The sequence below is a fragment of the Vitis vinifera genome, chromosome 3 (genome assembly GCF_030704535.1).
Source record: "Vitis vinifera cultivar Pinot Noir 40024 chromosome 3, ASM3070453v1".
NCBI lineage: Eukaryota > Viridiplantae > Streptophyta > Magnoliopsida > Vitales > Vitaceae > Vitis > Vitis vinifera.
This window is the reverse complement of record NC_081807.1, coordinates 6,280,305-6,424,483: the sequence shown is the minus strand read 5'-3', so window position 1 is coordinate 6,424,483 and position 144,179 is coordinate 6,280,305. Positions and strand designations below refer to the sequence as shown.

Below are 144,179 nucleotides of genomic sequence, written 5' to 3'. Positions count from 1 at the left end.
TAATCTAAACTGTTCTTGATCATAGGATTATTGTCAACAGGACATCAATAATCCAGATAGATCAATATATATGTGATGGTCTTTATTGGATAAAGATTGATATATCTCATTTGTTAAATTACATATATAGATGATGCACATGTAGATGTGATCATTGAACTGACTCAACTGAGAATTTCTAATGGTTATCTTTACCTTAAATTGTCAATAGGAATTTCTCAAGAAGAAATATAATAGTTTTCTTTGACTTGAGATTATCAAAGTAATTAACAAGTTATTTATTATATTTTAATCCCGGACACCTAATGCCTTAGGGCACTAGTTGAATGGATATTGGATATAATTAAATACTTGTAGAATTAATGATTAATCAAGAAGGAATCCATCAACTCGTGGTAATGAGTTTGAGCTCTATGATAAAAATAAGACCTTGGCCAAGGGCAATTGAATGAATGAAGAAATGAGTTTCTTAAGTCATTCACTAAATAAATAATGTGTTGACTTATTAGAGTTTGATAGTAATACCATACTCTAGAGTTAGCCCAGAGCTGTAAATGATGGAAGGAAATATTACATTATTCTTCTACCGGTTCTTGAAAGTAAAAGATATTACTTCATACTATCTGGACGTTAAGGAGTGTTGCTAGACGCCTACCTTAATTAGTAAATTGATTTGATTAATTTACTACCAGCTTAGTAATGAACCTACGGGGTCACACACAAACGAGTGTTTTAATCTTTGCAAAGAGCTATTTATTATTATTTGATAATTAAATTAGAGAATTTAATTTTAATCAAATAAATAAATATGTTCTATGTGGAATATTATTATATTCTTTGTTAGCACCAAGAATATAATTAATATATAGATAAAAAAAATAAAATATTTTTCTTTGGATGTGGAAGTTAGTCCACGAGAATGTTTGCTAAACATTTGCAAACATATGGGTACATGCAGCAACTTACAGGAGGGATGTGGGTTTTGTTTTTAACTTACAAGACTTGGTCAAAGTGTTTTTCAAATGCTATTGAAAATAGCAAAAGAAAAACAAATGGACCAATAGAATCTCTTAGTAGCCCAAAAAAGAAGGAAGACACGATAGAGATAGATTAAGTGATAAAATCAAAAATCAAATTAGTTGAGTTATCTTATCACTTAAAACAGAAGTTGTATCGGATATGCTATATAGCATACATACACAATCTGAATAAGGATCGATCTATCTTTATCCTCCTTGTTTTTACGCCAAAGAAATAAAAGTGTTGTTCTATTTTTTTTATTAAGTTCCGCGTATCAAAGGGTTGATAGCAAAGATTAATTTCGGTGTGGATACACGTAAAGTCTTCATACAATTGGAGAAAATTTTATGCTTGAAGAACTGATATCCAGGTTATTATTTTAAAGTTTTTGATAGCTGCAGTATATATTTTGAATGCAAAATAGATCAATTTTCCGCTGTATGTGTTATAAATTTATTTTATAACCTTACAAGATGTTCTACCCTCACCTTTTGAATTCGGCACAGTATCTATAGTGTCCAAGATAGAGAGGCTATTTAGATCATAAATGTATGTCTTTTCTTGCAACACTACAACAAGTCTGCATTTACATAGTATATCAATATGAACGAGAGTGGAAAAAGAATAGAAGTATGATACTGAGAGAATAATGATGTACAATGGGCCAAACCAGATTCCTAGAAGTTGCAAAATTTTATTGAAATGTCCTAATCATGGATTTTATCTTTATTGAATGATTTTGGTCACTTGCAATTTGGAAATGATCAGAGACATGGATAAACTAAATCTGTATGCTGGATTTGTACACTCCTCAACATTCTACTCTCAAATTGAAAATTTATATTAAAAATAAAAATAGAATAAAAATGAAACAAAACAAAACAAACAACCAGATTAACCATGCTATATGAAATCAGACAAGTTCCATTGAGAAAATAAAAACTTGAGATATAGCATGTGGACTATAATTGTTGATAGGCAACAAGGTAAAGAATGAATCCAAGCTAAGGGGGAAACTAGAACCAGGTCATGGAGAAACTCCAAGAGACTTCAGTAGTTGAAAAGATGAGTCCACACTAACACATGGATGCTTAACAAAACAAAAATAAGTTGACCTCAAGATGAGATGACACATCTTACAGCTCAAACTGCAAGGGAATATTTGTACATGCATCCATATTTTGATGGCCTACCAAGTGTCTCACAAACTGTTCCAAGTTTTCCATTGTCAAAACTATATCCAGAGGCAGCAAAGAATAACATAAAAGGCAGAACAAGTTTAAAGTTCACAAAATGTTGAAATATTTGAAACACAAGGAACAAAAAGATCATATATTCACAAAAATAGCTTGGCATTTGTATGAGGAGAGCACTAACTTGAGGAATTTTATGGTTTTTGCAAAGCGCAACATTAATAATCTTGGATAGGGACATATTGAAGTTGAGACTCACTATGGTTGACACCTCTGGAAAGCCATTTTGAAGTTAATATGGAGGCAGAAAGTTCACAGATTTCAAGGGCCAGTTGGAGTAGGGAAGAGGAGGATTAATAGGTGGTTGGTTTAGGTGAAGAAAATCATTTGTTTTGGAAGATAAGAGGGTGTGAGATTGTCCCTCATTTTTAATTTCACAAGTTTCATAGTCAAAGCCCAAGAGATGTGATTGATAAGAACAAGGAAGGGAGGTCTGTTGACATTGTGAACTAATGAAACCAAGTTTAGAAAGCCTCTGTAGGAGATCACAGAGTGGAAAATTTACTCTTTCATCTTTAATGTACATTTTAGATAAATGGGATTCAAAGGAAAAGAAGGGCTAAGGAAAGGTAAAAGCCATGTTAACATAGGATGACAGATAACTCTCAAATAAGATCATCTAAAGGGGTTGAGTTCCCTTCTCTCCTGTGTGATTTGGAGTCCTCTCATTCCTTCAATATGTTTTCTTTTTCCTTTTTTCTAAATTCAGACTTTAATGCTAGATAAAATTCCTCCCAAATAGAAAAACTTATATCTAAAATAGAAAAAATAAATAAAAAGAACCTTTCCAGATGGAGAAATATAAAATATACCCCCAGGGGCACAGGGAGGGATGGAATGACCAAAGGTGAAGACTAAAGTCAGATCCTTGATTGTGTGAATGAGAAAAGACAAATAAATAAATAAATAAATAAACCTGCATATATAGGGGGAAAAAAAACCTAAAAAGAGCACAACAAAATACACAACCAGTTTCCTTGAAGAAACAAAATACAACAGTCAACATTGCCATATTTTGTTTCAGATCAATATCATAAGCTAATCAATTAAAAACTACTTAGCATCAAGACAAAAATAATAAATAAATAAACACTTGAGAAAGAACAGATAGTATTCTCAAGGATCTTTATATTGTGCATTTTCAAAGTCTTGACAAGGCTTACAGAAGAGGACCTTCTGAAAGATTCTACTACTCATTGCCATAATGATTCATTTTCCATAAAGGTTCCTATCCAGGACCACTTCTGCTGTTACAGATGATTCATAATATCAAAGTAATTGGAAAAAAAAAAAAAAAAGTTAAAGCTGGAAACCTAAAATAATGAAGCACAGCAAGAATTCTGAAAAGAAGAAAAATGAATAAGCAATCCTCCTAGAACCAAGCTTATCCCATATATTCTTAACTAGTGATATGCACTAATTTTTATTGCACAAGTCAAACTACTAGAAGGAACTACTCTTCAAATTTAGCATCCCTATCTAGAGGGATGAACAATTAGAGCAATGACTTATCTATTCATCATTGAAAAGTTAATTCTCAGTGTAAAAGTGACAAAAACTGGATTTATTTGTTTTAGCAGAAACAAACATCTATCATTGACATGAAATTAGTAAGTATAAAAACAAGAAGAAATCCTTTCCCAATTGCATAATCTGATAAACAGGTCTGATCAAAAGCTAGACAAGCTATACTACTGTCTAAGGCAAGAGTAACAGCACAAAAGCTTGACAATAATTGGTATATGTTGGCTTAACAATATTAATTCGGTTCCAAGTAACAACTAAAAACAGTTTAGCTTCAAATTTCAAACTGAAATTACTAAGCTATGTTACATGGGTTCAGGTACGAATGTCAAGTGTGGGTATATGTCCAAGTGTCAAATCCTTGGCATCCCAAAATTTTAAGATACAGGGATTCAGCTTAAAAGGATCTCAATTATGGGTGCCGATCCATGCTTAGATAAAACATTAATTATCATAGTTATCATATGTATTTTATTTTAATTTAAACTTACTGAATTTTTTTTATTTCTCTCTTTATTTTTAATATATTAAATTTCATTTTTTTATTTTTTATTATTTAGTTACTGAAATTATCTTTGAATTTTATATGTTATTAATTTTCATATATTTTTTAGTTTAATAAAATGTTAAACAAATTTTTTTTAGTTTAATTTTTTAGTTTTAAATAAATGTTGGAAACTTATAGAAAAATATATAGTTGATCTTAAGTGAACTTATTGAAAACTTTCAAAATTTATATTTTTAATTATTTAAATTGAAGCTAATTTATTTTAAAATTTTATATATTTTAACATTGATATAATTCAACTTAAGTATAATTTCTATGCAAAAATATTTTTTAAATCTTGTTATTTTAAATTGATAAAATTAGTTTGAATTTAATATATTTTTTAGAATGAAAAAAAGGTAATTGTTATTATCTATTATAATTTCTTTTTATGAAATAATAAATAATTGCTATTATCTATTATAATTTAAAAATAAATTAAAATAGAGATAAGAGTCAAATAACTTATTGGTGTTATTTAAAACAAGCAAATAAATTTATATTAAAAAAAATTTAAAGTTGTATACAATGCAATCTAAGCCGGTCAAACATAGATCTCACACCCACACCTGCACCCATGTCAAGATGACAATTTTTGGGTGAAACTGAAGTCTTTGTATATAAAAAAAGCTAAGATGCTGTTTGTTTTTTGAACTTTTTGTTAAAAACAAGTTGCTTTCAAATTTTAGATGTTTTTTTTTCTTACTTTTTATTAACTTATTACTTATTTCTTAATTTTTTTTAGTAAATAAAAAAAAATTAAAATATTTGACTTGTTCTTTAATGATAAAAGTAATAAGCTGATTTTTCTTTACTTCTTAATACTTAATAAAAATAAAATATTAAAAAAATAAACAACTTAATACTTAACACTATTAAACATTATTTAATCTTAAATTCTATTTAGAATTAAATAAAAAAAAAACAAATACCACTAAGTATTGCTTTGAATTCATAAAATAGCAATTGTTATGGGGAAAACAAATAGTAAAACAAGCAAGATATGGTAAGTGGTTTTTACCTTTTCCAATTTAGACGAATGGCAAGGACAGCAGTTGAAAAATTTAGTTCTTGGAGGGCAGCTCCAGTTGTAGTGTTGAACAAACAGAGACGGCGTGGGGATAAAGATAGCTGTGGAGTCAGATGGAACCATGGTAAATGATCAATCAGAAACTAAGAGAAGTTAGTAGGAAAATGTACTTTTAATAAAAGGGCTACACCATCTAGCACAACAAATCAGTAGACCACCAAGCACCTGCTCACCAGCTCCAACAATGGCAAGAAGACTAGAGCTAAACAGCATCTCAACAATGATGAAACCTCCAATAGCTAGCAAGGGAAAACAGATAAAATTAGGATGAATCCAATCTACAATTGTTAAACTTTATTCTCCCCAAACTGGGGCATGTGAATGTAACATTCAAACTCAAATTCTTTCCCAAAACAACCACAACAAAATCCACCCTTATAAAAGGAAAAAGGCTAATTAATCATTTCACAAGGTGCATGCCTAATCCATAAAACATACCCTTTTTTGGAGCGAACCCAACACAAAATGATAGGATAGCAGTACAAAATACTAGATGGATGACTGCAACATTATTGAACCATAGCACACTGTTTCTTTCATTATTATAGGAACCCATAAATTGAGGAAAAGAATAATGGTGGTCATGATGTAATAAGGCTAGCAACCCTTAACAAGGCTCTTCTTGGGAAATGGTAATGGGGGTTGGGAAGCACCATTTCCTTTGGAAACAGGTTATTGATGGCAAATTTGATGAGATTGAGGGTGGTTGGAGATCCAACAAGTTAGGAAAGGCTTTTGGAGTGCGTCTTTGGGAGGCTATTAGACATGAGTGGAATGAGTTTTGGCACGTGACTAGCATCTCTATTGCGACTGGGGCAAAAACCAAGTCTAGTTAGATGGACTGGTGACTCTGTGTTGAAAGATCAGTTTAACTTCCTTGTTCAGAATGCATTCTAAAAGAAATGCTAAAGTAGGGGGATCTTTGAGTGGAGGGGGTTGGAGAGGTTGAAACATTTGCTTTCATTGGGGTTATTACAATTGGGAGAGTGGGGAAGCGAGAAGAACTTTTTGGCACATTCACACAATGTGTGTCCGTGGTTTAGGAGAGGAGAGATTGCGCCAGACTGGGGTGAATAATGGGAGTCTTTCTGTCAAGTCTTACTATATTATTCCTTAACTTCTGAAATCTCCCAGGACTTTCCAATCAAGCAAATCTGGAATTACAGGGCCCATTCATGGCTGTTTCCATGGGAAACTGTTTGGGAAAGTATTTTGGCAGTTGATCAGCTTATGAAGAGGAGCTGGATGTTGGCTAATAGGTTGTCTGTGTAGGGTCAAGGAGTTAGAATTTCATACTCTTATCCAATGCATCAAATCCCTAGTTCTAGCTATATTTGGCTTGCAGTAGGTATTTGCAAAAATCTGTCAGATTGCTTCTCTTAGGCTGGAAAAGAGCATGAATGCAGAAAAGATAACAAAGAATGTGGAACTTGGCCCCCTTTGCTTGTTTTGGTGTATATGAAAGGAGCACAAACATCCAGATCAAGTGTTGAAAGTCATTTTCCTGAAAATGTCTTTTTGAATGGACTAAAAGATCCTTTGGGGAGTTGACCTTTCCTTGATGGATTTCATTGAGGCTTGGGTCAAGATTAGGCTATATAGGTTTTTTTTTGTGTTTTCTATTGCTTTTTTGCTTGCGTTTGTGCTCTTTCTATACTCCAAGTGTACTAGGATTGTGCCTCATTTTTTGTTAGGCCCTTTCAATGTATAATCTTGTTTGCCTATGAAAAGAAATGTATAGTTTAATTTTTCCAAAATTAGACAAGCCCGTGACTGTATGTTAAAATTAGGATGTCTTACTACAATCTTGTTTTTTAATAAGAATTCTACTCCTAGTTCCAGCTTCAGCATGATGATAGAACCAAACAAGATTATTACATTAGAATGTTGTATTTCTCCTGCAAGATCCACATTACTAACACGGATTTCTACAGTAAGAGATGCAAATCCTATATGTAGTTTGAAGTTTGAAACTATTTCAGCATCCAGAATGATATCTTGTTCCAAGATTTAGTTGTCTTTCTTGAAAGGAATGTTGTACTACGAAAACGTTGCAATTTTTTAAGAAATGAACACATTATTAACTGTCCATTGTGTAACTTCTAATACCTGAAAAGCAGAAAACCATTAATTTATCAATCCTGGGCCTTTTTATGACATAGTATGATTAGGAATATGGATTAACCCTCAAAATTAACCCATGAATAGCACTCTCAACCTTGGCACTGAGATTGCTTGCTCACCATGTCAGCAGGCATATGGGACAAACAAAAAATAGTAACAACAATAAATTCAGAACTCAATGACCAATGAATTAAGAGCACCCCAGAATGGACTTTTCAGATTAATTCACACCACGAACAAGAAACTAAAAGACATTTCCATCTCTTTTGTTCCATTCTTGATTTCGAGTTGAGTCTCTAACATCTTATCAAAAGGATATTTGCAAGACCCAGTTATACATATGGAATATTTATATAGTTGATTAAATGTTCTCACTATACAACTTTTAATGCTTCAAAAGATCCTTAATTTTAATGCATGCATCATGTAAGATTTTATTGTTATAAAACAAAAAATAGTAACATCATTATGTGGTGATCATTACAAATCCATTATTTTCTTAAACTTACATGGAGAAAGTCAGTAAAGAAGATATTAACTAGGTGGTAGGGAAGTTCCACATACAAGAGGAGTTTATGGTGTGGAGAATGGCATTATCAAGTTTATAATAGTGTCACAGAAGAACAAAAGAATCTGAAAATATTTTTTTTTTTAAATTTCACTTTGTTTGGTCTGAGGACTCTTTAGAAGAAAGGTTTATCTCTTTAAGTATTTATTTACAGGTTAGGATCAGTCATGGGCCTCCCTGCTTGCCGGCAGTTGCAACTTATTGCTCTTTTGATCGAATGTCTCCTGTATAGCTCTTGTGTACTTTGGTTACAGCCCCTTGTTTGGTGCTTTCTAATACATTTATTTCTCTATCCACACACACACACAACAAAAAAACAAACACACATTTGGGAACTTTCCTTATAGTGGATATATCTTCCCCATGAATAATAATGCACATAATCAAGAGGCAAGTGCTTTTGAATATCAAAGAACCCAATGACAGAGGGCAAAAGATGGAAAGCATTTGCAAAGTTTTCATAAACATACATGATATACAAGCCAAGCAGATTAAAATATATAGATGATGTAAGCAAACGATTTGTGAATTTTAGATACAACAATAGGAATGTGGTTCATTGTTTGTGTGGATCATGCTTTTGACATCTCACTAGGTTATATTGGAATCAACATAAGATATTAAAACTATATTGTTGATCATGAAATTCTTTTGAGGCAAGTGAGAAATAGCTACTCCTTCCACTAATGTTAAAGGAAAAATGCACAGGCTAAATTGTTGTAGTATACCCTTCAACATCAAACATTTGCAAATCTTAAGGTGATCTTTGTTAGACCAAGGTTTGGTTAATTTCATGTTTTGATCATAACAAAACAAGATTTGGATTTAACATTTACATTTAAGTGTGATAGGCAAGAGGATTTCCTTGGAGACATCAAGAAGAAGATATATCTTGACTCATTCAACTCCCACCTCCTCTTCCATGTGTAGGTGGATATGTATTCTTGACTCGAATAATCCTACCTTCATTTGACTGTTTTCGTAGCCATCCTAACATGTATTATTAACATTCACATTACTTCATCTATTAATCTCTGCTGGGTTCCCTAATTTCAGCATATTGGTCAATATCACGTTTCCTCTTACTTCAAATTTCTACAACTACAATTTTTTCAAAGTTCTGTCCAAGTTTTATTTGGCCAAATAGTTGTAAACAAGAAAATAGGGGAAAAAAATATGGTTAGACTGGGCAGAAAAAATGTTGATCAAGGAAAAGAGGCGTGGAGTTCTGGTGCAATCCACCTTGTTTTCGCATCAACATTTTTATACTTGTAAAGAACTTTTGATAGCATCAAGGAGTGAAAATGTATATAGCAAACAACTATGGCACATGGTTGAATAAAGAAAGAAGAGAGGGAGATAAAACCATAAAATTTTTGCAGGGTTTACAATCAAAGTCAAAGGCAACTAAGTTGGTCAAATATATTGTGAAAGGGAAATGGAACTCTGTGGTTGGTGAGGCGAAAACATTTGAACAAGAGATTTTGTTAATGGTAGTAATTAACACGTACCCTCCTCCTCCTCCTCCTCCTCCTTCCTCCTCCTCCTCCTTCAAACCGGTCAAATATGTGTGTTTAGAGTTTTGAAAAATACTTCCCCACCAAAAAGAGTCCATGTTGTAAGTATTTTCCTAGTGTTTGATTTCCAATATTTTATGTGGTTGCCGTATTGCTTCAAGGGAAAGAAACATATGAAAAGAAGTACCAAATATCCAGTGGAGAAACAATCTTAAAACTTTCACCAAATCCATCAACTCCATCTAAAGACACCCTAATATAGACGAAAGTTTCTAGGTTTGACTAATGAAAAGGCCAATGTGCTAGTTTTCATTCTACGTGTGAGATGTGTGTTTGACCCATTAAGGGTCTCAATGGGAAAGGAAGGTGGAGAGAGTGGGATGAGTCGGGGCAAGGGGACAACTTTACATTCATGGTTGGGTTGTGACAGTACGGAACTTAGTTCCAAGTTCAAGATAAATAACAACCAAACATATTAAAAAAGCTAAATTTGTAGCCTACCAAAAGACTAACAACTTAGTTATATTTTGCCCGACATTGACTTGGCCATATGTTTTGATCCACCTACATTCCTATTTTCAAAGTTTGAACTCCAAATTCAAATCTTTCAATATACAAAACACACCAACAATTACCAAAGTCAAGAAAAACACACAAACACCCTTCTTCATTTCCTTTATATACAAGTCCTTATTTCCATTCTCCCTACATACCATATCTCAAAACTACCAAAACCCAATAGCCTAACCACACACAAAGGCCACCATAATGAAGAGCCATTCTCTCATTTTTGCTTTCAATACCATTTCCATCATCATCTTCTTCCTCTTCCTCTCCTATGCCATGCATGTTGATGGCTTGAGACCTCTCAAGGACCAGCCTTTTCCTTCACCCATCAAAGAGTTCTTCACAAACCGAGCCTATTCCGGTCCAAGTCATCGTGGAGAGGGTCACTAATGCAAACCAGGACACTTTTTCTTTAAGGAGCATGGCATGCTTAGTTCCAAGAGTTTAGAGGTAGAGTTATCATAGCATTTTGATGGTGGTACTTCTTCAACTTGGTATCCTCAAATGAAGGAAACTCAGGGTTGCAGTAGAGCTAGTCCACCCTCAAATTGTAAGGGCTTTTTGTGGGGGTTGGAGAATACATCAGGGGGGTTGCTTGGAGTTAGAAAAGGAAAAGTCCATCTTTGCTTGTTTTGTTTTTGTTCATTTTTGCTTTCTTGATTATTCAACACAGTTATCATGTAAATTCTTATATCAATATATACATTCGTACTTTTATTTTTTTCCCTTTTCATATTTATGGGTTTGTACTATTAAGAATTTTGTGCTCTCATGATTCTGAAAAAGCATAAAAAGCTTACACGGCTGGCTCCTAGTCATATGGTCAACGACTGAACATATTGGTCCAAAGCACATCATCTAAATTGGACAAAAGCAAAAAACATGGCTAGACGTATATATCCTCAGTACTATACCTGATCTATTTTTGCAATAGCCCAACTGCAAAATATCATGAAAATGTGAATTTGCATGTACATATGGTGAGTTGTTAGAAATGAGGGTTCCAGCTTCATGTTTCCAACCATGAAGATGTAACATGTATGGAACCTTCAAATCTCAACTACCGAAGATAATTCCTTATATAATGATTCAGAAAATATCGGATCCCCACCCACACTATTATTGTATCAGTTTAAAACCCCATTAATTGATCTTTACGATGCTTCCTTTATCAATTGAATCTAAATGATTTATCCATAAAACAAAGTATTTAGACATATTTATTTTATCATAAAAAGTTATTTTATGTATCAATCCTTACATCTCTTGCTATTGGTGGGATGATATCAAGTTTGACATGTTTGGAAGATATTATTATTGTTGAACCCAATTCCTACAATCCACTCAAGAATTCCTTCATTTATTCACCCCACTTGCCTTTTTTCTATAATCAAATCCTGAATGAAGCTTGGATAAAATTGTTCGGAAAAAGATTCTCTTATTTTATTTTAATAATATCTTATTCTTATATAAATTGCATATTTACATTACAATATATAATTTATATTATTTTAGTATAATTTAATATTTTATGTAGTTAAGAGTTGATATTAAACTTGAGTACAAAACAAGGAAACGTGATGATGGATTCTATTTTTAGTATGTATTAAATCACTGTAGTAGGTTGCATGATTAAATATCTACTTATAGGGACCATGCATGGGCTGGGCTTGAGCTTGACATATAAGCCCAATCCTAAATAATTTATTATTTATTAAACCTTGTTGTACATATTTTTCTTTATTATTTAATATATGATACTTTATTTAGATTTTTTTAAATAATTTATTTATTTACATATTCTTTTGTTTGCATTTTTTTATATCATCTCTTTCTTTATTTCTATAATACATATTATTTATTTTTTAATAAAAATTTAAATTATTTATTTATTAAAAATTCCTATTATGTTCCATGTGTTCTTTTTATGATTAATAGATTATTTTTATTAAAATAAAATAATTTTTTTTACTAGAAATTCCTATTATTTTTCCATATTTCTTTATTTTTTAATATATATATTTTATAACTTTTTATGAAAAATTATATAATTTAGTCACTAAATTTCTTAAGGATGTACTTAGAGTTTCAAAGTCCTTTTCAGGGTGGGGGAACGCCTTAAATTACTTCCCGAGATTTTCAAAGGAATATATAAGTCATAATAAAGGTGATTAGGGTCTTAGTTCCTCTTATAATGAATGTACTTATTTTTTTTTTAAGTATGTACTTATATTTTTTAAGAATGTACATAAGGTTCTAAAGTCCATTTCTTAATAATATACTTATTTTTCTTAAAGATGTAATTATATTAATTTTTCTTATTTTTCTTAAGAATGTATGTGAGGTTCCAAAGTCCATTTCGAGGTGAGACCATGCCTCAAATCATTTCTCAAGGGTCCTCAAAGGAATATATAAGTCATAATAAAGATTTGGTTCTCCTTGAAAAGAATGTATTTATTTTTCTTAAGATTGTACTTTTTTTTTTTAAGGATATACGTGGGGTTCCAAAGTTCATTTCGGGGTGAGAGAAAGCCTCAAATCACTTCCCAAGGATCCTTAAAAGAATATATAAATCATAATAAGGGTGATAGGATTCTTGGTTCCCTTTGGAAAAAAATGTATGTATATGAAGAATATACTTATTTTTCTTAAGGATCTATGTGGAGTTCTAAAGCCCATTTCAGGGTGGGGGAATGCTTCAAATCACTTTGTGAGGGTCTCCAAAGGGATATATAAATCATAATAAGGGTGCTTGAAGTCCTGGTTCCCCTTAGAAAAAATGTATGTATTTTTGTAAAAAATGTATTTATTTTTCTAAAGAATGTATGTGGGGTTTCAAAGTCCATTTCAAAGTGGGGGAACTCCTTAAATCACTTCTTAAGATCCCCAAAGAAATATATAAGTCATAATAAGGGTGATTAGGGTTTGGGTTCCTCTTGGAAAGAATGTACTTATTTTTCTTAAGGATATACTTATTTTTCTTAAGAACGTATGTGGGGTCTCAAAGTCTATTTTAGGGTGGGGGATGTCTCAAATCACTTCTTGAAGATCCCTGAAGAAATATATAGGTCATAATAAGGGTGATATGGGTCTCAGTTCCCATTGAAGAAAATGTATGTATTAATTTTTTTTGTGAAAAATGTATATATATATATATATATATATATCATATCATATCATGAATTAATGAGAGTTGTGTATCGCATTCTTCAACTAGATCCAATTGAATGTTTAATTTCAATGAAGTATGCATTCAGTGGTAACATATCGACATCACCAATTCAACTATGAGATGATGGAGATGTTAATTTTTTCATTCGTTTAAATTGCACTAACAAGTTACCAACTCCATTATGCATCACTATGGATAGAAGATTTGAAAATAATGCAAAGTCAATGTTTATGCATAGAAATGGACATGTAAATGATGGATCAATAGAATCTCTTAATGTCATTGGTGATGAAAGCATACCAAAATTCAAATATGAGCCACTTGAGAGATCTAATGTTGTTGAATGGAACATGAATGGGTATGCTATTGATAATAAATATCATGTGTTGGATACCAACCTGACCAGCAATGTCCAAGTGATTGAAAATAGGGATTCAAGCAACAAAGCAACTCAAATAATGGAAATTCATAGCATCATGAATATAAAATATGGTCTCATGCATGATGCTCTAACCATGATTGAGGAAGTAAGCAATAATGACCAAGACATGAGTTGGATAGGTACTAGTGATTGTGGCACTAATGATGATCATATTGAAGAGAAGCAAATTTATTCTAGTAAGAAAGAACTGCAGAAGAAATTGTACATTATTGCCTTGAAAGAGAAGTTTGAGTTTAAAACGATAAAATCTACTACCAAGTTATTAGTGCTTCAATGTGTTGATAATGAATGCAAATGGCGATTTCGTGCAGCTAAGTTGGGAAGTTCTAATTTCTTTCAAGTAATGAAATACCATCCTACACACACTTGTAGGTTGGACATGATGTCTTGGGATAATCGTCATGCAAATAGTTGGTTTGTTGGTGAAAGCATGAGACAAACTTATCAAGTTGGTCGTCAATACCGTCCCAAAGACATTATAGGAGGTATTCAAAATAAGTACGGTGTTCAAATTAGTTATGATAAGGCATGGAGAGTAAGAGAATTTGCCCTTAACTCCATTAGGGGATCACCTGAAGAGTCTTATGGTGCTTTACCATCTTATTGTTATATGCTAGAGCAAAAGAATCCTGGGACAATAATTGATATTGTTACTGAAGTTGACAATCAATTCAAGTATCTATTTATGGCATTTGATGCATGTATTTCTAGGTTTCGTTCATCAATAAGGCCAGTAATTGCAGTTGATGGAACATTGTTGAAGTCAAAATATTTAGGGATTTTGTTTGTTGCAGCAAGCAAAGATGGTAACAATCAAATCTACCCATTGGCTTTCGGAATTGGTGATTCAGAAAATGATGCTTCTTAGGAGTGGTTTCTTACAAAATTATATGATGTGATTGGACATGTAGATGATTTAGTGGTGGTTTCAGATCGTCATGGTAGCATTGAAAAAGCAGTACAAAAGTTGTTTCCTCATGTAAGCCATGGCGTATGCACTTATCATTTAGGGGAAAACTTGAAAACAAAGTTCAAGAATGTTGTTGTACATAAGTTGTTTCATGATGTTGCCCATGCATATCGAATGTCAAATTTTGATACTATATTTGATCAATTAGAGATTATTTCTCCAAGAGTAGCCAAATATTTAGTGGATGTAGGAGTAGAATGATGGGCTCGATCACACAATAATGGAAAAAGATATAATATCATGACTACATGGATCGTTGAGTGCATGAATGTTGTACTAAAAGATGCAAGAGATCTTCCAGTTGTGCGAATGGTTGAAGAGTTGAGAAACTTACTTCAGAGATGGTTTTCAAATCGCCAACAATAAGCATTGTTAATGAAAACTGAGCTTACTACATGGGCTGACATGGAGTTGCGCTTAAGGTTTAATAAGTCATCAGGTTATGAGGTTAAGCCTATCAACTCTTGGGAGTTCAATGTCAAATATGTTGGGGTAAGTAATCAAGTTAATTTTCAAACCCGTTCATGCACATGTAAGATGTTTGATCTTGACCATATTCCATGTGCACATGCTATTGCTGCATGTAGATATGGAAACATGTCATACTATACTCTATGCTCTCAATACTATTTGAAGAACTCATTTATATCTTCATACTCAAAATCTATATATCCTATTGGAAATAACAAAGATTGGGTCATTCTAGAAGACATTCGTTGTAGAGTTGTGCTACCACCAAAAAGTCAGCGACTAGCAGGAAGACCAAGAAAAGAGAGAATTCGTTCAGGTGGAGAGGTTAAGCGCGCACAATGCTGTGGTAGATGTGGTGATTATGGGAATAATAGAAAAACATGTAAACGACCAATCCCATTACATCCTAGAGATGAACATAGTTGTGTCAATATTGTTGAAAACAATATCAACATCCAAGAATTCTCCTTACAACTAGTTCATCAATCACTTTAATAATTTTACCACCGAATTTTTTTTTGGAGATGATTTACTATGTATCTACACTTTTTTTTTTTTTGTATAAGGCCATGAAGGAATTTGTGAACCTATTTTTTTTATATATGCTTAAAGCAATTTTTTTGAATGATGGATTGAAATTTTAAGTTAATGTTTTTGTTTTATCATATAAATTACTTGGTTAAGTTTAACTATGGTTAAGTTGATGATCATTTCATTAACAGAGAACTTAACTATGGTTGAGTTGAATTAACAAAAAACTTAACCATAGTTAAGTTCATAGTCAGAATTTTCATCTGAACTTAACAATGGTTGAGTTGAATTAACAAAGAACTTAACCACATTCACAGTCATATATTTCACCTGAACTTAACAATGGTTGAATTGCATTAATAAAAAACTTAATTGTGGTTAAGTTCTATGTTAATTTTTTCACCTAAACTTAACAGTAGTTGAGTTGCATTAACAAAGAACTTAACTGTGGATAAGTTCACAATCAGAATTTTCATCTGAACTTAACAGCAGTTGAGTTGTATTAACAAAGAACGTAACCACAATTAAGTTCACAGTCAGAAATTTCACCTAAACTTAACAGTAGTTGAGTTCCATTAACAAAAAACTTAACTACAGTTAAGTTCACATTCAGAAATTTCACCTGAACCTAACAATAGTTGAGTTGCATTAACAAAGAACTTAACCACAGTTAAATTCATAGTCAGAAATTTTACCTAAGATTAACAGTAGTTGAGTTGCATTAACAAAGAACTTAACTACAGTTAAGTTCACGATTAGAATTTTCACCTGAACTTAACAATGGTTGAGTTGTATTAATAAAGAACTTAATTATGGTTAAATTCACACTCACAATATTCACCTGAACTTAACAATTGTTGAGTTGCATTAACAAATAACTTAACTATAGTTAAGTTGACAGTTATAGTTACATTACAAAAATTGTAACTTTGAGCATCAAGTCAAATTGATCCAAAATAAAAGTCAACACTCGAAAACATATAAACTTATTACATAATCAAAATGAAACCCACTACATGGGTAAAATTTTGAAGTAGAACAATTCAATTGTCATTTTCTCTCTAAACCAATCAATGCGGGCATCGATCAGTGAGCTGAATGGATGATCATGCATTAAGTATTCTGCATATTTAATCAAGAACATCTCACAATTACCACTGCATGAAACACAAGTAATACAAATTAAGATGACTAAAATTTTTTTACTGTATAAGGCATAAAGGTGAAATGATAAGATGAAGTTTGGATATTTGTTTACTTACTCATACTCTTGTTGAGGAACATCATGCAACCGTTCAATGTCCCACTGTTTTTCACTCTTAGGATCACTGCTTTTCCCATAATATGATGTAGCATGCAAAACACGCGGTAACACTTTAGCTAAAGGTATTATGACACCATTCGGTTGATTATCACTATTAATGCCTATCAATGAGTCATACACAAATATTCTCCTTTGAGCAAGGTGAACTACTCCCACTACCGAATGCATACTTCGAACATTAATAGGGACATAAATGATGCCCACCTCAGACCATTTCATGGAAGGAATTAGGTGAAGCCCATTAACACAGTCAACAAGAATATCATCTGTTTGATTCCACTTTTTAGCATGCTTCTCCGACCTTGCTTTCACATTTTTCTATATAAGAAAAGGTAAAAAAGAATAGTTAAACTACCATAATTTAACTAGTATTATGAGGGTCAATAGTAAAAAGAAACTATATATACCCAAAACATTGTATTTGTAGTGGTAAAATTTTGAGAAAATGCATGGGGCTTTTCTATTATCTGCTTGCGGAAAAAGTAGAAAGCAACATCAATATGCTAGACAACATATACAAAAAAAAAAAAAAAAAAAATTAGTTATACTATTTCATTATAATAACAATATGCTAATAAGTAAAAGCAAACACAATAAGAATATTTACAAACCGTATCTTTGAGCCATGAACCATGTTGAACTAGTGACTCAAACCATTCTTTGTCCGCATGCAAGTAATCAATATCAACCTTAAACCTTATAGTAATAATATATAAAAAAACCATGGCCAAGCAAAGAAGTTGCCAAAAAAAAACTATTACAAGTTTAAAGTAAAGATAATTACCCTTGTTGAAGACTCAACCACTTATGAAAGGCTTCTCTCGCTTCCTCAGAAATAGATTGCAAATGATTAAATTTAGATGTTGTTTTCCGTTCCTTTCTAATTTTCATTCTCTTTGTAGAGTTTGTGAAAGGAGACTGCAAAAAATAGGACTTTTTCAACTCACGTCTTCGCTTAAATATAGTGGGGGACAATTGCTTTGGAAATACATAAACCGAAAAGTTGCCTGATATGGTAGGGGTATCAAATAATTTGGCAATATCAATAATTGGATAAAAAATCACATCATCATCTTTCTTCATCCCTATTATGTGTTTTTCTACAACTACAATATATGGTATTTCTTTTGTATTGGTCTTCACATCTATATGGTCATGGTTCTCATCCTCCTTATCTTCCATCACACTCTCAAACTTGTTATCCAATGAATTAAAATCGATACCAATATTTTTGTCCTTTTGTACTAGATTTTGAAAATGTTGTATTATCTGTAGCACATGACTGATTTTGCCCTTTCACCTAAAAAGATATATGCACCATACAATAAGATAGCATAAATATAGAAATAAAATACATAATTTGATTGAATAAAATATAAAATTCAATAAATATATCACTAACATCCAATAAAAGTTGTCTTAAGTTGTCAATCTTTCTGTTCACTTCCTTCAGTTCTTTCTTCAAATAATTGAAATTTGATTCAGACTTTTCTATATGCTTCATGAACTCTATCCATAGATTTTCCACTTGTTATAAACAAATGAAACTTTAATTCATCATACATCATTGTACACCAAAATTATAGTCATAACTTAAAAAAATTGATGTGTACTTATGATAGTTATATTATGTTTATCAAAGTAACCTTCACTTGACTATGGTTAAGTTTTATTGACGATTAACTTAACCGAGGTTAAGTTTTCAATTTGAATTTTTGTTTGAAATTTTTAGTACAATTGAAACATTAAAAATGATATTTACAGATGAATGTATGATAGTGGATTTACCTTAATTGAAGGTGTGATAGAATAATTATTTTTCTTCTTGTTTTCCATTGTAGCAGCAGTAGCAACAGCATATGCATTAGCTTCAACCGGGTGATCTTCATCTTTTAGGTCACCCATAGTATCATGTTCTAGGGTTGTTGGTTGGCTTAAAATTTCTGGAGGAACACCATTCATTGACCTTAACTTATTCACATACTTGTAATAATCTTGTTGACATTCCTCTGAAGTAGGTTTAAGCAGCGAACACAAAGATAACTATTGAATTCAAGTTAAGTAATTTAATTAACAAACATAGACATATACAAATATTTAAGTGACAACACTATCAAAATATATGGTAAAAAAATTACTTACATTGGAGTCCAAAAAGATTTGTTGGAGCTCGGTGAACCTCGATGTGGAAGTAACACTCCAATTTAAAATCTGTTGGCAACTCTTAGCAACATGATTAGCATATATCATTTTGATAACATACACCCAAACTTGGAAGACATATGGAAATCCAACTAGACTATATGCCTCATGTGCTATATTACCATTTTGTTGTTTTTTACCTTGGTATTTTGACACCCGGTTCTCCAAGGCTCGTTGCAGCCCAGAAATTGTTCTTTCATAACAAATCATACCCCATGGATACTTATTAAAAACTTCCAAAGAATCAACAAGACCAACACATTGCATGTCTATTAAATTTTTTTATTCTTTCCCAAGTAGAACATGCTCAAGAAAGTACAATAAGACTAATTTCACCATGTCTTCATCTTTAAGATTATCAACATTTTTTTTTCGTTTTTTTTTTTTTTGTTTTCACTTCACCAAAAGAAAGAAAAACTTTCTCTAAATGATCATTACACACTTTGTTTTCACTATTAAAGTAAACATCCCTTATTCTCATTGATGTTTCATTATTTTGAGGAATGAGACCAAAACTTAAACCAGTGATTAATCCAAACTCATCTTCACCAAATCTTAATCCCTTTGAATTTACTAAAAACCACATTTCATCATCCTTCTTTATAAGACATTGACGTAGTAACCTGTGGTGCACAATTTGAGCTGAAAATTTAAGTTCTAGCATAAGCAAAAAATGTCCAAAGCAAAAATCCTTGAACCTCTCCAATTGTTCCTTATTGAGTTTCTTTTTAATATTTTCTATTACACTCAGATGTGATAGACATGCAGCCTTTGATGGGAAGTGCTCTTCTATAGGTATTTTAACTTTAAAACATGTTGAGGGAGTAGTAGTCTATAAATTAAATAAAATTAAGTTAGTAAAGATTTAATACAAAATTATAAATATTATACAATAATTGATTAACACACTCCAATAGTTCCCAAAATTTTAAAAACATTATTAACTAACAAATTTAACACTACTCAAATGTCATTACATAACATCCCTAAAAAGTTCAAAAATCCTAAAATTTCATAAATTCTTTAAAAACTTATCCTTAATCACATGTCATTGCATGAAATCATTATATATTTTTTATTCACTCTACATACATAATTGACAACAATATATAACTATAAAAATTATAAATATACCATATGTTATTTTGAAATCAATTCAATAGTTCCCAAAATTTTAAAAGTATCAAGTAAAGAACATAGACTTACTCAAACACCATTGTATAATACCCCTAAAATTTCCAAAAATCACTAAAATTTCATAAATTCTCAGCAAACTTATCCCTAATTAGATGCTATTACATTGAATATATCTAGTTCACTCTAAACACATGATTGATAATAATACAAAAAACTAAAACAATATTAATATGCAATTTATTATTTTTCAACACACTATAATAGTTCCCAAACATTTTCAAACATCAGCTAACAAACCTAAATTTATTCACTCAAAATACATAACTGATAACAATGGAGAACTAAAAAAAAAATATAAATATAACAATTTTATACTTTGAATACAATTCAATAAATCCTAAATTTTTAAAAACATTTAACTAATAAACTTAACCATACTCAAATATTATTGTATAACATCTCTAAAAATTTCAATAATTTATCAAATGTGAAGATTACACTCACCGATTTAGCAGAATCACTTGCCTATTCTATTGGTAATTTGGATTTTTGCTCAATAGTTTCGCTTTTCTTTGCTTCATTTTCTTATGTTTCATCTTTTTCTTCTGTTCACAATTAGCATTTTTGTTTTTTCTCCACTTTTTTTTAATCTTTTTCTCTTATCACTCTTCAATGAACTCATTGTTTCCTTCGCGCTTGAAGATACAATATGAGATAACTGGAAAAAAAATAAAATAACAATTTTTTCAAGGATTCGGAATGAAACAGAAAATGAGAGGATAAACGAGAAATTTTCTAAGGTTTTTGAAGGAAATATGAGATTTTCGTTTTGTGCATCAAATGAAGATAATGAAATAGAAGAAGATGATGAAAGATAAGGTCTCGTTCTGTAAATGAAGTAGAAGAGGAGATGGCCTTTCCGTTTTGTGCACCAAAAGAAGATAATGGAGTAAAAGAAAATGATGAGATAAATTTTTTGAAAAATATGAGAAGTCGTTGTGTAAATGAAGCAGAAAATGAGAAGTTGTAAGTGTTGGAAAGAAAAAAAAAGAAGGGCATTTTTGTCTTAATCAACAATTTTGTTTTGTCTTTTAACTGATGGGTTATATTTGCAAATATGAGGGTTATTTTGACCTATTTAACCAAATAACCCTATTATTATTCTTATTTTTAATAAAAATTTTAATAATTTATTTAATAAAAATTTTAATAACTTATTTATTAAAAATTCTTAATATATCCGAAGCATTTTTTTTCCATATTTATTTACTATTTAACATATATTATTCTTTTATATAAATTAAATAATTTATTTTACTTACCTTATTCTTTTATTTCCATAATTTTTATAAACAAAAAACATTTCTATATATATAGATATAGATATAAATATATACATACATACATACATACATATATATATATATATATATATATGCGTACCATCAAACCACCAAAGCCCAGTAGCCTAATCAAACACGAGGCCACTACAATGAAGAACTGTCATTATCTCATTTTCGCTTTCAATACCATTTATGTCATCATCTTCTTCCTCTTACTCTCCTATGCCATGCATGTTGATGGTTTGAGAGCTCTTAAGGACAAACCTTCTTATTTACCTATAAACGAGATCTTCATCAACCTAACCCATTCCGGGCCAAGTGATCGTGGGGAGGGCCATTAAGGTGTTTAGAAGTAGAGTTATCATAGCATTTTGATGGTGGTGCATCTTCAACTTGGTCTCCGCTAATAAAGAAGACTCACGATTGCTTTAGTGCTTGTGAGGGTTGAAGAATATATCAGATGTTAATTGGAGTTCATAAATAAATAAATAAATAAGTACACCGTCATCATGCAAATTCATACATCAATAGCATTTCTACATTTTTTTTTCCCCTTTTCATGCTTCTTGATTTGTATACCCAAAGATTTTGTACTCTTTTCCATGCTTTTTGGTTCATACTATTAGGGGTGTTAGGTACATGGGAATGAGGAGTGAAAATAGACATCTCATTCTTTCCGTCCCTCATTCTCATGTTTAGATTAATTTTATAAAGATAGAAATGGAATAAAAAAAATTATTTCGACAGAAATCAAATCCTACTTATAAGTGGGATTTCAATTCATCATAAAAGTGGTATTTTTATTCATTTATCTCATAAGAAAATATAAAATAGTTTAAAATTATTATTTTACTCTTGGATTTTATTCATCAAGCCTCTCGATGTCTCTTCATCCCATAATAAGACTATTTTTTTTAGTTATTCTTTAGTAACAAAAAAAATTCTCAAAATTTTTTTTTTAAAAATAAAATAAAATAAAATAAATTATTTTAAACTATGTGTAAGGGTATTATTGTTAATTTATTTATTTTCATTCTCATTTTTTTTTATTACCAAACATTATAATGGAAACAAATAATAATTCTAATATTGAATTCTTAAGTTCATCCAATCTATGTGTAAGGGTTAGGCTTGGGCTTGAAATATGAACCCAATCTTGATCCTAGTATGGTTAACTAGACTTGCCTAGGATCGGCCCAATAACTTGGGCTAGGCTTTAGCCAACTTTGTACTATTGGGCCTATTTTAGAGCCTGTCCTTGATGAGAGGAAATGTGTGTCACTTTTTTTCCTCCCCTCTAAAATACCCTTTCATGTATTGAAAATTCTTATTATGTCTCATATTCTCAATTTTTTTCCATATTTTTTTATTATTTAATGCATATAACTTTTTTTACAAAGTTTTTAAAATAATTTATTTGTTTACTTATTCTTTTATTTTCGTATTTCTCTAAATCTTCTATGTCTTTATTTCTATAATATATTATTATTTTTTATAAAGATTTAAATAATTTATTCAATAAACCTTGTTTTTCTATTGCTTTATTTTTCAACATTTTCCATATTTTTTTGTAAAAAAATAAATAGTTTATTTACTCAAAATTCCTATTATGTTTCATATATTCTTTTTCCATATTTCTTTATTCTTTATTATTTTTTTATACAAATAAATAATTTATTCACTAAAAATTCCTATTGTTTTTTAACACTTCTTTATCTTTTTTGTTTTTAATAAAAAAAAGTTAAATAATTTATATAACATTCTTTTTCCATATTTTTTTTATTCTTTAATATTTACTTTCTTCTCTTTTATACTCTGCCTCTTCCTATTTGATTTGTATTTTTTCCCCTTGTTTGAGAGCAAGCCCATCCTTTTACTTGCTCTACCTTAAAACCTTGGTTATTAGCTATTAATACAATCAGACACACTAGCATAAATAAGAAAAAGGGAAAATGACAAAAGGTTTTAACATGGACTGATGATTAATATGATCATGTAGTACATTAACACTTAAGAATCCACTAATCAAACAAGGATAAAAAAGTTACAATGGTGAATACTCTCATTCTCATCTTAATTATGACTATCCATTATTTTATTTTTTTACTCTCTTAGGGGACCTTAAATCATAGGAGGGAAATATAACAACTATGAGTTTAATCTTCATTCAACAAATTTTGCAACCAAATCATCTATTTGCTAGCTTCTGTCCTAGTTATGTATTCTGCTTCAATTGTAGATAAAACAACAATCTTTTGTAATTGAGAAATCCAACTAATGTCTATAGTACCTAAAGTGAACACATACCTTATAGTGTTACTTTTGCGATCTATCTTGCCAACAAATCAAAATCCACATATCATTCCAATTTCAACTCATCTCTTATGAACCATAGACACTTTTCTGTAGTACCTTACAAATACCTAAGTATCCGCTTCATTGCTTCCCAATGTTGCTTGTTTGGATTTGACATAAATCTATTCGCAGCTCCCACCACATAGGCAATGTTTGGTCTCATACACACCATAACATACATCAAACTTCCAATGGTTGAGGCATATAAAACCTTAGCCATGAAGTCTTTTTTTCATTTGTTTATGGACAATGCTCCTTAGACAACCTAAAGTAATTGGCTAGATGTGTTCTAATTGTCTTAGCATCACTCATGTTGAACCTTTATAATGCCTTATGAATATATGTACTCAACTTGAGATAACGTAAGGTGGTTGTCTATTTGTATCTTTTAATCTTTATCCCAAGTATTTATTTTACTATACCCAAGTCTTTCATCTTAAACTCACTAGACAACGATTTCTTCAATTTTTGTTTTCATCTAAATCTGTGTTAGCTATTAATATGTCATCAACATAAAGTAACAAAATGATATAGTTAAAACTAGCCATTTGCATGAAATAGTCAAGCTTTTTATACCATTCTTTCAGGCTGTTTTAAACCATTTTGGTTGTTTGTCAATCTACACATTGTATTCTTTTTACCCTTTATTGCAAATCCCTCTACTATATATGTATATATATATAAAACATGCCATGAAAGAAATTTTTCTTCATCTCTAACTACTTAAGATGTATACTTTCTACTGCTACAATACTCTAAATTAACCAAATAGTAAGCAATTTCACAATAGGAGAGAAGATATTTGTGTTGTCAATTCCTTCTTTCCATTGAAACCTTTTATCACCAATCTAGCCTTATATCTCTTAAAGCCATCATGCTCCTCCTTGACTCCATACATCCACTTGTAATGAAGAGCTTTCTTACCCACTGGTAACTTGGCTAGCTTTCAAGTTTGATTAGAAATAAGGGACTTCATTTTTTCTTTCATTGCAAGCTCCCACTAACTACTATATTCTACTTGACATACCTCATATACCATTCGGGTTCACTATCATCTATAAACGACAAATAATTCAAATACCTCTTGTTTGGAACATGTGGCCTACTGTATCTCCTTAATGTAAGGACTATAACTAAAATTGGAACTAGTTCCGATGGTATACCAACATCTTGTGTAGTGCTTTCCTTAGCTTGATGACTTTAACCTATCTTATCTACCATATTACTTTGTGGGACATCATCTAACTCAAAGTAAACAAGTTTAAGTTGTACTAATAATTTAATTAGTGGACTGTGTTGTATCCATATTCTTATACAAAATTTTCTCATTGAATATGACATCTCTATTTCTAATCACTTTTTTTTTTTTTTTTGGTCATTCATTAACACTATAACCAATGAAAGTGCATTTTAGTGATTTTTTATCAAGTTTGTTTCTACCATGATTATTTATATATACATAATAGACATAACCAAATACCTTCAAATGAAAGCTTTATCGCATTTCTAGTCCATATTTCTTCTGGTATTTTCTACTCCGATGGTGCTATTGATCCCTAATTAATCAAGTAAGCTACTATGTTGATTGCTTATGCCAAAACTACCTTGGTAACTACACCTGCCTATATATGCATGCTTTTAGCTCTCTCAATGAGTGTCATATTCATTTGTTCAACTATACATATATATCATTTTGTTTAGGTGTCTATGGTATAATCTTCTCCAACTTAATTCTATTTTCATAACAAGCCTTCTTGAACTCACAATCTTTATAATTTTCACCATTTTCAGAACCCAACTTCTGGATTCTCATACTTGTTTCATTCTCCACCATTGCTTTCCACTTCTTGAATACATCAAACACTTCTAATTTATGCCTCATAAACTACACTCATACTTTCCTCGAATGATCATCAATTAAAGTTAGAAAATAAGACTTTCCATCAATTGATGAAACTAAAGTGAGTCCCTAAATATTTGTGTAAACTAACTCAAGTTTTGCTTCTTTTGGAGTTCTTCCAACTTTCTTGATGCTAATCTTTCTTTATTTCTTAGATATGTAGCTTTCACATATGTCAATGTTAATTGACTTCAAACCTAACAACTTCCTATTCAAGTGCATACTTTCAACCCTTACCACTAAATGTGTACAAACCTCTGGTGCTACAAATTGGATATTCTTAGCTCCTAGCAACTACAAGAGACCCACAACTATCTATTGCCATGTAAAAAGCACCATAGTTCTTGTCATGAACAATAGACATTACTCTCCTTGAGATTTTCCACATGTCAGTTGCAAAAGTTGTCACATAGCCATCTTTTGTCAACTACTCAATAGGAATCAAATTCTTCCTCAAACGTGTTTCACATCCAACTTTCAAATAAACCCATTTAGTTTGATATGTACTTTGCCTTTGTTGATAACATCATACACATAGTCATCACCTAGATACACTTTCACAAAATTACATAAGACATAATTCTTAAATAATTCTCCTCTTGAGGTAGCATGGAATGATTCCCTTGTATCCAACACCCACAATTCTATCTTGCTCTTTAAAAAACAAATAAGAGCATCATTTGGTTCTTCTGACACAACATTTGCGCAAGTCTTGATGTCACTATCTTTCTCAGTAGCCTTACACTCATTTTGATAGTGTCCCAACTTTCCATAATTCTAGCATTCGATATCTTTCTTACTTCTCTGAAGTTGGAAATTCTTGGGATTTCTAGATTTTGACCTCTATTCCTCAATTTGGATATGTCGTACCCATTATCTTTGTTCTTGTTTATGTCTTTGCTCTCCATGTTTAATGTTGACCCTAAATTGTGATCATGCTTCCTAATCTCCTCAATCATAATCATATCCACTACCTCCAAAAATACCAATTTGGATTTCCTAGACTGATCAAGGTGATAAGGTCCTTCTATTCTCAGACAATTGACTAAAGATTAATAGGGCTTAAATTTAATGTCAACTGAATTTAATTGATCTTTTAACTCATGAAATTCATGCAGGTGTTACTTAAAATTCTTATTCTTAGACATCTTTAAAGCAAAAAGCTTCTTAATCAAGAGTACCTTATTTGTTATAAAAGGCTATTCATACGTATTGATTAGGGTGACCATTAGGGACACTATTTTATTCTTGTAGTTATGCAACTTATTTCAATAGAGTTAACCTAATCGCACCAAGGGCTTTGTGCAAGCAAATCCTATTTCTTTTCATCCATTAACTTTGACTTCTCTCCTAATGGCAAATACAAATCTTTCTGGTACAAATAATATTCCATTTTCATCTTTTAGAAACCAAATTTTTTACCATCAAATTTCTCGATTTTGTATGAATTCTTCTTTGATCCCATTACTTCCATTCAAATGACGATTGGTTGAACACACCAAGCCTAGGATTCGCAAACCTTAATTGGCACTCTAATACCAGTTGTTAACACAACCACAAACACGAGTAGAAATAAAATAATAAAAAAAAACGAGATTTTAATGTGGTTCATTGATTGATGTGATCTCTATGCTCATGGTGGGCATTGACACTTAAGAATCTACTAATCAAACAAAAATAGAAATATTACGATGTTAAAGACGACTCCTCTAAATTGTGGCTACACATTTTTTTTCCTTTTTGTTTTACTCTCTTACAAAACCTTGATTCATAAGAAGGTTAAATACACCGTTACTGACACAAAATCATTATTCAACAAATTCTGCAACCAAATCAGACAGATACAAGCTTCACAATCTAAAATCAGCAACGTTGATTTTTTATTGAAAAGCCTGACCGAAGGTTGAACTGGAATATTGCCTGTTGATTCTTTGCTCATGTGCTTTCCCATCAATTCATGAAAGCTAGTTTCTGACAAATCTATGGATTCTTCAATTGCAGCAACTATACATTAAACGTTTCAGGCAAGCTTCGACTATTCTTTTTCTTGAATATCATCACCAAGGCTTCTAATTTGATTAACGATATCTGAGACTAGAAAGAAAAGCTGCTGAATGCTTTCAATTTCTTTCATCAACAAATTATCAAAATCCCTATTTAATGATTGTAGGTTAATGGTGATAACTCCTTTCTTAAAGTTTCCAATGCATCTTTTGATTGAGTTGCATTTATAATTTGAGGAAAAATAGTTCTTCTTCATAGCCATCCTCAACTGAATCCTTCAAGTCTTAAATGAAACGAAAATTGTCTTCATTCGAATGCCCCAATATTTGTCGTGTTCTCCATCAAAGTTTGGAACTGAATTTTGCCAAGCATGGAAAAGATGAATTACTGCTACTTGTGGCCATTGCCAAGAAGATTGGGTTGGTCTGAGAATAAATAAAGTGTTTTTTCTTTTCTTTTTTTTTTTTTTTCTTTTTTTGATAATTTTTAATTGAATAATAATTTTCATTCTCAGCACTACAAGAACTATTGTAAATAGCTTCCAACAAATTTATAGTGTCTTTGACAATGTTTTTTAAAAATGGAAAATTATGTTTTGGACCTAACTGAGCTCAAAAATTAAGATTTGGTCCATAAAAGTTGCATAATTGATGAGAATGATATAAAATATGAAAAGACCAATATACTTCTCAAAACTATTTTGAATATTTTCTATTACAATTTTGACAAACTTTTTAATCTTAAAATTTTTTTAATAATTATTCTGAAAATTTATTATTTTTAGAAAACTAATTTTTTTTAAAAATATGTTCTAAAAATATACCATTTGAAAAAAATATTTTTCACATATTTTTAGTTATTTTTTATATACATAATTTTAAATATATATATTTTCCAAGATATTTGATTTTTAAATAATAATAATAATAATAATTTATTTTTATTTTTATTGGAAAATGGTGTATTTTTCTCCAAGTCACTAAATTAAATTAAATTTTATTGAGGTTTGCAAAAGGAATAAAATTTAAATTAATATTTTTCTTTTTTTTTTTTCATAGTCAATAAAGGTAATTTTTGGAAAGATAAAAAATTTGTATTATTCTTCTCAACTTTCACATTTCCTCTAAGTCTTGGGTTTAAATGGTCAACTTATATGGACCAAAACTTAAATTTTGGACCAACTAGGTCCAAAACACAATTATCCCTTTAAAAACACGATTGATCTTTTTTATTTTTTTATTTATTTTAAACTTAAGTATTTGATAAAAAAAAATTTAAAATTAAAATATGAAAAAATTAAATGATTTTATAAAGTATTTTTAACTTTTTTAATACTTAAAATTTTTTATCATTCAATTATTAAAAATAAAAATAAAAATAAAAATAAAATGGTAAAAATATATTTTAAAATTACTGACAAACACTTTCTTATTATTCCTTGCATGTTTAAAAACCAAGTTGTATGATATTGAAAATCATACATTATTATTATTAAAAAAAAAAAAAAAAATCACAAGCGAGGGTCTGGTGCTGAAAATACTAAGAAAACTGTGATATCAGCTAACCTCGGAATTTCACATGGAGGAGAACGGAAGCGGTTATAGTACTGTAGATTACTTTGTTGAGCTGCTGGGAAAAACTGTTGATGAGCTTTGGACTGGCTTAAGACTGCATAGAAAAAACTAGCCATGTTATCAAGTTCGGTTCAAAGTAATTCTTATGCCCATTAAAATGCATATTAAAATGACAATTTTTTGTCCATCTTTTAATTAATTTTTTTTAGAATGCACTTATTAAAATGTGACTTAAATACATATTTAGAAATTTTGATTTTTAATTTCCATAAAAGTCAGTATTTTGAAAATATTCAAACTAATTTAGAGAAAAAATAAATAAATAAAAAAAGCCTACTATGAAAAATCTTGTATGAAGGCCTATAACCTATTTTCTGTTTGGTTAGAAGGATAATTTTGATCCAAAACTCCATATTATCCCATAAAATTAATGATGGAGCTTTTGCTCTTGATATCATTAGAGAATAAATATTAAGTTGCAAGAATATGGTGGAATCAGAAATATATTTCAGATTATTGCACGAAATTTCTTCTTTGTGCAGGAGATTATCCAATTAATTTTTTGCATGCATGCTTTGTATGGTTGGTCAACTCGTTAAAACCAAAGTAATTTTATACTTTGGCTAATATGTTGTAAGTCTATTATTTTGAAGTGTGAATTTTGAAATGCGGAATTACTTTTCAAGTTCTAATCCTAAAATTTATGGTGCAACTTAACATGGTTCAAATTGAATTGATGACTAACTCAAGTTAACTTAGCACTTGACGATCATTTGTTTTACTCAAGTTGGGTGCAAGTCAATTTTTGTCCTAAATCGATTGTCCTTTAATTTGAATGAATAAAAATTTGTAAAGTTAAATAAGTTGAATGTATTGTTCTAATCTCAAACTCCAACTAGCTTAACCTAAATTAGTTTCGGATCAACATTTTCTTTTTCAAACCTGGTCTAATTATACATAAAAACTCTTAAAATCACCCAAAAATCATATTCATTTTAGTTGAAACCTTGTAGGTTGCAAGTCAATCAAATGATAATTTTTGTTATTTATTTATTAAAAACAACACTTTCAAAACACAAAAATAAAATTAATTTTCCTTGGTTTGATTAAAAAAAAAAAGAAAAAAAAAGTAGGTTGTTGATCCAACTCCCCAAATATACTATCTAGAGCATAAATGTCTTCAATTTTGTACAAATATGAATATAATGTAAGTTAAATATGTATCATTTTCCATTACAAGATGTATTTGTGCCCATGTGCCTTGTCTTATTATTCTTTGGGGGTGTGATAAATCTTAGGTCTAGGAAATATGGTTGTGCAACAAACGTGGTTTCTTGTGGATAATTGCTATAACCGATGAATGGCTCTTGAATATTCCTTGATTCCAAAGGCTTTGCAAGCGGTTGTGAAGCTGGATTAACTGTTTTTGGCATGTGCTAACCAAAAGTGGATATATATAATTGTAAGTCCAATGTCCAATTCGAAACTTTGAACTGTCCTACTTGTCCTAATGTCCTTATACTTTCCTAAACCAGTTTATCTGATTGAATCAGCATCTCTGAGAATTCTTTGGCAAATTAATCTAGTCTCTAGGCTGGTTAAGACCCTGAACCTTTGACTTTCACCTTGAAATCACAGTACCCACTTCATAATTGTTGTCCCCGTTCAAGAACATAAGAGTAAAATCAAAGATAAAAATATTGATAATCTTATATATTGATACTTCGATTTTACGGATATATCGGATATAATCAGAGATATATCAGCGGATATTTAAAAAAAAAAATATCAATAGGCCTAAAATTGATCAAAATTTATAAAAATATAAGAAAAACTTCATAAAAATATAATTAGAAGTTTAGTAAATATTTTAAAATTATTTTATTAAAGAATTTAATATATGTATAATATGATTTATCATATTTGATAATAATATAGTATGCATCGATAAAAATATGAATTTTATAAGTGTACATTTATTATTAAATTGCATCAAATATTATGATATTTGATTAAAATATGTTTAATTTTAAAATATATATTAATATTAAAATTATGATCCATATAATTCAATTGTGTTAAATGATATAAAATAAATTGTGATATATGTACAATTTTTTAATATTTAATTAATCTATTAATAATATTAAAAACATTATAAAGAAAACTATCATGATAATTTTTATATTTTTTGATAATCAATTAAAAGAAATTTATAATTAATTTGCTCTCTAAAATATTCTTCTAATATTTTCTTTATATGACAACTTTGAATTAACAAGAGGCAAGTTTGCCCTGGTGGTAAGGTGGCTTGGAAAAAATTGGCGATTTATCGCCATATTGCCGATATATCACGAAATATCGTTGGTATTTGGAGATTTTCCCCGAAATTTTGTCAGAACGATATTTTTCCACCAAATATTATTTTCATAACCTTCGATACATGATATATCGCCGATATATCTTGATATTTTCTTCCATGAGTAAAATAACCCTAATAAAGAAACACGAGATTTTAACCTGATTAATTTGATCAACCATACAAGACAATCATTCCACTAGATTAGGGATGCTTCTCAGTCCTCGTATATATACCCCTAAAGATAAGCTTTCTTACCACACAGGATCTCTCTTCTTCTTCCTAATATCTCTATTTTCCACGTATGATTTTATAACCCATATCCATTTTATAACATTTTACTCCTTATAACATCCGACATTACAATAAGATACTTTTCAATAATGATTACAAGTTAATTATCCTGCACTATAATTTTATCCCACTGTTGATGACCATTTTTTGGTGTGTTGTATACATTGTCTTTTCTCTATATAAACCGTATAGCTATAGCATTGTTCTTGAGCAAAGCTTTTACCCAAAACAAAGAAAACAAAGCAGCATAGAGCTATGGCGCCTAAGCATATGTTCCTCCTCTCTTGTCTTGTAATTCTAGCAGCCCTGCAAGGAATCCATGCAGTTGAATTCGAAGTCATCAACAACGCAGAAAGCAGCGCTGGTGGCATCCCTTCACAAATGAAATTGGTACCGAACGCAGCATGTTGACGCTAAGCGACTCCACCTATTTCGTATGGGATCTCTTCCAGCAGAACACCGAACAAGACAGAAAGGACGTGCAGAAAGTGACGTTGATAATTGATAATATGGACGGAGTTGCCTATGCTACCAACGACGAGATTCACTTTAATGCCAACTATATCGGAAACTACTCCGGCGACCTGAGGATGGAATTCACTGGGATCATTTTCCATGAGATGACACACATTTGGCAGTGGAATGGTGATGGACAGGCGCCAAGAGGACTAACAGAGGGAATTGCAGATTTTGTAAGGTTGTCGGCTGATTTTTCCCCCAGCCACTGGGTGCAACCCGGCGAGGGTGAGAGATGGGACCAGGGTTACGACGTGACTGCTCGGTTTTTGGACTACTGAAAGGGTCTTAGCAGTGGTTTTGTTGCAGAACTCAACAAGAAGATGGGAAGTGACTACAGTGAAGACTGAAGAATTTGAAGAAAAATATGAAGAATTTGAAGACAAACTATGGAGGAACACCTCAATTCATTCTGTGATACCTTCCTTTACAATGAATGAAAGCATAAATAAATAGCCTACAGATATGAGACAATTCCGGAATGGAATTTCCCTTACATGGAAAGTGAATAAACTCTTACATGGGAAGTGAATAAACTACTCTTACATGGAAAGTGAATAAACTACCTTGCTAGAATTACTCCTAAATCAATTATAATAAAGGTTGTACATTACACTAATTAGGGAAGTAAACAAAGGATGCTGGCTTGATTTCCAACACTCCCCCTCAAGCCGCGTTGTAGATGTTGATCATTCCAAGTTTTTCTGTCAGATCTTCGAAGTTAACTCGAGCAAGAGCTTTTGTGAGAATGTCAGTCGTTTGACAGTTTGTCGGAGTGTAGCTGACTTTGAAAACTCCTTCTTCAATCTTTTCCTTGATAAAGTGTCGATCTATCTCCACGTGCTTAGTTCGATCATGATGAACCGGATTCTTAGTGATACTGATGGCAGCTTGATTGTCGCAGTATAACACCATGGGATGCTTCAATGGAACCCGTAATTCTTCTAACAGCCTGTTCAACCAGATTCCCTCGCAGATACCTTGTGCCATAGCACGAAATTCTGCCTCAGCACTGCTACGGGCTACCACTGACTGTTTCTTGCTTCGCCATGTAACCAAATTCCCCCAGACAAATGAACAATAGCCTGAAGTTGATCTCCGATCAGTCACTGAACCTGCCTTGTACTTTATTGTGAAAATCCACTTACACCCAACTGGTTTCTTACCTCTTGGGAGGTCAGTAATTTCCCACATACCATTCTTTTCCAGTGCCCGAACTTCCTCATCGACTGCCGCCTTCCACTTAGGAAACTTGAAAGCTTCCTGAATATTCTGAGGAACTTGTATCTCTGTGATGCTAGAAGTGAATGCACGAAACGTAGGTGATAGCTTATCATAAGAAATAAAATTTCCAATGGGATGTTGAGTGCATGATCTAACTCCTTTCCTCCAAGCTATGGGCATATTAAGAATATCATTTTCTAACTCGGAATCAATAGTACCATCAGGAGCGTTGTTACCTGGAAGTTTGCTTGGATTAGGACCCGGTTCTGCCTCATAGGTTTGTTGAGAAAGTGCTCTTTCCTCCATTTCCTCTTGGATGTGCTCCTTATCCCACAAGTCAACAATGGACTCGGGTTGATTAAATGACTCTGGAGGAATGTGATTTTCAGTGGTGATGGGTGACTCACTTAATGACTCAAGATCCCAAAATTGATATTCCTGAGTTGAATTCTCCCCCTGAATATCGTTTTTGGGATAGTAAGGCTGGGTTTCAAAAAAGGTGACATCCATTGAATTGTAGAATTTTCTTATGACCGGAGAGTAACACTTATACCCTTTTTGATTTGAAGAATACCCAAGAAAGATGCACTTGAGTGACCTAGGATCAAGTTTACTTCTATGTTGTTGATTGATATGAACAAAGACAGAGCACCCGAAAATTTTGGGTGGGACGGTGGAGATGAGACGAGTAGTCGGAAAGGATTTTAGGAGTGTTTGACAAGGTGTTTGGAATTTTAGTACCCTAGACGACATCCTATTGATGAGGTAGGCTGCCGTAAGGACAGCTTGCCCCCAGAATAATTTTGGAACATTCATGGAGAACATTAGTGATCTAGCCACCTCTAACAAATGCCTATTTTTCTTTTCAGCGATTCCGTTTTGTTGTGGGGTATCAACACATGAACTTAAGTGAACTATCCCTTCTTGTGCTAGAAATTCTCCTAGAATGGAGTTGAAATAATCCCTAGCATTATCAGACTTTAGAATTTGTATTTTTGACTGGAATTGGGTCTGAATCATATTTTTAAAATTTTTGAAAATTTGACTCGTTTCAGATTTTTCTTTCATGAGGAATACCCAAGTTAATCTAGTGTGATCATCTATGAATGAGACAAACCACCTAGTACCAGTTACATTTTTTATTCTTGACGGACCCCAGATATCGCTATGAATCATTGAGAATGGACTAGACTTTTTATAGGGTTGAATGGGAAAATGAGACCGGACTTGCTTTGATAATTGACAGATTTCACACTCAAAGGATTTTGGATTTTTATTAAATAATGAAGGAAATAAATGCTTGAGATACATAACATTTGGATGACCTAAGCGATAGTGCCACAACCTAATTGCACTATCGTTATTTTGACATGAAATCGAAAAAGAATTACTACCAACTGTCATTTGAGGTTGTTCTTGTGGATCGTGGCGCTCCTTAAGGATGTAGAGTCCAGAGCATTCCTCAGCATTGCCAATCGTCTTCCCCGAATCCAAATCCTGAAATTCACAGTGAGTGGAGGAAAAATTAGTAATACACCTTTTTTCCTTAGTGAGTTTACTAATTGACAATAGATTACAGTCCAAGTTAGGAACAAGGAGAACAGAGTTGAGAGTAAGATCCCTTGATAGCACAACTGAACCTGTTCCGGCAACCTTTGATAGTGAACCATCTGCTATTCGGACTGTTAAATTATTTGGACATGAGCTATATGTATCAAAAATTGTCGCATCTCCCGTCATATGATCAGATGCTCCTGAGTCCACTATCCAAGGTTTTTTACGTTTCTTACCAGCAGTGAAGACACTCAAAAAATTACCTTTGTGAGCCAAGGTTCCGGAACCAATGACCTGGTTGGAAGATGAGCTAGTTTGTGACTGTACTGACAAAAGAGGAGACAGTAGTTTCTGAAGCATCTCCATTTGCTCCTTATTAAAAGGGCTAGCTTCAGGTTGTGGTGATTGTTCATCGATAGCCACATGATTGCCTCGTCCTTCTTTCTCAAGTGGTTGACGTGGCTTCCAATCTACTGGCTTTCCATGAATCTTCCAGCAAGTTTCTCTTGAGTGTCCCGGCTTTCTGCAATGATCACACCAAGGTCTACCTCCTTTAATTTTTTGACGGTTGTCAAAAGGAGCGAATTGAGTCTTAAGAGCCGAGCTTTCTGCCATATTCAGTTGTTGATGGAATCCCATCATGAGATTTTTCCGACTTTCTTCGCGACGGACTTCAGAGAATGCCTCTCTAAGGCTAGGTAGGGGTTTTACTCCCATGATTCTTCCTCTGATTTCATCAAGATTTTTGTTCAAACCTAACAAAAATTTAAACACACGTTTCCCTTCGACAATCTTTTTATACAAAAAACCATCTGTAACACAATTCCAGTTATGAACCTCAAACGTATCAAGTTGACGCCATAGACGAGTAAGAGTATTGAAATATTCAGTTACCGTAAGGTTTCCTTGACGCAAATCGTGGAGGATGCCTTCAATCTAGATGATTTCAGATGTGTTTTCCTTGTCTGAGAAAGTTTCTTTTGCAGTGTCCCAGATTTCTTTGGCAATATCAAATGACAGAAAATTTTCACCAATGTCAGCGGTCATAGAGTTGACTAGCCAGGACATGACCATATTATTTTATGCTATCCACTTTTTGTAGGTTGATGCTGTGGTTTCTGGTGCCGCCGAAGCTCCGGTGATGTAGTCATCTTTCTCCTTTCCCCGTATAAACATTAATATGGACTAAGACCATTGCAAATAATTTTGCCCATTCAGTTTATGGGTTGTGATTGGAAGATGAGAGGTTTCCATCTGATGAGAGGATGAAGACGATGAGATGATGATATCAGAAGTAGAGGATGATGAGTTGATAGCCATTCCAAAGGCTGGACCGTATTTAGGCATAAATTAGAAGAATAGAATTGAGTAAAAAAAAACTGACTAAAGATGAAGACGATGAGACAGGATTAAACCTGCTCTGATACCATGAAGAATTTGAAGAAAAATATGAAGAATTTGAAGACAAACTATGGAGGAACACCTCAATTCATTCTGTGATACCTTCCTTTACAATGAATGAAAGCATAAATAAATAGCCTACAGATATGAGACAATTCCGGAATGGAATTTCCCTTACATGGAAAGTGAATAAACTCTTACATGGGAAGTGAATAAACTACTCTTACATGGAAAGTGAATAAACTACCTTGCTAGAATTACTCCTAAATCAATTATAATAAAGGTTGTACATTACACTAATTAGGGAAGTAAACAAAGGATGCTGGCTTGATTTCCAACAAAGACTTCTTTGTTGAGCTACTTGGGAAGACAGTTGATGAGCTCTGGAGTGACTATAAGGATATGTATGGAAAAAACTAGCCATTTTGTATGAATATGTTTTTGGGATTATTGCTTGAAGTTGTTCTTTGAACGGCAGTTTGTGGATTCGGTTTTGCATGCATGTATTGTTAGTGTAAGTTAAAAAAAAATACATTGGGAGATGGTGTTTGGTAAATTAGATCTTGAAGTGCTTTCATTATTTTGTTTTAATGTGTATATTAATATGCTAGTGTAGGCATCCAGAGAGATCATGAAATCTTTCTGTCATTATACTATGAAAAAAAGGTTTGTTCGGGTTTGTTTGAAAACTTTTCAATAACAATTTTGAAAACTAGTTTTTAAAAATAAATTTTAAAAATTGTTTTATAATATTTTGTAAAACAAAAATTTATTTAGAACCTGAAATAGTTTTAACCTATTTTTAATATTCTTAAATATGCTTTAAAATAATTTTTATATTTAATAATTTATTTTTAATCATTCTTTATATTTATATAATTATTTTTAAAATATTATCAAAGAATATCATATTTTTTATTTTTAAAAATAAAAAATAGAAAATAGTGTTATCCTTTTTTTCTTTGAGGATTAAGAAGCTATTTAAAAAACAATTTTTGACGCAAGACTTCTTCCATAGAGGCATTACCAGACTGTTGCCTAGTCACATGAAAATTGTGGCCTAGTCGGTAGTCATCTAGCCTGTAGCATTCTTCTCTTAACATCTCCTTGCCTCTCATGGTGTATAACAATCATGTTATTTGCATCATTTGGAGGCCCTTTTCAAAACATCAGCTTCTCTTCATATTTGATTGTCCATTCCCTCTTGCCACTAGTGTTACAACTTCTTGTACTGATGTTACAGAGTATTTGGTAGATTTAATATTTAATATTTAATTCATTAAAATAATTTTAAGTTAAATTATGTTTTATTAAATAATATTAAGTTAATTAAGTTCATTTATTTAATTGGTGTTTGTTTCTTAATTTATTGCTCAAAACTTTCTTTCTTTTTCTTTTTCCTTTTTTTTTTCCAGATTTTGAATAATTTGCTTTTAACTTTTATTTAACTAATTACTTATAATTAAATATTTTTTTATTGAACAGAAAATATAAAATTATTAAGTAATTTTAAATTATAATATCAAGTTAATGATTATTCAAAGTCATTTTTAACTTTAAGTTAATATGAAGTAACTTTACAAAATATACTTAATAATTTCAATTAAGTCACTAAGTCATTAAGTCGATAATTGATTTATCAAATACCCTTTTAGATTTCTTATTCATCATATTTCTTTCGATAGTACTGAAATGGTTTTATTGACTACAAGAATAGGATTTATTAGCAAATTTGAGCTAATGATAAGTTAGAGGTGTCTAATGAGTGGGCCCGAGCTAACATGACCCAATGTTTAGCGGGCCTTTACGGGCCAACGTGCCAAGTTGGCATAACTCACTTAAAATTCGTGTCGTGTCATGCTGACCAATGCAAATAAAATAGGTGGTCATATGACCTATGAGCCTACTAGCCATCGTGGGACTTTTCTTAATAGTACGGTAATTTAAAAAAGTTATGCTTAAATTATTGTAGTAGAAGAAGTTATTACAAATATATGATAGTTTTTGCCACATAGGAGAGAGGAGAGAGGGTGAACGGATAAATTTTTTTAAAACCAAAATCATCTTTTCAAACAAAGGGAACTTGTCTCTTGAAGAGACAAGTTCCATGAAAAAACAAATATATATATTTTAAAAAAAAAATCATCTTTCAAACAAAGGGAACTCGTCTCTTGAAGAGACGAGTTCCATGAAAAATATATATATATATATTTAAAAATTCCTCATTTACTCAAGGGAACTTGTTTCTTCAAGAGACGAATTCCATGAAAAAAAAATATATTTTTTATTAAAAAAAAAAAAAAAAAAGGGAACTCGTCTCTTCAAGAGACGAGTTCCCATGGAAAAAAAAAATATATTTTTTATTTAAAAAAAATTCCCAAATTTAAAAAAAAAAAAAAAAAAAAAAAAAAAAAAACAAAAGCAATTCCTCCATGGTTTGTTTGAGATAACAAAGTACATAGGTCCTCCTTGAAAAATTTCATGTCCTAAAAATCTAATTTTTGTTTGAAATAATTTTATTTTTAAGCAGAAAAAGCCGCTTTAATGACATTGAAAATATATATTTTTAATTTGAGATTTAAAAAAAAAAAAAATTCACGGAACTTGTCTCTACGAATTGCCTTGAAGAATATTTTTTAAAAAACTAATTTTTTCCATAGGAACTCGTCTCTTAAAGAGACAAGTTCCCTTGAGGAAATTTTTTTTTCTTTTTTTTGGGAATTTTTTAAAAAATATATATATTTTTTCCATGGGAACTCGTCTCTTCAAGAGACGAGTTTTTTTTTTAATTTGGGATTTTTTTTAAATAAAAAATATATTTAAAAAAAAAAAATTTCCATGGGAACTGGTCTCTTGAAGAGACGAGTTCCCTTAGGAATTGTTTTTTTTTTTTTATTTTTTTTTTTTGAATTTGGGATTTTTTTTAAAATAAAAAATATATTTAAAAAAAAAATATTTTTTTTCCCATGGGAACTCATCCCTTTAGGAATTTTTTTTTTTTAAATATATATATATATTTTAAAAAAATATTTTTTTTACATGGGAACTCGTCTCTTGAAGATATGAGTTCCTTTGAGGAATTTTTTTTTTTTTAATTTGAGATTTTTTTTAAATAAAAATTATATTTTTTTTAAAAAAAAAATTTTTTTTCCATGGGAACTCGTCTCTTCAAGAGGGAACTGAAGAGACGAGTTCCCTTTAGGAATTTTTTTTTTTTTTTAATTTGGGAATTTTTTTAAATATATATATATATTCCATGGGAACTCATCTCTTCAAGAGACGAGTTCCCTTGAGGGAATTCTTTTTTTTTTTTTTTTTTTTTTAATTTGGGAATTTTTTTAAAAATATATATATATTTTTAAAAAAATTTATTTATTTTTACATGGGAACTCGTCTCTTCAAAAGACGAGTTCCTTGTTTTTTTTTTTTTTTAATTTGGGAATTTTTTTTTAAATAAAAAATATTTTTTTTCCATGGGAACTCGTCTCTTAAAGAGACGAGTTCCCTTGAGGAATTTATTTTTTTTTTTTTTAATTTGGGATTTTTTTTAAATAAAAATAATATTTTTTTTCCATAGGAACTCGTCTCTTGAAGAGACGAGTTCCCTTTAGCAAATTTTTTTTTTATTTGGGAATTTAAAAAAAAAATTATTTTTTTTACATGGAACTCGTCTCTTAAAGAGACGAGTTCCCTCGAGGAATTGTTTTTGTTTTTTTGTTTTCTAATTTGGGAATTTTTTTTAAAATATATATTTTTTTCCATGGGAAGAGGAAATTCTTTTTTTTTTTTTTTAATTTGGGAATTTTTTTAAAAAGATATATATATATATATTTAAAAAATATATATATTTTTTAAAATATATATATATATATTTTCCACGAGTTCCTTTGAAGAATTGCCTTTTTTTTTTTTTTTTAATAATTTGGGAATTTCTTAAACAAAACATATATATATATATATATTTTCATGGAACTCGTCTCTTCAAGAGACGAGTTCTATTGAGGAAAAAAATGTTTTTTTTAAAAAAAATAATTTGAGAATTTTTTTTAAAAAAAATATTTTTTTTCAAGATACGAGTTCCCTTGAGCTTGTTTTTTGTTTTTGTTTTTTTTTTTTTTTTTATAATTTGGATTTTTTTTTTCCATGGGAACTCGTCTCTTGAAGAGACGAGTTCCCTTGAGCAACTGCTTTTTTTTTTTTTTTAATAAAAAATATATATTTTTTTTTTCATGGAACTCGTCTCTTGAAGAGATGAGTTCCCTTGAGTAAATGGGGAATTTTTTTAAAAAAATATATATTTTTTTTTCATAGAACTCGTATCTTCAAGAGACGAGTTCCCTTTGTTTGAAAGATGATTTTGGTTTTAAAAAAATTTATCCGTTCACCCTCTCTCCTCTCTCCTATGTGGCAAAAACTACCATATATTTGTAATAACTTCTTCTACTACAATAATTTAAGCATAATTTTTTTAAATTACCGTACTATTAAAAAAAGTCCAGCCATCGTGCTGATAGATCATTTTGATGGGCCATTACCACTCTATTAAGATTTTTAATTTAATTTTTCAAGTCATTTTGTCTTCATTTTTTTTTCATTATTAAATGAATTTTTTTTGTTACTTTAAATATCTCTAATAATTATACTTTTTATTTTTTATATTTTATCAAGTTTGTAATTATAAAATTTGTAGAAATGTTAGTTTTTTTTGTTTTTAAAAATAGAAAAAAAATCATATTTGAATTTTTTTTATCAAAATAAAAATAAATTTAAAATATTGGAATATAAAAGAAAATGAAATATAAAAAATACAATTCATTTATTCAATAGTTCAACAAATTACATGAAAAAAATGAAGAAAAAAAAAATGTGAAAATTGCATTACTATAGTTTGAGCATATTCCAACTAGGTTAACACCCGCCCAACTATTAATCATATATATTACTAAACATTTAAAAATGAATAATATTTAATAGATTTAAAAGAAACCAACAACATATAATTATTATAGTGAAATGATTTCATGCTAAAGATGTACATCTATTAACCATAGGTTTTTTACTTATAGGATCATGTTAGGAAGGTTAGAGGAAGGGATGTTAGTTGGGGTGGGGTTCTCATCATCTTCAAAATGCTCAAATTTATAACATTTATCAATACCAAAGTTAAGGTTTTTAATATCTAGGTAACATAAATCCATTTTTAATTTTAGAAAAAAATAAATAAAGATAGGTAGAAGGAAGAGATCGATTAAATGAAAATATAGAATTAAAAAAATAAATAAAATAACTAAATATAAATATCTCAATCTTATGATAATGAATATTTGTGCAAAGTAGATAATTTATAGGTAATGAACACTTGTGGAGAGTAGATAACTTAAAGCCTTGAATTGAAGAACTTGTAGAGAATTTAAACTTAGAAAATTATAAATAAAAAAAAAAAAAAATTAGAGAGAATTGTAAACAATATAAAGAGAAAATAAAGAATTATGTCAAAAAGAATTAAAATAAGTATTTATAAAAAAATCATTTGTGAGTTATTTACTTATTTACCTCTAAAACTAATCATTATATAGTTGTTAAGAGACATATTATAGATATTTGACATAAAAAAATACTAATAGTGAGTGATTTACTTAATTATTTTTTAAACTAATTATTATATAGTTGTAAGAAGAGTAATATAGACATATGAAATGAAAAAAATGAAAAAAGAAAAAAAAATATTTGAGTGGGCCAAGTAGGCCAGCATGACCCAAAGGGGTAGGTTGTGTTGAGACAACTCGCTACAATAATTAGGTCATGTTGACCAACCCGTCCTTTTGGCGCGTTGGGCCATAGGCCAAAATTGGGTGGTCCAGCCCATTGGACACCTCTATGATGAGTATACTCATTACTTAAAGCCCATTAAAAACTACATAGTGTTTTTCTTTGTATGAATGTTCCATCATATAAAGAAAGTAGGAAAAAGACTAGATTTAATTTATCCCCTAAAGTTTTTAACTTCATATACTAATCTATTGATGCTTAAAAATATCTCTTTGAATCTAACCATAGCTCCCTGTAGTTCTTGCATAAATCTCATTTCCCATTAGTCCCACGGAAAGGGCATTCTAATCCAAGTAAACCATGTCAATTCATTGTTTCCATTATCGAAAAATTGAATCCATCATGGATAGTTTACACAAATCTCCATCCACGGAGCATGAATTTCTCTTTCTCACTAAGGGCATTAAGTATGATCTTACTCTAAACACTATAGTTTAACTTCCTTCATTTAATGAAAAGCAAACCATAATCATCTCTCAGGTATCTGATGAATGAAGTTGATAACAATTCAAGGAATCAGGTTTTTCAATGGCTACTCCAAGCAATGGTGGGTCAACATAAGGCCTAGAAGGGGCATATGCCTCGCTCAACCTAAGGCATGGAAAGGTAAAAAAACTTACATTGAGGCTCTGTGCATCAGTCGACTTGGATTTTGTCCCCCCAAAATAAATTCTTTATATATTCTTTGTGCCCAGAAATTGAATCATCCTCATTCTTATAAATCTTCTAGAATTTTCTAGTTGAGAAGTCCATGTCAATTCATTCATCTAAACTATGAATTTTTTAATTTATGAGTCCATACCACAACATAAAGTTTGTATTGGAGGTACGTTCTTCTACAAGCTGAGTCAGTGATCACTTTCGAAGACACATTTTCCGTGGCACCTTTGTTTTTTCCACAAGCCAGATCAGTAACCACTTTAAGGCATAGAATCTTGATCCATTGGAGATTATCAATGATGCTTTTGGAATTTTATATTTTCTCACTCCTCAAATCCAAACAAGTCGCTACCCATTTCCAATTGTCACATCCAGTGCACTAGCGTTATTAACCCACTCCACAATCTATTAATGTAGGTGTCTATGAAGCAATCCAGAATGGAGTCCTCGTCTCTGAGCATTAATCACCTATCAAACGTGAGAACCCACTCCACAATCAACATTAACGTAGGTAGGCCATGAAGCACTTTAGAATAGAGTGTCTCTCCACGATCAACTCTAAACCCATAAGTTCTTCGATACTTAAAAAACATGTATATAGAATTAAAAGGAGCTTTAGTGCATACAATTAAGAGGAGCTTTTGTGTTAGAAATTTTTTTTCTTATCCAATTTAAGAAATTATAATCATTATTCAAACAAACATAATATCGTCATTAGGTCCTATAAGACTTCAAACTCAAACAAATAAATATCATTACAAAACATGTCTATATAAAACATGTCTATATGATTAAGAAGAATTATAATATCAATAATTTTTTCTTATTTAATATGGAATATCACAATCATCCCACATCCAAACATAACATTTTTATTATATCCACAAGATTATGAAATATCATAATTACCCCACTTTTAAATATAAGATCTTTATCGTGTTCCACAAGGTTGTGGAGTCATATAGATGGAAACTCGGTCAATTATCCCACGTGATAATGAGATTAAATAGATATGATAAGACACTTTTTATGGGATCAAATAAATTTCTACAATGGGATCAAAGATTGGTTCCAATGTTATTCATAATGAATGATTCGAAGGCCTTCAGGGCTTTAAATTAAGGAATGCAATAACATTTTTATTTTAATCTATGCAAAAAAAAAAAAATCTTTTTTATCTCATGGTTTTGAGATCAAGTAAAAAAAATAAAAATGGTCTATGGGGATGTCACAAGTAACAGATAATAGAGTTTGTCCTTGCTAACATAATTTCATACCATTTATTGTACTATATTTGGGAGTTTTTAATTTTTCTTTTTAATTAGTAAAGGAAAAAAATATATTAAAAAGACTATCTTTTTTATATTTGGTTTATTGTTGAAAATATATTAAATTAGTTTTAATTAATTAAAATTTTATATATTTTAAATCATTTAATTAATTTTAAATTCATTTTTATTTTATTCCGCTTTTTCTTTTATTATTCTCTTTTTTTTCACGAATTTTTCAAAAAAAAAAAAGAAATTTAATTAATTAAAGAATAGACTCAATATATTTTGTTATAGTATATAAAAAAACTATGTTAAATGGGTTATAGAAATGTCTCATTAACTCTGACTAAGGATAAATTTGTAAATTCCGTAATTTTTAATTGTTTTTTATTTTACCAGAGACTGAAATTAAATTCAATACTTAATGGTGAGAAATATTTTCAATAGTAATGATTTTCAACCACCGTAATTCTTAAGACATCGAAGTCAAACACTACAATACATTATTTTCATTGCATATGAAAATCGAGATGAATAATTTGGAAGTTTGACTGTTCTTTTGTTCTTTTTCTTTGTGTCCTGCATGAACGTGTGGCCAAAACAGCTGTGGAGTTTGGCCAACCGTACGGTTGAGAATTTCCACGGAAATTAACAATCCTAGTCTAGTGTAGAAACGAGAAACCTCAGCCTATCCCCGGCCGACAAGCCCACCGACAAGTGGCGGCCCCATATTTTTCTAGGGTTTAGACTGTGACAGGGTGTAAAAAAAAAAGAAGTTAAGAGACAAGTAGAGAAATTATGAATTATTATATTAGATAAAATAACCCTCACTGGGTTAGGCCATTTTTTTAGATTTTTATTTAATTAAAAAAATCATATGATATCAAAATTATTCTTATTTTAATAAAAAAAAATTAAATTATAATCGTACTGATAAAATAACTTTTGCTTGTTCTACCACGCCTAAAAACACAAAAATTTGAGTGAAATTAAAAGGAAGAATCTATTCACCATTAAAATCATCAACCCCACCTCATAATTATCCCCATCATAAAATCTGAACAAATAGAAGTTAGAAATAAATTTGTGGTGCTGGCCAAACACTACGACCAAGACTCAAGGAGTCAACGTCAACATAAATTTGTGGCGTTGAATTTCCGGGACATTGAATGGGTGGTAAGAGTGTCGTGATCGAGAAGCAAAGGATGAATGGTGACTTGCGTATGGGGTGAGTTGACGGGCGGCTACTTTTCTCTATATAAAAACCATATAGCTATAGCACATTCTTTGTGGAAAGCTTTCACCTGAAAAGGAAGAAAAGAAAGCAGCATAGAGCCATGGCTAGTAGGCACATTGTCCTTCTCTCTTGTTTTGTATTCCTAGCAGACCAGCATGGAATCCAAGCAGTCGAGTATGAGGTCACCAACAATGCTGGAAGCAGCGCCGGTGGCGTCCGATTCACAAATGAAATCGGAATCCCGTACAGCAGGCAGACGCTAGTATCTGCCACCGACTTCATATGGGGGGTCTTCCAACAGAACACTCCAGAAGAGAGAAAAACGGTTCAGAAAGTGAGTCTGATAATTGAAAACATGGACGGAGTAGCCTATGCTTCCAACAATGAGATTCATGTCAACGCCAACTACATCGGAAGCTACTCAGGCGATGTGAAGACTGAATTCACTGGGGTGCTTTACCATGAGATGACACACATTTGGCAGTGGAATGGCAACGGACAGACTCCGGGGGGACTAATAGAGGGAATTGCCGATTATGTGAGGTTGAAGGCTAACTATGCCCCCAGCCACTGGGTGCAACCTGGGCAAGGGAACCGTTGGGACCAGGGCTATGATGTTACAGCTCGATTTCTGGACTACTGCAACAGCCTTAGAAATGGGTTTGTAGCAGAACTCAACAAGAAGATGAGAAGTGGGTACAGTGCAGACTTCTTCGTGGAGCTTCTGGGGAAGACAGTTGATCAGCTGTGGACTGACTATAAGGCCAAATATGGAAATTAACTAGCAGTCTGATTCGAGCATTGTAGCTGATAAGAAATAAATAAAACCCTATGATTGTTCTCTATAAATGATGATCAATAAATAATTTTTCAATTCCAGAATAAAAGAGGAAACCGATATTATTGTGATTAATTGCTCTGAATACCCTTCCCACCATCCTGTGTTTGTAAAGAGCTCATACCTTCCATCAAGGAGATTTTTAGCATCTTCATTGGCACCCTCTATGGGAAACTAGCAATCCAACTGGGACATTGCAACTGACAGAATAAATAATATGTGATTAATTGCTCTAAAAAAAATTATATTACATATATCAATTTATGGGGCAGGCCAAATACTACTATCCAAATCAAGGTCAACACAGAATTTTGTGCGAGTCACGGAAAACGGTAGCCCTGATTTCTGGGGTTGAATGAGTTTGGGTCAGATAATGACCATTTCTTTATATGGTGAGTACAAGGCCGGCTATCATTCCATATGAACCACACAGTTATAGCATATTTTCTGTGCAAAACTTTCACCTGAAAAGCAAGAAAAGAAAGCAGCATAGAGCCATGGCTAGTAGGCATATGGTCCTCCTCTCTTGTTTTGTATTCCTAGCAGCCCTGCATGGAATCCAAGCAGTCCATTATGCGGTCACCAACAATGCTGGAAGCAGCGCCGGCGGCGTCCGTTTCACAAATGAAATCGGTATCCCGTACAGCAGGCAGACACTAGTGTCTGCCACCGACTCCCTATGGACGGTCTTCCAACAGAACACTCCAGCAGAGAGAAAAACGGTTCAGAAAGTCAGTCTGATAATTGAAAGCATGGACGGAGTAGCCTATGCTTCCAACAACGAGATTCATGTCAGCGCCAACTACATCTGAAGCTACTCAGGCGATGTGAAGAGGGAATTCACAGGGGTGCTTTACCACGAGATGACACACATTTGGCAGTGGAATGGCAACGGACAGGCTCCGGGAGGACTAATAGAGGGAATAGCAGATTTTGTGAGGTTGAAGGCTAACTATGCCCCCAGCCACTGGGTGCAACCTGGGCAAGGTGACCGTTGGGACCAGGACTATGATGTAACAGCTCGGTTTCTAGACAACTGCAACAGCCTTAGAAACGGGTGTGTAAGTGGAAACAGATATTATTATGATTACCTGCTCAGAATAGTCTTCCTTCCAAAGGAATCATTTTTCCCACACATCGCCCACCATTGATGACTCTTCATATCCAAATTTGGTTGACTGGAAGGCTCCGGTAGAAAAACCAAAACAAGAACCTTCAGGAATGACAATGGGAGGAATTTTTCATCAACCATCCCATCGTGTCCTTCTAAATGAAATGGATTTGGAATTAAAATGAACAAGCAAGTGGTGGATTTGAATTTTTTTCTTTTTTTCTAATTTCGAGCTTGGACATGGGACTTTTCTCAATAGTCCAGTGATTTAAAAAAGTTATGCTTAAATTATTATAGTAAAAGAAGTTATTACAAATATATGGTAGTTTTTGTCACCTAGGAGAGAGGAGAGAGGGTGAACGGATAAATTTTTTTAAAAACCAAAAATCATCTTTTCAAATTTCAAAAGACGACTTTTCAAAAGACGATTTTAAAAAAATTTGGAAATCGTCTCTTCAAGAGACGAGTTCCCATGAAAAAAAATATTTAAAAAAAAAATTCTCAAATTATAAAAAAATAAAAAAATAAAAAAATTCCTCAAGAGAACTCATCTCTTGAAAAGACGAGTTCCATGAATATATATATATATATATATATATATATATATATATATATATATATATATATATATATATATATATATATTTTAAAAATTCCCAAATTATTATAAAAAAATTTAAAAAAAAAAACAATTCCTCGATAAACGAGTTCCCATGAAAAAATATATATATTTAAAAAAAATTCCCAAATTAAAAAAAAAAAAAAAACAACAACAATTCTTCAAGGAACTCGTCTTGTCTCTTGAAGAGACAAGTTCCCTTTTTTTTCATGGAAACTCGTTTATTAAGGAATTGCTTTTTTTTAAATTTTTTTTATAATAATTTGAGAATTTTTAATATATATATATATATATATATTTATGGAACTCATCAAGAGATGAATTTTCTTTTACCACTCAAACGTCTTCTTATTCTCTCTCATGTGTAATACCCATATTTTTCCTTGACTTTTCCCCCACTCAAATATCCTTCCATCCTCTCTCTTATGCATGTAGCCACATGTTTTGCTCCCAAACCTATTTAATATGTGGGGACCACATGTTTTGCTCTCAAATCTCTTAAATATATGGTGGTCGGGGTGATTTTCTTTTCTTTGTCATCTAACCACTCCTAATAACAAAGTTCCCTTGAGGAATTTTTTTTTTTTTTTTCTAATTTGGGAATTTCTTATGAGAACTCGTCTCTTGAAGAGACGAGTTCCCTTGTTTTTTTTTTTTTTTTTTAATTTGGGAATTTCTTTTTTTTTAAAAAAAAAATATATATATATATATATATATATATATATATATATATATTCATGGAACTCGTCTCTTGAAGAGACGAGTTCCCTTAAGGATTTTTTTTTTTTTATATAAATGGGGAATTTTTTTAAAAAATATATATATATTTTTTTTTCATTTAACTCGTATCTTGAAGAGACGATTTCGTCTTTTGAAATTTGAAAAGATGATTTTGGTTTAAAAAAAAATTTATCCGTTCACCCTCTCTCCTCTCTCCTAGGTGGCAAAAACTATCATATATTTATAATAACTTATTCTACTACAATAATTTAAGCATAACTTTTTTAAATTATCGTACTATTGAGAAAAGTCCCTTGGACATGGTTCGTCTTGTCTTCCCCTTTGTATATTAATTTTATTTTTTTATTTTTTATTTTTAATACATATAAAATAATAAACAATAATGCTTAATAAAATATGTTATAAATAATTAAATATTTTAATTATTTATAAAATATATTTATTTTTAATACAATTAAAAATTTTAAAAGTTCATATTTTTTAAAAGATTAAAAAAATATTAAAAAGTTAAATAGGACATGACAAAATGATATGAAAATTTTACATGCCTACACAATCTCGTTTAATTTTTCTTTATAAGGTTTAAATGAGAATTATTTTAAATAAACAAAACAAAAGCAAGTTATCCCATTGTCATTCTTATTTAGGCACATGGATTAATAACTATTACTAAATATAATGAAACCATTACTTGAGTAATGTCAATTGAATTAGATGTCTAACAAACTCTTCTAGATTGAACTAAGATCAATCCCATTATTAATATATTGTGAATTTAATTATTATTATTATTATTATCATTATCATTATTATTATGTCAATGGGAGCTTTAATGCAAATCTATTAACGTAAAAATATAAAGATAAAATGATACACACAAAGACATAAGATTTTTTAATATTGTTTGGCCAATCATACCTAGATTCATACATAAGAGACATCATTTGACTATATAATAGAAAATATTATAGAGATCAAATGATACACACAAAGATACATGATTTTTTAAATATTATTTGACCAATCATATCTACATCTACATATGAGAGAAATCATTTCACTATATTATAGAAAATACGGTAGAGAATCAAACCAAATATAGTTATTGGATTCCAAAACATCTATTATTTCCCTTTTCTTGTATTTATATCTTAAATCACGAGTCCCTTTCTCTAAGTGTTTCATTCTTCTGGGTGCAAAACCTTAATAAGTTGGTATTATTATAAAGGAATGTATATGTTAAAATGGATAGATGAATCTAATAATAACCCAAAAGACCATATATTTTGCATAATGACTAGTAGGAGCTAAAATGTTAGGAAAAAAATACCCTCCTACTCAATCAACCCATACTCAGTACTTTCCTTTTCTTCATCTCTCTCATCTCTCTCAATGGATTTCACTATCTCCTTCTTCAGTCCTTCTGGAATCCAGGCCGCCACTATCTCCGACCCCTACAAGCTCGACCAGCACCGCTGCAAATCATCTCAGCCCACCTGTGGGTGGTCTCCAATCTCTGGCTGGTCTTCGATTCCGCACTTTGGTCTCCAAGATAATTGTCCTTACTATAATATCAAATGTAGATCTATCATCTATCCTATTTATTGCACATCATTCACTAGATGAAGAGGACTACAAATCCCTTAGGAAGGCCATACACAGCATCCAAATTCAATCTAAAACAGAAACGGAATCTTCTTCATTATTCAGGAACTCTCCAGATAGATTACACCATATTTGACTCAAAGCATGATAAGATACGAATGTATTCCTCTCACAATTTCAGGCGTGATTTCTGGGAAGAAAATCTAAAATAGAAATCAAAGCTTCCTTTCAGGGATCGCCTTCCTCTTCTGATTTTGTGTTAGGAATAAGGGGTCTGTCAATTGCAGGTGCAATTTTTGTGTAAGGTTTTATTTGGCTCATTCAAAACAATCTATTGCACAGCATTGGCTAAATTTCAAGACAATAGTTATAAGGCAGCTTCGAAACAGTATTTGGAATGCCATTTTTTCTAAAATGTTGAACTTCCAATTCTATGGGACTGGCAATATTACACAGCTCCCAATTTCTCAATTATACAAAAGGGCTCGTTTGGGACAGTTTTTATAGATATAAATGTAACAATCCGTACTCAATTGTATATCCCATGGAATTGGAGGGCCCAACATACATACACTTCTCATAGAAGGGAATAAACAAATCCTCACACCGGTTCGAGAATCAACTTTAATACCATTTTATAATAATCTGCATCCATTTACATATTTATCTCCTCCAGGTTTAAACGGACCCTCACAATTTTAAAATGCTTCTACAAGATTAAGAAGAACTCGTGAGTGTGTATATATATATAAGCACCAATGATGATGATCATGTAAACTGATTCCATTCTCCCACCTCAATGTACTAAAATTGAATTAACATATCTATTCATTCATATCTCTAAGAACAAGTTGAACAAAAACCATCCATCCGTCATTGAGAAAGTCACTGTTATCCTTCATGGTCCAACAATCTGAACCCGTTTATCACTTTTTAACACTGATTTTTCACGGAACTGATCTCGTTCATCCACAAACTTCAAATCATGTATCATCTAATTTGAAACCTGGAATTGTTTTGCCTTCCTTTCCTACATTTGTATCAGTCTATTAAACTTTCATCAGCTTTTTAAGTTTTTGTATTCAACCTTACTCCATTTTTTAAGGGGAAAAAATTTTGAAAAGACAACTGGAGTTTGGCTAATTGCAAGGGCTGAGAATTTTCTTGCAAATTAATCTGAGAATCGTGGCCGGCTAATACCATGTATCATGTCTGTCACGATTAAATCACCAGACCCCACCTCATGATTCCTAGCTAATGATCCAACCATATCGTTTGAGCAAGTCATTTTCCATCTACAGTCGCTGCAAATTTCTATTCTCCCATTCTCTACGTGAGCACTAGGCACCTATCGAAGCTGAACAAACAGAAGACTTAAAAATTGATGAGGCCAAGGGCTACAGTCCATGGGTAATGCCCAAGAGAACCGACAGTAGCATTGATTCCTCGGGACATTGAGACCAAAATAAAGGAAGAAGCATATGTGTTGAATGCAAAGAAGGCCTTTCTCTGTATAAATCTATTGTGCTCTTTCCCTTAACCTAAAATAAAGGGGAGGGGGAGGGGAAAGCAGCATAAAGCTATGGCTTATAACCATATGTTCCTTCTCTCTTCCTTGGTAGTTTTAGCAGCCCTGCATGGAATCCATGCAGTTGAATATGTTGTCACCAACAATGCGGAAAACAGCACAGGCGGTGTCCGATTCAACAATGATATTGGAATTGAATACAGCAGGCAGACACTAGTATCTGCCACTGAGTTCATATGGAGGCTCTTCCAACAGAACACTCCTGCAGACAGAAAAGATGTGCAGAGAGTAACTCTGATAATTGAAAACACGGATGGAATCGCATATGCTGAAAACGATGAGATTCACGTCAATGCCAACTACATCAAAGAATACTCAGGTGATCTGAAGGGGGAGTTCACTGGAGTGCTTTACCATGAGATGACACACATTTGGCAGTGGAATGGTAATGGACAGACTCCTGGAGGACTAATAGAAGGAATTGCAGATTTTGTGAGGTTAAAGGCTAACTACATCCCCAGCCACTGGGTGCAACCTGGGCAAGGTGACCGCTGGGACCAGGGCTATGATGTGACTGCTCGGTTTCTGGATTACTGCAACAGCCTTAGAAATGGGTTTGTAGCAGAACTCAACAAGAAGATGAGAAGTGGGTACAGTGCAGACTTCTTTGTGGAGCTTCTGAGGAACAACGTTGATCAGCTCTGGACCGACTATAAGGCCAAGTACGGAAACTAGCAATCCAGCTGGGGACACTGCAGCTGATTGAACTAAATAATTAATATGTGATTAATTGCTCTGAATAAATTACTGTTTAATGATTGAGAAGCCCTCATAAAGTTCACCCATGTTTGGATTCTGTCTTATTGATTTTTGACTGCCAGGCTCCATCAGATTACAACATGAACAGACCAGTCAAATGAAATGATCAAAGGACCTCGTCAAATAGATAAGGTTGATTGCATTGAAAATATGACAGACTGCCTAACCCTAGACTGAATCAATCTTGAAATCACTATACTGTTACTTGTGTTATATGCCGATTCTATTGATTAGCGCATATCCATTTATCTCTTTATTCCCTCTTCTACACAATTTCAGGCATGATTTCAGGGAGGAAAATCCAAAATACCAATCAAGCTTTCTGGAATTACCTGGGTATTGGGGGTATTGGGGGTTTCATCTTTTGCAGGAGTGAATACGTTCTCGTTTGGCTCATTCAAATCCAAAACAAGATTAAAACCATCCATTCTACTGCACGGCATTAAATTGACTTCTATGGGCTTCCTTTTCTTATTCCAAGAGATATTTTCCCCATTGCATAAACTTCGGAGCTATTTAGCTTTTCCTTCCTTTAGTTGCAAATCTGAAAGCTGATCCTCCGTGGGAGACTTTTATTCTTCCACAATCTTCCAAGTCATTTGTTACCCATTCCTGCCCTGCATTGCCAATCAGTCTGCTGAATTTCATCAGCGTAAGAACGTCCAACCTTACCTAACATTTGCACAAGAAGATTTGGAGTTTGGCTAATTGCCGGGTCCTACCCTGCACAGAAACCTCAACTTTCAGAAGTTTGTCATCACTCTCACCATTAAATAACAAGACACACCTCCTCTTTCCCACCTGATTCCTTAGCCGTATAGTCTGAACAAAGTCTTACTCTTCTGTAGACTTCACCTAATTTTATGTGTTGAATACAACTAAGGCCTTTCTCTATATAAACCATTTACCCCTAGTATATTGGTTAGCATAGAGCCATGGCTTATAACCATATGATCCTTCTCTCTTTGCTAGTAGTTCTAGCAACTCTTCATGGAATCCATGCAGTTGGATATGTTGTCACCAACAATGCCGGAAACAGCGCTGGTGGCATCTGATTCACAAATAAAATTGGGGTTGAATACAGCAGGGAGACACTAACATCCGCCACTGATTTCATATGGAGGATCTTCCAGCGAAACACCGAAGCAGATAGGAAGGACATGCAGAAGATGACTTTGATCATTGAGAACGGAAATAGCATTGCCTTTACTTCCCTCAATAATGAGATTCACGTCAACGCCAATTACCTTGGAAGCTACTCAGGTGACGTGAAGAGGGAATTCAGGGGAGTCATTTACCATGAGATGGCACATGTATGGCAGTGGTATGGAAATAACGATACCCCGGGGGACTGATAGAGGGAATTGCAGATTTTGTGAGGCTGAGGGCTGACTTGGCCCCAAGCCACTGGGTGCAACCGGGGCAAGGTGATCGCTGGGACCAGGGCTATGATGTGACAGCCCGGTTTCTGGACTACTGCAACAGTCTTAGAAATGGGCTTGTAGCAGAACTCGACCAGAAGATGAGAAGAGGGTACAGTGCAGACTTGTTTGTGGAGCTTCTGGGGAAGACGGTTGATCAGCTCTGGAGTGACTACAAGGCTCAGTATGGAAACTAGACATGTAATTGGAGCAGATATCGCAACTGACACAGATAGTATTCTACCGGGTTCTGTATCCATAATCATTTCAAGGAGGATCCACATATCATTATTATTGTTGCTATTAGTTGCTGCACTTTTCTTTATTAACTAGTGTCAAATGTTCAAAGCAGTCCTAGCCAAAGGAACGGAAGCCTGTTTTACATCCATTTCAACGCAAAGCTACCTGTTCAAGAAAAACCTAAACACCACATACAGATGGAGAATTTGTGGATTTCTTGAAGGATTACCTCATAGTTGACCCAATGCCCCACAGCTTATTGATCTTACCTCTTTCACTGATGAGAAGGAAATCCGAAATACCAACCAAACTTTCTTTATGTACATTACGGATGAGGGCGATGTCTTTTCCTGGAGCAAATGTTCAATACTGTTGTCACTGTGGCTCATTCAAAACCAAAATCACCATTCACAAGAGCCAAGCCAATCAACTGCACAGCATTTGGTAAATTTCAATACTATAGTAGAGGTAGCAGAATTCTCTTTTTCTGCAGAATTCTAATTCCATAATCGTACTCTTGTTTCTATCCATTTCCAATAGTTTCGTCTATTGAACTAGCAAGTAGCATCACCTTTGCCAGTACCCTGTTCATATCAAAACTCAAGAAATACTTTTCCGGTTAAGCAAACAGTTTCATTAGCATACCCAGCACAGACATTGGAAACTGATATCTAAGCTAAAACAGCAAAACGCAACCTTTCAGATCATATAATTTCTGAGGGCATGTCATGTTGTATCACAACTTGGTATTGCAGAATTTAATTTCCAGATCCCTGGAGGACTCATTGAAGGCATTGTAGATTTTGGGAGAATGAAGGCAGGGTATGCACCATCTCACTGGGTGCAACCTGGCCAAGGTGACCAGCGGGACCAGGGTTATGTTGAGACTACTAGGTTCCTGGACTACCGTAACACTCTCCAAAATGGGTTTGTAGCAGAACTGAGAAAAGAGATGAGAAAGATCACTGATCAGCTCTGGAGTGAGTGCAAAGCTAAATATAATAATAATGCCTAGAAACGTGCCTGCAAACACAAATGATATGATGAGTTGTGTTGTGTTTTTCTGAATCAGTATTTGAATAGATTAGCAAATTTCAATATAAAAAATGAAATCCTTCCATGCATCTCCTTTTCTCTGATTCATATACAAGATTGTCACAGGGATGGAGCTCTAAACTAATCAAAACATACTGAAACACATTACACAAAACAAACCTGAACCAAACAGCAACACCACCACCACGCCTCCTCCCCTTCTCCTCACCTAACAAGTGACAAACAACCACTACCCAACTAAACCAAATGATGCCCCGAAAACAACCAACCCAAACCAAACCCCAGACACAACCACAAACCCACTCCCATTCCCCCATATTGTCAAATTCTTCCTCATTTCATCACACCATGCAGCAGTTGAATGGAGATACATCCTGGGGTACAAACATCCAACAAGCATGTAAAAGATCAGATGGTCATAGGCATCTGGTGTAAGCTTATCAAGAAAAGTTTTGGTGAGTACGATTATTTTTTCTAATATGCATCATGTAAGAGCCTAACTAAGACGATGAACTCTTTTGCCTAAAGCCAAGGCTTGTAAAAAGTGTGCCTTTCATGCCTCAACTCATGAGGCATATGTCATGGGTCAGGACATCCTTTAAAAATCTCTCTTTCTCTCTCTCTCTCTCTCTCTCTCTCTCTCTCTCTCTCTGTATATATGTATATATATAACAAGCACAAACAAATTTTAAGCTAATATTGTTGGTTCAAACAGGACAAGCATACAGAAATTCTAAGCTAATATTGTTGCTGGTATAAAATATACAAATCTAGATTTCCTCCACCATTCAATTGCAGTTCCCTTCACATGACTTTAACATGATCTACTTCAGGAATATTTAAAGTTCATGACCAACCATTGTGGCTAATCCCATGCCCATCAGTCACAAAACTGACGTCAATAAATTAACTAGATCAAAGTCTTAAGTAGTGCTTCCAGTAGATTAGCTTCAATCTGAATGTTTGAAGACCTTGGAAAACCAATATGGCAACCACCCACTGGATATATTAGTTTCAATAAAGATGAAGAAGTAACAGGCAATATCTAAAGGAATTCATATTGTTCACACAAAAAATGTAATATGGGTTCAATGATATAGGCTTCAAAGCCAATCAAGATAGGGTCTTTTCAGTGTTTAATTAGTATCAATATAAGCAAGACTAGCCCTTGAGACCAAGTTGTGCGGGGATATGTTATGTTCAAGGTTGGAGTCTCAATGGGGGCAACCAAAAGGAAAAAGGAAAAGAAAAAGTTTCCTGTTAAATATATATATGAGCAAGAGTTTGTTTTGGATTGATGGGTAGGGACACACTTGGAAAGGAAAGGAATTGATTATTAGGTAAATCCAAGGCCAAAAAATATGTCCTAGTATTCAATCCCTGTCTCTTAAACTCCAATCAGCATTCAATGAATCAAATTACTGTGACGGATGTGAAAGATACTCTGTCAGGAGAAACTAGGACATACAGGTTCATTGTTTGTTCAGACTTCATATGACTTTTTGATGCATGGAGTCTTACATATGAAATGAAAAAGTGCGATTAGAAGCTTTTGGGTTCAAACTCATTGCAGGGAAACATACAAATGAAATGAACAAAGGGCTTAAAAGCATATCCCGCTGGGGTTAGAATGTTTGGTTCCCACCCACACTACCAAGATTAAATACTCTGTTCAGAAATTGCTAGTCTTCATGGAAAATAGCCAAGTCAATTGTGAATTATAGTAAATAATATGGTGCATAAGAGGTTAGTTTTAATCACACATGAAGAAAACATTGATGAAGTAAATAGTAAAGTTGATCAGATGTAGAAAACATTGGTACAATTTTTAAAATATATCAAACTGTGGATTGATGATTTCATCAGGAGCTTATGAGAATCATTTGTAGCAAACAACAGAAGCAAATACAGCAAGAAGTGCAATTCATATCATTGGTATAAATCAGAATTAATATCATGATTGCTCTAAATGGCAATTCGGGATCCAAATCCCATCAGAACACCCACCCCAACTAACTCTGTGTGCCCTAACCAAACATTCAACTTTACCTAATACTTTTCTCATGATTGTTCTTGCTGAATGGCTGAAACAACTTCAGTGATAGCCTGAAATTTTCTCCTTTCCTTCAAAAGCATCTTTGCAAATACAAGTGCCTGTCTCTCACAGTTAGCTCGCTTGCTAGCATCAACAATTGATTCAAAATCCTCAACATGTGCTACACCAACAATTCTCCTGTGAATCCAAAGATAGAGAAGTCTTAAAAAAAATTAATTGTATGAAGTCTATGACAAGAATGCAAGAAACAGGGTTTCATGATACCACTTACATAAATCGATGGTTCAAGTACTTGAATTGGTATAATTATATATTTAAACCGATATCTCCATTAGACATTCAAAGGTGTAAGGATCATTTAAAATGCCTAAAGCTAAAAAATGAAAATAAAAATAAATAGTATGATGTAAAAATCCAAAATTTAAAAAAAATAAAATAAAAAATGCCATAAAATGTTGTAAAAAAATCTTAAGAATATATCTACATTCTTACTGCTATAAAATGTTCTTAAGGATGCAAGGAAATAAAAAAGAATCATCAATAGTAGAAGAAAGCAATGATACAAAAAATATAGTTAACAAACTGAATCACAACCTCACCTTATCATTTTGGCAGCACCAAATCCGAGGGTGTCATGCAACAAATCTTGCATGTATTTCTTTTGTGTAAGAAGCTGAAGTTCAGGGTTATTATAAATTTCTGGAAGATACGCCTCACCAGAGCCATTCCTGTGTTCATTCCATAATGCAGTAAATTTTTTGTGGAAAAAATTCCAAGTCTGTTCTATTGTCTTCAAAATCCATTTTTTATATGTCTGCAAAAGAAAAGGCTTGAGGATCATTACCCAACAATGACATTTTTAATTCTTTAAGAATTGAGGAAAAGAAAGTACTTAATGTCTATGATGAGTTATGGCTCAGCATCAAGTCAGGGATTCTACATGGTGCCTAGAATTTATACAATACAGTTCTAAGGGCAGGTAACAGTGGTAAATGGCAGAAAACCAATGCAAAACGGACAAACAAAAAGTTAACATACGGTCAAATACAAAACATAATTAATAATGTAAATTAAATAAAGGAATTGAAGATAAACATCACACCAGAAAGAACAAAATAAAAAATATTTCAAAACTATTGTATTGAATTCTCTGTTTTGTTAAACAAAAATTATATGTAAAGAACTCCTCTTCATAAGGTTAAAAAGGTTTATCCTAAAGGATAAGTGGAACCATGTCAAATCATTCTCAAAACTGTATCCATTGAATATAGGATTTGAGCTCATATAATCATTTACTACATCCTCCAAACCACATTCATTCAAGCCTTTTCTGGGTCTACAAGAAGAGTTAAAATTTCTGGGTCCAAACTTCAACTTCAAGGCCACGTAGATATAAGGAAGAAGGACCTCATGTTGCATGTCTTTAACAAGAAACCATAAGGTATAAGAGGAAATGCAAAGGAAAGCCACAATTGGATGAATTGAAAAGGCCATTAAGGTTTATGACAAAATTCAAAGGAAAAAGGAAACAAGAAAATTAACACTAGACTATGGACAGCTAAATATTTTAGAACTTTGGGGAAAACTGGAAAAACCATAGAAATAAAGTTGAGAACACAGACATACTTTTCTATCATTCACTTGATCATCATGCCCATCTTGTGCAAAGTATGCCAAAATCAAGTTTCCTAAAAAAGCGCCTATATCAAACCCCATTGGTCCATAAAAGCCAAATTCTGGATCTATAACTTGAGTCGAATCAGGGGTAACCATAACTGAACCAGTATGAAGATCTCCATGTACTAGGGCTTGCGATCTCTCACAGAACCTGCAAAATAGATTCTAACTAGGCTTAGAAAGGATTTCAACCTGTTTATTTCAGAATTAAACTGCTATTAATAGAAACATTTTATATTACTGCAAGAAATGAGGCACTGATATGGAAACAGTACATAGATTTCAACTCAGCAACTTCAAGCTTCAAAATGTTATCCTCTCGAACTGCCTCGGCATCACGGTCAAGATAAGGGGAAGTCCACCAATTATACTGAGATACTTTGTATGGATCAGAGAAAACAACTTGCCCAGTGTGCCGACATAACTCCACATTTCCACAAAATTCAGCAACTGCATAAAGCACAATTTGAACATGATTCAAGTTTGTCAATAGAATAACTTCATCAGAAGCAAACTGCAATTTTCTCTTAAATTCTACCAGTAATTACTCCTGGCACAACATATTTGAGGAGAAGACAAAGTTCTTGGCTCGTGGCGGAAATATTTAACTACTATAAATCAATAGCACGCGCAGTCTGTGCATTACAGCTACTATAATTTATACATTTTGCCTCCTATGTTTCAATTCAAAGAATAATAAATAAAAAAAAAAATCAAAAGACTAGAACGTTCATGAAACATAATAAATAATATCAAAAAGCATTTACCTGCACGTTTGTGCTCTGTTGTGTCATGGTATAGAAGAGATGTGAAGAAAAGAGTCCTCGCCATGAACTCCGACATGTGTTCTGCAAGCAACGGGTACTCAATTCCAGCAATCAGGCCCTTTCTAAGAATTATATGCGGAGGCTCCAAGTACCTCATACCGATTACAGCCATTTCCCTATCAAAATGATAAACCTCCGGCACATGATTGGAGCACCAGCGACGCTGCTCTCTCAAAGCCGTCGCTTCAAAATACGCCCGGTCCTTCGTCATCGGCCACGATTCCCCTATACTACGTATGTACGGCAACGCCTGCACTCTCAACACAACCACATCTTACAACAGTTCTAGCATACTAGCATTTATTTAATCTGTTATAACAGCTATATTTGTATAGAATATTCTAGATATGGCTTGTTAGAATAAGTGCTGAGCTGTACAGCCTCGTTTGGTAATGTAAGGCAGAGCACTCTGCTCTATCTATTTATTCCATTCCCTCCTTGTAATAAACAGTCACTTCGACCAAACCTTCACAAATACTTCAAATTCTTCCACAGTGAAGCCATTTTTTGTTCAGTAAGAATCCAAAGTTGTGAGGTTCCCTAATGAATACAAATTTGTACCTGTTTGATGACGAAGGAGCCGGCGGAAGAGATGACGACGTAGACGAAGTTGAGATTGCCGTCGCCCACTTCTTTGATCTGCAATCCATGGAGCTGGTTTGCAAGCTTGGAGAAGAGAGCAGGCGTGGCCTTTATGTACTCTACGAGAGACTTGTCGTCAAGGGGCCGGAATCCAGATGACGTCATCGTTGCGACGGAAATACTCGAGTTGATTTGCCTTAGCCTCCAAAGAGATGCAAATCTCTTCAACAATCCAAAGTTCAACCTTTGAGTGCTTTTAGGAATGATAGGAGTAGGTTAAGGATATTTTTTGAATGAAAGCATCTGGCCTTAAAACATATTTAGGTATAAGGAATATATAAGCCCAAAAGTCTAGAAAGTTAGAATCAAAATTTTCTTAGAAAATAAAATTTTAACTTTCCAAAAATTACTTAATACATTTTATATAAATTCTACGTTACAAATACATTTCTTTCGTAAGATTTATTAACTAAATAAACTGATGTTTTATTTGCTTTACTTCCTATGCTGGACAATAATTAGAAATATTTGGTCAAAAATTAACTTTTATTAAGAAAAAAAAATTAAGGAAATAGAGTGGCAAGTAATAAAAATAATGAAAAGATAAGGATAGATATCAATGCCCACGAAGACTTGAGACTTAAAGGGGAGGAAGACTTGGACTACCAGAGGGTGAAGACTTGGACTTGAAAGCAAGACTTATTTGTTTGCATAAATCAGTGACAGCAACGTTCCAGGTTATATCCAGATCGACTTGAGAGAGCTAAGCAGGCAGGGGCAAACACACAAGGGCGGCTCCATTCTCCATTCATCATTCCCTCCCTTATCCATCTCTTTGTTTTTTGTCACTCTTTGGATGAGCTTCATCTCAATAAGGAAATTAATTAACACTATGGATATGAACTAAGGGTTGCCTGGGTAATTAAGATGCTGATTTTTTAGTAATCTAAAATCAAAGAAAGAGGCCCAACTTGGGGTTTGTTTGGCTGATTAAATGACTTGGTGGTAGGTGTCGCCCCCAAAAGCCTCAAAAAGCTGCGTTCAAAACAGAACCCTAATTCTCTAATTTAATTCATCATCTAGAAGCCATGAATGAATACATACAAGCACGTGCTACTACTACCATGCACGTCCTTCGCTCTACAAGAAAATGAATATCCCAAAATTGCACACTTTACAGCTATTTTAGGAATATTAATAATAACACGTGGAGCAGGCACCCCAGCTGACGTATGTTTTGCCACTTGTGATATACCTATATGCCTTTTACAGTGATATTATGCAGCATTTCGAAGTGCCATGAAGGCAAAGTCTTTAATCCAACTGTCATCATCTTCAAATTGTAATTTTCCTAGAAAATTTGGTTCTACCTGCCACGTAAAAAAAGGGTTTTAATTTCGTCTATTGAACTGGCATCACCTTTGTCGGTACCCTGTTCATTTTAAGACCCTAGAAATACTCTTCCGGCTAAGCAAACAGTTTCTATTAGCATACCCAACACAGACATTTCAGATCATATAAATTCCGAGAGGGCGTGTCATGTTGTATCATAAATTGGTATTGCAGGATTTAATTTCCAGATCCCTGGAGGACTGATTGCAGGCATTGTAGATTTTGTGAGACTTAAGGCAGGGTATGCACCATCTCACTGGGTGCAACCTGGCCAAGGGGACTAGCGGGACGGGGGTTATGTTGCGGGTCTGTGACTGCGAGGTTCCTGGACTACTATAACACTCTCCAAAGTGGGTTTGTAGCGGAACTGAGAAAAGAGATGAGAAAGATCACTGATCAGCTCCGTAGTTAGTGCAAGGCTAAGTATAATAATAATAATAATAATGCCCAGAAATGTGCCTGCGAACACAAATGATATGATGAGTTGTGTCGTGTTTTTCTGAATCAGTATTTGAATAAATTGGCAAATTCACAATAAAAGCGAAGCTCCTTTTCTCTGATTAATATACAAGATTGTCATGGGGATGGAGCTTTAAACCATTCAAAACATACACTGAAACACATTACTCAAAACAAACCTGAACCAAACAGCAACACCACCACCACCACACCTCCTCCCCTTCTCCTCGCCTAACAAGTGACAAACAACCACCACCCAACCAAACCAAGCGATGCTCCCAAAAAACAACCAACCCAAACCAAACCCAACCCCAAAAACACAACCACAAACCCACTCCCTTTCCCCCAAATTGTTAAATTCTTCCTCATTTTATCACAGCAAATGTCAAATTCTTCCGCATTTCATCACAGCATACAACAGTTGAATAGAGATCCATCCTGGATCAGATGGTCAGTCATCTTGTGTAAGCTTATCAAAAAAAGTTAGGGTGCGTCCGATTATTTTTTTCTAATATGCATCATGTAACTGGAAATTGAGCCTAACTAGACAATGAACTCTTTTGCCTCAAGCCAAGGCTTGTAAAAGGTGTGCTTCTCATGCCTCAACAGATGCAGCATAAGTCATGGGTCAGGATACCCTTTAAAAATCTCTCTCTAACAAGCACACATTTTTTAAGCTAATATTGTTGGTTCAAACAGGACAAGCATACAGAAAATCTATGGTAATGTTGTTGCTGGTATAAAACATACAAATCAAGATTTCCTTCACCATTCAATTGCCGTTCCCTTCACATGACTTTAACATGATCTACTTCAAGAATATTTAAAGTTCATGACCAACCATTGTGGCTAATCCCATGCTCATCAGTCACAAAACTGACATCGATAAATTAACTAGATCAAAGTCTTAAGTAGTTCTTCCGGTAGATTAGTTTCAATCTGAATGTTTGAAGACCTTGGAAAACCAATATGGACCACCCACTGGATAGATTAGTTTCAACAAAGATGAAGAAACATGCAATATCTAAACGAATTCATATTGTTCACGCTAAAAATGTAATATGGGTTCAATGATATAGCTTCAAAGCCAATCAAGATAGGATCTTTTCAGTGTTTAATTAGTATCAATATAAGCAAGACTAGCCCTTGAGGCCAAGTGGCAAGGATTTGTGTGGGGATATGGGATGTTCAAGGTTGGAGTCTCAACAGGGACAACCAAAAAGGAAAAAGAAAAAGAAAAAGAAAAAGTTTCCTGTTAAATATATATATATAGGAGCAAGATTAGTTTGTTTTGGATTGGTAGGTAGGGACACAGTTGGAAAGGTAAGGAATTGATTATTGGGTAAATCCAAGGCCAAACAATATATTCTAGTATTCGATCCCTGTCTCAAAAACTCCAATCACCATTCAATGGATCAAATTACTGTGACAGATCAGAAAGACACTCTGTCAGGAGAAACTAAGACATACAGGTTCATTTTTTGTTCGAACTTCAAATGACTTTTTGATGCATGGAGTCTTACATATGAAACAAAAAAGTGGGTTTAGAAGCTTTTGGGTTCAAACTCATTGCGGGGAAACATATAAATGCAATGAGCAAAGGGCTAAAAAGCATATCCCGTCAAGATTAAATACTCTGTTCTCCCCCCACCACCAAGATTAAATACTCTGTTCTGAAATTGCTAGACTTCATGGAAAATAGCCAAGTTAATTCTGAATTATAGTAAATAATATGGTGCATAAGAGGTTATTTTTAATCACATATGAAGATGTAGAATTACTTGCATTCATAAAAGCATATAGTAAAGCTGATCAGATATAGAAAATATTGGTAAAATTTTTAAAATGTATCAATCTGTGGATTGATAATTTCATCAGGACCTTATGAGAATCATTTGTAGCAAACAACAGAAGCAAATACAGCAAGAAGTGCAATTCAGATCATTGGTATAAACCAGATATAATATCGTATCATCATTGCTCCAAATGGCAATTTGGGATCCAAATCATATCAGAACACCCACCCCAACTAATTCTGCATGCCCTAACCAAACATTCAACTTTACCTAATACTTTTCTCATGATTGTTCTTGCTGAACGGCTAAAACAACTTCAGTGATAGCCTGAAATTTTCTCCTTTCCTTCAAAAGCATCTTTGCAAATACAAGTGCCTGTCTCTCACAGTTAGCTCGCTTGCTAGCATCAACAATTGATTCAAAATCCTCAACATGTGCTACACCAACAATTCTCCTGTGAATCAAAAGATCGATAAGTCTTAAAAAGAGATAATTGTATGAAGTCTATGACAAGAATGTAACACAGGGCTTCATGATACCACTTATATAAATCGATGTTTCAAGTACTTGAATTGGTATAATTATATATTTAAACCAATATTTCCATTTGACATTCAAAGGTTTAAGGATCATTTAAAATGCCTAAAACTAAAAAATGAAAATAAAACTAAAAATAAATCTACAAATCTAAAATTTCAAAGAAAAATGCCATAAAATGTAGTAAAAAAAGCTTAAGAAGATATCTACATTTGTACTGTCATAAAATGTTTTTAAAGATGCAAGGAAATAGAAAAGAAGCATCAATAGTAGAAGAAAGCAATGATACAAAAAATATAATTAACAAACTGAATCACAACCTCACCTTATCATTTTGGCAGCACCAAATCCGAGGGTGTCATGCAACAAACCTTGCATGTATTTCTTTTGTGTAAGAAGCTGAAGTTCAGAGTTATTATAAATTTCTGGAAGATACGCCTCACCAGAGCCATTCCTGTGTTCATCCCATAATGCAGTAAATTTTTTGTGGAAAAGATTCCAAGTCTGTTCTATTGCCTTCAAAATCCATTCTTTATATGTCTGCAAAAGAAAAGGCTTGAGGATCATTACCCAACAATGACATTTTTAATTCTTTAAGAATTGAGGAATAGAAAGTACTTAATGTCCATGATGAGTTATGGCTTAGCATCAAGTCAGGGATTCTACGTGGAGCCTAGAATTTATACAATACAGTTCTAAGGGCAGGTAACAGTGGTAAATGGCAGAAAACCAATACAAAACGGACAAACAAAAAGTTAACATTCAGTCAAATACAAAACATAATTAATAATGTAAATTAAATAAAGGAATTGAAGATAAACATCACACCACAAAGAACAAGATAAAAATATTTCAAAACTATTGTATTGAATTCTCTGTTTTGTTATACAAAAATTATATGAAAACACCTTTTTCAGATACAAAGTCCATGCTAAAGAACTCCTTTTCATAGAGTTAAAAAGGTTTATCCTAAAGGATAAGTGGAAACATGTTAAATCGTTCTCAAAACTGTATGCATTGAATACAGAATTTAAGCTCATATAATCATTTACTACATCCTCCAAACCACATTCATTTAGCATATTCTTTGAACTCTACAAGAAGGGTTAAAATTTCTGGGTCCAAACTTCAACCTCAAGGCCATGTAGATATAAGGAAGAAGGACCTCATGTTGTATGTCTTTAACAAGAAACTATAAGGTATAAGAGGAAATGCAAAGGAAAGCCACAATTGGATGAATTGAAAAGACCATTAAGGATTATGACAAAATTCAAAGGAAAAAAGAAACAAGAAAATTAACACTAGACTATGGACAGCTAAATATTTTCAAACTTTGGGGAAATGGGAAAAACCATAGAAACGAAGTTAAGAACACAGACATACTTTTCTATCATTCACTTGATCAGCATGCCCATCTTGTGCAAAGTAAGCCAAAATCAAGTTTCCTAAAAATGCGCCTATATCAAACCCCATTGGTCCATAAAATCCAAATTCTGGATCTATAACTTGAGTCGAATCAGGGGTAACCATAACTGAACCAGTATGAAGATCTCCATGTACTAGGGCTTGTGATCTCTCACAGAACCTGCAAAATAGATTCTAACTAGGCATAGAAAGGATTTCAACCTGTTTACTTCAGAATTAAACTGCTATTAATAGAAATATTTTATATTACGTAAAGAAATGAGGTACTGATATGGAAGCACTACATAGATTTCAACTCGGCAACTTCAAGCTTCAAAATGTTATCCTCTCGAACTGCCTCAGCATCACGGTCAAGATAAGGAGAAGTCCACCGATTGTACTGAGATACTTTGTATGGATCAGAGAACACAACTTGCTCAGTGAGCCGACATAACTCCACATTACCACAAAATTCAGCAACTGCATAAAGCACAATTTGAACATGATTCAATCTTGTCAATAGAATAACTTCATCAGAAGCAAACTGCAATTTTCTCGTACATTCTACCAGTAATTACTCTTGGCACAACATATTTGAGGATAAGACAAAGTTCTTGGCTTACTGCAGAAATATTTAACTACAGCTGTACCAATTATGCTGCTCAAAAACTCATAGTCACTTTATAAATTAATTTATGCATTTTGCATCCTATGCTTCAATTCAAAGAATAATCTAAAAAAATCAAAAGACCAGAACGTTCATGAAACTATGAACCTCGAAACAAATTATATCAAAAAGCATTTACCTGCACGTTTGTGCTCGGTTGTGTCATGGTATAGAAGAGATGTGAAGAAAAGAGTCCTCGCCATAAACTCAGACATGTGTTCAGCAAGCAAAGGGTACTCAATTCCAGCAATCAGGCCCTTTCTAAGAATTATATGCGGAGGCTCCAAGTACCTCATACCGATTAAAGCCATTTCCCTATCAAAATGATAAACCTCCGGCACATGATCGGAGCACCAGCGACGCTGCTCTCTCAATGCCGTCGCTTCAAAATACGCCCGTTCCTTCGTCATCGGCCACGATTCCCCTATACAACGTATGTACGGCAACGCCTGCACTCTCAACACAACCACATCTTACAACAGTCACTTTGACCTAACCTTCACAAGCACTTAAAATTCTTCCACAGTGAAGCCATTTTTTTTCAGTAAGAATCTGAATTTGTGAGGTGCCGTTATGAATCAAAATTTGTACCTGTTTGATGACGAAGGATCCACTGGAGGAGATGACGATGTAGACGAAGTTGAGATTGCCGTCGCCCACTTCTTTGATCTGCAATCCATCGAGCTGGTTTGCAAGCTTGGAGGAGAGAGCGGGCGTCGCCTTTATGTACTCTATGAGAGACTTGTCGTCAAGGGGCCGGAATCCAGATGACGCCATCGTTGCGAAGGAATTGGCGGTGGTGGTAGTGGAGACGGCGGGGGAGGGAGGAGTATTTGAAGAAAGGGAGAGGGTAGTTTGGTAGTTTTGAGTCTAGAGAAGATGAAAGGGCACGACTAACGTTGGAGATGACAGGGAAAGGAACCGGATTCTCTCCGGTTAATTCGATACATTGAATCTGGACCATCCGTGAAAATGGGAACAGTCCACAACCCAATCCTTGCCCTGACTTTTACCGCCCTTTTTTAGTCTATGCTTCCCATCGCAAGTAACAGTTCAATATTAAAAGGAAAATCCTATTTAATAAATATTATTCCTTTTTATCCTATTCAATCACCATCATCGCATAAATAACTAAAAAAATATATACGAAAGTGGTTTCCACTATCCCAGTTAAGGTGGAGGCCGCTTCTTTCCAGGCGAGGCGGGCAGCGCGCGGCCACAAATCTGTGTTGAGGCGGGGTAATTGATTTTTCGTATTTTTAAAAATATTTTTTTAATTTTATTAAACATTTAATTATTTTTTTAAAGCATTTCTTATACTAAAAATATTTTTTTTAAGTTATTTAAGAGTAATTTTAAAAAATGCTTTTAAAAGGTGTTGTCAAAAAAAAGTAAGTGATTGAAAAAAATTTCGAAAACACTTTTTAAAATTTTAAAAATTATTTTTATGGTGTTTGTATTTTTATTTAATTTTAAATAAAACTTAAAATTAAATAATAGATAATAATAATAAATATTAAGTTGTTTGTTTTTTATATTTTGTAATATTTTATTTTTATTAAATATTAAAAAATAAATAAAACTTTATATATATATATATATATTTAAAAAAATTAAATATTTTATTTTTTCATATTTGATTAAAATTATATAATAAATTATAAAAAAAATTATAACATTATTATAATAATAATAATAATTCCTTATGAAATGTATGATTCATGCCTCTACGCAGTCATGATTTGACTTTTGCTTTTGTGTCCGAGAATAAGGTTCCAATTTAAATTTATTTTATTTTTGTATTTAAAATATATATAATAATAAAATAAGGTGGCAGAGTGCGTGACCGGAGCATCTCTTATATTTTTCTTTATAATAAAATATAAATTGATTTTAAAGACTTTCCGAACGGGTGAACCCAAATGGTTCGATGCCCGCTCTCTTTTCATCAATCAAAGAGGCCCACCTTCAGGAAAAGTGTCACCCTGATTAACGCTTGGTGGGCTGTACCTTGAAAACCTAATCCACATGTCCACCTAAAGGGGATTTGATGGGACACCACTCGTAGACATTTTGATGCTTAACACTGCAAAGAAAATAGGGAAAGTTAGGTTTTGCCCTATAGTTTTGAAAACCCAAATATATAAAATATGATATTCAACTATTAATAGATAAAATAATATTCAAAATGTGTATTATGTCGTATTTACTTTTTCTCATACTAATTTACCCTTAAATTTCTCTATGTCATTAGCAAATCCTCCCATGTCGATAAAACAATTTAAAACTTGAACTAATTCTCAAAGCTGAAACACAAAGAAACCCGACCTGAGAATTGTTGATGAAGATTGGAATTGTCGTGTCAGAAGAGAAAGAGAGAGAGGGAGAAGGAGAGAAGGGGAGCAATCGCTTGCTCCACGCTGCAAATCCACTACAAATTGTTGCCTCTTTCTTTCCATACGACATCTCTTCTTCTCCTTTCACTGAAGCAGCAATAGGGTTTCTCTCCTTATACGAGATCCGGATCTCCATTTTCGAATTAAGATTCTCGTTTTGGTTCTGTGGTTTGTTTTTTATTTTTGAGGATTCGGCTTGATTTCACTGGTTTTTATTTGGGTTTGCTTAAACTGATGTTTGTGTTTACGGGCTATAGTTTTTCACATTTTCACTTGTTGATTTTACCTTTTATGTTCATAGTGATGGATCTTTGTTAGGCAGCAATGGCATTACATGAAGAGTTGTTGTCCTTAAAATTCAATGTTGCTTTTCAATTCAAGTGCTTTTGTTTGTAAATGTACAGAAATGGGTTGGTATCCTATCCTTTTGGTGAAGGGGTTCTTGAGATCTTTAAGGCAATCGTGGTTATTGGCCTTCAAGAGTCTAGATTTAACAATATTATTTAAAATAAATTTAAAATGAATTTATTATACTATTTTGCTCTTTATAATAGAAATATGGATACTGACATCTTTGTAAAATAATAATTGATTTTTTTTATTAAAAATTAATAATAATATTTTAAAAATAAGAATGATTAATAGTATGATTTAAAATAAATAAATTCAACACAAAATATTGTTTGATTTGAAGTTTATTTTTTTAGTGAAAGAAATTATAAAAATATAACTCTGTTCATAAATAAATAATAGAATAGATCAATTTTTATCCAAAAATTTATGATATTTCACTATTTGATTTTTAAATTACTTAGAATTGTTAATAAATCCAACACATTAAATTTTATTTAATTTGAAGTTTTTTTTTAGTAAACAAAATTAATATATATATATATATATATGATTTTATATAGAAAATAAACAATAAAGTTATTAATTTTTGTTCATATATTTCTTATATTAATTTGATCACTATTCGAGTTTAACTTATTTTTAAAAACTACTAGATCAGTTAAAGAATTCAATCCACAAAGTCTTGCTTGATTTAGAGTTCTTTGCCAAATAAAAAAAATTCAAAAATATAATTATATATAAAGAAGAAACTAGTGAAGTCATTCAAAATGAATTTTAATTTATTTTTTTTAATATTATTTTGTTGAATTCCATGATTTTCTATGTTATTCAAATAAAAAAGTACCTTAAATTGTTTTTTGAGTTTCAAAGTATTTTTTAAAATTAATAATTTGATTTAAAATTAATATACTTAATACTATGTTTTAGAGAAATTAAGGGAAATTCTAAAAAACAAGCATGTGCAATTTAAAATAATATCATATTTTGAAATACAAAGTATTAGTAATGATAAACTACAAATTTTAAAATATAACAAGTAATGTTTGGGATTGAAGGTCAAAGGCTTGGGATAGGTAGAACCCAACTTTAACTAAAGTAGTAATTGAGGTCCTTTAAGGTAGTACCTAAGGTAGATTAAGGTGGTACTTAAGGACTATTAAAGTAGTACCTAAGGTATAGTCCCAAAAAACCAAAGGTGAACCACTTGACCATACAAAAGAATCACATAATGGCATGGTCTAAGAGTCACAAAGGAATGATTGGGGCTTGGGAAATGTAGAACCCAACTTTAACTAAGGTAATACCTAAGGTCCCTTAAGTTAGTACTTAAGGTATATTAAGGTAGTACCTCAGGGCTATTAAGATACTACCTAAGGTACAGTCCCAAAAAACCAAAGGTGAACCACTTGACCACACAATAGAATCACATAATGACATGGTCTAAGGGTCATAAAGGAATGTCCGAGGCTTGGGAAAGATAGAACCCAACTTTAACTAAGGTAGTACCTAAGGTCCCTTAAGGTAGTACCTAAGGTACATTAAGGTGGTACCTTAGAGCTATTAAGGTATAGTCCTAAAAAACCAAAGGTGAACCACTTGACCACACAAAAAGAATCACATAATGGCATGGTCCAAGGGTCACAAAGAAAGGTCCAAGGTTTGGGAAAGGTAGAACCCAACTTTAACTAAGGTAGTACCTAAGGTTCCTTAAGGTAGTACCTAAGGTTCCTTAAGGTAGTACCTAAGGTATATTAAGGTAGTATCTAAGGTACATTAAGGTAGTACCTAAAGTACAGTCCCAAAAAACCAAAGGTGAACCACTTGACTACACAAGAGAATCACATAATGGCATGGTCTAAGGGTCACAAATGAAGGTCCAAGGCTTGGGAAATGTAGAACCCAACTTTAACTAAGGTAGTACCTAAAGTCCCTTAAGGTAGTACCTTAGGGCTATTAAGGTAGTACCTAAGGTATAGTCCAAAAAAACCAAAGGTGAGCCACTTAATCACACAAGAGAATCACATAATGGCATGGTCTAAGGGTCACAAAGGAAGGTCCAAGGTTTAGGAAATGTAGAACTCAACTTTAATTAAGGTAGTACCTAAGGTCTCTTAAGGTGGTACCTCAGGGCTAATAAGGTAGTACCTAAAGTACAGTCCTAAAAAACCAAAGGTGAACCACTTGACTAAATAAGAGAATCATATAATGGCATGGTTTAAAGGTCACAAAGGAAGGTTCAAGGCTTGGAGAAGGGGTTCACCTTTGGTTTTTTTAGGCATGTACTTTAGGTACTACCTTAATAGCCATTAGGTACCACGTTAATATACCTTAGGTACTACCTTAAGGGACTTTAGGTACTACCTTAATTAAAGTTGGGTTCTATCTATCCAAAGCTTCAGACTCTCCTTTGTGAGTCTTAGAGCATGTCATTATGTGATTATTTTGTGTAGGCAAGTGGTTCACTTTTGGTTTTTTGAGGACTATAACTTAGGTACTACCTTAATAGCCCTTAGGTACCACCTTAATATACCTTAGGTACCACCTTAATATACCTTAGGTACTACCTTAAGGGACTTTAGGTACTACCTTAGTTAAAGTTGGGTTCTACCTATCCTAAGCCTCAGACCTTCCTTTGTAACTCTTAGATCATGCCATTATGTGATTCTTTTGTGTGGGCAAGTAGTTCACCTTTGGTTTTTTTTAGAACTGTACTTTAGGTACTACCTTAATAGCCCTTAGGTACTACCTTAAGGGACCTTAGGTACTATCTTAGTTAAAGTTGGGTTCTACCTATCCTAAGCCTTGGACCTTCCTTTGTGACCTTTAGACCATGCCATTATGTGATTCTTTTGTGTGGTCAAGTGGTTCACCTTTGGTTTTTTGCGTACTGTATCTTAGGTATTACCTTAATAGCCCTTAGGTACCACCTTATTCTACCTTAGGTATTACCTTAATAGCTCTTAGGTACTACCTTAATAGCTCTTAGGTACTACCTTCATCTACCTTAGGTATTACCTTAATAGCCTTTAGGTACTATCTTAATCTACCTTAGGTATTACCTTAAGAGACCTTAGGTACTACCTTAGTTAAAGTTGGGTTCTCCCTATTCCAAGCCTCAAACTTTCCTTTGAGACCCTTAGATGCCTTTATGTGATTCTTTTGTGTGGTCAAGTGGTTCACTTTTGGGTTTTTGAGGATTGTACTTTAGGTACTACCTTAATAGACCTTAGGTACCATCTTAATCTAACTTAGATACTACCTTAACTGACCTTAGGTATTACCTGAGTTAAAGTTGGGTTCTGCTTACGCGAAGCCTCAGACCTTGAATCCCAGACATTACTTGTTATATTTGTAATTTTGTAGTTAATCATCACTGTTATTATCCTAAAATGTGGTATATATGTGTGAATTATTTACGTTTTGTACTATTTTTTTCAATAGTTATTACTTGATTGATTATAAAAAATTAACTAACAACAATCATGTCATCAGATGACGAACATGCAAACATACTATGTAGTGTTTGTGGGTCGGAAACATGGAGTGTACGATTCTTGGGTTAAATGTCAAAAGAATGTGCTCCTTTATAAGGAGAGTGTTTACAAATCATATACTTCTAGAGAGGAAGTTGTCTAAGCTTGAGTGTTCTATGCACCAAGATGGAAGCGAAGTGATGAATGTTCATTAGATGGCAAACCAAAGTTTGAACTTGCAGTTGATGATCAACATTCCTTGCAACATATTTCATATACATATGTAATAAGTTTCTTTGTTGGCTTCTTTGTAGCACATGTTTTGCTTATTGTAATATCCGAGAAAATATAAATGAAATTAATTCATATTTTTTTAAATTAATTCATAATAGACAAAGTACCCATACATTATATTATTCTTTCAATATTGTTTTTTAAAATTAAATAGGATTTCAATTGAAGATCTGTTTGGTAACTTTTCAAAAACAACTCTAAAAAATTATTTTTTAAACAATTTTATGGGCTTAGTTTTCATAAAAATATCATACACTTATACATAATATAAAAATTCTTAAATTATTTTCAATAATGTAGAAGGTTCTTAAATTATTCTTGATATTTTCAATTATTATTCAAAACACTATATAAAAAAAAACACAAATTTATTTTTAAACTCAATATGTTTTTAGACCAAATTCTTAAAAAACATTTTCAAAGTTTGGAAACTAATTTTTATTCTAATACATAAAAAAAATCATTTCCAAGAATAATTTCCAAACAAACCCTTAAGCAGCTATTTTTGAAGAATAAAGAAGCATAGATAGCTTTATTCTTCTAAAATAAATTCCTTATGGTAGTAATGGTAATTAAAATGATTGTTTATTCAATTGAATTGTCTTTTCTTGTCAAAATGTTTTTACTTATAAAATTCAGAGTGAAAATCCAATAGACTAAGATAGCTACAACCTCTTCAATAGTTGTGTTACTTTGTTTTCTATGAAGGTTTCAAGACCTCAACAGAGCATTTGTACCATGCCCCACATAAAAAGGAAGAACCCATCATTCAATGAACCAGGGTTTCAAATTTAGTTTTGATTGGATGAATTCAATTTGCAAGAAGCCAAAGATAACATCCAATCACTAAATTTAGAGGGTACAATCTTGTTTTTTTTTTTTTTTTTTTGTACAAGGCAAGTAATATCACACTGTACACAGCTTACTAAAAAACACAAGGATATACAAAGACCAGTAAGCATTTTTATAGTGTAGTACGTATTTGTGTCTGAGTTACTTCTATCCAGTATCAGGACATAACAGTAAACCCTCTGCAACAAGAGGAATGGGAGACTATTTACATTGTCCTTTAGTCTCTTTGTATGTTTCATTTTTCCAGAAGAAGCGTCTAATATGTTTGCATAGTTTCTACTTATGGAAGTGTATGCATGGGAAGGAAGGTATTAAGAGTAGGATCTGATCAATTTGAAATTATGAAGAGTTTGACATTTGAAGATGTTCCCAAAGAGGAAACTCATTGTTGTCTCTTGGGGGGACTTTGGTGAAAGAGTGGAGTTCTTTACCTATAGGATGGAGTGCCCAATTTGTTGGCGAATTGAATCAATAATATGGGGGTTGACCGAATTACCAATCACATCTGTGACATAGAAGGTGTCTTTGGCTTTCCCACCTTCTGTTGATATTTTTGCTATTTTAATACATAAACTGGTCTCCTTGAATACCCTGGTGATATCAGACAGAAGTCCAAACCGATCTTCAGTGTAGAGTTCTAGCTTTAGTCCCTACAAAATGAGGAAATATATGTTAGGAGCATGACCATAGGTAGGTCTCCTGAAACAAAATATTCTTGACTCAATCAGTTGCTTACCTCAAACGCTCGCCTTTCAATTGCTGCTTCAAGACACTGTATGACACGTTCTCACTCAGCATCTGAGCTCATAACGAGTCCATCAACATGCCTGATATAATATTCCTCTATCAAACCAAAATTTGTTTTCAGTCAAACACATTCAAAAGATGGTAGCAATTCAACATAGCCATTCTGCAAAAATGTATGCAGCAAGTTGACTTTCTGACTCCCTAAAGGTTTAAAATAGTTGTGTTCCCAATTCTACCAAGATTTGCAAATTTGTTGAACCAAAGAATTTTCATTTGTTGAGTCATGTTATCAACTTGTTTTGCCCAAACTTCATTTCCAATAATAAACTTTTGTGAAATTTGACATTACCTGATAAGCTTCCATCCTCCCTGTGTGGACCGCTCCATGAAAAACTACATACTGCATGTCTGTTAGAGTACAGACAGTATCAAACAACAACTTTGGCCTATCTTTTGACCTCATAGTAATCACAGTATAATCCTTCTCAATACAATCCAATACTGTTACATGGGACCTTGAGCTCTTATCTTTCCCAAGTTCTGCTCTTTCCACTCTTTGATAGTCGTGGTCTGCAAACATAATCTGATGTAACCTTCTCTCCCTATATGTAAACCCAGGGGGTGAAAATGTCATTTTTGTTGTCTTCAAGTCATTGTTTCCTTTTAGAACATTACAAAGAAGTTCCTTTATTTTTTAGAGTCGATCAGGGTCTTCAATTGCACACCCTGTGGAATCATCTGTAACATGAACAACAGCTACAACTCTAGCATTGTGTGTCCATATCTCAGCATTCACCACGTTACAGTGAAGGTCTGCAAGAACTACACACACTTCAGACAGTAGACCAGGCCTGTCTGTACCACTTAATTCAATTGAGGTGTGGTCTTCAAAGGGCATCACCCCAACAGTCCCTCTCATTGAAGGCATAAAGCTGACATCACTTTCAAGTTTATGCAAAAGTACAGATAAAACCAAAAACATTTAAGTTTCTGGAACTCTAGCTAAATAAAGGACATTTAGGGATGTTGTGGAAAAGAACAATCTCAATGGGTAATGATTGAAAACTACTTCTGGTTGTTTGAATGGGAGGGGTTGAAAACTGAGAAAATAAGAACTGAACACCAATAACAAGGCCACTGTTTCAGTTGGATGTGTTGAAATTTCCATGGAAGCTTTGTTTATGGACTTCATTTTAAAAACCTGGTTCATAGATTTGATTTTTCCTCTTCTTCCTCTCATTGCAGCAGGAGAAACAACCTACTTGAGGTGTAATACATGCAAAAAAATGGTTCTTGTAACTAAAAAACATTCTTGGCTAAAGAGACTTCAAAATCTTTGCCGAAAAGACAATGCATGATAATGTAAAATCTTTAATCATCTAATAGGAAAAATTAAAATCTTTCGTTTTTTTTTTTTATCATTTTCCTTTCATGGCATAAGATTTGCATAGGCCACAACCAATTCAATGACAGTTCAACATCTATTATGTGGCAAGTAAAAATCCAAGGGATTCCTTGATTAGAAAAAACAACGAAAAACAAAAGGAAAACTGCTTACTTTTGTGATATAATTTATGACCCCTCTGTCTCTGATTTTGTTTCCATCTCCATCGACCATATTGAACACTGAACATATGAAATTTCAAAGAGAGGAAAGGATGAGGAATCTACGAAAAACATTCTTTTTAATATTGATTTAGGGAATTGAACAAAGAACCATACCATCCATGAACCATCCCCCATCAAATGAGATGTATGCTTTGGTTATAACCAATGATGAAAATATTGGTAATCACGGATATATCAGTACTTCGATTTTACGGATATATCGGATATATCGGAGATATATCGACGGATATTTTGGAAAAAAATATCGATAAGCTTAAAATTGTTAAAAACTCATGAAAATGTAAGGAAAACCTCATAATAATATAATTAGAAGTATAATAGACATTTTAAAGTTATTTTATTGAAAATTTTGATATATGTATTTATCATATTTGATAATAATATCGTATGCATCGATAAAAATATGAATTTTATAAGTGTACATTTATTATTAAATTACACCTAATATTATGATATTTGATTATAATATGTCTAATTTTAAAATATATATTAGTATTAAAATATGATCCATTTAATTCAATTGTATTAAACAATATAAAATAAATTATGATATATATATATATATATATAATTTTTTAATATTTAATTAATTATTAATGATATTAAAAACATTATGAAGAAAATTATATAATTTTTATATTTTTGGTAATTAATTAAAAGACTTTGCATTTAATTATAAAATAATTATAATTAATTTGCTCTTTAAAATATTCTTATATTTTCTTTATATAATAAGTTTAAGTATATATAAAAATATTGCATATTATATATCAAAGGGCAAGTTAGCCTAGGTGGTAAGCGGGTGTACCCCAAACCTTTTGGTTTGGGGTTCAAATCCTCTCGGCAACAAGCAAATGGGGGGGCATTGTAGCGTGTTTGACTTTGCGTTGACCAGGTGATATATTGGAAAAATCTCCGATTTATTGCCAAAATCGCCAATATATCGCGAGAAATAATTGAACTGATATTTCTCCATGAAATATCCGAAACCCTTCGATACACGCACATAACAAACCAAAACAGTGAATGATCAATCAATATTCAGAGGAAGATGAAGGAGCACACACAGCTTAGATTCTGGAAGCTAAAAAAAAGAAAAAAAAAAAAAAGGAACAACCCAAACATGGACAATTTGATTTCCATAAGAAATCTGAAAACAACATAAAACTTGTAGAAAACTCAACCCTCTGTTTGGTTGCAGAGAAAACAAAGGGAAGGAAAAGAAAAGAAACGAAAATTCCAGACTCATGTTTAAATATTCGATCCAACTAAAGCAAATAAATTGATTTTCTTATATGGTAAGTGTAGGGACCACTCCCCCTAGTGACACGTGGCACGCATTTCTATCCGGATTAGCTCCATCCGGATTTCCCCAAAAGAACACGTGGCGCTCTTTCCCTATCCGGACTCCCTCAGGGAGAAACACACGACACTCGCAAATATCACATCCGGACGACTGCCATATCACATCCGGACGACCGACATATCCTATCTGGATATGTTTGTCCGAATCGTTGACTAAAAGTAAGCAAGTCTTACTACATCAGTCCGACAGCCTACCACAACCCACTATCCACCGCTTGCAGAGCAAAAGGACAGGGTTGGTAGCAGGTCACCTCCCACCATCCGCCGTCTGTAGAGTGAAAGGACAGGAATGATGGCATGTCACCTCCCAAGATCTCTGATAACTGCCCACAGAGTGACGATGGCCCTGCCACCACCTTGGAGTCATCATGACAAGCCAAAAAGTCCTCCCCTCATTAAAGAGGGAGGACGAACTTCTGACACTATATAAAGGAACCTTCACACAAGGAAGAAGGTAAGCTTTCTATACCGAGTAAAAGGCCAACTGCTTGATCTGCTTAATCTCTCTATATGCATGACTGACAAAACCATCGGAGGGTGTGTCCGGACACCTCGTCCGGACGCCTTTTGCAGGGACGACTGAACCAGAAATCTATCTTGGTTGAGAGCGTGCGTCCACGTGGAAGCTACTGGGACCATTAGGACGCGAGGCCTCAACAGTAAGAATCGAAAAGCCCAAGTTGAACAAATTTCCCTTCTTCCCCCACATTTCATCCGCAACCAAAGGTAGTCTAAGCTTATCTTCAAAATAGAGACTCGGAAACTCGGAAACTCGTAAACTCCGATGGTACCCCACTGAGCATTAGGTTTACAATTTTTATTGGGTCCCAAAAATTGAAAATTGAAGATCGATCCTCTTTTCTCCATAACATAACTAGAAGTCTCATAAACTAAAACAAAAAGCGAAATTAAAAAACAAATTAAGGTTTAGAATTGGGAAGATAACTCACCAAAAGTGTATAGAAACCGCGAAAAGCTCCGATCGAAGACCTGGAATCACAGTGCAAAAGAAAGAGCGAACCAAAAAAATGAGAGAATCCTTTGGGCTTTGAAAGAGAAAGAGCTTCGAAACGAACAACGACACTATACTACCGTGAGGAATATCGGAGAGAGCGAGGTTTTAGAAAGGGTAGTAGTAAAACAAGGACTAGGGTTTTTCTAATTGGGAGACACAGTTTGCCCGTCTTTGGATTTGAAACTAGGTTCGAAATTGGGAATTTCCTGAGATGGGGGTTAGGGCAAAATGACCAGAAGTGAAAGAGATTCCTACTTTTGGTTCTTGGGTCGGGTTTCTTTGTGTTTCAACTTTGAGAATTAGTTCAAGTTTCAAATTATTTTGTTGACATGGGGAGGATTTGCTGATGACATGGAAAAATTTAGGGGCAATCTGAAAAGATGAAAAATAAACAGGAGATAGTGCACATTTTGGATATTATTTTACCAATTAATAGTTGGATCTCATATTTCATATATTTGGGTTTTCAAAATCATATATTTTCCACATTAGAATGCCAAAACACAATTTTCCCAAGAAAATATATTAATTACTAAATAAAAAATGATATTTTTAAAAATGATAAATTAATTAAAATTAAGTAATTGAATGTTTTTTTTCTCAATATATTTACATTTAAATATCATGTATATTTCATTTAATAAAATTTAAATATTAATATTTTTTATTTATGTATGATTCAGTTTGATAATATTAAAAATAAAAAATAAATATTATTAATTAATTAATTAATAATATTTATTTTTTTATAATTTAATTTAATTTTAAATAATATATAAATTATATATATAAATTTTAATTTGACCACAATTCAACCATCGGTTCAACCATAATTCAACAATTAGTCGAATAATTGAACCATGAACCAATAATTTTTTCAATTTAATAATTAACCTAATTTTAAAACATTGATCACGATATCTAATTCATCATTACACTACATTTGCAAACCAAGCTTACAGAGAGGCCAACAAAGCTAGCATATTTCATCATCAATTTATTTGAATACATAATGACATGACTGACAAAGAAAATATATATATATATATATATATGTTCAATTTATTTTGCTTTCATTTGCTTTAATCCATATTCAACCTACAATTTCTCATGAATACTCTCTTTGTAACTTGTACTTAAAAAGCAACCAAATGTCTCTTACAATTTTTTTTGTTATGTCATATATGGTATCAATTGCACCAACACAATGCACTAAAATGGATCCCTAAGAAAGACTTAGGATTTATGTAAGTTTTGATTTTTCTTCTATCATAAGATATATTGAACCCTTAATAGATGATGTTTTGACAACTGTTTTATGGGTTGCAATTTTTTATAAAAGTGTTTTCTCGTCTTTAAGGGAAGAAAAGTAAATTCCTAAAAAACAACGAGAAATTACTTCAAATGCATATACTTTATCCCATCTTGTTCTTTATCTATAAATTAATGTAAACTAGAAGTTTAAAGGATAATTCATTTGCAAAATCTTACAAACTAACTATCATAAGCATTCATTGATACAAAGAAAATGATAAAAGTAACATATCATAACTACAAATACTCCAAGGTTGACTGATGTTTTCATAAGACAACTAACAAATGAATTTAAGAAATATCCGAAGTGTGGTAAAACTGTTGATTCAAAGGATGTAATTCCTCGAAAGAAGATAACATAAGAAAATGTTGGCATTCTTAAAGTGGACATAAAAATGACTAATTAGTCTAAAATTGATAAAGTTATAATTCCTAAAAAGGCACAAGTAAAACAAAAAGTTCCTGAAAAAGTACATATTGAATAAAAATCCCCTGAAAAGATATGAATTGAATGAGTAGCTCTTGAAAAGGTATATGTACTTGAATATTATAAGATCTCAATAATTTTGTACATATGAGATAAAAATGAGATTGAAATAATATTATTATTATTAATATTTTTGCTTTCCAAGTGGCATTTGATATTATAAAAATTTATGAAGATCCTGAACCACAAAATTGATTGGACAAAAAGAAAAGAAACTATGTAGGTAGGGTTAAACTTATTAAGAAAACGAGAAATATTTTGATTTATAGTTTAAATGTCTGAAGATGTAAAGTTTGTTAGGTATTAATTGGTATTTATACAAAAGTACAATGAGAATAATGAGATTATAAGACATAAAATGCGATAAGTATCACAAGGTTTTTCGTAAAGATCTAGTATTAATTATGAAGAAACATACTCTCTCATCATAGACACAATTACATTTTGCTTTATATTGAATATGTGTCTTATGGATGTTATTACAACATACTTATATGGATTCATTGATAACTTATATATATGAAAATCCATGAAAGATTTAGGCTCTGTTTGGTAACTGTTTTCAAAAATTGTTTTATGATATTTTATAGAATAAAAGTTTGTTTAGGAATCTAAAATATTTTTAACCTATTTTTAATATTTTTAAATGTGTTTTAAAATAATTTTTGTATCTAGTACTATATTTTTAGTCATTCCATATGGTTGTATAATTATTTTTTAAAACAATGTTTAGAAAACAAGTGAAAATAATTGAAAACAACTAAAAAATGTTATCTGAAACAACCATGTTTTCCTTTTTTTTTTTTTTTTTTTTTTTTAAAGAATAGAAAATTGTTCTCGAAAATAGTTATCAAACAAACTCTTAAATTGCCTAAAGCAAATAGTACAAAGTCTTATTGCATGTATTCAATCAAGTTATAATGATCTTTGTATGTGATTAAAGTAACCTAGACGCATGTCATGCAATCACCTTAACGAATACTTGCTAAAAGAAGGGTATGCAAATAATCCTATGTGGTCATGTATTTTTATTAAGAAATTAGAAACCAAATTTATAATTATTACAAAGTATGTTGATGACTTAAATCTTGTTAAGACTCTTAAAGAGCTTATAAGAAGAACAAATTATTTAACAAAGGAACTTGAGATGAAAAATCTTAGCAAAACAGAATTTTATATCGGTCCACAAATCAAGCATTTTTCACATAGAGTTTTAATACATCAATCAACATACATTAAGAAAATTTTAAAGTGTTTTCATATGGATAAAACACATCCTTTAAGTTTTCCAATGGGTATTCGATTACTTGAAGTGAAAAATGACTTGTTTTGCCTTTGTGAAAATGATGGAAAATTACTCAATCTTAAAGTACAATATCGTATATTATTGGTGCGCTTATGTATCTTGCCAACTATATAAGCCTAAGCATTGTTTTCTAGTTAATTTATGTGCAAGATATAGTTCCAATTCAATTGGAAGACATTAGAATGATATCAAACATATATTATGCTTTGCAAAGCTACCTATCTAAGTCTATTTTATTCAAGAAAATGAAAGTTATAATCGCTTGGATATATAGATACATGATACCTTTTAAACCCATGTAAAGTTAGGTTATAAATAGGGTATGTATTTAAGTCTAATGGTATTTCGTGGGGATTTGTTAAACAAATAATTGTGACCACATCATCATATCATTTCAAAATACTTGCAACTCATGTAGCATGTTGTGAATATGGCTAAGATGTATAATCCAACATATTTAAGAATAATGTGGAACATCCTCAGTCAAAGGCAACCCGAGAATATCATATGAATATATTGTTACATGCATTATATAAATAAAAGAGGGTTATATTATAGGAGATATGACAAAACATTTCACAAAAATTATTTTTTACACATGAACTCTAAAAAAACGGTGAAATTGATATTTAACAAATACGTTCAAGTGATAATCTAATTGATTTGTTCATAAAACTATTGTCAATCTTAGCATTCAAGAGGTGTTAATGCATTAAAGTGGAATGCATCAACTCAAGAATATCAATACGAGGGGGAGTATGTTTCTAAAAGGATATTAGTGTATGGTACCATTTTTCCGTTCATTCAAGTTTTGCCCCAATGAATTTTACTAGTAAGGTTTTTAATGAAACAGTTCTAATAAACCAAGAACATCCTACAAAATTATAGAATTATTATACTTTTTTTGTGGTTATTTCCATAAAGTTTTTTACTAATAAAGTTTTAATGAGACACGTTCTTTTAATGCGGGGGACATCCAAAAAAAGTGTTGTAAATAAAAATGGTGAGTGACCACCATATATAGTAGCAAGGTGGCGTATTAAATGACAGACATTTTGTAAAACCAATAAAAGAATTTTCTTTTACTATATCAACATACCATGAGAAACATTTTTTTTCCTCGTTGTCTCGTCTCTTTTTTTCACTATTTATTTTCTTTATTGGTTCAATTTCAATTTTATATGCTTTTGTAACACCCTTAGATATTTAAGGCAACCATGGCTTGTCTTTATATGCCCAAAAAAATTCTCTAGTTACTACTCAAAAGAGCAACATGATGACCCGTTTTATATGCTCTTTAATGGGCTTAAGTCGTTGCCAAAAGAACAACCTACAAAGATGCTTAAGGGCCCGGACTAAGGGCCTAGCCCAATATTTTACAAGTCAAATAGGAGACTTTCTTCTTTCTATGCACTAGCGTGAAGTTTGGTCAAACAAAAATATACTAAATTTGTTTTTCTTGTTAGTTTCAATTTTTCTTCCAAAAAATAAAATAAAATCTTATTTTAACTAGAAAATGAATTATAATTCTATAACAAAATTTCAAATTTGTTATATTATTAACAAATTATTCGAAAGTTATTTTCACCCTTTAATAAACCAAAAATTGAGTATTAAAACATTGGCACCAAATACAGTTAGTACTAAATATGATTAATTGTCATATGACGTGTGAAATGATTTGAAAATTATGCGAGCATCGTATTAAACAAGTTAGTCTATTCTACAAATCGACATGAATATCACTTTAAATAAGTCGTCTTGATAATAATATGAATATCATGTTAAGCAAATCATATTTGGTTGAAAAACTTTCAACTTGCTTCGTCCTATAAATAGTATTTTCTACAAAAATGCCTCAAAATTGACATAAACATCGTATTAAACAAGTTATATTTAGGTGGAAGACTCGATAGAAATTAAGCAAATTATATTTTTTTATAAATACCAAATTAAATCAATTGTATTTTTTTTATTAAACAACCCAAAAATTGAAATAAACTTGATATCTTATTAAAATTGTGTTTTCTATGAAATGACTTTAAAAAATAATATATCATGGGATATAATAAAAGAAACGGCTAAAATTAGATTAGGGCCTTTATTGATCATTTGAAAACTTTAACATTTTTATTATTTAAACATTTATTCTTTCCTAGTTAAATAAAAAAAATTAAGCCTAATTTTGTTATTATTATTATTATTATATATTTTAGCAGAAGTATTTAGAAAAGATAAGCAAAATAAAGAGCAAAAGGTTTCAAAGAGGGAGCTTGCTTACATAAGTATTTTTCATTTTTTTATAAGAAATTTTTTAAAATTTCTCATCAAATGTATTTTTTGAATTTTTATGTAAAAAAGCATTTGAAATTTTATGCTCAAATTGTTTGTCGGGTTTCTATACATATGAAAATTTTCTTTTCAATTATGATTTTTTTTTTTTTTTTTTGCCTTTTTCTTATATGAAATGTATCTACATAAGTATACAATGGTTTCCATACAAAGTGGTAGACCCAAAAATAAAAAAATTTAAAAAATCAAACTCAAATATTAATAAAATAATTTATATACTAAACTTAGTGTTGATTTAATATTAGAAGCCTTTACTAATGTGAAGTTAATGATAATAAAAAAAATCATACATATTTTTTTAACCTTTGCTTTAGAAAAAAAAAGAAGAAGAAGAAGAAGAGGAAGTAATAATATTAATCTTATAATTGAAAACTATTGCTAAAATGTTTTATTAAAAATAAAAATAATTTCACAATTTTTAAAATTTTAATTAAATAAAAATTTACTTGAGGAGGGAAATAAAATTGTTAAATGAGAATAAATAGCATGAATGTACTTTTTAGTTTTAAGGAGTTACAATAAATAATATATTTTATCTCATATTTGATTAGTATAGAATAATATAAATTATTTTATAGTTTATTTTATTTTATATTTAATTCTATATAAGATATGAGAAGTGACGAGATATATAGTCTGACCAACTTTTTGATATTTTTTCTATAAGAGATATGTTAATTCTAGGTATTGTAAATTTATTTTTTCATTCATTTTTGTTTAATTTTTTATATTATTTATTTTACAAAATAAAAAATTTTAATTAAAAAATTAAATTTGTAGTTAGAAAAAAAGAACTAATTTTTTATAAAATTATATAAACTTTAAATATTTTAATAACGAAAATTATTAATAAATAAATAAATAAATTTTTACTAAAATTTAAATCATTAAATAATTTTTAAATATCAATAAATATAAGAGAAATTTTATATTTATTTAATAAATATAAAAAAATAGCATAATATTTATTCTAAACGATTAAAATTTTATTTTATTTATTTATTTATTTTATTAACTAAATTCTATGTTAGGATGCATATCCTATCTTATTTTGTTTCACCGATTCTGCTAATTAGATTGGCAACGCTAGATAACGATAACGGTTCCGGTTACTTGTTACTCGCCACGTATCACACCATTCCCGATATCCCTTCATGATTTTGGCGATATTTTTAATTTTTGTCACCCAACTACAACGGTCAGGAGTGGGATTTAATGTAAACGTTAACCAAACGCGCTCTTCATAAGCGTGCCTCCAAATATAATGCCAAGATTAAAGCGTCGTCCTTTTGGAAGATTACCGTTTAAATGCTACTCACGAAGCTTCTCTTTTTGTTTTCCTCCTTCTGTTTTCTTGCTCTTTCTGTCATTTCATAAAGAAGTTTTTTAATTATTAAGAAAATAAGAAAATAGAATATAAATATTAAATTAATTTTTTATGGTAGAAATTAAATATATTAAAAATCGTGTGAGAATTTGAGCAATAAATAATTTGTTTTGTTATTTTTAGTTTTATCGTTTATAAAGCAACGGAATCACGTGCTCTATGGTTTTTCCGCCAACGCTGTCATGACAGTCAAGAGGGTAATCGATACGCTGTGAGAGCGCGTCATATTCACTCTTCGCCTGCCACCGGAAAAAAGATAAATAAAAGCCCTTGGATTGAGTCTCATCACACCGCTAGCAGCCTTATCGGAGATGGAGAGGTCTGCGCCGGTCATGTCTCTGTTAATCTGCTTTTTCGTCTTGCACTCCGCCGGAGAAGTCGCCGGCGTCTTAACCGGCGGTTCCAATGTGAGCCGCCCCTTACCGGTGCAGAGCCTCTGTGCTCAGCTTATTCAACCCTCCGGTTATCCTTGTTCCGAACACGCGGTTAGTCTGTAATCTCTCGAACATATAGTCTGGTAAATTGATCGTTCCTGATTGCTCCGTTTGGTTGCTGAGAAACTGGAGAAGAGAAAAAGTAATTGAAAATTGAGGTTTTCGTTTTCTTAGGAATTGAGTAATGCATACAAAGATATCGTGTAATAACGGAATCGTTTTTTCTCTTAAGTTGTTTTCCCAACCGAGCGGGGTTTCTAGTCTGTTTCAATTCTATGATGACATTTACAAGAGCTGGAGAATTTTTCTGCTGAAATTCTGTAACAGTGTTAGTAATTTTTGGTTTGGCACTTTGATTATTGTTCTTTGGCTGAATGATAGTGAGGTTTGCTTTAACTTGTTTCAGGTTCAAACCAAGGATGGATATTTGTTGGCTCTTCAACGTGTTTCGTCTCCCACTGTGAATTTAGGATCTCAACCTGGTCCTCCTGTTCTGCTTCTACACGGTCTCTTTATGGTGATTTTCTTACTATTCTTACAAAAAAATTACTGTACTTTCAGAACAAACTGAAATCTTTGTAATTGTTTTACTAATGTATAAAACCCTACTTGAGATAGATTTATTTATAATTTTTAGGGATCTTTTGCTTAACATTTTGAAATTACTTTCATTGTTTCTAAAAGCAAACTTGTGTTGATTTTTGCTCTTAAAAGCAATAAAAGTATTTTCACCTAGACAAGGAAGCATTTCTCCAGTTAACTATCAAAATTCCTCAAATTTTTTAGCTTCTTAAAGAATAGAACAATTATTGGCTACAACCTTAAAGAACTAGCTTGGCTAGAACCTTAAACCTGGCAGCACGAGTGCTCATGCTCCAGAGGTTTATAGATAGACTCACCCAATCAATGTCTTTGGGACTGAATGGTCGTTGAGAAAGATGGTGATTTGTAGAGCCGGGTGGTATCCATTTCTTTCCTTTTTGTTTGTATTTCATCCTTTGTAAACATGAGAGCATTGATGGTAAAGATTTTCTCAACTGCTTCATTGGAGCCCTTCTGGCATTAGAGTCGACAGGACTTGTGCTTCTTGTAAGACATTTAAAAAATACTCCTTTGGGAGAGGTTCTCAACAACTTCAAGATCGATATGGGACATGCAGCCACCTTTTCTGTTTGATCTGCAACTACTTCTTCCTCATTCTTGGGCTATGACTCCCTTGCCTCCTAAGCTAGTCAAGGCCTTCAACTGGCATCTCTTCTTCATATATTGCTGTCGCACCTACCTACTTCAGTTAGACTATGGGTGGACCATTTTTACAAAATACTGATCTTTTTCTTGTTCGTCCTAGCCGGATGCATTGAATTGAAACAAAATCCTGTTTATTTAAGTTCTGGTAGCATCCCATTGGGATGGTCACATGCGAAAATTGCAGAAGCAGTCAGGCCATCTTTGGCATTATCATCTACCATTAGGTTAGCAGGGGATATTTCTTGGGGGCCACTTAGATACTGATTATAGTTTAGATAGAAGATTCAATGGAGGTATATATGTGATCACTCAGACTAGTTGAGCATCATATATAAATGATTGCTCAGAATGGTGTCCATCTACAATGGCCTACCAAACAAATGCCTATAAGTGATCTAGGTTATGTCTGTGCTTATGAATATATGGCCAACATTGAACTTTTACATGGCTGTCAAATGACGGAAAAGCCAAGACCAACCTTTTGAGGAGCCATGCAAGGCATCTTAGAAAAGGTTATGCCAAGGCAATTGCCACGAACAAGGCACTAAAGTGTAAGAGAAGGCAACCTACTCCTTCTATAATATATATATATATATATATATATATATATATAAAATTTAATTTAATGATGATTGTGATGTGAATAAAACATGGATAGGTTCAAGCTATTTCATGATTGTATGCTTCATTCGATATAGTAATTAAGGCTCTAGACTTTGTTGCCTTGGATTGCACTCACTCTTGTTAGGCATTGTTCATAATATAGTCCTTTTGTTTTCCTATTGAAAAAAAAAAAAAAAAAGAAAAGCAAAAGGAAAAATAACCCTGCAATTTGCACCCAGAAAGTTCATAGACCTTTTAGTTTGTCCTGAATCACTTTTAATCTTTCCTTGTTGAATTATGAACAAAGCTAAAAGGAAATACATGGTGACATAATACTGTTTCACCGCTGTTATCAACAGTGCTTGAATTAATCTGTCCCTGATTTTCTGCTTTAATTTTCTGGCACAGACCAAAATGTCATGTACTTATATCCTATTGTAAAGTATAGCACATAACCGAAATCTGTTTGATGAATATACTATGGTGTGTTAATTTCACTAAAGGCCATGATTCTATAAGATATCTAGCTTTTTTTTTTCTAATGTATAAATAACTTGTATCCATTCCAACATTCAATTTGTTTAATTCTCCTCATCTTGCATTATTCTCTGTTTGCTAATATTGATATATGCTCTCTCCATGTTTCTAGTTTTATGCTCTCTTTCTGAAATTTCCATTTTGATTTTTCATTTACATAGTCTAAAATGATTGAGGCATTTATTGGATAAATTCTTAGCTGGTTATGTGTTTACATAGACTAGAAACTTGGTTTCTGACATTTTCTTATTCTGATGTTTTCTCAATTTAAAATAAGAACAGGCTGGTGATGCATGGTTTTTGGACAACACAGAGCAGTCATTAGGCTTCATCCTTGCAGATCATGGTTTTGATGTATGGGTTGGAAATGTGCGTGGGACACGCTGGAGTCATGGGCACGTCACTTTATCAGAGAAAAACAAGGTAAAGTTAGTTTGCAGTATATTTTTATCTCCATCTAAAGTTGAGCACACTTTCATTTAATTGACAGGTATCTAACTCATAGTCCAATATATCTAACAGCTCTCTTCATCTTCTAAAGTTGATTATACTTCCATATACATTACTTTTTTTATCAGAACTTCTTTATATATCACTTTGAATTTGCATAATGTAAGGTTTTGGACCACTGTGAAATTGAATTGCCATAAAAAGTTTCATGTTATGTAACTAACACTTTACAAAAAATTAAAAATAATTTGTCTTGGTCATAGTGGAGTTGGGTGCTTAGATTTTGATACCGGCTCTGTTAGAATTGGTATCCTGCTCTTCTAGCCTAGGTTGCATTCTTGTGTTTTATGTAGGACGTATTTCATGAGAAAAACAAAATAGGAATCTTAAGCAAAGATATATTTAGAAGAGTAATGGAGATTTATTTAGAATATCATAATGGAGAGGAGAATTAAATGCATATATAAGTATGGTCTTGGAATGAGAATTTTAGCATCCAGATCTTATGAGAAAAGACCGTCTTCTACCTTTCCATCCTCATCAGGTAACTTTTACATGCATGTAGATTTATATCCTTAAATGAGAAGTCTGCTTGGGGGATTGACTGGTATCATGAACCTGGGTTTATGTTCTGTAGTAGTCTAACAAGGAAAGTCTGAACGAAATTTGTGTATATTTCTTCTTGTCTGTAATATGATCAAACTGAGTGTATGCTTTTGTTGTAGGAATTTTGGGATTGGAGTTGGCAGGAATTGGCACTGTATGATCTTGCAGAAATGATCCATTATATATATACCATGACAAACACCAAAACCTTTGTTGTTGGACACTCACAGGTCTTGATCCATTTGGTTTATAACAAAACCCACCTTTTATATCGATCAGTTTACTTCTGGCTTCTGTTCTTTGCTCTACTATGAGTTTATTTTCTTAACTTTCTTCACAGGGGACAATCATGGCTTTGGCTGCTTTCACTCAGCCTGAGATAGTGGAAATGGTTGAAGCTGCAGCTCTTCTTTGTCCCATATCATATCTAGAGCATGTCAGTGCTCAATTTGTACTTAGAATGGTCAACATGCATCTTGATCAGGTATCTTTTGCATTTAGACATGTTTGGATTACAGTGTGGAAACACTTTCTGATGGTACAAATTGACATATCAGTTCTTTTTGGACAGATGATTCTTGCTATGGGTATCCATCAACTTAATTTTAGAAGGTTTTGTTCTATCTATTTTCCATTTCTGTCTTTCATTTTGTTTGTTAATAGTTCTATGTATACTGATATCACCATGTCTTATTTATTTTCAGCAATGTGGGAGTTTACCTTTTAAATTCTGTATGTGAAGGCCATTTTGACTGCAATGACTTGCTAAGTTCAATCACAGGTTCTATCTTTGTCTCTCTCATATATGTTTGTGTGTGCATTGATGCCCCCAAATCTGTGCATGTGACCATTTTTTTTTATAATTTTTTGAGAACTGATGGTGCATAATGTGGTTAAATAACAAGGAAGTTCTGGAATGCTGTTTTATTTGATTTGCTGTGAATTTTCTCCTCACCTTGAAAATGTCATAAAATTGATGTCTATTTTCTCTCTATCCTATTTCTTTAAGGCATTTGAGTTTGCTGCAGCATCCAAAACCCAGTTCCCAAACCATACTGTTATGGAAAGATATCTCAAAATCCACATGCCATTCCAGTGGCTTTGGTCTTACTGTCTTATGTCACAAGAAGCATGTTCTATCCCTTAACTGAATTATGTGAGCGTAATAATCCTGTTGATTTCTTCTTGTTTGTTATGGATCAATTTTCGGGCTTTCTGATAATCAGAGAATTCTAGTGGTATAATAATTAGCATTGGTCAATTAAGCCAATTACTGCATTGTCGGTATTTTTGGCAGCAGTGATTTAATGGTGGGTTTCACCTAAGCATTTTGAACTTTCTATATTAACAGAATTAAGTCTCAACCAAATCTTCATAATTGGTCCTATATTTTTTCAATATTTTTAGTGGCTTTATCCAGGGCATTAAGTGTAATGTTAATACTAATGGCTTTATCAGGGGCATTAAGTGTAATGTTAATGTGTGTGATGGGGTGTGATTGTTTAGATACTGGAAATGTTTGTGCTCCAACACTTTAAAATTGATTCTAGAGTCAAATCCTAATAATGTTAAATAGTTAGGCTAATGGTCTCCCCAGTATTTTAAGGTCTCAGTGATCAGAATGTTGGGTTTCTAAAAGAATTTGAATCATCAAACTCCATGATGGGGGTTCCTGAAAGCATTTGATTCATCAAACTCCAACTAAATAGAGAAAGGGAACCTATCAAAAAACTAAATAAAGGGAAAAAAGTGTCTCCTTTGAGTGGTTTTGATGTATCATATGATTGAACGATTTGCATCATATGAGATGGTTGATAGATACACAGCCTGATCCATTTCCCTCAAAAACAGGCAACTAAATAAAGGAAGATAAGTTCCATTATTTTGATGAGAAATATTGAACTTTTCAGACTGAAGTACCAATCTATTTACTCTACATGGTTGTAGTGTTTCTATGATCACTTCCTTGAAATATTTCATTTCCCCTTTTACCAAGCAAACCCTTTTATGTTTTTTGGTAGCTCTTTTAACTTTTCCCCTTAGCACCTAAGAATTATTGACCATGTTACTAAAAATACTGTAGCATCAGGACCTATACTTGAGATGGTTGGAAACTGTTCGGCTTGTTCAGATTACAATGCTGATTTAAAGCATTGAATTGTATTTGCCTGTGGTAGAAACAGTTGTAATCTGTATCATTAAAATGGTTGCTGTATTGGAGTGGTTGAATGATTACTATATGGTTCTTCTGCATAAGGCCTTTTGGAGGGCATTTTCTACAGAGTCTGCATAGATAATTATAGTTTGTCATTTCTGGACTGAGTATGGTTATTAAGTACCTAAAAATTCTAGCAAGAAAAGAGCATAAAAGAAAAGAAAATAATATGGTTCTTAAGTGGAAGGTACTAAATTTTGTTTGTGAATGTGCTGATCTTATAGTCCATTCTATATCTTTATCTATGTTTACATTGTTTTAAATTTGATCACTTTTCAGGGGAAAACTGCTGCTTTAACAACTCACGCATTGACTACTATCTTGGATATGAGCCTCATCCATCATCCTCAAAAAATCTCCACCATCTGTTTCAAAGTATGCTCCACACTTTCTTGTCACAACCTTCTATTTTGAGGGCCTTCAAGGTCGATGTTTTGCATAAAACTTTCCCAACCAAAGTGCCACATTGTTACTTTTTAACTGCTAAAACTTGATTTCTATCTTCATCATGTCTGGGTATTTTTAACAGTTGATTGTCCAACAACGGCATTCAATTGTCCCTGTTGCAGTAAAAACAACATGAAGGGGATGAAATATTCACTGAAGTTACAATGTCTCTTATAAAGATGTCCTCCCTCCCTGTGCCCTCTCTAATTTGTTTCCCACTCTTGGATGATTTTGTTTCTAACAGCCTTCTGCTTGGCAGTGATCCGAGCTGGAACTTTTGCAAAGTATGACTATGGAATCTGGAGAAATCTCAAGCACTATGGTCAGGTCAATCCACCAAGATTTGATCTTAATAGCATACCCAAGTCATTGCCGATATGGATGGGTTATGGGGGCAGTGATGCCTTGGCAGATTTGACTGATTTCAATCACACACTCACGGAGTTGCCATCCGAACCAGAATTGCTTTATCTTGAGAACTATGGTCACATAGACTTCCTTTTGAGTGTAAATGCAAAGGAAGATGTTTACGATAACATGATCAGGTTTTTTAGGTCACGAGGAAAGTCTAGTTGTTCAGCTGGTTTGTGCAATATATGATAGTTATGATTCATGGATGTGCTTCGCCAATTCTATATTTTTATTGTGCATATGTTTGTAACTTCACATTTTTTTTCTTCTTTCTCTGATAAGGACAATGAACGAGGGAGAGTGCTGCGTAGTAATAAGGTTTGCTTTTATTTACCATGATTTCCTGTTTGGTTGCTGAGAAAAGAGACAGTTTTGAAATTTGACACATTTTCCCATCTGTTTATGCATTTCTCTCTTCGTGGCAACCAAACAGATAAATTACATTACGGGGAATGTCTTCCCACTCACTAACGAAACGTACTTTTAACTGCCTTTGCAGGATTAGAAGATGAAACTAGTTATTTATGATAATCAAAAGAAAGGAAAAAAAATTCGAAGATCAGCTTCTTGTGGTGTCTGCTAAATGCACAAGAGACCTGCATAACTCACAGAGCCAGAATTGGAAATATGAAGTAGGCTGTGCTGGGTTGGCTTCAAATCGGTCATATTAAAACTCGGGCGAGCAGACTGCACTGGAGTTGGCTTCAAATGGATTATTTTAGCTCAGATTTGATCTTTGGTTGTAGTTCAACGCATTTTAAGCTATAATCACAAGTTATTTGAAGTCTCCACCTAATGTTTCTTTTTAATATCAAGCACAGGATTAAAGCTCTGCTATGAACTGTCCACCCCAAATATGATATGTAAAAATGGTGGCTCATATATGAGAGTGTGGACTGTTTAAATTGTTTATTGTCAGTTGGACCAAAAGTAAAGCATCATCAGAATCCAATTGCCTTCTGGGATTCTACTCGTTTCTCTAGAGCATCATTACAATCTTGGCTCAGAATAAGTACTCTGCCTCCTCTCTACATGGTTCCCCAGAGCCCATTCTTGGGCCTTGGCCGGGTTGGAACTTGAGTCCTGCTGGAAGAAGACGTGCAAGCAACTTCTATGCAACATGTTATATAAGAAAAATCACATATGGTCATAGGTGGTCGTCATTGAATGTGATTTTGACATCGGGAAAGTAAACATGAACGTTACAACGGGAAAACACTAACTTGATTTAATGATTATTCGGACATAAATTTCCGGGAAAATGCAAATTTGATGATTTTTTAGATAAAAAATTTAAAATTCTAATTTTAATGATTATATGGACACAAAATCTAGATTTACTATGCCTTTTTTTTTTTCTTGGATTATTTGATTGAAAATGATAAATAATCTTGAATTTGTAAGAGTTCATTTTTTCACGCTTGAACTTAAAAAATAATTTTTTTTATATATAAATACCCTTTAATATTTAAAAAAAGAAAAAGAAAGTTAAAGGGTATTTTTTTTATAAAAAAAAATGGATATGATTTAGATTTAAAATTAAAAAAAAAGATTGGTAAATTTGAGATTATTTCATCTTAATAAAATAATATATATATATATTTTCACTCCGTGGGATGAACATTTGACTGGTTGACAATCTAAACACCATGAATAACTAACCTAACACAATTGAATGATCCGTATAATTCAACCTGCCACAATTTCAATTTGGACCTAACCCAAGAACAGATCTGATTGGACTTGAATCTTATCTCCGATCCAGCCAACCCAATTCCAGAGGGCAGTACATTGGCCTCTCCTTGAAAAGGAATCCTCTCATTGATTTTGCTGTCTCCATGGATAAGTTGCTTTTGCCTTTATGTCGTACAAAATTCAGATACCCCAAATCTGGAATTTTGACAAAAAAAAAAACATAGAAAATTGCAAACAATAATTGTTCTTCTTAAAAATCCCGAAAGTCTTTGCCTAGGCATGATCCTGGTCCTTCTAGATTGTTAAAGCGGTACAAAAGCGACGAGAGACAAGGAGGACAACTTTATAGAAGTACTCAATTTTAAGCCTTTTTTTTTTCTATGCCAACAAACCGGTCGGCCAATTAAACTTAACGATGTAAGGTAGATGCTTGTTGGAAATATTTGAGGTGGGAATTGATGAATTTGTAATTTTAAAAGTGTGAGCTCCAATTTGTTAGGTGGCCGTTTTTACAAATGACGTATCATAATCCATTGTAGATTATTTGACGATGAAATGTACTACTAGATATTTTTAAATATTATTTGATTATTTTATTATTATTATTATTATTATTATTTATCATAGTCTCACATTCAAATACATTTTGAAGAACATGTAAAACTAATTTCGTTAAATTGATATAGTATTCATAAGTTTGAATAAATGAAGGTTGTTTTTTCAAAAGTATAAATTATCTTATTCCTTCGGCACAAATATAATTCTTCTTACTTGACAAGTGAAGGATTGGTTCTTGCTAATCGTAAAATCATAAGTACAAATTTCTTTTTAAGAAAAATTAGTAGTCAATTAAAATTGATTAACTCAAGAATTAAAGTCCAATTTCTATTTTGACTTGGTTTATACATTGACGAATCTTAAGTGCAAAAAGAATAGAGTATTAAAAGAGGATTGAAAAGGGCGATTTTTGGCTAAGGTGGAGTCAAACTATATATTATGGAGAGATCGAAGATTGACTTAATGGAATTTGATTTAAGTGGAGATTGTTAAAAACATATCAAATTTTTAATTGGAATATGTTTCTTTTTGTAAAAAGAATATTATATAGAATTTTTTTTTAAAGTTTAAGCATGATGACTATAATTAGATTCCTTATAAAATAACAAAAGTTAATAGAAATATTTTTATAAATATTCTAGGTCTTTGATAAAAAGTTAAGAGAGAAATGGGATTGTGAGGTTATATGAGATAAACGGAGATGTGAGAAAAAGAATATGAAAACAAGTGAAAGATACTCATGGTTCAAGATAAGATAAAGATATAAAGAGTGAAGAAAAATGTGATGTTTCAGGATCTTCGTAATATTCTTTAATAGAATTAACATTCTTTCTCATTAGCAGAGATAAGTATCATTAGTTGAACCATCTTAAAGTCTTATGTTGCTTTGTGTGTGACTTACTTTATTTTTATGTTATTCAATTAATATGTTTATATTAACGCATAACATGTATAACCCTATTTGAAACAATAAAAAACTTTACGGGAATAATTCTATAGCATGCCTAGGTGCCTCCATAGTTCATTCATTAACATGATAGGTGTTATCGAGCTTTCATCTTGAAGGAAAAATTGGATTATTCGGTTGGACCAAGGCTACAAGTTGAACTCGAACTAGGGTTAAGACTTGAAAAATAGTGGAAATTAGAGTAAACTTTATGATGACTAAAAACTTGATAAAAACAAATAATTAGCTATCTCGACAATGTATTATATATATGACTAAATTCCGTTATGAAAAACTTGAGTTTGGTAGGTGAAGCGAAGCAAACTACCCTTACCTACCTCCTCTCTGTATCTATAGCTGGCAATGGTAAGAGCCGCTAAGCATGGTGACTGGATCGGATCATCACTAGTCTCGTTTAGGTGATCAAAGTTCCCATTAAAGGGTGGCACTGCACCATACGGATGAGAAATTTCATTGTTCAAGTCTTGACAAAATTTAAAGAATATTGCTGTGGTCACCATTTTTAATTAGCATTCATGAATTTCCCACCTTTTCATGCAAAATCCTTTTTACCTTTAATCAAAATATCAATCAGTCCAAACACGATCATAATTGACAAAAAGCATATCCCTTTCCACTAGGGTTAAACAAAGGGGTAACTAAAACTTCTTCCCATTTTCCTTGTGGTGGTAGCACACCCTTCTCAACCCACCACTTCTCTTTATTTTTTCAATGACAAATTCTTTAATAACTAAAAGTATTTTTTTTGTACCCTAAAAAAAAATGTATCATATATACAACTTTAAATCTCATGTTTTTATACCTTGATTTTATTTGTTTCCATCTTTAAATTTTGATAATATTCTTTATATTATCATGAATTAATTTATTAAAAGGTATAAAATAATCCCCATATTTGTAAATTTAATTTCTTTCATGTTTTTATGGATGGTAACCCTATTATTGACATAAATGTCCTTAACTATTTCAAATATTTACATGTAGATTCGAAAAGAAATGATTATTTTTATAAGAAAATAATAAGAGTATTTTTATTAAAATATGATAAAAAAAAGATGGAAAGTTTGAGTTTTCAATGACCCTTTTAATCAAATAACCCTATTATCAAATGATTTATATTTCATCATGGTCCAAACATGGAAATGGTGCCACATGTACACTCTCAAGTCTCATGCGATTATACCTTGATCATATATGTTTATACATGTTTTGTCCGCAATAGTTTTAATGTAAATAATGTTAAGTTAAAAAGACATAATATAAACAATGTTAATTTATGAACACAAAAATAAAATAATTTACATACATATTCATAGGGCATTAATATGTTCGACCAATCATACTTACATTCATAGACAATAGAAAACCATTCTATTATACCATAAAAAATGTTTTCCATTAAATGTTTCTCATTCTTTTTCACATCTTTATCTTATTAAGCATAGTTTCACAAACTTGCTTCCATTTCGTAATCATTTTTCTTTACGACTTAAAATATTTATAAAAAATATTCTTAATAATTTTTTTATTCTATAAAAAGATATAATATTACAATAATATATGAATATACAAAATATTCAATACAATATTCTTCTTACTAATTAAGAATTTAGAACACTTTGTTTTTTACCTTCTAGGTTTCACTACACATTCCATTGTGTAAATGTGGAATTCGGTGGCCGTTGGTTTCCATTTTCCACTCTTTAATCAGACAGAAGTGGAATTCGGTGGAGACGAGCCAGTTGTCATTCGGGATTAACTCAAACCTAATACCCCCAAGAATAAAGGGAGAATTGGGCTTTAGACCCATTTGGTTTTGATAATTAATAAAGAGTCCATCAAACACACATAATTGATTACAAGGATATGAGATGAGAATAGACAAAAATACCCACTTGACTCATTTTTGTCTTTATTCTACCACCCTTTACACGTCACTATTATTTCTTATTTAACCATTTTTAGATTTTTCATTATTTTTTTAAACTCTTTTATAAATAATTGAAAAATCAACATTATTTTTTTATTTTTAAATTATAAATAAACAAAAATTATATTAATGATTCAAAGAATATTTTGGAAAATACTTTCTAAAAAAATATTAATTTAAATAAATAAAAATTACATTTTACATTTATTTTTATCTTTTATATTTTAGAAGTAAATAATTTAATGATTAAAATACTATTTAAAATAAACATATTCACTATTTTATTTTATTTATATTAAAAAGTATTTTAAAGTTTTTTTTACTATTATAAAATAAAAAGTTTAATTTTTTTTTAATCTTCTTTCTTCCTTATTTTAATAACTTTTTGAACATGACTTTTAGTAATAAGTTATATGAAATGTTACAAATTTGTTTATTAAAGATTTATTTTAATGATTTGAATTAATTGAAAATTTATTAAAATAAGAAAAAGAAAAAGAAAGAAAGAGGATGGATGAAAAGTTTTTATTTTAAGTACTCAATTAAAATGTTTTCATATGACCTAATTTTAGAAATGGATTATATCAATACATAATAGAGATTGAATTTTTCTTACATAAAATGGTTGAAATGTATATTTACTTATTTTAGATGAAAACAAGTAGTTAAAAATTATATAGATTATATTTGAGTTTGGTTTTAAAATATTTTTCTAGTTTTTATTTTTTATTTTTAAAAATAATTTTTATTTTCTATATTGTCTCTTTTTGAAAATATTTTTAATTAAAAAATGAAAAGTGTTTTTTAAAATGAAAAGTATTTTTTAAAATGAAAATTGAAAACCTTGTTTAGTACTATTTCTTTATATGAAAATAAAAAAATAATAAATTTTATTTATTCGTTTATTGCGCCACTGTACAATTGTATTACACTAACTGTACAAGGGAAATGTACTAAGTGTATAAAGGTGTACAAGGCTACCATTTGTGAAATGTTATAATCAATTATGAGTCATTCCTTTATTTTTTTTATCACTCACGAATTGTACACATATGTCATGCACTTTATTTAATTCCCGCATGGAAATTCCAATATTTTTCCTAATAATAATATTTGGAGAAAAATTTTTTTGACCTTAAATCATCTACCATCTTCTCAATTAAATCATTGGAAATATGGTTAAACACTCCTACGTGGACACATAACTTAGGAGGGATATAAAATTTGTGTCATTGTATAAGGGTATTACACTAACTGTACAAGGGAAATGTACTAATTGTACAAAGGTGTACAAGATTACCCTTTGTGAATTATTTTAATCAATTCTAAACCACTTTTTTATTTTCCTTGTCACCCAATGATTGTACGCCTATGTCATGCATTTTATTTAACTCTCACATGAAAATTCTAATATTTTTCCTAATAATGATATTTGGGGAAAAAAAATTGATCCTAAGTCATCCATCATTTTCTTAATCAAACCATTGGAAATATTATTAATATACCTACATGAACATATAACTTATGAGAAATATGAAATTTGTGTCATTGTACAAGGGTATTACACTAACTGTACAAAGGAAATGTGCTAAGTGTACAAGGGTGTACAAGGCTCCTAATAGGTTTTGTATAATTTTTAAATAACTTAAATTTGACATTAAGACGATTATTGATAGTTTTTTTTTTCCTTTTTTTTACCAAACTACGTTATTAAGACATTCCCTACAAAAATTAACACATAGGAAATAAAATTAAAATCAATCATGTTTGAATTGTTCATTATAAGTAAACTAAATGAAATATATATTTTTACTATCAATTATATCTGAATTGTTCATTATAAGTAAACTAAATGAAATATATATTTTTACTATTTTGCCTTTATAAACATAATTTCATTGTTATCAATAGAGATTAAAAAAATCATATTTAAATGGAATTATAAATAAATAAAAATTATTTTTATAACATTTTTATTTTTTAAAATCATTAATTTAAATTATGAAATTAGTTTTAAAATTAAAAATATTTGTTGTAATTATAGTTTTGAAGATTTCATGATTTTTATCATATTACTTTGAAAAAATTGCTTTAATAAGAAAGTATTTATTTAATGGTTTTAAATATTTAAATCTTTATTCAAAAATATTTAGAATTAGTGTGGAGAGCAATTAGGTAATTTTGGAATGGAGAAATTTTGAATATTTTTTAAGACTTTAATTCTGCCAATTACCCTATTTACACTTTCAAAATTATTGGAAAGTTGGTAAATTAGTCTTAAAAATATTGTCTTCTTGATTAATATTATATATATGCATGTGAGTGTTTACATAATTTTTGAAAAAATAATAAACACCATGTGTTTAATTTGCAAGTTAGAAAAAAAAATTAATAATATTTTATGAGGTATTTAAAAAGTATTTATTATATGTTCTATAAATTTAAAAAAATATAATATTTGATGATATCTAATTTACAAGCTGGAGTAAACAAATAATACTAATATTTTTATGAGGTGTTTAAAAATTATTTAATATATATGAGAAATAATATAAGTTTGAAATAAAGAATGATATTTACTATATATTATGTAAGTTTTCAATATATTTAAAAAATATTTATTATATATTATGTAAGTTTGAAAAAAAAAATATTTGATGAGGTATATAAAAGTCATTCACTTCAAAAATATATTTGATAATAATAATATTTAACCATCTTTCATATTTGAGGAAAAAAAATAATTCAAGTTGGTTCCACTATTAAATAGGTAAGAGAATGGTAAAAGAGTCAAAGAGAAAATGAGAAAGGTCAGGTGAGTGATTACTTTTTTCATTTAATAGTTAAGGGCGTTTTAGGGATTTTTTAAAAACAATATCCTTATTCTCAATTTCCACTCTTTTATTGGGTGTTGGGTTTAAATATGAAACTTATATGTACCATACACTAATTTTTGAACCCATTGGACCAAAACACAATTTTCCCAAGAATAAAAAGGTGAGGTGTACTGACATTTGACTCTAGGTTGCTGCCACGTGTTCCAAGACCCCTCTACAGCTGGTCACGTGTTGCGGCTCAACCCATTTCACCAACCACATCCAAATAATATCATTTTATTTCTTGGGCTGGGGTTAGTCATTGGTTGCTGCTAGGGTGCAACCCATTTCACACAATAGCAAAAATATCTTTGAAAGTAGAGCTATAAAAAGATAAATTAATATCTCATGACACCAAGGCAATAAAAAATCTTAAATTCCTTATAAAATAACAAAAGTTAATAGAAATATTTTTATAAATATTCTAGGTCTTTGATAAAAAGTTAAGAGAGAAATGGGATTATGAGGTTATATGAGATGAACGAAGATATGAGAAAGAGAATATGAAAACAAGTGAAAGACACTCATGGTTCAAGATAAAATAAATATACAAAGAGTGAAGAAAAATGTGATGTTTCAGGATCTTCGTAATATTCTTTAATAGAATTAACATTCTTTCTCATTAGCAGAGATGAGTATCATTAGTTGAACCATCTTAAAGTCTTATGTTGCTTTGTGTGTGGCTTACTTTATTTTTATGTTATTCAATTAATATGTTTATATTAACGCATAACATGTATAACCCTATTTGAAACAATAAAAAACTTTACGGGAATAATTCTATAGCATGCCTAGGTGCCTCCATAGTTCATTCGTTAACATGATAGGTGTTATCGAGCTTTCATCTTGAAGGAAAAATTGGATTATTCGGTTGGACCAAGGCTACAAGTTGAACTCGAACTAGGGTTAAGACTTGAAAAATAGTGGAAATTAGAGTAAACTTTATGATGACTAAAAACTTGATAAAAACAAATAATTAGCTATCTCGACAATGTATTATATATATGACCAAATTCCGTTATGAAAAACTTGAGTTTGGTAGGTGAAGCGAAGCAAACTACCCTTACCTACCTCCTCTCTGTATCTATAGCTGGCAATGGTAAGAGCCGCTAAGCATGGTGACTGGATCGAATCATCACTAGTCTCGTTTAGGTGATCAAAGTTCCCATAGAAGGGTGGCACTGCACCATACGGATGAGAAATTTCATTGTCATTTTGGCTTTGCTTTCAAGTCTTGACAAAATTTAAAAAGGAATATTGCTATGGTCACCATTTTTAATTAGCGTTCATGAATTTCCCACCTTTTCATGCAAAATCCTTTTTACCTTTAATCAAAATATCAATCAGTCCAAACACGATCATAATTGACAAAAAGCATATCCCTTTCCACTAGGGTTAAACAAAGGGGTAACTAAAACTTCTTCCCATTTTCCTTGTGGTGGTAGCACACCCTTCTCAACCCACCACTTCTCTTTATTTTTTCAATGACAAATTCTTTAATAACTAAAAGTATTTTTTTTGTACCCTAAAAAAAAATGTATCATATATACAACTTTAAATCTCATGTTTTTATACCTTGATTTTACTTGTTTCCATCTTTATATTTTGATAATATTCTTTATATTATCATGGATTAATTTATTAAAAGGGATAAAATAATCTTTACATTTATGAATTTAATTTCTTTTATGTTTTTTTATGGATAGTAATCTTATTTTTGACATAAATGCCCTTAATTATTTCAAGTATTAACATGTAGATTCGAAAAGAAATGAATGAGAGTATTTTTATTAAAATATGACCAAAAAAAGATGGAAAGTCTGGGTTTTCAATGACCATTTTAATCAAATAATCCTATTATCATCCAATGATTTATATTTCATAATGTACATTGTTTATATTATGTCTTTTTAACTTAACATTATTTACATTAAAACTATAGTATAAACAATGCTAATTCATGAACACAAAAATAAAATAATTTGCATACATGTTAATGGGGCATTAATATGTTCGACCAATCATACCTACATTCATAAACAATAGAAAACCATTCCATTATGCAGTAAAAAAATGCTTTTCATTAATAAATGTTTCTTATTTTTTTTTCACGTTTCTATCTCATTAAGCATAATTTCACAAACTTGCTTCCATTTCGTAATCATTTTTATTTACAACTTAAAATATTTATAAAAAATATTCTTAATAATTTTTTTTATTTTATAAAAAAAAAAATTACAATAATATATGATTATACAAAATATTCAATACAATATTCTTCTTGCTAATTAAGAATTTAGAACACTTTGTTTTTTACCTTCTAGGTTTCACTACACATTCCATTGTGTAAATGTGGAATTCAGTGGCCGCTGGTTTCCATTTTCCAATCTTTAATCAGACAGAAGTGGAATTCGGTGGAGACGAGCCAATTGTCATTCGGGATTAACTCAAACCTAATACCCCCAAGAATAAAGGGAGAATTGGGCTTTAGACCCATTTGGTTTTGATAATTAATAAAGAGTCCATCAAACACACATAATTGATTACAAGGATATGAGATGGGAATAGACAAAAATACCCACTTGACTCATTTTTGTCTTTATTTTACCACCATTTACACGTCACTATTCTTTCTTATTTAACCAATTTTAGATTTTTCATTATTTTTTTAAACTCTTTTATAAATAATTGAAAAATCAACATTATTTTTTTTATTTTTAAATTATAAATAAACAAAAATTATATTAATGATTCAAAGAATATTTTGGAAAATACTTTCTAAAAAAATATTAATTTAAATAAATAAAAATTACATTTTACATTTATTTTTATCTTTTATATTTTAGAAGTAAATAATTTAATGATTAAAATATTATTTAAAATAAACATATTCACTATTTTATTTTATTTATATTAAAAAGTATTTTAAAGTTTTTTTTACTATTATAAAATAAAAAGTTTAATTTTTTTTAATCTTCTTTCTTCCTTATTTTAATAACTTTTTGAACATGACTTTTAGTAATAAGGTATATGAAATGTTACAAATTTGTTTATTAAGGATTTATTTTAATGATTTGAATTAATTGAAAATTTATTAAAATAAGAAAAAGAAAAAGAAAGAAAGAGGATGGATGAAAAGTTTTTATTTTAAGTACTCAATTAAAATGTTTTCATATGACCTAATTTTAGAAGTGGATTATATCAATATAATAGAGATTGAATTTTTCTTATATAAAATGGTTGAAATGTATATTTACTTATTTTAGATGAAAACAAGTAGTTAAAAATTATATAGATTATATTTGAGTTTGGTTTTAAAATATTTTTTTAGTTTTTATTTTTTATTTTTAAAAATAATTTTTATTTTCTATATTGTCTCTTTTTGAAAATATTTTTAATTTAAAAATGAAAAGTATTTTTTAAAATGAAAATTGAAAACCTTGTTTAGTACTATTACTTTATATGAAAATAAAAAAATAATAAATTTTATTTATTCGTTTATTGCGCCACTGTACAATTGTATTACACTAACTGTACAAGGGAAATGTACTAAATGTATAAAGGTGTACAAGGCTACCATTTGTGAAATATTATAATCGATTATGAGGCATTCCTTTATTTTTTTTATCACTCACGAATTGTACACATATGTCATGCACTTTATTTAATTCCCGCATGGAAATTCCAATATTTTTCCTAATAATAATATTTGGAGAAAAATTTTGTTGACCTTAAATCATCTACCATCTTCTCAATTAAATCATTGGAAATATGGTTAAACACTCCTACGTGGACACATAACTTAACAGGGATATAAAATTTGTATCATTGTATAAGGGTATTACACTAACTGTACAAGGAAAATGTACTAATTGTACAAAGGTGTACAAGATTACCCTTTGTGAATTATTTTAATCAATTCTAAACCACTTTTTTATTTTCCTTGTCACCCAACGATTGTACGCCTATGTCATGCATTTTATTTAACTTTCACATGAAAATTCTAATATTTTCCCTAATAATGATATTTGGGGAAAAAAAATTGATCCTAAGTCATCCATCATTTTCTTAATCAAACCATTGGAAATATTATTAATACACCTACATGAACATATAACTTATGAGAAATATGAAATTTGTGTCATTGTACAAGACTATTACACTAACTGTACAAAGGAAATGTGCTAAGTGTACAAGGGTGTACAAGGCTCCTAATAGGTTTTGTATAATTTTTAAATAACTTGAATTTGACATTAAGACGATTATTGATAGTTTTTTTTCCTTTTTTTTTACCAAACTATGTTATTAAGACATTCCCTACAAAAATTAACACATAGGAAATAAAATTAAAATCAATCATATTTGAATTGTTCATTATAAGTAAACTAAATGAAATATATATTTTTACTATCAATCATATCTGAATTGTTCATTATAAGTAAACTAAATGAAATATATATTTTTACTATTTTGCCTTTATAAACATAATTTCATTGTTATCAATAGAGATTAAAAAAATCATATTTAAATGGAATTATAAATAAATAAAAATTATTTTTATAACATTTTTATTTTTTAAAATCATTAATTTAAATTATGAAATTAGTTTTAAAATTAAAAATATTTGTTGTAATTATAGTTTTGAAGATTTCATGATTTTTATCATATTACTTTGAAAAAATTGCTTTATAAGAAAGTATTTATTTAATGGTTTTAAATATTTAAATCTTTATTAAAAAATATTTAGAATTAGTGTGGAGAGCAATTAGGTAATTTTGGAATGGAGAAATTTTGAATATTTTTTAAGACTTTAATTCTGCCAATTACCCTATTTACACTTTCAAAATTATTGGGAAGGTTGGTAAATTAGTCTTAAAAATATTGTCTTCTTGATTAATATTATATATATGCATGTGAGTGTTTACATAATTTTTGAAAAAAATAATAAATACCATGTGTCTAATTTGCAAGTTAGAAAAAAAAATTAATAATATTTTATGAGGTATTTAAAAAGTATTTATTATATATTCTATAAATTTAAAAAAATATAATATTTGATGATATCAAATTTACAAGTTGGAGTAAACAAATAATACTAATATTTTTATGAGGTGTTTAAAAATTATTTAATATATATGAGAAATAATATAAGTTTGAAATAAAGAATGATATTTACTATATATTATGTAAGTTTTCAATATATTTAAAAAATATTTATTATATATTATGTAAGTTTGAAAAAAAAAATATTTGATGAGGTATATAAAAGTTATTCACTTCAAAAATATATTTGATAATAATAATTTTTAACCATCTTTCATATTTGAGGAAGAAAAATAATTCAAGTTGGTTCCACTATTAAATAGGTAAGAGAAGGGTAAAAGAGTCAAAGAGAGAATGAGAAAGATGAGGTGAGTGATTACTTTTTTCATTTAATAGTCAAGGGCGTTTTAAGGATTTTTTAAAAACAATATCCTTATTCTCAATTTCCACTCTTTTATTGAGTGTTGGGTTTAAATATGAAACTTATATGGACCATACACTAATTTTTGAGCCCATTGACCAGAACACAATTTTCCCAAGAATAAAAAGGTGAGGTGTACTGACATTTGACTCTAGGTTGCTGCCACGTGTTCCAAGACCCCTCTACAGCTGGTCACGTGTTGCGGCTCAACCCATTTCACCAACCACATCCAAATAATATCATTTTATTTCTTGGGCTGGGGTTAGTCATTGGTTGCTGCTAGGGTTCAACCCATTTCACACAATAGCAAAAATATCTTTGAAAGTAGAGCTATAAAAAGACAAATTAATATCTCATGACACCAAGGCAATAAAAAATCTTAAATTCCTTATAAAATAACAAAAGTTAATAGAAATATTTTTATAAATATTCTAGGTCTTTGATAAAAAGTTAAGAGAGAAATGGGATTATGAGGTTATATGAGATGAACGAAGATATGAGAAAGAGAATATGAAAACAAGTGAAAGACACTCATGGTTCAAGATAAAATAAATATACAAAGAGTGAAGAAAAATATGATGTTTTAGGATATTCGTAATATTCTTTAATAGAATTAACATTCTTTCTCATTAGCAGAGATGAGTATCATTAGTTGAACCATCTTAAAGTCTTATGTTGCTTTGTGTGTGGCTTACTTTATTTTTATGTTATTCAATTAATATGTTTATATTAACGCATAACATGTATAACCCTATTTGAAACAATAAAAAACTTTACGGGAATAATTCTATAGCATGCCTAGGTGCCTCCATAGTTCATTCGTTAACATGATAGGTGTTATCGAGCTTTCATCTTGAAGGAAAAATTGGATTATTCGGTTGGACCAAGGCTACAAGTTGAACTCGAACTAGGGTTAAGACTTGAAAAATAGTGGAAATTAGAGTAAACTTTATGATGACTAAAAACTTGATAAAAACAAATAATTAGCTATCTCGACAATGTATTATATATATGACCAAATTCCGTTATGAAAAACTTGAGTTTGGTAGGTGAAGCGAAGCAAACTACCCTTACCTACCTCCTCTCTGTATCTATAGCTAGCAATGGTAAGAGCCGCTAAGCATGGTGACTGGATCGGATCATCACTAGTCTCGTTTAGGTGATCAAAGTTCCCATAGAAGGGTGGCACTGCACCATACGGATGAGAAATTTCATTGTCATTTTGGCTTTGCTTTCAAGTCTTGACAAAATTTAAAAAGGAATATTGCTATGGTCACCATTTTTAATTAGCGTCCATGAATTTCCCACCTTTTCATGTAAAATCCTTTTTACCTTTAATCAAAATATCAATCTGTCCAAACACGATCATAATTGACAAAAAGCATATCCCTTTCCACTAGGGTTAAACAAAGGGGTAACTAAAACTTCTTCCCATTTTCCTTGTGGTGGTAGCACACCCTTCTCAACCCACCACTTCTCTTTATTTTTTCAATGACAAATTCTTTAATAACTAAAAGTATTTTTTTTGTACCCTAAAAAAAAAATGTATCATATATACAACTTTAAATCTCATGTTTTTATACCTTGATTTTACTTGTTTCCATCTATAAATTTTGATAATATTCTTTATATTATCATGGATTAATTTGTTAAAAGGGATAAAATAATCTTTACATTTGTGAATTTAATTTCTTTTATGTTTTTTATGGATAGTAATCTTATTTTTGACATAAATGCCCTTAATTATTTCAAGTATTAACATGTAGATTCGAAAAGAAATGAATGAGAGTATTTTTATTAAAATATGACCAAAAAAAGATGGAAAGTTTGGGTTTTCAATGACCATTTTAATCAAATAATCCTATTATCATCCAATGATTTATATTTCATAATGCACATTGTTTATATTATGTCTTTTTAACTTAACATTATTTACATTAAAACTATTGCGGACATAACATGTATGAACAGATATGATCAAGGTATAGTATAAACAATGCTAATTCATGAACACAAAAATAAAATAATTTGCATACATGTTAATGGGGCATTAATATGTTCGACCAATCATACCTACATTCATAGACAATAGAAAACCATTCCATTATGCCGTAAAAAATGCTTTTCATTAAATGTTTCTTATTCTTTTTCACATTTCTATCTCATTAAACATAGTTTCACAAACTTGTTTCCATTTCGTAATCCTTTTTCTTTACGACTTAAAATATTTATAAAAAATATTCTTAATAACTTTTTTAATTTTATAAAAAAATATAATATTATAATAATATATGAATATACAAAATATTCAATACAAAATTCTTCTTACTAATTAAGAATTTAAAACACTTTGTTTTTTACCTTCTAGGTTTCACTACACATTCCATTGTGTAACTGTGGAATTCGGTGGCCGCTGGTTTCCATTTTCCACTCTTTAATCAGACAGAAGTGGAATTCGGTGGAGACGAGCCAGTTGTCATTCGGGATTATCTCAAACCTAATAACCCCAAGAATAAAAAGGGAAGGTGTACTGACATTTGACACTAGGTTGCTGCCACCTAAATCTACTCACGTGTTCCAAGACCCCTCTACAGCTGGTCACGTGTTGCGGCTCAACCCATTTCACCAACCACATCCAAATAATATCATTTTATTTCTTGGGCTGGGGCTAATCATTGGTTGCTGCTAGGGTTCAACCCATTTCACACAATAGCAAAAATATCTTTGAAAGTAGAGCTATAGAAAGATAAATTAATATCTCATGACACCAAGGCAATAAAAAATTTTAAATTCTATATTATTCTCTAACATTTAAAATAATAAAATATATCAAACAATTGCTATTAAATAATATATATTTACATATATTTTTATTTATAATTTAAATTTTATGTAAATATATAATAAGGTTGAATTAGATTGGATTTGCCCAAACCCTTATTCAATTCCCATTCAAATTTAATTCACATCGACTTGGATTGAGTATAAGCAAAAATGTTTTTAATTTAAAAAATATTTTTGAAACAAAAATTTATGGGACAAAATATGAAAAACACTTTTTAAAATATGAATCACTTTAGTATTGAAATAATCTTTTTTTGAATAAATACTTGATAGGTGATTTTCGAAAACACACTTATAAAGAAAACACTTTCACTAAAAATATTTCCTCTAAAAATATTGTGAAACACACTTTAAACTTCCTATATTATAACTCAAGGGGTCAATTTAGGGTGCGTTTGACAGTAATTTTAAGAAGTTTTTTTACAATTTCTAAAATTTGAAATTTTTTACTTTTTAAGTATTAAAAAGATTAGAAACATTTTCTAAAATCACTGTAAAACACTCTTAATTTTAAACCTTGAAGCATTAATGATAACAAGTTGAAACAAAATAATTAGGATTTATTTGATAATTGTTTTCGAGAATAGTTTTTTATTCTCTAAAATAAAAAAAATAAAAGAAAAAAGAAAACACGTTTGACAAAAAAAAATGTTTTCTGTTTTATGTTCTTAAAAATAGAAAATAAGGTGTTTTTAAATAACATTTTTTAAATTGATTTTTATTGTTTTTAATTGTTTTTTGAGGACTATTTTAAAAAATAATTATATAAACATATAAAATAATTAAAAATAAAATATTAGACATAAAAATTATTTTTGAAACATATATAAAAAATATGAAAAATAAGTTAACAACATTTTAGGTTTCCAATCATACTTTTGTTATACAAAACATCATATAATAATTTCTAAAAACTATTCTTAAAAACTAATTTTGAAAACAGTTACCAAACAAGGCTTAATATTTTCCCTTTCTTCTAGTGTTTTTTTCCCCTATTTTTTCTATTTTCATTATTTAATGGTAAAGTTCAAGAAACTATATTCCCTTAGTACAATTTAATTTTAATACCATCAACATTCAAATAAAAGAAAATTTTATAACTTTTTTTTTTACTTACATTTTTTCTTAAAATTTTTCATTTTTTTTTTCAAATTTTATAAGAATCAAACATAACCCTAATATTTGAATTTAAATTAAATATTTTTTAATAACACAATGTTTTTACTATCTTGTATTTAAAAAAAATAATAATAATATATATACATATATATAAACATCACCTTGAGATAAATGTGATTTATGATTACCTAAAATATTATAAAGTCCGGATTGAGATGGTGCTTTAGAGTAATTGGAGAAGTAAATAAATTAAAAATTGGACAGCGTGACATGATTCTCCTCCATCTCCAAAATACAGATGGATCATGTTGGCATTTATTGGATCTCAAACTTTCTGGTATTTTTTTTTATTTTTTATTTTTTATTTATCCACGCCTTGAGATGTTGGTTTGTCGGTCAATTTCTATAAATAACAAGAAAGCTAATTTAATTGGATAAAAATTAGACAAACTCAATTACAATAATAGAATATTACAAGACAGTAATTAGGAGACAGAATAAAGAAGAGAAACAAACAGGTTGCGTGAAACGACACCGCTTTGTGCAGGAGAAAGGAAAGAGAAAGGCAATTCGATACGGAACCCAGTCAAGACCCCTTACCCTTATAAGGGTATTCTAGTTATTCCACACCAGGTCTGATTACTTTTACCCAAGCGTTACTTCACACGTGTCCCTTCAAGATACTGAAAACTGAAGACTTTGACTTTAAATTTTTGTTTTGTAAATGATTTCAATGCTCCTTCTCCGAACCTCGTCGACAAAACCCTGTAGATTCCGTTCGGAGGAACCGCCCTCCGCCACCGCCTGCTCTGCCGCCTTCTTCCACTTCATGGCGTTTTGCTTCAACTCCGCTGCCTTTGGTCCGGTGGTGGCCTCGATCAAACACTTCTCCACCTCGTCCCGGGTGATGAGCTTGTTTTCGGCCTCGCCTCTGCACATTCTCACTCCAATTTTGAATTCGTCCACCAAGTACTTGGCGTCGGTGACTTGATCTCCCCACTGTGGGAACGCCACCACCGGCATGCCGGAGCTGAGAGCCTCCATGGACGAGTTCCATCCACAGTGGGTAACGAAACAGGCAACGGAGGGGTGAGCTAAGACTTGCTCTTGCGGGCTCCATTGCACCACCTTGCCTTTGTCACCGGCCTTTTCCAAGAACCCTTCTGGAAGAACTAGGAGTTCCAGGCCGGCGTCTTTGTGCGGCGGTTTCATCACCCATAAGAATTGCAGGCCGGAGTTTAAGAGCCCATAAGCGATCTCGTCGACTTGGTCTTGTTTCAGGTACACGACGCTTCCAAAAGAGACGTAGACGATGGAGGAGGGACGCTTGGAGTCGAGCCACTCGATGCAGTCGTCGGCCTTCATGAAGTCGCCACGGACAGCGGCGTTTGGCACTTTAGGGTTCTTGTATAAAGGTCCTACAGGCTTGATCGGGCAGATCTTGGACATGTATTCGATGACTTCGGGTTCCAGTTCTTGGAACGTGTCCATCAATATACAGAAGGGCTTGTCCAGGTTCCTGTACTGGCCTAAGATAGCTCTCCTCAGGAATGGGTAGGGAGTGGTCGGGTACAAGAAGCTAGCGACTTCATCATACTTCAAGAGAGGCATACATGGCAATTGAACATCGATTTCAGGCTCAGCTTCGGAGGGAAAAGGGACTAAGCCATGGTAGTAGTGGTAATACGTAGAAAAGCAAGCGCAAGATTGAACCCAAAGCATGGCACTGGGGATTCCAAGATCAGCTGCTACATCAGAAACCCATGGAATAAATGGGTTGTTGATGAGGCAGGAGACAGGTCGATCCTGCTCTGCGTGTTTTTTGATCATCTGAGGAAGAACCTTTTTGCCCACGAGCTCCAGCTGGGGCAAGTAAAGGTCCAAATCTTGGCGCTTGGGCTCGTTCTCGTCCCACTCATCTTCGAAAAACTCGAACCTGATCAGACCTTCTCCTACCGGTGTCGGCTGGTCAGTAATGTTACTGGCTTTCCTCATCTGCTTCCCGATACTCTCTGGAGTGGAGAAGGTAACAAGCAAGCCCTTTGAAGCCAGACGCTTCCCCAGCCTGAGCAAAGGGTTGACATGCCCTTGTCCAGGGAAGGAAACCAAAAACACATGAACTAGCTTTGATTCAGATCCCATTTTTGTTCAACTATGACTGAGGGAGAGCAGAGAGAAGTGAGGGAAAAGGTGGTTTAATGTGGAATGGATGTGGGAGGAATACTCTTATATACCATGGAGAAATAGTGATAAGTTCAAAATTTAAGCGTGTAGTTAGGACAGTTGGGTAGACACCCATAGACGCTGAAGGTTTGGTTCAGCGAAGAGCAAAGTTTAGTAGAGACTGTAGAGATGAACCTACTGGGAGTAGATAAATTTTTGGGAAAAAAGGGACAAAAATCTCTCAATATTGTAAAACTAACCCTTCACTTTTAATAGCCTCCAAAATGACCCGATCCGGACAAAAATACCCCTCAACTACATCAGCTCCTTTTTCCCTCCCATTCTAATTTTATTTCCCTTCATTCACCTCCTTTTTATTATTTCTTCCACTTTCTCATTTTTTTCATTTTCTCCTGTTATTCCGTTTCTCTCTTTTCAATGCATTTCTTCAAGTCTCACACAGTTTCTCTTCAGATTTCTTCAACTTAAAGCGCTTTAAGTTGTGGTTGGATAAACAGTGTACATTTATTTTTATTTTTCCATATTTTTTTCTTTCATGTTTTATTTATTGAATATTTTCAAACATTTAATGAGATGTAGTAAATATTTAAATAAGTTTAAAATTGTTATAATTTTTTTAATATCATTTACAGTCATGAAAAAATGGATTAAAAGAAGGAAACAATCAGCTTAAAAAGTGTAGTGTGGAGAAACATTGTCTATATGGAAAAATCAAATGATGGTAAGTAATAAAACTTATGGAATTTTATGATGGTTTTGGTATTGTTTGCATATTTGTGCTTTATATAGATGTAAATATATGTGTTAATAGGGTTTTGACATAATATATAAAGTTATCTTTTTTAGTTATATATAAAAACCTTATGGATATTAAGTTGAACTTGACGTGTGTTAAGTTGAACTTGATGTGTGTTAAGTTGAACTTGAAGTAAGTTAAGATTGTATATAGTTATTTTATAGTAACATTATATTATTGTTATTATATTTAATTATACTCAATTTGAGTTGAATCATTTGCAAATTACCCTTGACATTAAATAAATTACAACATAACCAATCTTTTAGTAAATAAATATATTTTTATTGTTTAAAATAGTTTAGAGTTACAATGTCTGAATTTATTTTATAACTATATACATTGTATTTCTATATCATTATTGGTATTAGTTGAGGTAGTAAAGATGATTAATAATGTTATTTATTTGTTGTTTATTAAAAAAATAAATATGTGTAATGAAATAATATGTATTTAATAATGAATGAGTTTTTTAAAATTAATACCTACTTATTGGTGCTAATGCTATGATGTAACTAAAAAATATTCTAATACTGTTTGTTGATGCCACTAATTGAATTATTCTGTTATTTCAGTGGTTGATGAAGTAGGAATAATGCTTTTATATAAAGGAGAATGGGTACGAGATGGAAATGTTTTCTATTTCGAAGGAAGTAAAGGTAAAGGCATTGAGATCCCGAAAACTATATCATATAAAGAGTTATTAGGGGTTGTCCATCATATTCTGAAGCTAGATCCAACAAATTGTTTTCTTTCAATGAAGTATGTATTCAATGCCAACATACCCACAAGTCCTATACAACTAACTGATGATGGGGATGTGAAATTCTTTATTGGTTTAAATTGTACAAATGGTAAGCTGCTTGTTCCATTGTGCATCACAGTTGAAAAGCGAATTGATAATCACAATCAGAAATCAATTTGCAATTCTTATTTCGAATGTCATATGTCTTCTGAGATTGATAAAGAATTGAATGGGGACTCAATGTTGATGCATAAAAGTAGACACATTCATTGTGATTCAGTTGAAACTCTTACTGTTGATGGTGAAAATGGACAAAGATTTCAAAATGAGTCACCTGAAGGGTATAAAGTTCATGATTGGAACATGAATGAGACTACAATTAATGAGGAGGATTATAGAATGAATACTAACCCTACTAGTGATAAGCAAGTGACCCAAATTGGCTCATTCAGAACTGGTTCAACTCAGAGTGCATAAATCTTGACCATGATTGATACAAGTGATGGGTTCATACATGACAATCCCACTATAATCGAAGATGTAGCAAATGAAAGACAAAACATGATGCAACAACCTATAGTTAGTGGAATTAGTGATGACCATCTAGAAGAACACCAAATTTACTCAAGTAAGAAAGAATTACAAAGGAAGTTGCATATGATGGCTCTGAAAAGGAAGTTTGAGTTCAAGACAACTAAATCTACTACTAAGTTATTGCTTGTTGAATGTTTTGATAAAGAATGCAAGTGGCAAGTTCGTGCTACCAAGTTGGGGATTTCCAATATGTTTCAAATAATGAAATTCTATTCAACACACACTTGTCGGTTAGATATGATGTCTCGTGACAATCGACATGCAAGTAGTTGGTTGATTGGTGAGAGTATAAGAGAAACATATCAAGGGGTTGGTTGTGAATTTTGACCAAAAGACATTGTAGCAGACATTCAAAAGCAGTATGGCATTCAAATCAGTTATGATAAGACGTGGAGAGCCAAAGAACTTGCTCTAGGTTCTATTAGGGGATCACCTGAGGAGTCTTATAACACTTTACCATCATATTGCTATGTTTCAGAGCAAAAAAATCCTGGTACCATCACTGATATAGTTACTGATTGTGATAATCAATTCAAATACTTTTTTATGTCGATTGGTGCATCTCTTGTTGGGTTTCACACATCAATAAGGCCTGTGGTTGCAGTTGATGGGACATTTTTGAAAGCAAAGTGCTTAGGGGCTTTATTTATTGCAGGGTGTAAAGATGGCAACAATCAGATATACCCTTTAACCTTTGGGATTGGTGATTCCGAAAATGATGCCTTATGCGAGTGGTTTTTACAAAAACTACATGATGCACTTGGACACATTGATGATTTGTTTGTGATATCAGATCGACATGGTAGCATTGAGAAAACAATACATAAAGCATTTCCCCATGCGAGGCATGGTGTCTGCACTTATCACGTTGGACAAAATTTGAAGACAAAGTTCAAGAATCCTGCAATTCATAAGTTGTTCCATGATGCTGCCCATGCTTATCGTGTTTCAAAGTTTAATTTTATATTTGGGCAACTAGAGATGATTGACCCAAGAGCAGCAAGATATTTGATGGATATAGGTGTTGATCGATGGGCACGTTCATATTCTATCGGAAAAAGATATAATATCATGACAACAAGGATCGTTGAAAGCCTTAATGCTGTGTTGAAAAATGCTAGAGATCTTCCAGTTTTGCAATTGGTTGAAGAATTGAGAAACTTACTTCAAAAATGGTTTGTGACTCGTCAACAACAAGCAATGTCAATGTCAACTGAACTTACCATGTGGGCTGATGGAGAACTTCGTTCTAGGTATAATATGTCAGCAACATATCTAGTGGAACCTATCAACTCCAAGGAGTGTAATGTTAACTATGCTGGCATTAGTGCTCAAGTGAATTTAGACACTCGTTCATGCAAATGTCGACAATTTGATCTTGATCATATTCCATGTGCACATGCTATTGCTGCTTGTAGATTTTACAACATTTCATGTTACACTTTGTGCTTCAAGTATTTTACTACTAAAACATTGTTATCTTCATATTCAGAGTGTATTCATCCAACTGGAAATGAAATAGATTGGGTAGTACCTAATCATATTCGTGACAAAGTTGTGTTACCACCTAAAGACGAGATGCCCAATAGGAAGACCAAGGAAAGTAAGAATTCCTTTTGGTGGAGAGGGCAAGAGCACATCTCGTTGTAGTCGATGTGGTCAATATGGGCATAATCGAAAAACATGCAAACGACCAATCCCTTGATATCATGATAGCTTTGGCACTCTATGAACTTACATGGAATGAAAATTGTAATAGTGAGCTTTTTTGTTTTTTTGGTACCCATGTGAACAGAAATGTAAGTTACTTTTTTGTATAAGGTGATAGGATAAGCACATAGATGAATATTGTAATAATGATCCCTTTTTTTTGCATACCCATAGAAATGGAGATATTTGTTACTTTTGTACATATATGTTATGATGAGTTATGTATAAAGTATGAATGAAAATTACATGTTTATTCTCAAACTATGGACTCAACTGTTCTCACGTTTATTGATAAGGAACTTGACAATAGTTAAGTTCAGGCTTTGTCTGAAGACTGTAGACTTAACTACCTTCAAGTTTGTACATAAAACAACTTGACAATGGTTAAGTTCAGGTTTTGTCTAAAGACCGTTGACTTAACTGCCTTCAAGTTGGTACATAAAACAACTTGACAATAGTTAAGTTCAGGTTTTGTCTAAAGACTGTGGACCTAACTACCTTCAAGTTTATATATAAAACAACTTGACAATAGTTAAGTTCAGGTTTTGTCTAAAGACTGTGGACTTAACTACCTTCAAGTTTGTTCATAAAACAACTTGACAATAGTTAAGTTCAGGTTTTGTCTAAAGACTGTGGACTTAACTACCTTCAAGTTTGTACATAAAACAACTTGACAATAGTTAAGTTCAAGTTTTGTCTGAAGACTGTGAACTTAACTTCCTTCAAGTTTGTTCATAAAACAACTTGACAATAGTTAAGTTCAGGTTTTGTCTGAAGACTGTGGACTTAACTACCTTCAAGTTTGTTCATAAAATAACTTAACAATAGTTAAGTTCAGGTAAAAATGGCAATTGTAGACACAACCTCCTATGAGTCTATAGAAGATCAACTTGATACCTGTTAAGTCCAGATTAAATATGTTATTCTGGAATAGATTTCGACTTAATATCTGTCAAGTTGGTTCTTAGTTAACTTGATAGTAGTTAAGTTCATGTGTTCTATTAAGACTATGGACTTAACTACATCCAAGTTTGTACACATAACAACTTGACAACATTGAAGTTTAGTTTAAAAGGTCAATTGTATACATAACTATCGAACAACATTCATCAAAATATCCAGGTAGATATATCAACTTGTCCAACTACATTTATCAAAATGTCTAACTACATATATGAAGCTATCCAATTACATATAACAAACCATCCAACTACATTATCAAAATGTGAAATATCAACATGAATTCATTACATAGGCAAGTATTTCATATAAAATAACTCTGTTGCCATCTTTTCCCGAAACCAGTCCATTCGTGCACTTGTTAATGACTTCAATGGATGGTTGTGCATTAAGTATTCAACATATTTGATAACAAACATGCCACAATCACCATTGCATGGTACACAGATAATCAATGTTAGGGTTATTATTAAAGATTAAGTGTATAAGTTATGAAAGTAAATTTAAGATCACTTACTCATTTTCTTGTTGAGGAATATCTTGCAGCCATTCAATTTCCCATTCCTGGTAGTTAACTTTTGTGTCACCATGAAAACCATAATATGCTATTGCATTCAATATATGCGGCAACAATTTGGCTAATGGTTTAATGGCAACTTGCAATCTTGCATTATTATTGATGCCCATCAATGAGTCATATACGTATATAATCCTTCGATGAAGGTGGACAACTCCTAATACCCAGTGACTAGCCCAAACATTGATAGGGACATACACAATGTCAACATCAGGCCATTTGACAGAATAAAGAGGTTGCAAACCATTGGCATAATCAATAAGGATGTCATTCTCTGGTAATTTGAATTGGTTCCACTTCTTGACATGCTTAATCCATCTTGCTTGAGCATTTTGCTACATAGAATAAAGTTAACATACATAAATAAATAACCAAGATCATAAGATTCATTATTACAAAAAAATTAAAAATGATAACTAAAATTCAAACTACACATACCCAAAACATAGTATCCACTGTGGTAAACTTTTGGGAAAAAAGATGAGGATTTTCTATTCGCCGCTTCCGGAAAAAGAAGAAGGCAACATCAATGTGCTAACAATTACAATAAAGTAAATTAGTTATATTATTTGGTTGTAAGCTGAACATAATAATAAATAAAAATAAAAACAAATTCATATTTTACAAACTATGTCAGCAAGCCATGAACCATGATTAGACAATGATTGAAACCATTTTTTTTTTATCTATATGCATGTAGTCAATGTCAATTGTGGACCTTTGACATAAAAAAAAAAAAAAAAACATTAGTAATTTTATAACTTGTGAAGAACACAAATTTACAAGTATGGATGTATACAACTTACCCTTGGTCATCACTCATCCACTTTTGAAAGGACTCTAATGCTTCTTCAGAGATTGGACGCAAAGGATCAAATGAAGTTAATGGTTTTTCAATCTCTTTTCTTAGTTTCTTTCTCTTTGTGGGATCTGTAAAAGGGTGTTGCAAGATATGAGACTTTTTAATCTTACGCCTTCGCTTAAAAATGGTAGGAGATAGATGGTGAGGTATGACATATACTGAAAACTCGCCTGACATAGTTGGGGTACCAAACAACTTGGCAATATCAATAACTGGATCATCAATAGAGTAGTCATCTTTCAACTCTTTAGTCATGTGTTTTTCTGCAAGCTGAAGGTTTCTAAAAGCTTCCATATCAATGTTCACATCCATGGGAATGTCATTCCTCTCCACTTCATCATCTGTAACATCCTCAAAAATTCCAGTCTGGAAATCAAAGCCCATATTGTTATCATTTTCTTTTGTACTAGATTTTCTGAATCTAGTGTCATGCATACCATGTTCCTTATTCGAACTCTTAACCTAAAATTGCATACACCACCCAATAATAATAAATATGAGAAAACATAAATGTCAAAACATTGAAGTATTATAAAATTTAAACAAGTAAACATGTCACTAACTTCTAATAAAAGTTGTTTCAATTCATCCATCTTCAAGTTGAGTCCTTCAATTTCTTTCTTTAGATGATTGAAATTTAACTCTGAGCTTTGTCTGAATTTCACAAACTCCATCCATAATTTCTGCACATATTGCACGTAAATGAAATAAAAATTTAACACTTACAATATTTATATATATATATATATATTATGACAAGTTTGTTCACTTTGAAATAACACACTTGTTAAATTTAGGTTTTTTCATGATCCCTACAAACTTAACTTCCTATAAGTTTATTTATAGTTAAGGTCAGGTTCCACATGTTAATTATGGAATGAACATCTTATATTAAATAAAGTACCAAAAAAAAAAAACATGCATGCATTATTTATGATGGCTAAGTTTAGGTTAAGTTTCCTCTATTGATGGGACAACTGCATCATTTGTTGTTTCTTCTGCCATTACAGCAGTAGCAACAACAACATATGCAGCAGTGTCAGATGAGCTTTTTTCATGCCTTAAGTCATCCTTCTTGGCATCTTGTGAGGCATTTGATTGGTGCAACATTTTTGCTGAAGCTCCTTGTTTATCTACATGCTTGTAATAGTCTTGTTGTTGCTCCTCTAAAGTGGGTGTTAGAAGTGAATGAAAAGTTAACTACAAAGTCCAAATCAAATATAATTGTTAATAAACAACAATACAATAATATTTATAATTGCATTCTTAAAATTTAAAGGTAAAGAATTACTTACATGAGGCTTTAGAAATACATTTTCAACCTCAGTAGACCTTGGAGCACTTGTTGCACTCCAATTTAATATTCGAGGATAGCTCTCAGATACACGAGTGGCATATTTCAATCCAATAAGTGGAATAGCCTCGTATGCCCAAACCTGGAATGCATATGGAAATCCAACAAGACTATATGCTTCAACTGCAACTTCTCCATTTGCTTTCTTTTTATCTTGGTATTTGGATACCCGGTTCTCCAAAGCTCTTTGCAAACCAAATAGTGTCCTCTCATAAAAATCCCCCCCACGGATACTTGTTAAAAGCCTCCAAATTATCAACCAAAGCAACCTATTCCATATCTATTAAATTTTTTCCTTATTTCCCAAATAAAACATGCTCTAAAAAAATACAAAAGTGCCAACTTTATCACCTCTTCATCTTCAAATTCTTTTTTTATTTTCTTATTCTTATTCTTTTTCTCTCCTAAAGAAAGAAAAACTTTCTCCAACTCATCATTACGCACCTTGTTTTCTCCTTTAAAGTATGTGTCCCTTATTCGTAATGATTTTTTATCACATTTTGTAATAGGACCAAAACTCAAGCCCGTAATCAATGCAAACTCTTCTTTACTAAATCTTAAGCCCTTTGACTTTAATAAAATCCATATTTCATTGTCTTTTTTGGTTTCACATTGATGTAACAACAATTGATGAACAATTTGGGCTGAAAATCTAAGTTCGGGAAGGAGTAAAAAATGACCAAAACATGATTTTCTAAACATCTCCAATTGTGGTTCGGTCAATTTCTTCTTAATATTTTCAATGGCTACCAAGTGAGACAAACATGCAATTTTTCCAGGAAAGTACTCCTCTTTAGATATTTTAGATATAAAAGATAGGAGAGGAGGAGGAATGTCAATTTGCAAGATAATAACAAATTGTAAAAATATTAATATAAATTGAGCAAAATTATATTACCAAACTTATCCAACTATGTTAAATCCATCATTTTGTATTACTTCTTAACATAGACTTTATTTTCCTATTATTTAAGAATGTCATGTCAAATGCTAATATTCTAAAGATATTATTTTACTAATGCAATTGAAGCTATTATATTTTACTAAGTTGCAGCTACAAAAAATTAGAGACATTATTCTAGTGTTTATTGAAATTTGAAACAAAACAAAACCATTTTGAAATTGCAACCTGTTGACAATGAACTTGATAGCAGTTAAGTTCAGTTTTTTCTTAACATATATATTTAAATCAAAATTCTAAATATTTGGATAAAATAATTTCATAAAAATTATATTCAAATACGTTATAAATTCATAACAAATAACTTCATTACACAAAATTTCAAAACCTTTTGATGGTAAACTTGATAGTAGTTAAGTTTAGTTTTTTCTAATCATTCAAATATTGCTTTAAACCTTGGACTATAACCTCACTGAGAAAATTTCCAACAATTAGATTATCAATTCATGAAAAATAAATTCATAAAAAAAAATCTATTAAAAATGATAAAATTAAAAAAAAAAAATTAAAAATCAAAATTTCAAGTAGAAAATTAATGCTTACTGAATCAGTTGATTTCTTCTCATTTTCTGATGACGATGACGAGGTTTCAAAACCTAGCTTTCTTTCACTTTTTTTTTTCCCAAAATTTTATACCTCTTCTGTTTCGTATTTTTCGTCACCGAATTTTTTTCTTCCTCCATTTTCATGAACTGAATCAACACACAATATCAGAAAGATGAAAAATAGGGTTTGATTACAAAAAAATAAAATAAAATAAGAACCAAAATAAGACACTTAGGGTTTCTTCTCATTTCATGGATGAAGATTCATATATACAGTTCGAAAAACTAAAATCAAAGAATGAAACAGTGAAACTTACTTTCTGTTTTTTCTTTGTATTGTGTTGCCTTTTTGTTTTATTGCAATAAACGGAAAAATCCTTCGTGATTTCTTTCTCGTAGGTTAACAGATGGAACAAATGGGTTTGCAGGGTAAGGAAGAGACACAACACAACAGAAAATTGGAGTTGGAGGGAAAAAGGGCTGAAAAGATAACTGATGGGGTATTTTTGTCCGAATTGGGTCATTTTTGAGACTTAAATAAGTAAAGGGTTAGTTTTGCAATATTGAGGGATTTTTGTCCCTTTTAATCGGTTATCCCTAAATTTTTTAATTGTTAATTTCATAGCCAGTCCACCATCATCAAAACAGTCTAGACTCTCTGCTCTGATAAAAATAAAAGATTAGAGAAAAATTTGAGAAAACAAGTTCTGTTATAGCACAATTTGTTCTCTCATCCCTCCTCTTGAATAAACTTTCTTTCTTCACATTTTCCATTAATTGAAGAATAGGAAACGCTAGATGTAACACCCCAAAATTAACTCTTAGGGCAAAATAGTAAATTACAAATTAATTAATTAATTAATTAAACTCATTAAAGGTGAAAGATTCTTTTTACCATTAATAATCCTATGTATAAATTAGATTTTCCTCTTACTTTCTTTATTCAGAAAACCTTATCGATCAAATTAGAGAATTAAAGATCGTAGGGTTCTAGGTTTAGAAGTTCAAATTTTTTCAAGTAAGATTTTAATCCTAAATTAATATATTATATTCGTTAGTTAGTTCCAAACACGCTAGATATTCTTTAAAATTTTTTTAATTTAGATTAGGGTTAGTTTATTTTTTTAATTCATTTTAATATCAAAAGATTGGAAATTTAAGATTATGGGTTGATTTATTGTTGGAAATTGGGAAATCTTAAGTTTTTAGATTAAAAATAAATAAAAATTCTTTGGAAGATTTCGATTTAGGCTAGGGTTAATATATTTAAAATCTTTAGGTCAAAATACTAAAATTATAAATATAGGTTGTTCCATCGATGAAAATAGGGAAATTCAAAATTTATTAGATAAATAGATCTAAGCAATGAAATTTCAAAAATTAAATGAGTAAATAAATATATGATTATATGTGGCTTAAGTGATTAGAAAATATAATGAAGAAAAAAAAATTATAAGATTTCAATGTATCGGGTGATTTCTAAAAGTGAATAATAATAATAATAATAATAATAATAATAATGAGATAGTGTGCACAGTGGCCATTAAAAAAAAAGAGAAAAAAAGAATGCTTGTGTGAGGAAGAATGAAGAATGATGAAAATAATAATAATAAAGAAGGCACAGTGTGTGGAGTGTGTGAGTGTGGTGGATGATATATATATTTATATATATTATATTGGTAGTTGTGTGAGTGTTGTTATGGTAGTTATATTTGGAAAATATGAAAATGATATAATAAATTATGTATAAATAAAACGAGGTGAAGTATAAATTAGTTAAATTTATAGTATTATAATTAGATTAATGATAAATATTAAGTTGATAAATAACATAAAATTTAATTAGTGAAATAAATTGTAGTTTAATTAAATTATGTTGTATCCTAAGAAATAAATTGAAAATAAAATTTAAGTTTTATATAAATTAGAAATTTATTAATTTTTCTAAAATAGGAATAGATTAAATTATCTTTCATAATTAAAAACATTAATTTGAATACATAATATTTTAGGATTTTCAAATCTATAATTTTGGATAAATAGTAATTGTTATTTCTCTTATTCTTTGTTAGGTGAATAGTAGATTTCCCAGAATTATTTTTCTTCAAAGTTTTTGAGGACTTCTTTTGAGGTAAAGGAAATTAATACAAATTTTGTAAAAGAAAATAATATATATATATATATATATATATATGTTGTTTGAAATGTGTAATTGTTAATTTTGCTTTTAAGCATGAATCAAATATATTTTTGTATGGAAAAAAATGTGTTATAACATTTATTTTGCTTATATCGAAACACTTGGAGATTTTCTACTTTTGTAAGTTGGAATAAATAAAATAAATAATTGGGGAATTTATGTAACCATATACCAAGGGGCAAAATTTTGCCTTTTGGAAACTTTACTTTTTACTTTTCAAATTCAATGAATTTTGTGGAAAATAAACAACCTTTCATACACTGTAATAGTGATGTTGAGACCCTTCCAAAAATACCCTCCTATAGTTTGACATCTCTCCTAGTTGGATAAGTTGTTTGTTGTCCACTTAAGCCAGTGACATGGCTCAGTTACATGTCATTGACTAGCTAGACATTCCACATGGATTGATGTTTTAAACAATATTTACCCCCAAATATCTTCTTCTTTCTTCAACCAAACCCTAACACTAAAAACCCATGTTCTTTCTTATTCGTTCACAGGCATAACCCATCACAAGGCGAAAGGATCCATAAAAAATCTGGTAGGTTCTCAAATCGCGATAACCCATCAACCCCAAACGAACCTCCAAACTTGATCTCTTATTTTGTTTCTCCTCCATCACCATAAGGAAAACGACATATTCATTTTCCCACCAAACATCAATCTGAAAACAAAAGTCCAAGTGCGAACCCCTTAACAAAGGCCAGGTAGACAAAAAAACACATTTCCTTCTTATTTTAGGAGTGACAGTCATTTTTCTCCTGGTTGTACTTCCTATTTTGCTTTTACATTGAAAAAGGAGAAAGAAAGCAATTGAGAGAACGAGATAACGAAGAATAAAAATATTGTAGTTGCATTTAACTTTTAAAGCAAGGGTTTTTCCAGGTAATATATATATATATGTTATTAAATTTTGTAATAACTTTATATTTTGATTTGTCATTTTGATTCTTTGAGATTTGAATAATGTCATAGTTATGTGATTTGTGCAATTTTGTGATTTAAACTTGATTACATTGCATATTTCTACATGTTCAATGTCCATTAATATTGTATCTAAATTTATATTTTAATTTATTTAGGGTTTATTTGAAATGAAATATGGTTTAAAATTTGATAAATAATGGGAAAATGAGATGGTGGTAAGCTATATTGATTTTGTTTTATTTTCTGAATTGTTGTGTTTGTGTTGTATGTGGTTGTTGGGAAGAATATGGAAAAGAGAAGAAAAATATGACTATTGCATGTGAAGGGAATACAATTTTTAGGAATGGTCAAACAATTTGTTGTTTAATATTGTTTATATGGGATTTGAGATGTTTTGTTGTTTAATGTTGTTTATCTGGGATTCCAAAATGAGTAATTTGAGTGATCTTTTATAGTTGTTAATTGGTGAATCTAATGCATTGGAAAAGAATTCATGTTTAGTCATGAGTAGATGAGTATAAATTTTAAAAATGATTGAGATTAAAGTTTGAATAAATTTCTTAATAAAAGTTTTGAATTTGTAATGAATAAGGGTTGAATTGAAGAAGAAAATAAAACAAATTTAGTAAAGCGGGCATGAATTTATGTGGGAATTAGGGAAAATAGTATTGGAGCCTTAGGTTCAAAATTGATGGTCACAACCACAAATATGAAATTTGTTTTGTTTATGTGTGTAGTGGTCATAGTAAGGGTCTACCCTTGGATGAAGGGGTTGGCCGTAATTCAGTTAATGACATTTGTATGAAATTATTGTTTTCGTAAGAGGTTGCAGTAAGTGAATTAAAGGCTGACCCATTTTTTTGGAGGTAGGCCCTTAGTTGTAAATATTGTTGTGGTTTAATCTGGATAGTAGGCAAAATAAAGGCTGACCCATTTGTTTGGAGGTCGGCCCTTGGTTGTAAACATTGTTGTGGTTTAATCTGGGCAGTGGGCAAAATAAAGGTTGACTCATTTTTTTGGAGGTCAGCCCTTGGTTGTAAACATTATTGTGGTTTAAGTTGGGCAGTGGGCAAAATAAGGGCTGACCCAATTGTTTGGAGGTCGGCCCTTGGTTGTAACATTGTTGTGATTAAATTTGGGCAGTGGGCAAAATAAAGGTCGACCCATTGTTTGAGGGGGTGGCCCGAAAAGAGTGACATTAGCACAATTTGGCTTGAAGAGTTATCAAAACAATGGTTAGCCCATGAATTGAGAGGTTCACTCCCTAACTTATATAACATAGCAAATTACTACGAAGTAAAATAGAATAATTGCATTGCTTAATGTTAAGTATACACTATGCATGTCTATATTTACACCATGCTTCAAAGATAAACGATGTATTAATATATGATGGTTGTAAGCATGATAATCAGTTTTTTTATAAGTAAGTTGGTTTATGTAGTGTTATTAAGAAATTAGTTAATTGTTTCAGCTTGACTAAAGGTTCATGCTTCTAAATAGAGGTTGCACATGATCGAGTAGCATTTAAATGGATCCAAGTAATACAATTTATTGTTATCTGCACATTGGAGGAGAGCTAGTAAGGGATGAACATGGCAATGTGAAATATATGGGTGGGAGACGAGAGGGTCTAAGTTTAGAACGATCAATGACATATAATGATTTTGTTTCAAGGATTTGTGGGAAAATGAACATCAATATAGTGGGACCAACATTTTCATATACTCTCCCGTTTGATTTATATGCACTTCAACCATTGAAAAATGATGAAGACTTGACAAATATGTTTCAATTTAGTGACCGATGTGCACGTGTATATATATGTTTAGTATCAACAGTTGAAGACGATGAAACGATTGAGAATGGAGGACAAGGGTAAGTTATATAAAAAAAATGTATAATCTTAAATGATTCCATGTATTTATTTATTTTGTAATATTTATGTTTATTCATTAGATGTTATAATGCAGCTTGAACGAAACAATCGTAGGGTCTAACTCACCGGTCCCATATTCAACAAGAGATGTTGATATTAGAATGCAATCACGAGGATTTCATCAAAGATGTGCTGAATCACATGTTGGTCCACTAGAGTCAAGCCGTTTTGAGAGTGCAATATTGGGTAGTGGGCATACCTTCTCAACTGCAAATGAATTTCGGGATGCAATATATCTCATGTCAGTAGGAGGCCATTTTAGATATAAGTTTAAGAGGAATTGTCTTAAGCATATGACTGTAATATGTGTTGTTGAAGGATGCCCTTGGAAAGTAACTGCTTGTGTTGTTGGGAGAACAAAAATAGTTCAAGTGCATACATTTAGAAATGAACATAACCACTCTTTAGAAGATGTGTCAATTTTCGAACCAGTAGTTCATTGTAATCGAGCCACAGCTATGATTGATGATGTTATTCGTTCAAATCCAGATTACTTACCCCATCAAATATGTAAAGACTTTCATCGACAATACGGAATGCAATTGAATTATTGTCAAGCATGGAACTTGAAAGAGAAGACTAAAGAACGAATTCATGGTGTGCCGCAATGTTCATATAAGTTGTTACCTTGGTTATGTACAAGGCTTATTGAAACAAATCCAGGGACGATTGTTGAATATAGATGTTCGGATGATGGTCATTTTATGCAATTGTTTGTTGCCCTTTTAGTGTCAATACATGGGTTTCAACTGGGATGTCGGCCTATTATATCAATAGATTCATCCCACATGAGTGGGCCATACAAGGGTGCTTTATTTTTAGCTTCTTCCTATGATGCTGACGATGACATGTTTCCACTTGCTTATGGCTTATTTAGCTTTGAGAATTACGAGGATTGACTTTGGTTTTTAGAGAAATTGAAGATGGTCATAGGTGAAAGAGATGTTATAATAATATTTGATAGGCACCAAGGGATTATCCGTAGTGTTTCAGAGGTATTTGGTAGTGAAAACCATGCACATTGCTATCGTCACATTAAAGAAAACTTCAGTAGCTTTCTAACAAAGCTGAACACTAAAGGGAGGAAAGGAAAGGAAAATGCTTTGCAAATGCTTGATTCTATCGCCTATGCTAGGTTAGATTGTGATTATGAGGTTGCAATGGATACTTTAAGGACATTTAATCATGATTTGGCGAAGTGGATTGAAGAAAATAACCCTTAACATTGGGCAATCTCTAAATTTAAGAAGATGGGTTGGGATAAGATGATAAGTAATTTGGCTGAGTCTTTCAAGTCTTGGTTAAGACATGAACGACACCATAACATTTGTGTTTTCTTCATCGAGCATATGGATAAGTTAGGATCTCTTTTAGTCGAGCATAAAAATGGACTTGTAAAATGGAATGGGTGTATTGGTCCTAAAACAGAAGAAAAGATTGCATTGAACATTGGAAAAGGTGAAAATTATATCACTTATTTACACTTGGGTAGTTTGATGAAAGTATCCAATGGAAAAGCATTCCTGGAGGTGGACTTAATGGAGCGAACTTGCACATGTAAAGCATGGCAAATGTTTGGAATCCCATGTGATCATGCTTGTGCAGCTATACGGTGAATGGGGTTTGACGTATCTGATTATGTTGATGACTGGTATAAGTACAATTTGCAAGAGAAGATATACTCTGGAAGCATGCGTACTTTGGTAACGCATGATATGCCAATGATTGATGAAGATAGAACCGTTCGTGATGCCTTGGGTCATACTTATCCCTTTCTTAATCCTCCAACCACAAAGCGACCTCTTGGAAGACCTAGGAAACGTCGAATCGAGTCTCAATTCATGTAAAAAAAAACGGTTCATTGTTCTCGTTGTAATCAGCCTGGGCATAATCGTGCGACATGTAATAACCCATTGTTGTAAGTTTTCTTTTATTGAACTTCATAATGTAAGATCGACTTTATATTAGTATGAAATAGTTTGGTAATCTTCATTGTTGTTTCCTTGATTATAAGCAATGAGTAATTTATTGGATTTGAAGTGTTTGGTGTACATATATTGTGATTGTATGTTGTTCTTCAATATTATGAGATATGTTACATGATAATGTAATTGTAATAGTAAAATATGTACCTTGGTCATTATTGTTCAAAGATGGCATTGAAGTGACTTAGATTCATATGACGTCCTTGGAAAAAAAACAAGATTGTTAACTAGTGGGCATAATCGTGGCCAACCTTTACATGTAGGGGCTACTGCTTTTTGGCTAATGACCCTTAAGCATATTATTTAGTTTTGTGTGAAATGGGCAGTAGCCAAAATAAGGTTGTGCTTGTTAGATCATAGGCAACCCTATCGTTTTTTGTCTTTAAAATTGGTTTCGTGTTATGTGAGGTGTCTTGAAAAGGGAGGTTGAACCATTAACACCATGGGAAGGCATTCGAACATTAGCTTAATATGTTATGTGCAGAAGGCAATCTAGGGGCACACCTTCCATTTGAAAGGCATGCCTATGTGTTAATGATATTATATAACTATGCTACATGCAGAAGGCAAAGTAGGGGTGCACCCTTGGTTGCATAGGTATGCCCATGGGTACGATAACTTTATTGGGAAATTCTATATGCAGTATGCAAAGTAGGGGCACACCCTTGATTTTAGGGGCATGCCTATTGCTAAAACCATTATATTGGTAGGCTATGTGCAGTAGTCAACCTAAGAGCAAAACCTTGATGGAAGACACATAAATGTGGGTGAAAAACTTCTTTTTGTTAAGCTACTTGCAGTAGGAAAAAGAAAGACATGACTCTCTATTAGAGGCATGCCTTTAGGATGACTAGAGTTGAGGTGTGGGTTGGGTAGTAAGGCAAATGGAGGCATACCGATTGCTTAAAAGGTTGGCCCTTGATGTTCATATGAAATAAATGTTGGAAATGATTCCTTGTTGATTCAAAATCATAGATTGTTTCTAAATATTTATCATTTTAAAAAAAATTTAATTGTTTAATTTTCAATTTATTTTTTATTATCTTAATTTTTTTAACTACTTTTTTTATTTAGCTCATTAATAATTTTTTTTATTTATCCGTTTACTTTTATTTAATTTCAAAATTTTGTATTTTTAAATATTACAAAAATAGTTGTACTTAGAATATGCTACAATATAACAAAAAATATAATGAAGTCCTAATATTTTATAACTTAAAATTAATTTGATTAGATAAATGATTGATAATTTTAATTATTTAAATAAATTAATTTTAATAGAAAAATTGCCACCACATATTTGTAATAAATTTTTAGAAATCATATCTCATTGGTACATCCTTAACAAAATTTGGTACATCCTTCATTAAATTTGGTATATCCGATCTGATAGATTCCGAGACCCCCATTTCAACATGGATGGTCCATAATTTCATTTAGAAACCCATAACAAAGTGATTGGGGGTCGATCCCCACTTCGGAAAGCATTTTCGGACCCTTGGTACATTCTTAACAAAATTTGGTACATCCTTCATTAAATTTGGCACATCCGAGCCTAGTGATTCCGGGACCCCTTTCTGACCATGAAGGAGCCACTATTTCATTTAAAAACCCATAACAAAGTGATTTGGGGCCGATTCCCACTTCAGAACGTATTTTTGGACCCTTGGTACATTCTTAACAAAATTTGGTACATCCTTAATTAAATTTGGTACATTCTTCATTAAATTTGGTACATTCGATCTGATGGATTCCAAGACCCCCATTTCAACATGGATGGCCCATAATTTCTTTAAGAAACCCATAACAAAGTGATTGGGGGTCGATCCCCACTTCGGAACGCATTTTCGAACCCTTGGTACATCCTTCACAAAATTTGGTACATCCTTCATTAAATTTGGTACATTCGAGCCTAGTGATTCCGGGACCTCCTTCTGACCATGGATGAGCCACTATTTCATTTAGAAACCCATAACAAAGTGATTTGGCGTCGATCCCCACTTCGGATCCCACTTTGGAGCTCTTGGTACATCCTTAACAAAATTTGATACATCCTTAATTAAATTTGGTACATCCTTCATTAAATTTGGTATATCCAATCTGATAGATTCCGAGACCCCCATTTCAACATGGATGGTCCATAATTGCTTTTAGAAACCCATAACAAAGTGATTGGGGGTCGATCCCCACTTCAGAACGCATTTTTGGACCCTTTGTACATTCTTCACAAAATTTGGTACATCCTTCATTAAATTTGGTACATCCGATCCGATCAATTCCGATACCCCCATTTCAACATGGATGGTCCATAATTTCTTTAAGAAACCCATAACAAAATGATTGGGGGTCGATCCTCACTTCAGAACACATTTTCGGACCTTTGTTACATCCTTCACAAAATTTGGTACATTCTTCATTAAATTTGGTACATTTGAGCCTAGTGATTCTGAGACCCCCTTATTGCCATGGATGGACCATAATTTAATTTGGCAACCCATAAGTGATTTATTTCAAAATTAAAAAAATACTTTTATTAAAACATATTTTATTACATTTTAAATAAAACCTAAATTGATTTATATCAAATATTTGATTTAAGATATGATTTCTAAAAATTTATTACAAATATGTGGTGACAATTTTTCAATTAACATTAATTTATTTAAATAATTAAAATTATTAATCATTTATCTAATCAAAATAATTTTAAGTTATAAAATATTAGGACTTCATCATTTTTTTTATTGTAGCAAATTCTGAATACAACTATTTTTGTAATATTTAAAAATACAAAATTTTGAAATTAAATAAAAGTAAACGGGTAAATAAAAAATAATAATAATGAGCTAAATAAAAAAAAGTAGTTAAAAAAATAAAGATAATATAAAATAAAATGATAATATAAATTTGAAATAAAGTATTAGGTAATGACAACGTTTTTTTGTAGGAATGAGCATGAAGAAAAACTATGGCCATCGCCTTCATGTCATACACATCCCCAATGGTATGATAAACTTTGGAATCTTATGTTATATGCAATACACAAAATAAGGGCCCACCCTTTATTTCACAAGCATGCCTATGTGTCGAAGATGCCATGTGCAATAGCCAAATTAGGGGCACACCTTTCATATGACATGCATGCAAGTGGGTGAAAACCTAATCGTAGTTATTATTTGTGTAGTATAAAAAAGATAAGCATGCCCCTTGTGCAGGTGGCATGCCTTCATAGTGACTTTATCTTACTTGTTGATGGGACAGTATGGTCATGGGAGGCAGACCCAACGCATGAAGGGCTGGCCCTATACATTCACATTGAAATAAAATTTATGGAGAATTGCTTCATATGTGTTGAAGCCTAAAATATAGAGTCAATACATACTAAGATTGGAAAATAGGCAAAATATCATTCAGACATTCAAAATAACTTAAACCAACCTCATAACTAGCATCACATTTACACATAAATATTGCATAGAGTGTTGACAATTGGTGCAAGAGAGTATAAAGTTTACTGATGATTAATGAAAGCATGCATATCGATAAGCATTGGAAACCGTTAAAGTAAAAGGAGTTAAGAAGTTGTTTGAGAACGAGATTTTATAAACTTATTACAAAATCCATGAAAATGTTGTGCGCACACATACGCATTTGGTTGTAAGACGGTTAGAAACTAAGGTTACTCCTCTCCATTAGTCGGTGCATCTTCGTCTTTTTCATCTCCACCATCATCATCACCATTTTCCTCGTCATCTGTCTGTGATGGTGTAGGAGGTAGAGCATCAGGGTGCAATGCTTTCCATGCTGCAATGGAATGATCGCATTGTTGACGCACAATCTTCAATTGATTGTTCATTGATTTGCACATTGTGTAAATATCCCTAAGCTGAGAACTTTTAGTTGACCTATGCGAAGAAGAGGATGATATTTGTTTGTCTATCGACATTTTCATGCGCATAGGTTGCATGCGTGGGATTGACTCATAAGGCAGTGTCTTGAAATCTAACCCTGCATTTTGTAAAAGCAAGCAAACAGTTGAACCATATGGTAATGCACGTGTGCTCACATTACTACGCCGTGCCTCTATCATGTTATGGAAAATAAGTGCAGGCAAATTAATTTTACTGCGACGTGCCATGTGGAACAGAATATGCAGAACATAGTGTAAGCTCATTACGATGACCCTTCTTATTCAAGACAGTATGAAACAATATCAGACTTAGAATCCTGTATTTTGGAAGTAGAGATCTACGTTCAACGCTTGTACCCAATTGAAAAGAATGACCGCATAATTCCTTTGTTATTGTGTCTGACATTGCCTTTATATCAATCTCTGGAATACAAAAGTTAATAGATTTCTTGGGTGTTTCCAGAGAGAAGGTGCGTCCAATAAGGGATGGGGAAACTCACACAACAACTCCCTTGAATGAAGTGTGAAATGAATATTTCTCCTCGTCAACATTTCTGATATTGTTGTAGAATGCTCGCACAGGAGTTGGATAACATTCTTGCGTTAGCTGTATAAATGGTCTCAATTTGTAAAAATCTAGTAACTTAGCAATGTTCTTCAAACCCAGCAATGAGTATGACATGCTCAACGACAATTGGTCGTTTTGCTATGAGCTTATCACATTCGTGCTCATCAGGTGGGTGGCGAGGCATGAAAGGGTCATGTTGGACTTCCTCAGGTACAGTTGACGTTGAGCCATGTCTAACCTTTTTTTTAGGCGGCATGATGTTTGGTCCTTGTAATGGCACTACATATTGTTAAAAATTCAGTGATGGAAGTTAGAGATGAAAAGTTTCAATTCATTGCATCCAAGCCAACCACAAATAGCTTAAAAAGGAATTCAAGCAACTCCCAAAAGAGTGGTTGCCACAACCAAGATAAAATATGTGTAGAAAATAATGAAAAACAAACCTTATTGTTGTTGTTATTGTAGAAAAATGTTGACGATTATGCGAGTAAAAATCTTAGAGTGAAATGGTAGATTAACTACAATGGAGGAATGGGTGGGTGGAAGAGGGAGGTTGTGATGTGCAACGTGTATAAGTAGTAGAATATGAGGTGTAAATGGGAATGAATATGAGTTGTTTAGGATGTGATGTCAACCAAACTGAGTAAATGGTTGAAGTTGGAATGGAGGTCCGCTTGTGCAAGAGATATAGCTAGTACATACATGCATTTAATGTTCCATAATGAGTGCATAGTTACAAGTCACTAAAATTGGATGGGATGAAACAACGTGAATGAAGTCTTCTACAAGCCTACAATTGGAGACTATCATTATGTGAAGTGAATGTGAAGTTATTATGTGGTAGGTGCATCATAAATATTGGTAATATGTTGACCTCTAGTTATTAATTGTCCACTGTGGTACAATCAAATCAAATGCAACAAAAGTTTTTCAAGTTTTTGTTCTCTTTGACATAAAATGGCCAAATATTTATCAAATAAGTGTAATGTAGTTGATATAAGTATGAATAAATGTAATATTTATTAAATTTTTATAAGAAAAGTAGCATTAATTGATTTAATATATTTAAGAGATTTATTTTAAAATTAAAAAATACGTATATTAAAACATATTTTATGACATTTTAAATACTTTAAAAAAAGTATTATTAAATTATTAAAAATGCTAAAAAAAACTTTCACAATTGACAAAAAATGCGCATGGACTCCAATTTTTTTCCACAAAAATAGTAGTAGAAGTTTATTTAATTCAATTTGGAAAAAAATCACCCATATCATTAAAAATAATTATTTTTAAAAATCATCCTTAAATATAAAATTCTATGGCTTTATTACTCTGATAGCTACACATAGAAGCTAATCACCTTGCTAAACAAAGATTTATTACCAGTATGATATTTTCCATCATGTCAAATGCTGCACGAGTATGCAATTTCGTTTTGTAAATGCTTATATCATCCACAATCATTTAAACCTCCATAAATGATCAATAACTATTTGTATTTCATGGCATTGGCAGAATTGAACCTCTTGGGAATACAAGAAATAATGTTGATGGGACAAAATTAGAACTTCTAACAAAGTACATAAATTGGAAAGGTAAGACAAACTTGAGAAACCAAGAAAGAACCACCAGATTTAGCACACATTTAGGGTTCCATTATAAACTTTCATCATGAAACATATCCTAGAATCAATAGCTAGCTATAGTCCCCAATGCAAACCAATTGGCATCTTTTGCAGTAGAAATACTAGTGGTTGATGAGCCCAATCACAGAACTTCATGAGCTTTCCCATAATACCTGTTTATAAACGGTGCCTGAAAGGCATTCCAAACAACAATAATTACTATTTAAAGATTAATGAGTCATACTTATTTCCTGAAAAATATGTAGAGAGGGCACAAATAAGATAATGCAATTAGCATTCATTAACAAGTGTCTGCTCTAATAGAAGAGGCCAAATTCATTGATATGCTACAACCAATCAACTATTTTTTGTACTTATTCACAGAATGGATGGTAAAACATACCCTCAATAAACCATGGCCAAGTGAAAACAAGGTGACTCAACAGAAAAAAATCAACTTAATTAGCTAAGTAAAAGTCAAACCATTTAGAAATATTGTCATATTGATCCATTTGGATACCAAGGAAAAAAAATGGCCACATAATGACAAAGCTTTTGGGCGATCAGTTAGTTGATATTAAAAATAGTAGACATGTTTTGTTAGCATGGAATAGATAAATAAATTAAACATATATTCCATCAAGAGATTATTTTTTGACTATTTATGTAGGGAATGACTTATAACAATACACCTTGATCTTGAATATCGCATCAAGGCCAGCTTCAAAATGCACAAGATTCATTGGCTATCAATAGTCTCATATGGAGAAACAAAAATAGTGGTGTCGAAGATATTCTGTTCTTTCAATAGAAAAGATGTTCAAAATTGTACCTTAACATTTTAGAGTTTTTGTCAATGAAGAATAATCGGAACAAACTCTAACAAATTCTTTCTTATGCTCTCTCTGGCTTTTAACATGACTGTCCATATTAGATTGTGTTGATTGGTTAGGCTCTTGATGATTATAGAGAGGTGCTTTTGTTAATCTCTCAATCCAATTGCCTTTATGTCTAATTTCTAAACTTCTTGTGTACATTTGTGCACCTTCTTTTAATTAGGCGGTGTTAATAATATTAGCTTTTGCAAAAGAAAAAATAAATTGTACCTTAACATTTGATATGTCAGGAGTATCATCGGTTTGGACTGAGTAGAACTTGTTAAACTTCATGTTTTCAAATGCTACTTTAGTCTACTAACTCATTTCTACAAGGCCTTTTTCCGGGCTTCTTTAGCCTACAAGAAAAGGAATTGACAAGTACTCAACATATTTGAAATTTATGTGCAAGACCAAAACTATTGCAACGATTGGTATCTGCTATAAAATACCTGTCTATTGGCTTTTTTTGCCTCTCGGACATTGTCTTTGACAAAATTCTAAGCAACCAAAACAATTTAAGTTCATGGTATGGTTAATTACATGCAAGAGCAATCAGTTACATGCATATCATCAATTACAAATCACCTTAAATGCATCATTTTGATCTGCATCAAATTCATCATCCTCAATTAGCTTATCAGTCACCTCCTAAAGATAAGAGAAGTACAGTTAACCACAAGATGTAAATAAAACATAATAAAAACCTATAAAGCTTATGAGTAATGAAGGAACTTATTCTTTTAGAGGGTTCCTTCCACAACACTCCCCTAGGAAATATTAATGCAAGAACAAGTCATCCTTTGTCTTATTAAATGTCTAACCATCAAAAATCACTCTAAACTAAGTTTAGTATCAATTGCTTTATAGATGCGAGACAGCCAAACCCACAATAAGATGGTAACAAGGATTCTTTCAGCTAAACAGAAAATACAGCCATTTGACCAAATTGGTTTACAGGGTTGTTGAATTATCTAATAATTAGCTCATGATTATACATAAACATAGAAAATTAGGGATAAGTTTAAGCAACCAGACCATGTCATTACAATGTTATCAACTGATTTAAACAGGTTATATGGAATAGCACAAACAATTTATGGAAGTATAAAGAAATTGTCAATAATATAACCTTAAAAAATAAAAATGTCATTTACTATAGTTTTATATATATAGGGAGGAGATAGCACCTAACTTGGTAGTCAAATGAACCATGCATGCATTGGAAGCAGTCTTGATAACTTATCCCTTCTATTGTACCATAAAAAAGACATGACATAGCCTCAAAATCTATTATTCACTATCGATAACCAAGTTGAAGTTTAAATTTGAATGTATAGTTAAAAAATTGAATGAAATAAAACAAAAGAAATTAATTGTGAAGGTTACCCAATACTATTCTGCATCGTTGGTTGACCAAATATTAGCTGTAACCATTTCACCAATTTCGTTTTCGCTATCAAGAACCATATGAGTTGCAAATTTCAGTCTTTCAAGGCTCATGCGTTCCTACACATTAAACTTATGTTAGACCCTACATCCCGGTAACATTTAACATGTACATTTGAAAATAAAAACATAACATCATATTTAACAACTTACAGAATTAATGGTTCTATTAAGACAACTTCCATCCCAATGTTGCATATAGAGAATAGCATACATCCCAGTATGTCATCTGCAATAACAAGTATGATTTGTGACATGTTATTAACATAGGACCCAATTAGGATTGAAAATGAATACATGAAAAAAAAATATATGTAACTAACAATTTTGGATCGCCAACGATATCTGCATACTGTGGATGTAAATTATTTATATTCACATCATTCCGTTTGAAGGAATTTTTTGATAACTATGACATAAATCCAACTACTTTGAAATCTTCATTAACAAAATGAACACGTTGAATGCTATTATATGATGAAAGTAGATCCACCCTTTTAGCCTCCAAATTGATTACCATGATGACCCATTCATTAAATTGGAATAAGGGGATATAAAACTACAAAACAGACAATCATCATAACAACAATGAAGACTTAAATATTTGAAATATAAATTCAAAATTATTAAAAAATTGTCATCAATCTATGTAATCAATACAATAGTCAAGCATTACCTGGTTGCAACATTCAAGATTAACACAATAGCTACCTAATCTTTTCTTGAATGTTGATTTTGAGGTAGACTTGCTCATTGAACCACATATTTCCTGTAAAAAGTTGTTGAGATCATAGTAACAATGTATGACTAAAACTATACATGCATCTTATATTAGGGACAAGATTTGGTGTACTCGAGGAAAAAACCTCACCTTAAAGTATGGATTAAAAAAGTGTCTGCGAGAAGGATTCTCTTTTTTTGCATTCATGTATCGGCAAAACATGGAAATCACCTACATAATGCCTCTTCATTAGTTAAAATGATCAATGGAAAGATGAAGGTATTTTTTCTTATTTATCATAAACCTTACCAGAATATCAATGAAGCTCTCCCCTACTAAGCATTGAAGTTGTTCTCGTGTCACGCCATAGCCACCATATGCACAAAGCATCTCACTATTAATCACATGAAACACACGACGTGAGTAATTTTTTTTGTTTTCTAGACAAATCCATAATCATAGTCTTTTAAGAACAATACTTGCTAAACGCGTGATTTGGGACTAACCGAGGATCTTTTGACTCGTCAAACACATAGTCGGCAACATGTGTCTTTTCCTCCGTCAACCGTTTATATTTTGATACACATAATTGTACAAAAGGTGACTTGTACGCAACTGCTCGTTGCCTATGACGACGTACTTTCATTTTTACTCTTCGTGGTCGTATTTCTTCTGAGGCTTGTGGTGCTACATTCACATTGGTGTTCATGCACGATTGCACTAACACCAACATATTGCGTGGCCCAGGGTGAAGGGGATCCTCGTTTGAAAGGAACACACCATCTTCTACGTTGGGTCTTTCTAACACCCCTTCATTTGTACATCCAAGGTCATCTTCAGAAGATCGATCTTCTTTGACCACCAGAATGAACAGGTGAATGTTGTGGATTATTTGTATAAAATGGTGCACCACTTTCATTAACATGTTCATGAAAATTTGACGGTTGGCCTTCATCTGTGCGATAGTGTGAAGAGGTGAAACGAGTCCTCAACACTTTCACGTCACGGTTGTATGATGCAATAAGACTATTAAGATGACTTTGTGCATCAGTGATTTGACGTTGTGTTGCCTCCATGCGAGCATAAATAACCTAAGTCAAACATAATAAAGGAACATTAAATGACATATATTTAAACTAAGCCTTAATATAAGTTACTATTTATAGTCATTAGGTATGAAGGATTATATCAAAGTCTTCATTCTCATTTGGGTCAACTAGGTCATCAACTGCAGGAGCCTTATTTTTTTCTATTTCATCTTGCTCCGCCGATGTGCTAACCAACTATCATTGCAAAACATGTAAATTGTCATCCCAATAATCTAATTACAATGGTAATCAACTATCTTAATATAACTAAAAGCTAATTATACCTCAACTTTGCTAAATCCTCCAAGCATTTCTAACTCCAACTTGATGTGTTGTTTGACCAAAAAATCGTTCCATGTAGCAATGCGAGGAGTGGTAAGTTCCACATACATGGCTGGAAAATTAGATATTGAAAAGTAGAATATCTGTTGCATTATATAAGACATAATTAGTGGTAACATCATGGCCAACATAGTGTATAACCATTATTGAATATCTAATACATGGACATATACTTATCAATAAGACAAAAAGTTACCTGTAGAAACATCAAACACCCTTTAATCCAAACATTTTCCTTCCTCCTATGTTCATGTATAACTTGAATAAAAAATTCTAAGACATATTCTCCCCAATTTATGTTCCCAAGTAACTGCTCTCGCGGTGTATACCATAACGAGTGACTACCTTCCAAACGAGATGTGGGTGCCAATAAGGTTGCACAAGCGAAAATCAAGAAGACCTGCTTAAATTCCTCCATATCATCGATGCCAACCATCATTGACTCTATATCTTGCAAACTCGGCATTTGACTAGCTTTAACACTTGCCTTCTCAACAATTAACTTTCTTCCACTATGTGGAATGCCCATCGTCATCCCAACATCATGACATGTCAAAGAAACCTTCTTACCCCCAAATAACTCGAGTTGGGAATAAGCAATGTTTGTGATTTTTATCAACCAAAAACATAAATCTAAATTAACCTCCTTACAACCTAATTGCAATAACCCACCAAAACCAAGTTCTCTTATTACATCCTTCTTCACTTCTAAGAGCAAATGGATTCCAGAGAGGAATCTACAGCCAGAACAACGACATCGTATGTTCATATTATCACTGCATTAAACAACCATAATTCATTAATAAATTAATCAAATGTTAAAGACATGTGAACGTGAATATAGTGTTCCTATATACATTCATCATAATTATTACACAAATATAACATATATTAATAAAGAAATGGGAAACATTTTGTTACATCATGTAAATGAAAATCATTGAGATCGATTTCCTCTAGCCTTTCAATAATATGGTTATCAATAAGGGTGAAATTGTAATATATAGGGTCACCCACTATGATACCCACTGTAAAAAAAAAAAAACAGACAATGTGCATTTTAGTGGGCCAACCAATTAAACAAATGGTATGGCTCAAAGTTACATACTCATCTAACCAAATCAATATAGTTTAGGGAAAAGTGGGATTTGATTCACTAATAAGAAAATATATGGTAAAAAGAATCCCAAATATTTTAAATTAGTATTATCTTCATCTATTTAAAAATAATTTGAAATACATGCACTGAGTTATCCAATTATTCCAAAAAATGTCATTTTATTTTTTATGTTATTCAAATCAATTGACAACTACACTCCTCCATATAAATGTTTCCTTATTATTTTAGATTTTTATTATTTTTTATTATTTTATTATTTAAGATTTTTTTCCCTCTAGAAACAAACACCTTATAGGATTCTTATTTTAGTTTTCTAAAAGTTTAGGAAATATTGTCAAACGAATCATATTTAATCATAATTACCAATTCAAAAAGTAATAAGATTGTTTATTAAATAATAAAAAATAAACTTCGTAATATATAATTATTTTAATATTATAACAAATTTATTATTGAAAAACTTTAATAACAAATTTTATTCATTATTATATTAAACAATTATTAATATTATATAATAAATAGAAATTTATTATTGGTTTATTTATTATCAAGAATATGAATCTATTTTTAACTTATTAATACTATAATAAATTCTGTTTTTTTTTTTTCAAATTCTTACTTTATAATGTTTCTAGAGAAAAAAAAATTCTCAAATAATAAAATAATAAAATAATAAAGTAATAATAATAATAATAATAATAATAATAATATTTTAAGATTATTGACAACTACACTCCTCCATATAAATGTTTCCTTATTATTTTAGATTTTTTTTTATTATTTTATTATTTTAGATTTTTTTTTTCCTCTACAAACAAACACCTTATAGGATTCTTATTTTAGTTTTCTAAAAGTTTAGGAAATATTGTCAAACAAATCATATTTAATCATAATTACCAATTCAAAAAATAATAAGATTGTTTATTAAATAATAAAGAATAAACTTCGTAATATATAATTATTTTAATATTATAACAAATTTATTATTAAAAAACTCTAATAACAAATTTTATTCATTATTATATTAAACAATTATTAATATTACATAATAAATAGAAATTTATTATTGGTTTATTTATTATCAAGAATATGAATCTATTTTTAACTTATTAATACTATAATAAATTCTATTTTTTTTTTCAAATTCTTACATTATAATGTTTCTAGAGAAAAAAAATTCTCAAATAATAAAATAATAATAATAATAATAATAATAATTTAAGATTATTGACAACTACAGTCCTCCATATAAATGTTTCCTTATAGTTTTAGATTTTTTTTGTTATTTTATTATTTAAGATTTTTTTTCATCTAGAAACAAACACCTTATAGGATTCTTATTTTAGTTTTCTAAAAGTTTAGGAAATATTGTCAAACAAATCATATTTAATCATAATTACCAATTTAAAAAGTAATAAGATTGTTTATTAAATAATAAAGAATAAACTCGTAATATATAATTGTTTTAATATTATAACAAATTTATTATTGAAAAACTCTAATAACAAAATTTATTCATTATTATATTAAAAAATTATTAATATTATATAATAAATAGAAATTTATTATTGGTTTATTTATTATTAAGAATATGAATCTATTTTTAACTTATTAATACTATAATAAATTCTTTTTTCTTTTTTTTTAATTCTTACTTTATAATGTTTCTAGAGAAAAAAAATTCCCAAATAATAAAATAATAAAATAATAAAGTAATAGTAATAATAATAATAATAATAATAATAATAATTTAAGATTATTGACAACTACACTCCTCCATATAAATGTTTCCTTATTATTTTACATTTTTTTTTATTTTATTATTTTATTATTTAAGATTTTTTTTCCTCTAGAAACAAACACCTTATAGGATTCTTATTTTAGTTTTCTAAAAGTTTAGGAAATATTGTCAAACAAATCATATTTAATCTTAATTACCAATTCAAAAAGTAATAAGATTGTTTATTAAATAATAAAGAATAAACTTCGTAATATATAATTATTTTAATATTATAACAAATTTATTATTGAAAAACTCTAATAACAAATTTTATCCATTATTATATTAAACAATTATTAATATTATATAATAAATAGAAATTTATTATTGGTTTATTTATTATCAAGAATATGAATCTATTTTTAACTTATTAATACTATAATAAATTCTGTTTTTTTTTTTTCAAATTCTTATTTTATAATGTTTCTAGAGAAAAAAAATTCCCAAATAATAAAATAATAAAATAATAAAGTAATAATAATAATAATAATAATAATAATAATAATAATAAAATATCTAAAAAGAATGGAAATATTTATACAAAGGATTCTAATTGTCAATGGATTAGGATTGACCTAACAAGTAAAGGGCTATTTTTGGGAATAATTAAATCATAAATTAAAAAGTGCATGCATTTTAAATTATTTTTAAATAAATGAAGATAATATTGGAATTTTCTTTGTCAACCAATCAGTTTTGAGAAAAAAAGTTCTTGTAACGGATAAGCTCCAGAATTAACGAGGTTAGTTTTTGTATATATATATATATATATATATAATGTATATATATAACAGTTCTTGTAAATTTTGATTTTTTTAAAATTAAAATATAATATTTTTTTATATTGATAAATGAAAGCCATATTGTTTTAAACTACTTTATTCAACAAACAACAAGATCGGTGGCCCCAACATTGATATGGTTACAAAAATAGCTATAAAAGAAAATATGTGTGGACCCCGCATTTCGGCTCATGCGTTTCCCACTCAATGGCGAGCTCGATTTTAATTTGAAAAATGATTTTTTTATTGATTATTTGAAAATGACTTGGAGTCGCCACTTATTTTTGTTTTATTCTTAAAGGGTAAACAAAATAAGAAAGAAAAACCCTAAGTGTGACTCCTTGTTTTGGAAAAGGTGGTCTATGAAAAACCGGATTGGGTTCGGGGGTCAGGTTACTCATCGGGAAGGTACGGTAAAGACCGTAGACCCCTCTAAGCCCCTAAAGTCGGGTCTCTACTAATAAAATGAAGCTAATGTAGCAATTGATGAGTAAATCAATGAATATCCTGAATGATCATGCACATATGAAAATCGGAACATGTATAGTGAAGTATCAGAATGAGAGTGTATACGTACCCGGGTCACGAGCCACAATGCGCTATCAAGAAATGAGATTAGTACACAATTAACGAATACAAATTATAGCTCATGCATATCGGAGTGCAAAATGAAGATCAAGCAAAATATATTAAGCACAACAGTTGACAATCAATAGGGATCAAACATAGGGCCTCCCACCAAAGCCCAATTTATTATCCACGAACTAGTCTCACAAATTCTGTGCTTTAGAATTATGAAGAATTCACTTTTGCTTATGTAGAATCAAGAAGGTTAGAAGATTACTTA

General features: G+C 31.5%; 8 protein-coding genes, 1 long non-coding RNA gene and 4 pseudogenes across 9 annotated transcripts; 7 read left to right on the top strand and 6 right to left on the bottom strand.

Moving 5' to 3' along the window:
• Positions 1-32,543: 32,543 nt before the first annotated feature.
• LOC100256044 (uncharacterized) lies at positions 32,544-37,403 on the top strand (annotated as a pseudogene).
• An 8,613-nt stretch (positions 37,404-46,016) lies between these two features.
• LOC100254416 (uncharacterized) lies at positions 46,017-46,867 on the top strand. The gene has a single exon (XM_002269434.4). The coding sequence runs from the start codon at positions 46,081-46,083 to the stop codon at positions 46,759-46,761; it is 681 nt and encodes a 226-aa protein (XP_002269470.1). The 5' UTR covers positions 46,017-46,080; the 3' UTR covers positions 46,762-46,867.
• Positions 46,868-47,266: 399 nt separating this feature from the next.
• Positions 47,267-48,047, top strand: LOC100261128 (uncharacterized; annotated as a pseudogene).
• A 4,384-nt stretch (positions 48,048-52,431) lies between these two features.
• On the top strand, positions 52,432-53,258 carry LOC100259535 (uncharacterized). Its single transcript, XM_002269329.4, has one exon. The coding sequence runs from the start codon at positions 52,477-52,479 to the stop codon at positions 53,155-53,157; it is 681 nt and encodes a 226-aa protein (XP_002269365.1). The 5' UTR covers positions 52,432-52,476; the 3' UTR covers positions 53,158-53,258.
• Positions 53,259-54,149: 891 nt separating this feature from the next.
• On the top strand, positions 54,150-55,459 carry LOC104878826 (uncharacterized; annotated as a pseudogene).
• A 517-nt stretch (positions 55,460-55,976) lies between these two features.
• LOC100264709 (methylthioribose kinase) lies at positions 55,977-62,831 on the bottom strand. Its single transcript, XM_019219013.2, has 7 exons — positions 61,080-62,831; positions 60,459-60,768; positions 59,967-60,141; positions 59,641-59,842; positions 58,614-58,828; positions 58,008-58,191; positions 55,977-56,332 (listed from the first exon to the last, which is right to left on the bottom strand). Exons 1-6 carry the CDS (start codon positions 61,263-61,265, stop codon positions 58,020-58,022), a joined length of 1,260 nt encoding a protein of 419 aa, XP_019074558.1. The 5' UTR covers positions 61,266-62,831; the 3' UTR covers positions 55,977-56,332; positions 58,008-58,019.
• Positions 62,832-64,869: 2,038 nt separating this feature from the next.
• Positions 64,870-68,400, bottom strand: LOC100242426 (methylthioribose kinase). Its single transcript, XM_002269118.5, has 6 exons — positions 67,947-68,400; positions 67,495-67,804; positions 66,994-67,168; positions 66,668-66,869; positions 65,610-65,824; positions 64,870-65,201 (listed from the first exon to the last, which is right to left on the bottom strand). The coding sequence occupies exons 1-6, from the start codon at positions 68,130-68,132 to the stop codon at positions 65,030-65,032; spliced, it is 1,260 nt and encodes a 419-aa protein (XP_002269154.1). The 5' UTR covers positions 68,133-68,400; the 3' UTR covers positions 64,870-65,029.
• A 7,062-nt stretch (positions 68,401-75,462) lies between these two features.
• Positions 75,463-77,217, bottom strand: LOC100249174 (ACT domain-containing protein ACR6-like; annotated as a pseudogene).
• A 9,282-nt stretch (positions 77,218-86,499) lies between these two features.
• Positions 86,500-93,483, top strand: LOC100254271 (triacylglycerol lipase 1). Its single transcript, XM_019219139.2, has 9 exons — positions 86,500-86,811; positions 87,167-87,277; positions 89,431-89,571; positions 90,324-90,434; positions 90,545-90,688; positions 90,776-90,816; positions 90,909-90,985; positions 92,699-92,794; positions 93,126-93,483. The coding sequence occupies exons 1-9, from the start codon at positions 86,638-86,640 to the stop codon at positions 93,464-93,466; spliced, it is 1,236 nt and encodes a 411-aa protein (XP_019074684.1). The 5' UTR covers positions 86,500-86,637; the 3' UTR covers positions 93,467-93,483.
• Positions 93,484-111,092: 17,609 nt separating this feature from the next.
• LOC100246123 (limonoid UDP-glucosyltransferase) lies at positions 111,093-113,053 on the bottom strand. The gene has a single exon (NM_001405808.1). It carries the CDS (start codon positions 112,870-112,872, stop codon positions 111,436-111,438), a length of 1,437 nt encoding a protein of 478 aa, NP_001392737.1. The 5' UTR covers positions 112,873-113,053; the 3' UTR covers positions 111,093-111,435.
• Positions 113,054-115,595: 2,542 nt separating this feature from the next.
• On the top strand, positions 115,596-116,699 carry LOC104878833 (uncharacterized). Its single transcript, XM_010649676.1, has one exon. The coding sequence runs from the start codon at positions 115,596-115,598 to the stop codon at positions 116,697-116,699; it is 1,104 nt and encodes a 367-aa protein (XP_010647978.1).
• Positions 116,700-135,027: 18,328 nt separating this feature from the next.
• LOC109122255 (uncharacterized) lies at positions 135,028-136,405 on the bottom strand. The gene is made up of 2 exons (XR_002029702.2): positions 136,282-136,405; positions 135,028-135,365 (listed from the first exon to the last, which is right to left on the bottom strand). It is a non-coding gene; the product is annotated as an uncharacterized LOC109122255 (long non-coding RNA).
• A 2,984-nt stretch (positions 136,406-139,389) lies between these two features.
• LOC109122309 (uncharacterized) lies at positions 139,390-140,970 on the bottom strand. Its single transcript, XM_019218844.2, has 3 exons — positions 139,847-140,970; positions 139,593-139,733; positions 139,390-139,503 (listed from the first exon to the last, which is right to left on the bottom strand). Exons 1-3 carry the CDS (start codon positions 140,417-140,419, stop codon positions 139,390-139,392), a joined length of 828 nt encoding a protein of 275 aa, XP_019074389.1. The 5' UTR covers positions 140,420-140,970.
• Between the last annotated feature and the right edge of the window lie 3,209 nt (positions 140,971-144,179).

Coding starts and splice junctions, on each gene's coding strand:
- LOC100254416 (XM_002269434.4), top strand. CDS start 46,081: ATGGCTAGTAGGCACATTGTCCTTCTCTCTTGTTTTGTATTCCTAGCA.
- LOC100259535 (XM_002269329.4), top strand. CDS start 52,477: ATGGCTTATAACCATATGTTCCTTCTCTCTTCCTTGGTAGTTTTAGCA.
- LOC100264709 (XM_019219013.2), bottom strand. CDS start 61,265: ATGACGTCATCTGGATTCCGGCCCCTTGACGACAAGTCTCTCGTAGAG. Junction 60,142..60,458: donor AACAGAGCACAAACGTGCAG/GTAAATGCTTTT, acceptor TGCTTTATGCAG/TTGCTGAATTTTGTGGAAAT. Junction 58,192..58,613: donor GGTGCTGCCAAAATGATAAG/GTGAGGTTGTGA, acceptor TTGGATTCACAG/GAGAATTGTTGGTGTAGCAC.
- LOC100242426 (XM_002269118.5), bottom strand. CDS start 68,132: ATGGCGTCATCTGGATTCCGGCCCCTTGACGACAAGTCTCTCATAGAG. Junction 67,169..67,494: donor AACCGAGCACAAACGTGCAG/GTAAATGCTTTT, acceptor TGCTTTATGCAG/TTGCTGAATTTTGTGGTAAT. Junction 65,825..66,667: donor ATCAAGTGAATGATAGAAAA/GTATGTCTGTGT, acceptor TTTCTTTTGCAG/ACATATAAAGAATGGATTTT.
- LOC100254271 (XM_019219139.2), top strand. CDS start 86,638: ATGGAGAGGTCTGCGCCGGTCATGTCTCTGTTAATCTGCTTTTTCGTC. Junction 89,572..90,323: donor CTTTATCAGAGAAAAACAAG/GTAAAGTTAGTT, acceptor CTTTTGTTGTAG/GAATTTTGGGATTGGAGTTG. Junction 90,689..90,775: donor TCAACATGCATCTTGATCAG/GTATCTTTTGCA, acceptor CTTTTTGGACAG/ATGATTCTTGCTATGGGTAT.
- LOC100246123 (NM_001405808.1), bottom strand. CDS start 112,872: ATGGGATCTGAATCAAAGCTAGTTCATGTGTTTTTGGTTTCCTTCCCT.
- LOC104878833 (XM_010649676.1), top strand. CDS start 115,596: ATGTCGATTGGTGCATCTCTTGTTGGGTTTCACACATCAATAAGGCCT.
- LOC109122309 (XM_019218844.2), bottom strand. CDS start 140,419: ATGAACATACGATGTCGTTGTTCTGGCTGTAGATTCCTCTCTGGAATC. Junction 139,734..139,846: donor GGTGTTTGATGTTTCTACAG/GTAACTTTTTGT, acceptor ATAATGCAACAG/ATATTCTACTTTTCAATATC. Junction 139,504..139,592: donor GAGGATTTAGCAAAGTTGAG/GTATAATTAGCT, acceptor TTGCAATGATAG/TTGGTTAGCACATCGGCGGA.